The 134,856-nt window shown below is 36.9% G+C and overlaps 1 protein-coding gene across 3 annotated transcripts; it reads left to right on the plus strand.

Annotated features, from left to right (window-relative positions):
• Positions 1-13,562: 13,562 nt before the first annotated feature.
• On the plus strand, positions 13,563-121,548 carry PLOD2 (procollagen-lysine,2-oxoglutarate 5-dioxygenase 2). 3 transcript variants are annotated; one of them, XM_029214692.1, is made up of 21 exons: positions 22,797-22,823; positions 41,604-41,713; positions 55,016-55,107; positions 57,978-58,114; positions 69,695-69,858; positions 73,179-73,291; positions 74,843-74,906; positions 76,133-76,230; positions 97,795-97,896; positions 101,771-101,896; positions 103,560-103,681; positions 106,941-107,045; positions 109,417-109,542; positions 111,745-111,886; positions 113,071-113,133; positions 114,132-114,245; positions 116,784-116,849; positions 117,948-118,052; positions 119,213-119,359; positions 119,469-119,594; positions 119,759-121,548. In XM_029214692.1, the coding sequence occupies exons 3-21, from the start codon at positions 55,072-55,074 to the stop codon at positions 119,912-119,914; spliced, it is 2,112 nt and encodes a 703-aa protein (XP_029070525.1). In that variant the 5' UTR covers positions 22,797-22,823; positions 41,604-41,713; positions 55,016-55,071; the 3' UTR covers positions 119,915-121,548. The 3 variants fall into 3 exon arrangements, with proteins under 3 accessions (XP_029070523.1, XP_029070524.1, XP_029070525.1); XM_029214690.1 differs by lacking the exons at positions 22,797-22,823; positions 41,604-41,713 and adding an exon at positions 13,563-14,032; XM_029214691.1 differs by lacking the exons at positions 22,797-22,823; positions 41,604-41,713; positions 113,071-113,133 and adding an exon at positions 13,563-14,032.
• The last annotated feature ends 13,308 nt before the right edge of the window (positions 121,549-134,856 follow it).

The raw sequence follows: 134,856 nt of genomic DNA on the forward strand, positions 1-134,856 counted from the left end.
CCTCCCACACTCACCCAATTCCAAGCACTTTGTGCTTCCCCCTTTTGTGACACTTATCACGCTTGTAATTCCTCTTTCCACCTTTGTCCTCTCTGATAGGTTGGAGGTTCCAGGAGGATTGCAAATACTTCTGTTGAGTTCAACACACTCTAGCCCCATCACTCAGGATGTCCACAATGCTCAAAACTTCACAAATGAATTAATATATTTGGCATTTAATAAAGAATCAAAATGGTTTTCATAAAAGATGTTTTCATCCAGACCTTTTGAACTACCTCTGTTGATTTAAAATACTGTTAGCACATTTTATTTCTTCAAGGGAAAGCAATAATGAAGCAGGGCAGTTTAGTTGGAAGCACAAATACGTTTCTATTGACAGATAAAACAAGCACAGACTATCTATAAAAACCTCTTTAAAACATTTCTCACTAGGTCACCTCATTCCTTTAGATCAAGTTTAAGTTGTATTGAAGTATAATTACATAGATATATCAAATGCACAAATCTTAACATGGTATCAAATATATAACCTATGTAAACAGTACACTAGTTAAGATATAGAGCATTTCCATCGCCATAGAATATTCTCTCATCTTGCTTTCCAGTCAATCCCCCTCCTACCCCAGCAACAACTACTGTTCTGATTTCTATTCCCAGCAACACAAAAGAAGGAGCAATTGATTCAGGCAGCCATATGAATGAATCTCGAAAATATTACGTTGAGTGAAAGAAGCCAGACACAAAGAACCCACACTATGATTCCATTTCTGTGAATAACCAGATTTTAAAATGCTTTCTTCAACATAACTCTGGCTGCCGTCACATACTGATAAGGATCTGCTCTGCACTAAGACACATGGCAAGTCTTGGTCCTCAGGCTTTGGAGGCAGGCACATGGGAAACATTTTAAAAATACAAGAAAGATCGCTAATTCAAAAATTCTTTCTTCAAATACTTCTATGCTTTCAAATTTCATCCAATACACTGTACTCATTTTTTGAAATTTCTAGCCCCATGATTGCAATGAATTATATTATTATATGTGTAATGATTGCTAGGGGCACACCAAGACCTACTTATCTATACAATAAGAAAACAAGCATATGTTTAAATAAATTCCCATGGCCCCAAATTAAACTTTACATATTTAGCCCCTCAAAACACATGCAACTTTTGTCCTTAAAAAATTCCATAATTCTATACACTGGAGAAACAACAAATATTTTATAGTAAACAGTTGATATGAAAATGAATGTCTTCTGAGGAAATCATCATGACATTTTGTTATTAATAAAGCCCAGTCAAGATTAGTAGACTTTATAAAGTACTGGCCTATATATTATTAAAATCAGAAAAAGTTTTTATCAACCAGGTATAGTTTTGTAAACTTGCCTATAAGCTGCCTCTTGTTTTTCCATTGACTTGGATTCCAATGAGAGAGGTACTCCTATAGAAAACATTTTTGGTTCTTATTGACATATTATTTCAAACCTGATAAATTATCACACTTGTTTTTAAATATTTTTTAAATGCCAGTTTTGAGATAAATTCTGATAAGTTTCACAATAAGTTAAAATGTAAGACTGCAAACTAACACTGTTTTTCATTTATAATAAAGGTTTAGAATATGGCAGAAAAAAAAAAGTATGGTTCAACCAAACACCCCTCACAGGACTGAAAAAGTACATGTATCGCTCTTCCCAAAATGATACATGTTGACAGGCTTAATACCAGCTTCCTAGCATCTGACCCAAAAAGATGTGGAGAAGTGGAGATTCATATATAATGATGCAAAAGAAAAGAGCAATTAAAAACAGGGAAGTGCAATTATGATAGTCTTTGGATCTGGGGTGGTTAAAATTATGTATGAAAAGTCAATGTCCTAAAACAAAAAAAAAAGAAAAGTCAATGTCCTGTTTTACTATTCCGAGTATAGTAAGTAAAATAAAAATATATCAATTAGTGAAACCTGGGTTAGAAAAGGGGGCCAATGAATTAGATTTTTGCATGTGACAGAAAGGGAGAAAATAACAAATGTAGTCATTCATTCATCAGATATTTATGGCACGCCAGCAGTTTTCAAGGCTTTATGCCAGGACTGTGAGAAATACAAACATGAATCAGGCCCGGCTCTGCCCCAAAGGAGAATACAACCCATGTGTGAGGAAGTATGTGAACTTTGAGATAACAAGGGTGATGAAGGGATGCAGATGAAATACCAGGCAGGGCAGAGAGGGAGGGAGGACTTGCAGCTGCTGGGATCAGGGAAACCCTTTAGTGATAAGATGATTAACTGCTTCCCTTTTTCAATGGAATGTCCAGGCACCACTAAATTCATTCTTTAGTGACTGCATTCATCTTGATGATACAGTTTTCTAAGAATATACCTTTAATAATATGTTGATCACTTGGACTTTTTGTATCCTTTAGTGATGATATTTTCTATCGGGCAAGATTAGGGTAGTCCCTCAGTTTTTGATAAATGAAAGTTTCAGAATTAGAAATATTAGAAATATTTATAGATCCATTTTCAAGTCTCATCTGCCCCCCTCTCACAAATTATTTTATTAAAATCAATAATTTTCCTTTAGGAAATGATTACAGAAATATAATTATTTATAACCAACACAAAGAGATAATTATTTGCTGGGTGAGGCAGAGGGAAATATATTTTCCTATGCATTATTTACTGTATGTAAATATATGTATATTTCTTATATAACCTTAATAATAATAAATATTAAGTTGCTGCTTTCTATGTGTTAGGAAATATACTAAAATTTTTCATGCTTTGCCCCTTTAATCCATCGACCACACCATGAGGTAGGTACTATTAATATTCTCATTTTACTGATGGGGAAGTTGAGACTTACTATAGCTAAGAAACAGAAACCTGGTTAAACATAGCAGATTAAACACATGCCTTTATGTCTACTTTCTCCAGAAATCCCACTAAAATGTAAGTGAAGGAATAAAATCCAAATGGGTAAACCCAAAGGTGATATGAATAGAATGGGAGTGGATGATGTCAGTAAATTATTGGCAGATGTAAAGCAGATACATCCATGTTAACTCTCTTAGCAGGGAGGAGGAAGCTGAAACCTGATTGCCTGCCGAACAGGGATTTCAACAAGAAACAAAACAGTTTTTTCTAGTGAAAGGCTCATAATTGGGAACTATCAAACTCCTTGGAATGTAAGTTTAAGTGGTAGAGCTACAAGCAAAAGGATTGGTTTAAGGTATGTATAGGAAGGTCTATGTAGATCCCCTATCCAACAGGCATGGCCAGAAACCCATCCCTCCAGTGAATTCCCCCTTCCCTACCCTCCAGGAGCATGGAGATTTATTCTCTGCAGAATATGGAACAGAGAGGCATGGACACAGGGACCCAGATCCGCTGAAAATGATATAAAATACCACACTGAAAACAAGATAGTTAAATTTTTTAAAAATGTAATTATTAATTCCAGGAAAAGCAGAGAGAGTATAAAAAAGGAAACAAAACCAAAGTAAATTATCTAGCTTAACAGTGAATATTATTTACATGGCCATAATCATGCAAACCTTAGATATTAACCTAACTAAAATCATGACATACTTTGGAAGGTTTGGAGAAGAAGTGTGTGTGTGTGTGTGTGTGTGTGTGTGTGTGTGTGTGTGTGTGATGAGTACTGAATCCTCAACTTCCTTGGTAGCCAGTCAACTAATAGATAATGAGATATGTTGGCTGTCAACATTTACACATTCTTCCCAATGGAACCTAACTTCGTTTAAGTTTCCAAAACAAACTCTCTTCATGTGACTCACAGAAAGCCAACTCTATCCACAGCTCTAGGGAAAGATCCCCACTAGCTAAACAACCTTTTCCCCCCACCGTGATTGGTTTAAAGATGGCCATGTGACCTAATTCTCACCAATGACATCAGGGGAAGTCTTTTGATATGTTTTTTTTTGGGGGGGGGGCAGCTTCTGGACATGAAAAAAGCAGCTTCTTTCCTTTTTCTGGATATCTTCCTGTAAATGTAATGCCCAGAACCCCTGCATGCATGTTACTACCAGCCCAAGAACCAGAGTAGGGCATGTCAAGAACATCAGAGAAAAATAGGGCCGGAGGCTTAACACACTGTGCCTGAGGACCTCCCTACTTCTGGACACCTTTGGATATGCAATAGTAAATTTTCTTTAATTTCAGCCAGTTCAAGAGATTAAGAAACCCAGTCACAGGTACTAAGTGGTAGAACTAGGATTGGAACTCATGTTGTCCTGAGTCAAAGATTTGAGATAAACTTAATGCCATATCAGCATTGCTGAATTATCTTTAGGGTATACCTTAAAAATTAAAATCAGGGCTTCCCTGGTGGCGCAGTGGTTGAGTCTGCCTGCCGATGCAGGGGACGCGGGTTGGCGCCCCGGTCCGGGAAGATCTCACATGCCGCGGAGTGGCTGGGCCCGTGAGCCATTGCCGCTGAGCCTGCGTGTCCAGAGCCTGTGCTCCGCAACGGGAGAGGCCACAACAGTGAGAGGCCCGCGCACCACAAAAAAAAAAAAAAAAAAAGTAAAATCAATTTTGTGACAGAGAAAGAAATGAAGGCATATGAAATTTAAGTGACATGCCCTATTGATCAAAAGTAAAAACTACATTAAAACCCTAATAACTTTCATTGCTTTATTTTTTGCAATAAAAAGGGCATTTTTTTTGGTAACTGACGTATCTAAATTAATTATTTCCTTGGTCTACATTATATCAATATTTCCCAAAAAGACTGATACTGAGAATTGACATGGCCAAAAAAAAAAAAAAAAAGACCTGAAAGTACATAATATTTCATACTTCTATTATTCAACTATATACCAAAATCAATATACCTTATCCTTACAAACAACAAATGACAAAAATATATTATCTTTAGAGGATAATTCAAATTATTGTTTTATCTGGGACATTAAGATATACAAAATAACGTAATATCCAAAAAAAAGATGGTTAATATTTTTTCTTTAATAAAATTTAATTTAGGTATATTATAGACTACAGAAATGCATAATATGATTTAGTTTACTATTTAGCACAATGATTTACACATGCATGAATAGCTGAACAACTGTGAACCTACTTTAAGGAAATCATGGGTAAGGAAGAAAAGGGATTTTTGCCTTTGTGATGGATTTGGGGCAATTTTTCTGTGTGGATGCTAGTTGTAACATTAATTTGTTTAAACATTAATTTGTTCATACAATAAATTATAATTACTGAAAAACTGTAGAATTCAAAGGGAAATATTAGAGTAATTAGAGTAATTAGAGTAATTGCTAATATTTCTCAATTTGAGAGATTTTTAAATGTTTAAGAAAAGAAACCAATTCTTGTTTAAAAATCAATTGATTCGATAATATTTCTCATTTTGAGAGACTTTTAAATTTTTAAGGAAAAAAACCCAATTCTTGTTTAAAAACTTGTTCTTTTTATTTTTTTGCGGTACGCGGACCTCTCACTGTTGTGGCCTCTCCCGTTGCGGAGCACAGGCTCCGGACGCGAAGGCTCAGCGGCCATGGCTCACGGGCCCAGCCGCTCCGCGGCACGTGGGATCTTCCCGGACCGGGGCATGAACCCATATCTTCTGCATCGGCAGGCGGACTCTCAACCACTGCGCCACCAGGGAAGCCCAAAACTTCTTCTTTAAATGATTATTTGCCTTTTATAGTCTATACCTAAAACTAAAAAATACCCATAATCCTGTGCACCTAAATAGTGTTTTCAATTTGGGCTAAAATTGGCCAAATAGTTATCTTTAAATTGTGATTTTTAAGAATCATATTAACTGTTGGGGAAAAAAGTAACACTAGAGCAGCAATTAAGAAAAACACTGTGATTGAAGTAAAATATAAATTAGAAGGCAGTCACCAAATGGCTACCTGCAGGGAGTTCACTGAACATTTCACATACAATATGAAGACGCTCAGAAGCAGTCAGCAAATGGGCTACATGATCATTATGGCTAGCTTCAAAAAGTATGAAGGGGCTCTGTGAATTATGATCTGTGTCTATAGTACAGAAAATTATATCTGAAGCAAACCATCCCTTTTGGAAACCTGTAATGGAAAATGCTCTAAAGAAGACAATAGTTATAACCCTGGGTGTTGCATTCAGACTGGGCACGGCATGCTCTTCCCTATTGCTACACCCTTTACAGTAAATTCTCCTTCAGTTCCATTGCCAAGATATTTCCTTCGCGTATGTCACAAAATTCATTTTCCAGATTTTAGGAATGATGGATTAAAAATAATACTAGCACTTTTATGACAGATTTCTAAATAATATCCATTTATAATAACCTTTATGATTTTCTATTATTTTTATCCTTTATGATTTTCGATTATTTTATCCTCTCTGTTCTTTTTATGATATCTAATATTAGAGTTACTTACATCTGTTTTATTGTGTGATGGATCTGTATATTTTCTTAGTTAGGCTCTGCTTCATTTCAAATAAGCATTCTTGGAGTTCTCACCAAGTGACATTATAATTCAGTTATTTAACTCATAGTATTCTGTTAAATCAGACACTTGTAATCAACATATGTTAAGTTCAATTCTATCAAAATCAGCTCTGCCAGGACAGAGATGACCAGAATAAGCAGACCAGCCAGTAATGGGGCAGGGGACATAAGGAAGCATCCAATAGCAGGTGGTAAGGTAGTACCAGCAGGAGGCCTGGAGGGGGTTCAGAGGTGGGAGGCAGTTACAGAACTCTGTTCTCCGGAGATTTACGAGATGACAAGGAAAGATCTCGGTCTGAGATGAAGTAGGCTATCAGACAGTGATCCAAGATAAGGACTAAGATGCTTGAGCTAAGGTGCATAAAGGGGGCTTCCCTGGTGGCACAGTGGTTAAGAATCTGCTTGCCAATGCAGGGGACACTGGTTCGAGCCCTGGTTCGGAAGATCCCCCATCCTGTGGAACAACTGAGCCTGTGCGCCACAACTACTGAAACCCGTGCGCCTAGAGCTCGTGCTCTGCAACAAGAGAAGCCACTGCAATGAGAAGCCCGAGCACTGCAACGAAGACCAAATGCAGCCAAAAATAAATAAATTAAAAAAAATAATAACAGGTGCGTAAGGAAGAGCTCAGTCACAGAGGAATAAGGTAACAATTTCATTATAGGAAACTGGGCAGAGTGTAGGATCCTAGTTGACTAAGGAAGACCCATCTCGGTGCTGAGCCCAGAAATAGTTGATTGTAGACTCCTTATATTCGCAAAACTTATGGAAAGGATTGGGTCTAGATTCTAGGGATAGGACAAGGAGCGAATCAAAGTTTAATGAGGCCTAAGGTTTATATCATTTTAGGGATCGTTAAGAAAAAAAAAGACGATAGAGTTACAAATATAAAATAAGGTAAAGAAGTGAGTACTTATTTAGGATAAGAAAAGAAAATCTAACCACTTAAAATTTTATGGGATTCTTGGGCTCGAGTCTTTTTTTCCTAAGATCTCCTTGGATAGTTTCTGAGAAATGCTTTCTTAGTAATTGTTCCTGATAACAAACTGGCTTCCTTCCCAACCCAGGATACTGTACAATCCCCAGCCACTCCCAACACTCACAGAGACCTTTGCAAGTGAGGGACACTGACACTTAAACTTTATTAGCTTCATGGCAAATCTGCCTCTGGACAGAGATGATTCCAGAGAAAGGAGTTCAATGGTCCTGGGAAGCAGGAGAATGAGGGACCATAAGAGCAGAGAGCCATAAAAAAACATGAGAAACTACAGCTGAACAAGAAATTTTTGACACGAGGCTATGTAATTATGTTAATCATAATTAATGTTATTCTGGAGTTACCTATGTCAATAAATATGTCATAGCTTAAAACTTTGGTAAAATATGTTTGGAAGACTGAATGCAGAAGCCACAAATGTCTGCTGGTGACTCATGGCCTAGGTAGTTCTATCCCAATCAGTGTGACTAGTCAGAAAACATCTGCTAGGATCATCTTCGGAACACTTGTATACTCTCTGGCTCTCTTTACTATCCTGGCCTCCTCTTCTAACTCTGAATCTGGCTGCGTATAGTTTTACATCTGACATCATTCTGCTAGTTACAAGGGTTTCACAATTCCTATCTGCAGAGGGAAGATTCTATATAATCATTTCAGATGACTAAAACATATAATGGAGGTTAAAAAAAATGGTGCTTTGGCTAGATGTGCTGAATGAGAACCAGGGTTCATAAATAAAGGGTTCTTGAAACCAGAGGGAGGAGTAAAAACCTTCAGAAGATAACCAAGGCACATTTCCCCTGTGATAAATAATTGTTTTTGTTGGCTGAAGAAATCTATTTTGCTTACCATCTGTTAAGCAGTCGACTTTCTTTTCTCACACTCGTTTTGTTTGGATTTCCAACTCTTGAAAAAGTCACTTTGGAAATTGTTCTCTTCAAGTTGCAACTTAAAGAATTTAAAAAGAAAACAGCTGGGGCCACAAGCCTCTCATATATAGAGGGTACCTTCAGACTGGTGGCAATTTTCTCACCCTACAATTAGAAAGGTGGTCCCCTGACATGGGCAGGAGAGGTCTGATTTAGTTGAAGAGTCACAGAATGAAAGCTCTGTCTCACAGGACCCTCCACTCCCTCATCTCCAGTTTGGACCTTACATTCACTGTCCTTTCTGCTCCCATCTAAAGTTTGATATGAAACTCGTGTCCCCAGTGCTAAAAATCAATGACCTTTTCTCAGGCTTCCTCTTCCCATTTCCCAAGTCTCTCTTCAGTAGATGTTTTCCTGTTTGTCTGACTTTATCAGTCTCCTTCGCTGACTTCTCTCCTCCTCCACCCCCTATTGGGTCTGGCTTCTCAGTTTCAGCTCTTGGCTGTCTGGTTGTTTTTCCTTCTCATCTACTGCATTTAACCCCTCCCTCCTTCTCCACCCCCAGGGCTTTTATATGTGTTTTCAAGGCTTTACCTTTCATTCATTCAACAAATATTCATTGAATAAATATCTTGACTCCTTTTTTTCCCCTCTTAACACCCACAGTCAAACCATTAAGTTTTGTTGGCCCTACAATCAAAAATCTATTTCGAACCTGACTTGCTTTTACTGTTACCAACCAAGCTGAAACCACCATCATCTCCTGGACCACTGCCTTAGACTCCAAATTGGCCTCCAGACTTTGCGGTTCATTTTCCCACCCACCTCCCTTGGTTTAGTCTCACTCAGCATCTGTGATCCTTTTCAAAACCTACGTTGAATCATGTCACTGCTCAGCTTGCAACCATCCAAATGGTGCTCTCTCTCTTTTCCAATTGCAGTAAGAACACTAAACATGAAATCTACCCTCTTAACAGATTTTTTTAAGTGTACAATAGAGTAGTGTTATCTACAGGGACAATGTTGTGCAGCAGATCTTTGGAACTTATTCATTTTGAGAAACTGAAATTTCACCCCTGTTGGTTAGTAGTTCCTCTTCCCCCCTCCCCCTAGCCCCTGGCAACCACCATTCTATTCTTTGCTTCTAAGAAGTTGATTACTTTAGATATAAGTGGAATCATGCAGTATTTGTCCTTCTGTGAGTGGCTTCTTTCACTTAGCATAATGTCCTCAGGTCAAAGTTGATATCAGGCTCCACACAATCACACTGTGATTATCTGTTTACCTTTTCCATCCCTTGCTTGTTACCACCCAGGCTTCATATCCTACTAATCTTACAGTCACTGAACTCCTTTCCAACACTTCAGACATGTTCTGGCCCCAGGGTCTTCGCACTTCCTGTTTTTCTTCCTGGACATAGTTCCCCCATAGAGAATGACTACCCCTCTCCCTCACCACTTTCAGGTCTTTGCTCAAGGATCATCTTCTCAGTGACGGCTTCTCAGGACAGCCCATTTCAAAATTTCAGCATACCCTCTCCTTCTTAGTTAGCTTTCCTAATTTATTTTCTCTCTACAACTTATCACCATTGTGTGTTTATTATCTCTTTCTTTACACAAGAGTAAAAGCTACATAAGGGAGGGACTTTGTTTTTTTCACTGATATATCTGTCTTACCAGCATCTAGAACAGTGCCTAGAACGTAGTAGGCACACAGTGGGTGCATTTTGAATGAACAACTGAATGAATGAATACACGCTATTATGTGCCAGTACTGAGTATAATGATGAAGAAAAATTGGATCCTGCCCTTGATAAACAAACTGTCTAGTAAAAGACTGTCAAAAATGAAAGAGTTTTGTTTAAACAGTTAGAAAGCATGGAGCAGGGATACTTAATCTATCCGGAGATAGGATGAGGCACTCAAGTTGGGCTTCCTGTAGGAGGTGGCACCTGAGCCTGACAGAAGTTGGCCCAATGAAAGGAAGAGGAGAGATTTGGAGAAGAGTTTTTTTGTTTTTTTTCCGTGAGAACATTTACCTTTAATTCTTTTTGTTAATTAACTTTTATTGGAGTATAGTTCCTTTACAAGTTGTGTTAGTTTGTGCTGCACAGCAAAGTGAATCAGTTATACATATACATATATCTACTCTTTTTTAGATTCTTTTCCCATATAGGTCATTACAGAGTATTGAGTAGAGTTTCCTGTGCTATACAGTAGGTCCTTATTAGATATCTATTTTAGAAGAGCTTTTAAAATAGAGAGATAACATGAACAAAGGCATGGTGGCTAAGAAGATGCTGTTACTGCTTTTCTCATTTCTCCTCAAATCTCCTTACCACTTCTGAGCATGCGAATCTCACTTCTCATGGCTAAGACGTGCATCATTCTTGGGGAGCTACTATGCCTGTGAGCATAGCAGGCTGGGAATGTCTGAGAATGAATGAGTGCCCCCAGTCCTTAATCCATGACAGATGAGTGTTGGCATATATATATATATATATTCCTATTCCCCTGCCCCTTGGCTAGGATATTTCTGTGGGGCGTACTTTACATCAATTCTGTGGGATTGTGGTTACCTACTGTGGTAGATTTAATAATGTACCCATTATTGGCCAATTCCCTTTTCTGTGTCACTTCACCCTCAGCTACCCCTTTTCCTTGAAACTCCCAACAAACTGCTGGTGCTTGAAACTTGGCCCTGGGTTGGCCTCTGTAAGAACAAAGGGGAAGATGGTGATTACTTCCCAAACTTTAGAGAATAAAAATTACAGTCTTTGGTCTGCTTTGGGAGGTAATAAAGCAAACCAGATCGGCTATAGGGAGAGGTGAAGTGAAGGAACTTGAATTCTAGGTTAAGAGATCTGGTTTGCTTCCAAATTTTTTCTGAAATCTTTGAGTTTGGGGATAAAGTAATTGAAAGGATATTTGAGTATGATGAATCTAGCTGTGGTACGTGGGGTCAGGGAGGGTGTACACAGAGGGTGATCAGTTAGGACACAGTTCAAACAGCACAGTTAGGAGTGCATTAGTGAGGTGGCAGTGAGAATGGAAAGGAATAGAGGAGAGGCAATGTGAGGGGGAAAAAAATGACAGGATTTGGAGTCTAGCTCTGTGTTGTGGGGAGGGAGGTAGTGGGAGGAGAGAAGTAGAAAATGCCTGAGGCTCTGTGAGCTAAAGAGCAGCAGTATCATTAACAGAGATGAGGAAGCCATGAGTGGGATCTGGATTTCATGAGTTAAAGACATTTGGAGTTTGTGCCAGTGGAATGTCCAAGTAGAAATGTCCAGCAGACAGCTGGAAATATAAGAAGGGAGGAAGGATTTGGTTTCAGGATTGGGGCTCTTTCAGGCAGCGATAAATGTGGCTGGCTATTTTGAAAAGCCCAAAGAAACACTTAACTTTTTTTTTTTAATAGATCTTTATTGGAGTATAATTACTTCACAATACCGTGTTAGTTTCTGTTGCACAACAAATCCAATCACTTAACTTTATACAAGTCTTATAGTCCTGAACCTGTGACTCTCAGTAGAGAAGGAGGAATGTCATAGTAACCTGCAATTATTGGTGGAATTTGCAGTTGAAACACACACACCCTTGTGATGTGGAGAGGCTGTAAGTATGCATGTGGGCAAGTGGGGGATTGGAAGGGCAGAAAGCTAGGCTCTAACCATGCAAGTTCTTGAAGACACTGGACAACCAGGGAAGTGAGAAGTCAAGTTCAAGGACTTTGGCAGGATTCAGGCACAGCAGACAGATTTGGAATTCTGGAGACTGAGATTTGGCCAAAAAGACCAGCCAATCCCAGCAGAGACCTCAGATTTAGAAGACTGATGCTCTTTGTTTTCTGCCTAGTTTTATGGAGCGGCACTGGCCAGACACAGAAGGATGTTATTAAGGAATCCCTTCCTTAGCCTTTTCTTCTTCAGGCTAAACAATCCTTATTTCATTCTCACGTGTCATACTTTCCATTTCTTTATTTGTTGCTCTTCTCTGAACATTCTCCAATATCCCTCTTAAAATACGGAGACCAAACCTTACACACACCATGACAACTGGCTTAGGGCTGGGCACAGGAAATTATTCTTTTTCTAAAGTGTCACACACAGGCAACATTTCTTTACAGGTTTTCCACCTGTTTTTAACGTGACCATTTAGTACTCATCTAGACATCATGCTAATTTCAGACAAAAAGTGATCATAATGGAACGTCTTTTCCAATAATTTTCTGTTTTAACTTCAAAGGCTCAGAGTTGGAAAGGGTATTGGCTCAAATCAGCTCCCCTCCCCTCCCCCGCCCCTGCATTTTAGGAAGATAGAGGTAGAACATTATCGAATATTGCCATACTAACAATATGATTTTTTTTCTCCCATAGGATAGCTTGTGTCGTGAAATATACGAGGCAGATTGTCAGGCTTTGGCCTTAATTTGTGCTTTTGCCCCTGCTCATCCCAACAGATTAAACACTGGGCTAGCTAAAATGTGCTGAGAAGTAATACATTAAAAGGAATTTTCTCAGACATGAGTCAAAACTGGAAGCAGGGTAGGACGCGCCAGGGAGCTGAGAGATCGCTCGCTCTGACAGCATCTCTGGGAGTAATTTTCCATGTAGACTGAAGGAAGATCTTGTAAGGCAAAGCCCCGGGTTACACATGCTGGACTCCGATTCCGCAGGATTTACAAGCCATTACTGGAGAGAGTCTAAGGCTCTCCTGGCACAGGCAGAGGAGGAAGAAATGTTCAATGGACAGTAAAAACTTTCTGTTTATAGAGTAAACTAAAAACAGGGCCTTCTTTTTACAGGGTTTAGAAATTTGCCCCTGAGTTAACGGGGGTGCGGGATGTGTCTACATTTCCATCGTTCATTGTCGGGCGAGGTCCCATTCAACCAGGATTGCTGTGGATTTGACGTCGCTTCTGCTCTGGGGGTAGCATCTAAATGTAGAGAAGAGCAGATTCGCACCCTTAGAGGCTACCGGGAAGCTCAGGGCGCTGGGGTAGCCGAGAGGAGGGAGCGGGGAGCGCCGCCCGTCGGCCAGACTCCCAGCGTCTCCTCCCCCTGTCTCGGGCCCACTCCCAAACTTAACTGCACGCTTCCGGGTTCCAGCCAGAAGCCCTGCGTGAGCCTCCACACGTAGCGGCAGACGGCTCCTTAAATAGGTCGGAGTTGAGCAAACAATCCCAGACGTGGGGCTGGGACAGGCGCGCAGGCAGGCGAGCGCAGGCAACCGCACGGTGCACTCAGCAGCGCGGCGGGTCAGCCGGCGGCCAATAGCCGGGGCGCGGCCCGCCCCGTTGCCTCCCCCTCGGGGAGCCTATAAGTCGCCCGCGGCGCCGCAGGCGCCCGCCGCTCTGCGCCTTCCAGACCACCTGGTTCCCGCCCCTCTCCACGCCGCTTAACCTGCCGGCCGCGGTTACCCTGCGCCCACTCTGCCCGGCCGCCTCCGCCCGCCTTCGTCGGCCCGGGGCGGATCAGGGGTCCCCACTCTCGCGAGAAGTGGGCCGCTGCAGGGCGTCAGGGGCGCCGGAGCCCGTGCGGGCTCTCGACGGGCCGAAGATGGGGCGGTGCGCGGTGCAGCCGCGGCTGCTGCTGCTGCTGGCGCTCGTCCTCCAGCCCTGGGACCCCTGCCTGGGTGCAGACTCGGGGAAGTCCTCCAGCATCCCCACAGGTGAGCACTCCCGCGGGCCGCCCTGTCCCGCGAGGCTCGGCCGGATGGGCAGTTCATTCATCCACCGGTCCTTCGTGTGGGGTCGGCCGGGTGAGTTGGTGGAGGGGGGCGCCCGTCCCTCCGAGGTCCACAGAGGTGATTTGGTGGGAGCCTGTCTTTCCGCAGGACCACCGAGGTGAGTGGGGGTGGGCTGTCCATCCTCCTCAGGACCGCCCAGGTCTTCCCCAGAACTGCGCTCGGGCTGTGCTGATCCCCGGGGGAATGTGGGAGCATCCGCCCTCGTGGGCTCTCGGAGTTCTCCGTAACCCGAGAGCGCACGAAGTTTTCTTCAGCACGAGTTGGGGTTTCCTTTTGGTCTTGCAGGTCGGTGGGCACCAACACCTTTACTGCAACTTTGTTTTCTCCTCCTTTGCTGGAGTTGGCATGATTTATCCGTTTTGGACGAAGCAGTACTCCCTCTGTGACCTAAACACTGGGCTAGTGTACTTTCTGATTGATGGTGACACATTCCTTCCAGCGCCCCAGGAAGTAGCTGGTAACACCTACCTCCTGCCAGAAACAACGCTCAAAACCGTGGTTGTTTTCAGTAAGGCTGCTTGGCTACCCAATACCTCCAGGAGGTAGCTTTCCTCTTTGGGGATTATGGAGGGGAAGCTGTCCACAGCTTTTCCGCTTAGCCACCCTGTTCGTAAGCCTGGTGCCCTTCCTTGTTTTCAGAAGCTGGAACTGCAGCAAATAGTCAAGTTCATGTAAAATAAAACTTTTTACATTTAGCAAGATTAAAGGGAGCCTCACCACACGTTTGTCGAAACATACTTTGCTGCCATTTGCTGCACATGCGATATCCTTGGAGTGTTCCACTTTTGTGCTCTAACTCTGTGCTCTCTGAAATTAGATCTTGCATTTAAATGTCCTTCTGCTGTACCACTTTTGTTTAAAAATTAAAATCATTCTGTCATTTTTTTGGGGGGGCAGTAATAGGGCACTTTTCTTTTTGAACTTTACTTAAGCACAAGGACAGAAATTTCTATTTTAGGTTTACATTCAGAAGTTGACATTTGCTGTAGAACCCAGTCAGATCCATGTAAGCAATACTTTTGTTTTCATCTGAAACAAACCTTTCCTAGGGTTTGTTTCCTAGGGTTTGTTTCAGAAAACTTCAGCGGACTAAGTTGCCCATCTTTCTACATTCCTGCCAAACAGTAGTTGCTTTGTTAGTTTGAGAAACTTCAGCATTTGGATAGATTTTTGTCAGTTACAGTATACTTTTCTTTCTCTCAGATATATGTGATGGCTTCAAAATGAGTTTCTCAACCCTTTGTGGTTTCTTTAAATTTGAACTGAATTTTTTTCATTATTTTAAAATTATCTTTTACTGTAACATCTAGAAAATAGACAAGAAAATGCCTTCAGCAAACCTGGAAAAGGAGACATTAAAAAAAATTCCCAGAAAAATGACTTTCTTTGTTGAAACACCCAAGGAAACTTACTGGGAAATAAAATAACCTCTAAGGACTTTGCCACTTTTAGAGGGACCTCTTCAGCCTTTGTATATTTTATTTCACTTCATTATCAACACCCCTTACTTTTTATAGAAGGCATCTCTTTGTGGCTGCGTTTAGGTTTACATTCAAAATTATCTTTCTTTCCTAATCTGACTTTTAAGTTTTATGGAGCTGGACAGTGAAGTTTTAATGGATTATAACATCAGAGAAAGGAATTTCAGATATGAATGCTTTTCTCAGAAAATGACCACAGAAAACCCACTGCTGACAACTGAGGACTGATTTTGGTGGGTGGGCATGGGGAATTCAGATATCATCTAAATGCAGAAAAATATTGATTTGTCATAGATGGAGCCAGCAGTAGTCAGTTTGATTATGAACTGTGTATAGGTAGGTGGGATAAGCTAATAAATATAGATGGTACAGTGCTTGATAACATGGGGAGAATCATGGATTATGTTCCATTTTCTCTCTAAACTATTACAACTGAAAATTGCTAAATTGGAAACTTATCTGTGTAAATATCAAGCAAACTTTAGAACTCTTAAGTTGTCTAGCTTGCTTAATAGGAGGTCTTTAAGAAGAGTGCTTATCATCTCTAACCCGCGATTTTTGTCACCATGTCCCAGCTAAACATGAAGAAATAGATTAGACCAGGGTTATGTGGCTGTATTTACATTTTGAGCTAGATAATTATTTATTGTGGGAGACTATCCAGTGCATTTTACGGTGTTTAGCAGCATCCTTGGCCTCTACCCACTAGATGCCAGGAGCACCCTCCTCCAGGAGTGAAAATGAAATGTGTCTCAAAATGAAAAATGGCCATATGTCTCCTGAGGGACAAAATTGCCCAGGGTTGGAAATCACTGGATTAGACAAATCTATGTGTATTTGAGGCAATGTGGCGTTATAGTGTACTGGAATGATAATGGCTACTCTTTTTTCGAAACAAATATTTATAGTGATTTTTCCATTTTTCCACTGTAGTAGGGAATGTGTTGTTTGAATCACATTACATTAATCAATTTTTGAAATATAGTTTTTCCTAGCGTTGATGCTGTGCATTAACCAGAGTTGAGAACACTGCTTTTTGTTTTCTTTGCTGAGAGCTCTACTGTGTACTGCATTCATTCCTTTTCGGTTGCCACTTTATTCTCAGCATGGAAAGACTCTAAATAAGAATTTGGTTAAAAACAATCATTTTCTCCTAGAATCATTTATAGGAATTTTGCCTTAAACTTTTATCTCCATGGCAGCTTTCGAGGCAAAACCCTCCTAACAAGCATCAACAAATCAAGTTCATACCCTGATTTATGTTTCCTACACCTTTTTCCTTCTCAATGAGAGAAGGTGTATTCCTGCCAAGAATTTGTAACTGAGTCTCCAGACCTAGATCAACATTTGGTGTGTTTTCTAAGGTACCTTGCCTATTCCATGATCTAAACTGGGCAGAAACCAAGTTTTGTACAAAAATGGAGGAAATGGTTTCAGATGTTTCTGTCAAGACCAGTATTTTTCAACCATGTTCATTTATAAACTCCTTAATTTACCCTGGCACATTCAAGGAGGAAAGGAAAGGGCTGTCCCTATCTGCTGATGCAAACTGACAATTTACGGGGTGGAGAGGAAAAAACCAAGGTCCTGGAAAAACCTCAAGAAGAAGAGAGGGAGGCTTGTGCTTTGTGTACTTTGTGTGTCCTGGGCTCCAGGCACACAGAATGACCAGTCTCTGCCTTCTGTTCGTGTAAAAATAGACATACAAAACAATTCTAGAGAATGTGAGGACCAGAAATGAAAATTAAATTGAGATACCCTTTTCTACCCATCACATTGACTAAAGCATTAAAAAAATAAACTCTGATCATACCAACTGTTGTGAGGGTGAGAAGTCTCAGGAAGCACAACACCTTTGGAGAACAATTTAGTAATGTCTAGCAGAATTGAGAATCCGCGTATCCTGCCATCCTAGATACACATGTACAGGTCTCTCAAATTTCTACTTCTGTCTGTTCTCCTTGAAATTATATTCTTTGTTTATATGTAGCTCCTAAGAAATTCTTCTCCATCCTACCTTTTGTTTGGCTCTCTTTCTAACTGCTTAATGCAGTTGGTTTATACGATCATATCTGCTTTGTATGATAGGTGTTCATGTTTAATAAGTTAAATTTTTTGGAGTAAAGGACTGAGGCTTATTCATTTTTGTGCCCCTCACAGTACCTTCCCTGTTCTTTTAACACAAAGAAGATTCTCAGTTTATGTTTGTTGAGTTCCTGACCGCCTCGGAGAATTATGAAAAGTGGCATGCAGTCAATGAGATTTCTAGCTGCTCCTTTTCCTAGGGTTTTAACTAAGTTCACTGAGTTTCCTTTCTCTACCCGGGGACACATGCACTACCACGATCAAGGAACTTACCCATGAAACATCAGGCAAGGCTTTGTTTCTGAACAAGTTGTTGGCAACTCTTTTTTTTTTTTTTTCCCTTGGCTGTGTTGGGTCTTCGTTTCTGCGTGTGGACTTTCTCTTGTCGTGGTGAGCGGGGGTTACTGTTCGCTGCGGTGCGCGGGCTTCTCATTGCGGTGGCTTCTCTTGTTGCAGAGCACGGGCTCCAGGTGCGTGGGCTTTAGTAGTTGCAGCGTGTGGGCTCAGTAGTTGTGGCTCGCGGGCTCTAGAGCGCAGGCTCAGTAGTTGTGGTGCACGGCCTTAGTTGCTCCATGGCATGTGGGATCTTCCTGGTCTAGGGATCGAACCTGCGTCCCCTGCATTGGCAGGCATATTCTCAGCCACTGTGCCACCAGGGAAGTCCAGTTGTTGGCAGTTCTTCTCCAGAAGTTATATTTTCTGCTCTACCTAGCTTTCTCAATATAAAATCATACCTTTAGAAATACTTTCATGTGGTTGGATACCATGATCCTTTTTTTATAGATGGTGAAATGGACATTTAGATGGTTTGTTACTTGAAGATCAGATAGCTGAAAGCAACACAAGAGGGACTTGTGCCCTTACTTCAGGCCATGCTCTGTGTCTTCCCTGACCCCTTTATGCTTTTGGACTTTCGGTACCGATGGGAGAGAGATAGAGACTGGGCATCAGAGATCTAAAGAAGCAAAAGGGCTGCTTTGCTAAAGAGCACTAATTTTGTAGGTTTATATAAATGGAGGGGAAAGGGATAGGCAGGGGCTGAAGGAAAGCTGGGCCCCTGGTCAGGGATGACAAACTACGGCCCATGGGCCAAATCCGGCAGACTGTAAACAGCTACCTGTTTTTGTACAGCCAGTGAGCTAATGATGAGTTTTACATTTTTAAATGACTGAAAACTATAAATAAATAAATAAATATATATATATATATATATATATATATATGTCTCGTGACATATGAAAGTTATATGAAATCCAGTATTCAGGGTCCGTAAAGTTTTATTGGCTCACAGCCACATTCGTTCGTTAACATATCATCTGTGGCTGCTTTGGTGCTACAAGGCAGAGTCAGTTAGTTGTCACAGAGGCTATATGTCCTGCAAAGTCTAAATTATTTGCTCTCTGGCCCTGTACAGAAACCCTTTGCCGACTTTGGCCTTAGGAGATGATATTCCCTCTTAATCCATGTCTCCTGCAGATTTGCTGCTCTCTTGGAAGGAGACACATTCTGGACAGTAGCAGCTGGCTCTGGGCACTTGAGAGAGCTGTTTTTCATTTTAGCCTTTGCCAGTGATTCCTGTGGCATTTTGAATTCAAACATAGAGCTTCTCTGTTACATCTTTTTAAACCTGGTGCTTGATGCTAACTAGACATGTACTTTGGTGTAAATAGTGTGCTTAGGATAAGAAATGGATTTATATATACTACCAAATGTAAAGTAGATAGCTAGTGGGAAGCAGCCACATAGCACAGGGAGATCAGCTCGGTGCTTTGTGACCACCTAGAGGGGTGGGATAGGGAGGGTGGGAGGGAGGGAGATGCAAGAGGGAAGAGATGTGGGGACATATGTATATGTATAACTGATTCACTTTGTTATAAAGCAGAAACTAACATACCATTGTAAAGCAATTATACTCCAATAAAGATGTTAAAAAAAAAAAAGAATAAAACACCCTGGTGGCCGATTGGAAAGGAGATGCATATTTCTTTTTCAGAGCTTGTGTGTGTTCTAGAAATTTGGTCTAGAAACTTGACTGTGAATCTGTGGCTTGATTCCTGGGAGGAAATGATTAGCACATTTATCAATGACTATTTTTATTCTTCTTCAACCTTTGCTGTAAAACTTAAGCTAAACTGAGAAATTGGTGCTTTTAAAATGACAGATATTTTTCTTTTACATTTTACCCCTTTGCATTTGCTGCGGTATGTTTGCCTCACTAAACTTAAATAACAACTAATTTTCAGAACTATTGAGATTTTAATTAGCCAAGAAATAGTTATCCAGAGTAGTAGAATTATAAACAGTGCATTATGATTTGTTGTCCTTATGCTACTTACTATCTTTTTAAAATTGAAATACACTTGATTTGCTACTTACTGTCTTATGGCCTATTATGTTGCAACCTTTGTTTGGTAATGGTGCTACTGAATTTATCACTACGCTATTAACTGTGTCACAAGAATGCTCCGTCAAAAAATACTGTTTATAATTAAAAAATACGGAAACTTTAAATACGTTTTAATGTTTCCCATTCAGGATAACTTTATTTAAAACAAAATTTAAAGAGTGAAGATATGTTATTTTTATACCCAGAGGAAAGATTTCCATTACATATTTTCTTTTGTGTGTTAAAAGAGGCACATCAACTTCTGTTAATGATTTTGATTTAGTTTTTAAATATAAATCTTTTTATTAAAAAAATAAACTAATTCAGGTTAGTGCATTTACGTACTTAGTTACTAGATTGATTCGTAAGTATTTTTCAGGCCTTGGTTGTATTAGTAGCATACTGTAGCAGTTATGGGAAAATAACAATCATTTTTTATTCCAATTGAAATGTGGGTATATCTCCCCCCTTAAATTTATTTCTTAAAAAAAGATGTGATTATATGAGAAAATGCTTGATTTGCTAGTGTGGACATATACTTTGTTTACTGTTTATATTCTGCTGTAAAAATTTTGGTTTAAAGTTTAGTTTGTATAGGGTTGGAATTGCATTTTATGTAGTTAGGGAGAAAACTTTGAATAGTGAGTAGACTATCTTTGCTTTATAACGAAAATCTTCATTAGAAATGGAAAAAAACACTTTAATTTCATACAATTGAAAGAACATGCTTATTGCTATTAATATATTCTGTGAAATTTTTAATACAAAAAGAGTTTTTGAGGACATACAGCTACAATGAGGGGGCTAAATGGTCAGGGTAAGTGCTTCTAAAAAACATGGTTGAGTTTCCAAAATGGGCTAGGGTTATAATAAAATCTCATTTGTTATATTGATTTTAACATTGCTTTTATTATTTTGGATGTATAAGACATCCTGGTGTTATTACATTAACTGGTCATCTGCTCATTTACTTTAGGGTTACATACTAAAATTTTTAAAAGGAATTCTGTTTATTTTTCTAGTTACTGCTAATCTGTTTCAACATTTCTTCCAAAGAGAAAGAGAGAGGGGATTTTCCTCTGATTAAAATGCTGTGGTTCTGTTCTTCTAATGCTGTGGACATCATATGGTAAAGATTCTTATGGCAGGAAGGAACTTGCAAGCACATGTAATTTTTATCGCCCTCATCACCAGCCCTAGTCAGACCCAGACATTCAGTGGTACTGAGGAGACACTGAATATGCATCACGCCACCCAGCTTCACTGTCTGCAGGCACAGCAGCAAGTGGAAGAAGGACGTGAGGTCCTGGCAGTCTTGAGTTCCTGATTCTTGGACACTGTCCAGGAAAAGCCCCAGAAACTCTGCATCTCAGTTCCAGTGACCACAGAGCCCCAACACAGAGCCAGTGTCCCATCAGCAAGGCTCTTTCATTGACTAGTCTGTTTTACTGGTTTGAAGCTACAACTTTTATTGGGCCTTAGGGTGCTAATTACTTTTAGGTGCTACACACCTGGCTAGGAAGGGAGCCAGTTACTTTTGGATTTTTAAAATTCATTCTCAAAACTGGTTCTTTAAATATTTGATCCTTTTCTTCCTGGGTCTAGCAGTATACTAAACACGAGCAGCTGTTTTAGCATGCCAAACAACAACAAAAAAGCAAATGTAGAATTAAATTTTTTTTTTTGAAGGAAACTGGCTAACAGTTTGTAGACAGATTAAAATGACCTCCCTAATTCAATTACCTAGGGAAGTCTTACAGAGCCATCATGCAGAGGGCAAACTGGCTCTCTGATGGGATTTTCCAGTCATGCCCAAGCCAGCTCCGAGGCCCCTTGTCTTCCGAGGGCCCCTTGCTCTCCTGCGCTAACCTTGCAGACCTCTCTCCTGGCCTCCAGCTGGCACCACAAATGTGACCAGGGTGCCTTGGTCATCCAGAGCCTCTGAAATTCCTGTCGGCCACGTCTAGAGAGGGACAATTCTCCTTTTCTTCTTAGTTGAGTTTAAACAGGGGTGGAATTTTTTAAACAGTGACTTTACTGGGTAACCAAGGGGAAAACAAAACAAAACCCCAAACTGGAAAAGCACCAAAGCAAAGCAATGAACAGACTTACAAATTAGAGACTCAGAGTTCTTACTCCACTGTTACTTTACTTAAAGACCTGCCTTACCTGCACATCCTCGGGGATTCATAGGTTCTGTGTCCGTGCGCAGCTTTTCTTTCTCCTCTCTTCCGTCCTACTTCTCTTCACCAGCTTCTTTTACACAGACAGCTCTTTCTTCTCCAGCATTGGAGTCCATGAAGTTCATAGATAGATAAGTGTTACTAGGTTGTGAAATAATAAAAAATATGTTTATTTTGATCTCAACAGCCACCCCCCTCGCCCCATTCCTGCTAATATTTGGCCTTTGAGCCTTGTTCCTGACACAGAGCTCCTAAAACCCTTGTAATTTCCTGAGTGATAGGAGTGTCTGACGCAGAGCTCCTCTATCCCTTGGAATTTCCTAGGTGATGGGAGCATCTTTTGTTCTAATGAGACACCTCTTGGTGGGCTCTTGGATGGAGTCTGGTCACTAGAAAGACCAAGCCGTGATTAGAAACTTGGAGCTTTCAGCCCTACCCCCCGTATTCCACGGAGGGAGAGGGATTTGAAACTAAGTTAATAATCGACCATGCCTGTGTGATGAAGCCTCCACAGAGATCCCTAAAGTTCAGGTTTTGGAGAGCTTCTGAGTCTTGGAATGCATCTACAAGCCAGGAAGGTAGTACATCCCAACTCCAGAGGGGACAGAAACTCCTGCCCTGGGGACCCTTCTAGACCTTGACCTATGTATCTCTTCATCTTGCTGTTCATTTGTATCCTTTAAAATATTTTTGTAATAAATTGGCAATAGTAAGTCAGCTGTTTTCCTTGGTTCTGTCAGCCACTCTGGAAAATTATTGAACCTGAGAAGGGGGGGTCTTGGGAACTTCTGATTTGTAGCCAAGTCACACAGAAGTTGTGGGTAACCTGGGGACCTACTACTTGCGATGGGCATCTGAAGTGGGGGCAGCCTTATGGGACTGAGCCCTTAACCTGTCGGGTCTGTGGTAATTCTGGTTAAATTGAACTGAATTGCAGGACACCCAGCTGATGTGGGAGAAGGGGTCTGTGTGGGAAAACACCCACACATGGATGTCAGAAGTATTGTGTGTGTATATAGTAGAGGAGAATACCATAGTGTTTTCTCTAGGCATCGGTGGACGAGATATTTTTATAGTTTCGTAGGGACCTATCAGCCTAACCCTAGTCATTTATTTTCTTCAGTGGGTAAGTTTTTAATGCATTTTTGCTCACAGCTCTTTTGATAGTGCTTTTTTCTTGGTTTTGAGTAGTAATTTACATTGGCTTATATGAATCTACACTCTTCAATAAATCTACACGTATTTAAATAACTTTAAAAATTCTCCCAGAATACACTTTTTCTAGAGGTAATTAGCAGTATTGTAACTTCTTAGATACAAATGCACGCTAAGAACAATTCCTACTGTGTAATATTCTGAAGTGTCACGATTAATATTTCAAAATTTAATTCTATGAGTATTTATTGAATGGCTAGTCTGTGTTCCAAGTTGCCTTATGTGGAGGAAAAAGAGAAAAAACATGACAAACCAAAAATGTGTTAGGCTCAGTTCCTGTTCCACATTGAAATTCTAAGATTCTTACATAGAAAATAATGCATATATAAAACTGAACAAATCGAAAGAGCACTTATGATGAAGCCTGGCCTGTGGGGAAGACGATAGACATCTGGGCATCGGGAAGCTTACATCTAAGTTCTAACCCTTCCACTCACTAACCTTGAGTCAATTACCTTGCCTCACCCAACTTCTTTGTAATTTATGATCTCTCTAGCTCTGTTATTTGATGTTCCTTGAATTCTAAATGTCAGGATGTGTAGTGGAGACAAAGTGCTGCAGGAATCAGAAATGAGGTCTCAAGGAAATTTACTACTGATGATTTTTTTAGGCCAAAGAAAGCATAGATACAAAGTTGCTTTGTATTTTAATATTCTAGTTATTCTATCAGGAGCTGGACTTAGGCTTTGATTTTTTTTTTCCTAATTAACTTTTGATTTAGAGGTAAGAAAATAGGGCCAAGAATAATTAAATTTACATTTAAAAATATTTCAAGTGTTTTAATGTGAGAGGAGAAAACAATCTGGTGTTTATATGAAGCTATTTTCCATCTCCTGAGAGGAATCATATACTCTTCAGTACATTTAAATATTGTAAGTTTTTTTTTTTTGTAAGCTGTTTTTAAAAATAACTGTATATTCCTCTGTTTCCACCCTGTTTAAGGCCTGTTGGTTAACAAAAATGATGCTGATAACTCTTTCGAAGTTAAAGAATTTTTTTAATGAAATGTGCTGTTTAAAAATTGGAAGCCCTCCTCCAGATTGTTCTGAAACACTTATCAAATCACCTAGATCTACTTTTTCGAGTCATTAAATACTTGTAAAATATGATTGCATTTAGTAAACTAGAAACATGGTAAAGAAAAAGAAAATCAGCTCATGGGAGAAAAGTTTTTGTGTGCATTGTATGTGTGTATGCATAGTGTTTGCTACCCACAGAGATAACTGTTAAGCCTTGAGAGTGGAGTAGAAATTTGGGGTGCCTTTCGATCTGGACTTTTCTTGGATATATTTTTCGTTCATTGTCACAGTAACATTTATTCTGCATGTGTTTGCACCCCTGGAGTGAAACATATCTAGTAAGTGGTATAGTCTTAGACCCAGGCCTTGGAAAAGGTGGTGGTGCTTTTCTCTTCGGACTATTTTTCCTACTGCTGCAGATGGATTTTATGTAAATTGAAGGAAGCAGTTCAAAGAAAACAATGGGATGGGAAAGAGGGTGGCTTAGTTTTGAAAACATACAGTTGTTAACTTTTTCAAGTATAAGATTACCAAGAAATCACAGAACCATTTAGTCTGGGTGTTGTTTTTGGAGATTAACTGTGATTTATTGAATAAGCAAGTAAACATTAGCAGATGTTTCTCCTGTAGCGTCGGTAAGGTTGAAGAAAAATCTGTTTCAATAAAATAATTACTTTTGTATTACTATAAAATAGTTGATACGTTTATGTCCCTCAAGTGTAAGCATGGGTTGTTTTCATAGGGTATATAATCCTAAATAGTCAAGCTCCTCTTCTCCATAGCAAGTCGCTGAATGGCTTTGTTACACGAGTGACAGCAGCATCACGGGTTGCAGTTACAGCGGGTTACAGTTTATGGCTGAGTGGGATTTTTTTAGGTTGAGGTAAGAGATAAACTAAGAAGCTTATTTTAAATCGTACACGTAAACTTAAGAAATGTCCACACTTGACAGTTCTGTCTCCTTTTCTAAAACTGGATTTAAATTCTTCGTTGATGTTAGGTATGACTTTTTCTTAATAAGTGTCAGAATAGTCCACATTTGAATGAGTTTAAAGCATATCTGAATTGTAGAAGATTCTTTTGAAAAACGAGTCTTACTCAGTGTGAAGAGGTGATGGGAGGTAGAGGTGAAGTGGAGGAGAGGAGCTGAAATTGCTTGCAAGCCTGTTAGAAAATTATACAATATGTGATTCGAATGGGTTCAGGCAATTAATTCAGAAATACCTGAAAGTGCCACGGCCTCAAATGCTGGCAGAGGGCAAGTTTGCTTATGTAAAACTAGACACTCCCTAAGCAGAAATTTGGTTGGAATAGTTTCACATGAGGAATTTCTTTCCCTGTTTGTGCTAACTGATAGCGTAGCATTTTGTTTTAACCATAATAAACCGTACGTCCCGGCCATTCTTGCCATGCAGTGACTCCCAGGCTGCAGGCCCGGGTGCATGGATCCTGGTGGGACATGCAGGCTGAGACAGTATGCAGTACTGGATTTGCTTTTCGTTTGGTTATGGGGAATTAGCTGGTTGCTGTGGTAATCAGCAGAGGTTCAGAAACCTAGACACTGTGACTCTATGATGCCAACCATGGATGTGTTCCATGGTGGAAGAGGTCACGTCACATTTCTTGGTGTTTCTGATAAATTAAGGTGCGAGTCCGTTGTGCTTTGAATTATCTGGAAAGCTGTATTGTTCCTACTTTCATCCTGAATATATTATTAAGAATTTGAGCAAGATGCTACTTTGCTCTTGACACATTAGGGCAATTGCAAAGGCAGTACAGAAGGGGATGCTTGCTTTCTAGATATAGCCAGAGAGGGTTCACCATACAGGAAGGGGGCTAAACACCTCTAAGTGCGAATTAAAGGTATGTATGAGCTTGCCTGTCTTACTGTGATACATGATTTATTTTAAGGCCAGATGTTCATAAACTGCTTGTGTGCTAATTATGAAAGATGCCCCGTGGAAGACAGTATAGGATAATGCTAAGGAGATGGGATTATGGAATCAGACAGCCTGCATTTAAATCCCATCTCTGCCACTTATTTGCTGATTGTCCTGGGAACAAGTTAGTTAACCTCTTTGAATCATAGTTTCTTTATAACAGTAATTGCCTCCTGGGTTTGACTTGAGGATTAAATATGATAATGCCAGTAAAAGGCTTAGCACAGAGTCTGCAAACAGAAATTGCTCAATAAGTGCTACTAACTAAATTTATCATTTAGTTAGAGTATAATTTTAAAGAGTAGAATTCCAGTTAGCATTATTCTAAAGTGGAGCATATAAGGTATGGAATTAATTCTTGTGTTCTGATTGATAATGGAGAGGAAAGTGTGGGCTGTCAATGAATTCTAGAAAATAAGTTTTGACAAGTTAAGATATAAAGACAACTTTTTCCAGGGGAACCCAAAGGAAATAAATAAGTTTAGTGGTGCAGTCTCTTTGGTGATGTTCTTTGATTGCTTATTCGAATTCAAAATTTTGAAGTCACTTTTCCTCATTCCTCTTATTTACTCTTAATATTCAGATATGTTGAGTTTTACCCATTATTTTTTCTCTCTCCCTGTTTTTTGTTTCATCTATAGTGGAAAGCATATATATATATATATATATATATATGATTACATACCACAAACAGATAAGGCCTGTCTTTTTTTAAACATAGTCTTAAGACTGTTATCACACTCAATAGTAATTCCTTCATATCATCTAATACTTATTCAAGTTCACTTTTGCCCCCTGTTCTCAAAACTGACTTTTAACAGTTAGTTTATTTGATCAAGATCCATCAGTTTCTCCTAAACACCCCTTCAAGCTGTCATCACCTTAGTCTAGGCTACTGATCTCTGGCAGCTTGAGGGTCAAATTCAGCCTGCTTCTTGTTTTTCAGAAAACTTGAACTAAGTCCTGTGGTGGTGTTTTTTTTTGCGGTACGCGGGCCTCTCACTGTTGTGGCCTCTCCCGTCGCGCAGCACAAGCTCCGGAAGCGCAGGCTCAGCGGCCATGGCTCAAGGGCCCAGCCGCTCCGCGGCATGTGGGATCTTCCCAGACCGGGGCACGAACCCGTGTCCCCTGCATCGGCAGGCGGACTCTCAACCACTGCGCCACCAGGGAAAGCCCCTGTGTTTTTAAAATTAGGAAAATTTACCGAAGAGTCTGGAATTTATTTCTCTTGGGGTGGGGTGGGGTGGGGAGGAGGCCTGGAGACCCTGGATTTGCCCTCCCACGTGGCAGCCACAGCCGGCTGTTGCTGAGTGGTGTTCCCCCGTAGGTGGTACTTGTGCACTCCTGTTCGCCATACTCTCCCCGCACCGCCCCACCTCTTCACTGTTTATTGTGTGTTACAACTCCTGGTCTGGGCACACATCACAGAATAAGACAGTTATACTTGCTTCTTAAATTGTTAAATTATCTTGCCTCGTCTTTCCATACTAATCTTTCTCGAGTCTAGTGGCTTTTAACTGGGAGTGGTTTTTTGCCCTCCATGGCATGTTTGGTAACATCTGGAGACATTTTTGATTGTCGTGAGTGGTGGGTGCTCCTGGCATCCTATGGGTAGAGAACAGGGATGCTGCTAAAACATCTGACAATGCACAGCACAAGAATTATTTGGTCCCAAACGTCAGTAGAGCTAAGATTGAGAAACTCTGCTCTTGTCTGATGGCACATTTCCAATTTCACTGCTCTGTTTAGAAACTTTCTGTGCCTTCCCTATTTTCAAATGTATTTATCACTGTTTCCCAATTTTCACTTGATAATGCATACTGGACTCCTTATCCAGCCAAGATACCACAATTTTATCTTTTTTTAGTAATATCTGTTTTTCCAGTTTCTTCTCACTGTCAAAATCCTACTTAACATTTTTTTTAAAAAAATTTTAATTTTTTGGTCTCGCTGCGTGGCATGCAGGATCTTAGTTCCCCAACCAGAGATCGAGCCCGTGCTCCCTACAGTGGAAGCATGGAGTCTTAACCACTGGACCACCGGGGAGGTCCCCCCTACTTAACATTTTTAAGTCCTCTGTTTTGCCCCTTCATGAAGCTGTTTTTTTTATGACACTTTTCCACATTATTCTCCAAAAATCATCTTATTAGAACTGGAAACTTTCTTAAAGATGATCTTTAAACTTTCTTAAAGATGATCTTTCCCTCAATACTGTTTCTGCTTCTCCAAACCAAGAAACTGCATCTGGAGGTATTACATGGTATATGCAAGGTATCTCCTAGTTCTTTGTTTTTCCCCTCCATGCTGGACTCCTGCAACATTATTTGCTAGCTTATAATCTGTTATTTAATTAGGGATTTAGTATGTTATTTTCAGACTTTTCATGTGAATTAACTTCATATTCTCTGCTGGATTTTAAACTGCAATAGGACAGAGACAGTATCTCTTATTGTTGGTACCAAGTCTGTGATTTGCTGTGCCTCAGACCTTTCTTTGCCTGTAGGCCCTACAGAGGGCTAGTCAGATAACCCATGTCACCCCAGTCACAACTAACAAGGTGAGTGGGCACCTGTGTTTCTCCATTCCATTCAGGAAAGAGAGACCATTCTAGATATCTTGAGCAGAAGGGGATTATTTAACAAAAGTAATTATGGGTTTATGCAATTGTTGGAAAGGCTGGAAGAGGAGGCTTTAGGCTGAGCCTCCAGCATTGATTCCTAGAACAGCAGAGAGAGCTAACCAGGCTCGGAGGTTACGACCTCAGTCCCAACTGGGGGGAATCAGGAGGCCTCCATTAGAACTACTGCCACACGAGTATATGATGCTGCAAATGTAATCCCGGGATCAGGAAGCTTTCTCCATTGACTTCTTCTGCACCGGAAGCTGGTGACTGGACTCTAGAGAGCAGAATTCAACCACTGCCTCTGCTGCATATCTGTCTGTTTGTCTCCCTCCTGCCCTCCATCCCTCCCTCCACAAAGTGGAAGACTGGAACACTGAGGTACCTTCCTGACCGTATTTACCAATGGAATCGGCCAGCAGTGGCGGGAAGACCACCTGTCTTCCAAATTTCATAGGAATGCATCTGAAAAGGAGGGGCATGATTTTCATCGAGAAGCTTAGCTCCAAAGGAGTTGGGGAAATGTAGCTTTAATATTTATTTTTCCCATGACTTTCTTCAGTAATTGTTCTCCTTGCAGCTTGATAAATCATTCAATAATTTTAGACATTTATAAGTCTTTTTGACAGTAGGAATGCAAGTATGGGCTCAGCATTACGTGAAACACGTGCTCTGAATGTTAACACGGACTCTGTTATAACGTTTGAAGATTATTGAATACTTTCCCAAATTTCAACAATTACTGAAGACAGTCATGGAAAAATGAAATAAAACCATAAAATACAGGAATTTACCTCGCCTTGTCCTCCAGTTTTAGGCCAGTGGATCATAACTTACGTAGTGCAGCTTATCTCTAATTACCATTTTGTACTGTTTGTTTGACTTTCAGCTATTTTTTTTTCTTTTTTTTTCAGCTATTTTAAAATTTTATTTTCTAGTCCTTTCATCTTATACAACACCCTATTAATTTCAGTAAGTACTTAGCTGGCTAAAGCGACTTTTCAGAGATGAAACGACTGGGGCTTACCCAAGGCTTCTGGAATTTGAGAAAGTCAAGAGATAATGGAAAAATTCTGGCTCATTTAGGAAGGAAGGATTTTATTTGACTCCACTTCTTAAGTATTCATGGAAGCAAAAGTACAAAACAAAACAAAACTCAAAACCTTTGTGGATCACCATAACTACACTTCATAATTATACATTTATTTTTAGTGATTTTTATTTGAAAGCTTGGTTTTCAGGTAACACTTTTTTTACCTTTGTAGTTTCTCTGCTCATAGCAGAAACTATAAATAAGCTTGTGGCTGAAACTTCTGCTGAGCAAATCTACAGAAGATTATCTTGCATTAGACTTTGAATGTTGGTTTTCCTTAAAATTTCTTAGAGTTGGGACATGCAAATGTATTTCATTTTATTTGACTTTTCTAGGTTCTTCCCAACTACACATTTATTTATTTTTAAATTACATTTGTTTTGCTTATTGTTTGTGATAATTCCAGGTGATAAATACATACACTTCAATGTTAAAATGAATAAGCAGACAGAACTAGTTTGGAAATGGATGGATTTGGTTAATAATTACCTACATAGGTTTAATATGCTGCCATGGGAATTTTAGCTTTTTGGTTTTGTGTGTGTGTGTGTGTGTGTGTTTAAATGAAACACCTCCAAAATTTTCGCTTTTGTTTTGATGAAGATAAAAATAAACCTTTGGTGAATCTGGATTTATTTTGATGACATGTGCCCAATACTGTAACATGTGTCCAGTATGCAGTCAGTTTAACCTTCTCTCATAATGTTTTTATCTATAAATCATTCTGAAAGCTTTAGTAAGAAATGACAGATCTTTTGTAAGAAATGGTGAAACACCAGTAGGAATCCCTAAGAACTAGGATATAACAAACTTCATGAAAATGGTATAACTTCACTTAAAAATTTGCATTTTTGGTTACAATGAAAATAAGTGCTTATAACTGAAAATAAAGACATTTAAGGAGATTAAATTTGTTCTTGATCTCACTATCATTAGTAAGCAATGTAAAATATTGTGATAGTATTTTTTTCCTGTTCATATATCCTCATATATTTTCTTTATAAAATCAGGACACATACACATATTGACAAACATAAAGAGATAATCTTTTATTCTGTGTTATTCACAAAACACTATATTGTAAGTATTTTCCCATGGCTTTGAATAATCTTCAAGTCATGAATTTTAAGTAACATTTTGATAACTGTCATGAGATTATACCATAATTTTTATAGCCACTATCCTGTTATTAGGTATATAACAATATTCAATATGTAACAATATTGGATATATAGTTTGCAATTTTGTGCTAACAGAAGTAATATTGTAGGGATGTTCTCAAAAATGAGTTTTGGTTTCTGTTTTTACAGGGTAGGTCCAAGAAACAAGACACTGAAATCACAGGATATGAACTCTTATATCTCTTGTTCCACATCCTTGGGTCACTTTCCAGAAGGTTGTACGGATTGGCATCTCCCCTAACAGGGTACCAGATGGTCTGCAGTATGAAATTCTCAGCAGCATTACTTTTTAAAGAATCTCTTCTAATTTTTAGGGAAAAATAAGTTTTGCTTCCCTTTATCCTCCTTTTTTAATTTCTTAAATTTATGGTGACTTATTTCTTTACTTGCCAAACTAGACGCTTTCATTCAGTTTTTTAGTCACTGCTATTTCTTCTGTGAGCCGCATATTCATATCAACGGAGTGTACATCTTAGTGGAACGAGAAGGGACAATAAATAGATGTATCTAGTGGATTCAAGTACTAAGAAGAAAAGTAAAATGAGATTAGGGGCAAGAATGCTGAGGTCAGAAATGCCATTTTAGGTGCTGCTTTCAGGGCAGACTTTTCATACTGGTTACATTTGAGCACGGACCTGATGGGAGGGGATTTTACTAGGAGAAGAGTGAGACTTACAGGCAGCAGGGATCACAAGGGCAAATGCCTTGAGTGTAGAATGTGCTTGATGTGTTCCTGGAACAGCACATTTTCCCATGTGCCTGCAGTGCGACAGGAAGGGACTGGTGCTCCAAGAGGAGATCAGAATGACAGGACCAGATTGCTTAGGGACTTGGGGACTATGGTGCGGAGTTTGGATTTTATGGAGAACAAGAAGGAAACTGTTGAACTATTTTGAGTCAAAAAGACACAAGACCTGTGTGAATTAGAATAAGTTACCACCTGTGAATGGAGTGGGGCTGGATTCCAGCCCCATCTCCCCTTTGACTTCTCTGTTGGGTGGCTGGGTGCAGTGCAGCTGCACAGCTGTACACTGCGGCCCTCAAGGGACAGAATTGTAGACATGTTGTCTTGGTTGGTGGCCATGTAGAGAAGATTGAAGTGGGCATGGGTGAATGAGGGGAGATCCCTTAGGAGGCCATTTCATTGTCCAGGGAGGAGATGATGGTGCCCAGTCCCAGAGGCTGGTCACAGAGAAGGTGGGTATGTGAGGCTGGATTCTCTCCTGCTGGTAGAACTTGCAGATTGATTGATTGGATGGGGAATGTGAGAGGAACAGAGGAGTTAACACTTTACATGTTAAAAGTTTAAATTTGGGAATTCCCTGGTAGTCCAGTGGTTAAGACTACTCACTTCCACTGCAGGGGGCATGGGTTCGATCCCTGGTCGGGGAGCTAAGATCCCTGCAAGCTGCGCAGCACGGCCAAAAATAAAAAAAAAAAAGTTTAAATTTGCCGAAGCCTGCATCAATTAGGAATAACTCTACCAGCCATGCTTTATATTCTCCCTCTTGTTTACGTGGATTAAAACTTCCTTGGATTTTGGTGACTATTTTACAGTTATCTTAATAATCACCGTTATTAAATTTATAGTCTTTTTTGTGCCTCTGCTGTTGGTACCGAGGTGTTTATTCAGTAGAGTGTGAGTGCTGAGAAACAGGCCACCACAACAGAAACTTTGCAAGGGAAGTCCGAATGTTAAGCTCTAGGAAGAAGGCCAAAACAGCTGCTGTGATTCACTGAGCTGTGAGTTTGGAAACCAGCCCTCTGCAAAATGGTAAAGTGCTGAAAAATTACAGAGCAGCTTGAAGCAGAATTTTAAGTTTACAGGAATTGTCATGTAACCAAAGCAAGTAAGATGGGAACAAATAGTGTGGCGGGAATGTAGCTTCATGACTATAGGCTTAGTACTGCTGCAGTGCACCCCCGAGTCAGCTGTGGTTTGTACCAAGGCATTGGTGCATTTGATTTGGCAGGAGAGCAGAATGTGTTGACCATGCCCTTCTCTTATACTTTGATGCAGTCTATTAATCAAAAAGCTTTATTGTGAATTTAGTGTTTATTGTTATTTTTTTACGCTTAAATTATGTTTAAAGACAAGCACTGGGAGATATATGTGACCGGAAAGTCCTCCCCTCTCCCTCTGCTTTCCTTTTAGTTCGGTGGGAAAATTAATCTTGTGAGATGAGAGGTTTGGGTTTTGTTGGATTTTCACTGATTATCCTTTGCATAAAAATGCAGCTACCCTGTACTAGGAAAAATGGTCCCTAGAGATTCTGATATGTGCCACTCTTAGTTTTCAGAAGCAGATGGAGGAAGAAACACAGGAAAAAGAGACTGAAAATGAATAGGCAAAGGGAGGATACTTAGGTTGCTTCCACGTCCTGGCTATTGCACATAGAGCTGCAATGAACATCGTGGTACATGACTCTTTTTGAATTATGGTTTTCTCAGGGTATATGCCCAGTACTGGGATTGCTGGGTCGTATGGTAGTTCTATTTGTAGTTTTTTAAGGAACCTCCATACTGTTCTCCATAGTGGCTGTATCAATTTGCATTCCCACCAACAGTGCAAGAGTGTTCCCTTTTCTCCATACCCTCTCCAGCATTTATTGTTTCTAGATTTTTTGATGATGGCCATTCTGACCGGTGTGAGATGATATCTCATTGTAGTTTTGATTTGCGTTTCTCTAATGATTAATGATGTTGAGCATTCTTTCATGTGTTTGTTGGCAACCTGTATATCTTTGGAGAAATGTCTCTTTAGGTATTCTGCCCATTTTTGGATTGGGTTGTTTGTTTTTTTGTTATTGAGCTGCATGAGCTGCTTGTAAATTTTGGAGATTAATCCTTTGTCAGTTGCTTCATTTGCAAATATTTTCTCCCATTCTGAGGGTTGTCTTTTGGTTTTGTTCATGGTTTCCTTTGCTATGCAAAAGCTTTTAAGTTTCATTAGGTCCCATTTGTTTATTTTTGTTTTTATTTCCATTTCTCTGGGAGGTGGGTCAAATGAATGGATAAAGAAGATGTGGCACATATATACAATGGAATATTACTCAGCCATGAAAAGAAACGAAATTGAGTTATTTGTAGTGAGGTGGATGGACCTAGAGTCTGTCATACAGAGTGAAGTAAGTCAGAAAGAGAAAAACAAATACCGTATGCTAACACATATATATGGAATCTAAGAAAAAAAAAAAAAGGTCATGAAGAACCTAGGGGATAAGCTGGGAATAAAGACACAGACCTACTAGAGAATGGACTTGAGGACACGGGGAGGGGGAAGGGTAAGCTGTGACAAAGTGAGAGAGTGGCATGGACATATATACACTACCAAACGTAAAATAAATAGCTAGTGGAAGCAGCCGCATAGCACAGGGAGATCAGCTCGGTGGTTTGTGACCATCTAGAGGGGTGGGGTAGGGAGGGTGGGAGGGAGGCTCAAGAGGGAGAGGATGTGGCGATATATGTATACATAGAGCTGATTCACTTTGTTGTACAACAGAAACTAACACAGTATTGTGAAGCAATTGTGCTCCAATAAAGATGTTAAAAAAATAAATAAAAAGGAAAAAAAAAAGGGAGGAAAAAAAATAGTAGAGGGAAGCATCAGGAGGATGGTTTGGTACAGCTGCACAGTGAATTTGACACTAAACCTTTTGGCTAATTGAATCAAACACGGAAACCTGTTGGATTATATAATTGTCTACTTAGTGGAAAAAGAAAACACTGTACACATATTGGTTTAGGTGACAAAAATCTGTTTAGAAAAAAATGGTTTCTTTTAATGAAGAACGTTAAATAACAGTAGATGGTAGCTTCAGTTGTGGTTAATTTAGAGTTACTTTCAAAGGGATAAATATTTTCTTCCTCTTTTTGAAAAGTAAGGAAGGAATGGTGTTAAATCGTAACTCGGTAATTGCTTTTCTGACAGGAACATTTGGTCAGTGACACAGTAAGGGACATTGTTACCAATCCTCTAACTCTCTAGGGGCAGTAGTGAGAGAACCCAGAATAGATGACAAAGAGGGGGCCTCTGAAATGTCGATATTGCAGGATAATATTGAATTCCACCCTCATATTCAAATAGCACATTTCTTCACCTGGAGTCATCTTTCCTTCAGGTCTCAGCTTTAATCTAGTTCCTCAGAGTTCTTCCCTAACCTTCCAATTTAAAACAATTTCCTCTGTTAAAATCTCTCACCTCATTCCTGTTTGCATTCATTTTTAACATTTACCATAATTTCCACTTGTACTTATTTATGCAGTTATTTACTTACTGTCTGCCACCCCAGCCCTACCCCCCACTGTATTGTAAGATCCACGAAGACAGCGGTTGATTCTTTCAAAGCTATTTATTGAGTGCCTGCTACGCGTCAACTAGGAGTTGGGGATACATCTGCTCCTGGAGTTTAGATTATCCTCAATTCTAGTGTATGCTTTTTTTATGATCGTATCTCTAACATTTAGTACAGTGCGTGGTTCACAGAGAATGGTTAGCAACTAGTTGTTGAAAGAATGAAGGTAGAAGTTGTTGAGGATTATTTGCAGAGCTCAGAGGTAGAGAGGAGTCAAGGCTTAAATCTGTAGTTCAGGAATATAAACTTCTTCTGAGGCTGGGGGCTCCGTTTTCCTACCACAGGCTGAAATTTCCAGCTCCCCCTGCCTCTGTGGTGCTCCTTGGATGCGCAAGAGTTTCTCTCTGACCACGGTGATCTCCCTCTCTGAAAGGGGAAATAAGAAGAACCCAGAGATTATGAATGATGAATTGGTCTGAGATGAGTTCTGGGCTCTTTAGGTGACTGTATTACACATGCAGGGTCCAAAATTACATCTTCTAAAGCATGAAGAGTATGGAGTTTTTGTCTAGAGGGTTCTCTTCTCGTCAAATACTACTTGTTTTATTTTGGCAGATGAATTTGTAGGTAGGGTGTGTGCATGTTTGCGTGTGTATTTTCTTCCCCCGAAGGAGTTTTGAATTTTTTCCGTACTGCTTGAATAAATAGCAAAGCAACACAAATTTTCAGCAAATACCATGGAAGCCTGAGATATTTTTCACTACTTCAGCTTGAGAATGTTTTAGGGCAGCCTGATTTTTCTTTCAATATAAAGTAGAACCCCCTTAGTGTTAGAACTTATTTTGTAAACTGCATCTGGGGAGTATATATAGTTTAAGCAGGCTGCAAGATAAATCTCTGAAGACTTCGTGTGGTAGTGATCATTTTATTATTGGTGAACACTTATAAAATACAGCAATTTTAATTTTAATATAGTTTGTACTTTTCTTTTTTTGGCCATGATTAATCTAACCCTCCAGCTGTTTCTTTATATTACTTATAATTAAAGATGGGAAAGCCATCTTTAATTTATTTAATATACAGTATGAACAAATGAGTTTTCTACCTCTGTGTACATAATATAGTATAAAAATTATAAGGGGGAGGTAACTGGAGAAACGTGCTGTGTTACTGGTGGAAGCAGGCATTCTGACACTCAGACATCAAAATGGAGACCAAGAAATTAAAGATCTGAAACAGCATGTGAAAAATAATGTCTGAGCCCCCTCATTATGGGGATAAATGGCTGTGGAGAATGAGATGCATTTTGGGGAATTACTGTATCACTGGAAGGTGCAGTAAGAAATGAACATGAAGCATCAGGAAGAGGTTATATTTGTTTGGAATTCTTTGCTTAATTATAGTATTTTATACAATGATTTCTATTAAAAAGTATTTAGAGAAAGATTAGACTACTGGGCATGTACCCTAAGAAAACCATAACTCAAAAAAGAGTCACGGGGCTTCCCTGGTGGCGCAGTGGTTGGGAGTCCGCCTGCTGATGCAGGGGACGTGGGTTCGTGCCCTGGTCCGGGAAGATCCCACATGCCACGGAGCGGCTGGGCCCGTGAGCCATGGCGGCTGGGCCTGCGCGTCTGGAGCCTGTGCTCCGCAGCGGGAGAGGCCACAGCAGTGAGAGGCCCGCGTACTGCAAAAAAAAAGAGTCACGTACCACAATGTTCATTGCAGCACTATTTACCATAGCCAGGACATGGAAGCAACCTAAGTGTCCATTGATAGATGAATGGATAAAGAAGCTGTGGTACGTATATACAATGGAATATTACTCAGCCATAAAAAGAAACGAAATTGAGTTATTTGTAGTGAGGTGGATGGACCTAGAGTCTGTCGTACAGAGTGAAGTAAGTCAGAAAGAGAAAAACAAATACCGTATGCTGACACATATATATGGAATCAAAAAAAAATGATTCTGAAGAACCTAGGGTCAGGACAGGAATAAAGACAGACTCAGACGTAGAGAATGGACTTGAGGACATGGGGAGGGGGAAGGGTAAGCTGGGACGAAGTGAGAGAGTGGCATGGACATACAGACACTACCAAATGTAAAACAGATAGCTAGTGGGAAGCAGCCGCATAGCACAGGGAGATCAGCTCGGTGCTTTGTGACCACCTAGAGGGGTGGGATAAGGACGGTGGGAGGGAGATGCAAGAGGGAGGGGATATGGGGATATATGTATACGTATAGCTGACTCACTTTGTTATACAGCAGAAACTAGCACATCATTGTAATTATACTCTAATAAAGATGTTAAAAAAAAAAAGAGACCCCACAGCTTAAATAAGTGGAATTCTCAATGACAAAAAATGCTAACAGAGAGTAATTTGTGAATTTGAGAAATCTTCTCTATTCTTGTTTTAAGCTATGTTGTTTATTTCTGAAAAAATACACAGTGTCATTTAATCCAGATTCTTTGAGGCATATGAATATTTAACATTATACCAGTTAATGACATTATTGTGAGTTTTCTTCTACTTTGAGAAATTTTGGAATTAAGAGGGAGTGAGGAATGTTGGAGAGGTACCCCTATGCTAAGAAATACTGAATGCTTATCCCTGTTCATCAGAGCAGCTCTCTGATGAGTCATGCTAGGACCCCTTCAGCAGTGGGAATGTCTTTGATTCTGGTGTGTAGAGGCTTCTTGAGAGCTTGGACTTTTGAGGAGTCTTTGCAGCAACTGGCCCCATGTGACACTGGCCAAGCTTTCCAACTAGGGGATCTTTGTCCCTGATACACAGGGTCCCTGATTGAGCTGCTGACTCATTCAGATACACCCTGACCCAGTATACAGGAGCATCTCCCCCCAACTGGATTTATACTGCTGAGAGTAGATTGCATTCAAAAGGGAGCTATTTTATAAACATCTGCTTTAAATATGTATGTTGTTTATGACAACTTCAGGACTTGCTGTGTTTTTGTTCTTCTTTTTGAGGAACCAGTGGGTGAGGTATTAATTGACTATGATTGTTCAGGAGATGGGGAAAGAGAGAGGGGGAGGGATCAACGTTTTCACAGTGACCTTCCTCTAACAGTGCTCTTTGCCAGCAGCTGATATTTCTTTCCCCAGTTGCTTTTCTACGTACATGTTCTAATCCCCTACGTACATGTTCTAATCGAATCTGACACTTCTTACTAATGACTTAAAGTGATGGCATTTATACAGGAATGTGCAAGTATGCCTTGCTTATTCTACAAAAATAGATTTTAAAAAAAGAGAAAACCTCTGCATTTTGATTTCTGCCTAAAACTAGTGAGAATCTAAATAACTATTATGAAGTACAGAAAAGCTTTACATTTTAGGGTGAGCTCAGCCATGATCCTATTTTATGTATTAAAATAAACTACTTCGTTTATGTTTAGGTTGTCGATAGTTGGGGTCCATAACTGCTCCAGGAGCAAACAAGTAACAAAAGAGAAGTTATAAGGACTGTATCTCCTTCAGGACAGGGAGTGTGGCATTTAGCTTTTGTATCATCTTGAAGGTCACAGTAATCGCCTTTGATTTAAACATTTTCTTACCATTTTACCCGTGCAGCAGACTAATCTTTTAAGGTTAGTCTTCTTAAATCAGTCTGGAGTCCTTCACACCTTTCTTTCAAATCCCACATTTAATGTCAGTCAGTCTTGTTTAATCTATCAAAACATATCCAGACTGATCACTTTTTACCTTCTTTACTGCTACTCCTTGGTGCGTGTCCCCGTGGCCTAGATTATTTATTTGGTTGTGCCGGGTCCCAGTTGCAGCAAGTGGGCTCCTTAGTTGTGGCATGTGGGCTTCTTAGTTGTGGCATGTGAACTCTCAGTTGCGGCAGGCATGCGGGATCCAGCTCCACGAGCAGGGATGGAACCTGGCCCCCTTGCATTGGATGTGCCAAGTCTCAACCACTGTGCCACCAGGGAAGCGCCATGGCCTAGATTATTGTTGTAAATTTCCTCCCAGTCAGGCTTCCTAATTTTACCCTTGACCTCTTTCAGTCATAGCAACCAGAATGAATAAACTTTATTCAGATTTTGTCAGATTTAAACTTTAGTCAGATTTTGGAATGCAGTATTGTAATGCAGTTATGGGCACAGACTCTGGAGCCAGGCTGTCTGGGTTCTTATCTAGGTCCTGACATTTATGGTGTGTTTAATCTTGGGCAACATATTTAAATATAAAATTGGAATAGCTGTAGTGTATGGATTAAAAGAGTTAATAGTAACTACATGGTAGACACTATTATTAGTATTAGTATCAGCAGCAGCAACAGTGGTAGTTGTAATAGTAATAGTATTAGTATTTGAACAACTATTATGGCGTCCTTTGACTCAAAATCCTCTAAGAGCTTCCCATTGCATTCGGAGTAGAAGCCAGAATCTTTGCAATGACCTCCTAGGCCCTGCACAATCTAGTCACTCTGATTTCTGGATGCATCTCATTTTCTCCCTTGCTTAGTCTCCTCTGTATTCTGGTGCCTGTAGTGTACTCCCCTCTCTCCCCCAAGCATGTATGAGTCCTGAAACTAGCTCATTCAGATTCTTTGTATTTGTTCTTTCCACTTATGGGAAAGCATCCCCTCAGATACCTGCAGAGCTAACTCACTTCCTTCACTTCACATCACCCTGTCCGTGAAACTTGATTATGCTATCCCAAATGCCAACAATTCAAGACTCCCTATGCCCCTTCCTCCTTTCTCTTTAGCCGTGTAAGTTAGATGAAGTTATCTTTTGTTTTGGTTTTTGCCCCCCTGCATTAGAATGTAAACTCCATGAGGGCAAAGATTTATTTTTTGTCTCTTGTGTCCACTCTGGAATCCCCAAACTCTCGAACAGTGTCTGGCATATAGTAGGCCTACAATAAATATTTTTTGAAGGAGTGAATGAAATTATGGCACCTTAACAATGTTAATTCTCTGCTCAAACCCTTCTGTGGCATTCCTGTCCCTTACAGAGCTCGGTGCCCTTGGCCTTGGCCTCCATGGTCTGCCACATCTCAGCTGCCAGCTGGTCTCTCTCACTCCTAAATTATGATTTGCGATTAACCATTTCCTGTCGTTCTGGATACTGAAAACACTATTATTTCCTCCTCATTTCTGACTAGCTAAGTCTTATCCCATCTTTGAGGCCCCCTAAATTTTTTTTCTTCTATGGCACTACCCCCCCCCAACTACTTTTGATTTCTTTCTTCATTGTTTAACCTCTTCATTGGGCTGTTATCTAGAATTAGAGATACCGAAGTGTGTATATTCACTGGCCTACCTAGGATGTAGTTCTTAGAATGTGATCCTTGTTCAGCATTATGAGCATCTCCTGGTGTTGATGCCTGGTGCACAGAAATTATTTCTGAACCTCTCCTAAGACATAACAAATCAAAAATTCTGGGGGTGTGGTCCAGAAATGCATGTTTTAATAAGGCTTTGTGTATTTCTGATGCAAGCTGATGTTTGAGAGCTGCTGGACAAGGACATCAGCATGATGGACCAGACTGGGAGTGTCTGAATTAAGGAACCAGTTGAATCTTCAAAGTTCAGCAATCCCCAGAGACGGGAGGAAACTAAAATGGGTGTAGGAGGGCCAGAGGTAGAATGTTCCAAGAATGAAGTAAACAAAAACTTTTCTCTGAAAAAGAAACTAGGAAACATGTCTACAGGATAAAGGACAATCAGGGGAATGGAACTCTGTTAGTGAATGCTTATGTCCATGATTCAGATTTTCTTCTTGTGGAGTAAGTTTTGGACAGTAGAAGGTTAGCAGAGAACTTGGAGGTTGTGAGCATTAGCACTGGGCAAATCTTGAGAATGGTGAGCCATGCAAAGTCTGAGGCAGCACGTATGGCCTTTCCTGGTAAGCGTTTGGGGTGCTGGCTCTGAGACCGGAATATTTTGACAGGAACTAAAATTGAGGAAGAAGGTACAAAACCAGATTCTAGTCGTCTATTGAAATAATATGTCATGATAGGTATCTGATCACTGATGGGAAAAGTGAAGGACAGACAACCCAGTTATTGAGGAAAGGAACCTGTCTCTGCAGAAGAGCTTGGCATGGAAGCACCTGAGGACTGAGAAGAGGTTGGTATGAACTCTGGGATGGAGGTTAAATGGCCTCAGGGGTGGGTGTTTAGAGGCCTGGGGTGGGGGTGGGGGCGGTTATCACAGAAACCATTAAAGTCAACAAGTAAGTGTCAACTATGTGTTACATATCAAATTAAATATTTTACTTGAACACAGGTAATGTACCAGTATACATCTTTCTATCTCTTTATTGCCTGAATGATAATGGATTGAAAGCAAACACTTAAAATGACTGGCTCTTTATAAGGACTTATTTTAATCATATAATTGTGTTTGCTATATGATACCAATCTTTTTGAATTTTTTCCCCCAATTTCAAACTTGAATTAAACTGTACTTCAGGCACCGGGAGAATATAAACACATGTTCAGAAGGATCTTTGGCTTCCTGTTAAAACTGACCTATCATACACATTATAATGGGCACTGAACTTAGAAAAGTTAACATGCTCAGGGCTTTATATTGTCTTGCATGATATAGGGTGAAAGGTCAGTTGGGTAGATTTCTTCTGCTGCTGTCCTTCAAGAGTTCTGAGCCGCATGTTGAAGTGCATGCTTACCCACACACCACACCATCCCTACCCTATGGAATCAACCTAGATCTGGAAGTGTGGTGCAGGGGTTCTGATGAGCCATGACTGATGTGACTGAGGCCATTCTGGGAGGTTGGTTATCTCAAGGTCCTGAGGTTGATCAGCCACAGACTTGTTCAACAATGACTTGTCAGTGAGAATCATCCATGTATGTCTTTTAACATATGACCTGGTTCAGAATTCAAGAAAGTCACTATTGAAAACTGAAAGAAGAAATATAAGAAGGGAGGAATATCAGGCACTTAGACAACAGGGAGCTGACTGGGTCAGAGATAATTCCATCTTAGGGGAGTTTTTGTCAGTGTGGCAGATGGGAGCAGGTAGAGAACCTTTTATGTGGGACTTTATATCCAATCAAAATAGTGTTATAAAGCCAGTTTTACTTAAAGAAAAACAAATTACCGGACAGTATTATGTTCCTGTTACTTTTAGTGTTCTCAGCCTTTGTATATTTTGAGACATTTTTTTGTTTTTTTTTTCTGTCTTTAAAAAATCATAGGTCACCTTGCGATCATAGTTAAAATAATTACTATTTCTCTGTAAAACATTGCAGGGAGCACGGGTTTGATCCCTGCTCGGGGAACTAAGATCCCGCGTGCTGAGCAGACTGAAATGAAATGAAATGAAATAAAATAAAATAAAACGAGAGGGCTATCTATAAAAGAAATCTATCTATCTATCTACCTACCTACCTATCTATGTATCTATCTATAAAATTCAGAATGGAACCCAAGGACTTCCTTGTTTGGAATAATATGAGAGAAAGCCTCAACAGGTTCAGCATTTCATTTATTCCACTTCAGCCACATGATAAAAGAAATAAATATGAAAAAAATATATAAAAAACTGGAAGAAAATATGGAAGAATTATTTTATAATTATAACATGTGGAAAGACTTTCTAAAGTATAACACAAACCTAGGAATGTAAGAGTTAATGGCTGATAAAAACAATATTGTAGGAAAGGAAATTTTGCCTGGCAGAAATCATATGTCAAAACAAAGTCAAGGGCTTCCCTGGTGGCGCAGTGGTTGAGAGTCCGCCTGCTGATGCAGGGGACACGGGTTTGTGCCCCGGTCTGGGAAGATCCCACATGCCGCGGAGCGGCTGGGCCCGTGAGCCATGGCCATTGAGCCTGTGTGTCCGGAGCCTGTGCTCCGCAACGGGAGAGGCCACAACAGTAACAGGCCCACGTACGGAAAAAAAAAACAAAGTCAAATAATAATAGTGATAATGAATGGGAGGAAACCTTTGACTCAGAAATTCTATTTTGAATTTATTCTACAGATACAATCTTACATGTAAGAAATTACTTATATACATCATTATCAATTGCAGATTTTTTTTTGTACAGTATTAGATTGGAAATAATTTAATATCTGCCACTAGCATGGTGGTAATTAAATTATGGTTCATCCATGTAATGGAATACTGTGCTGCTGGATTCCATTTGAAAATATCTCAGAGATATGTAAATTTTTTTAAAAAGATGCAAAAAAATATTTAACTACAAAAATAGCCAGAAAATTAACAAAATGGCAATAAGCACATGCCTATCAATAATTAACTTTAAATGGATTAAATTCTCCAATCCAAAGACATAAAGTGCCTGAATGAATTAAGAAAAAAGGCCAAGACTCATCTATGTGCTGCCTACAAGAGGCTCATTTAGATGTAAGGAAACACACAGACTGAAAGTGAAGGGATAGAAAAAGATATTCCATGTAAATGGAAACCAACAGAAAGCTGGAGTAGCTATACTTATATCAGACAATGTAGACTTTAAAATAAAGACTCTAATAAGAGAAAAGGTTCCCTTGTGCAGTGTTGGTGGGAATGTAAATTTGGTTCAGCCACTATGGAAAACATTATAGAAGTTCTTCAAAAAATTAAAAATAGAACTATCATATGATCCAGCAATTCCACTTCTGGTTATTTATATGAAGAAAATGAAAACACTAATTCGAAAAGCTATGTGCACAGTCATGTTCATCACAGCAGTATTTACCATAGGTAAGATATTGAAGCAGCCTAAGTTTCCATTGATAGATGAACAGATAAAGAAGCTGTGGTACATATATATACAATGAAATATCATTAGCCATAGAAAAGAATGAAATCCTCCCGTTTGTGACAACATGGATGGACCTTGAGGGCATTGTGCTAAATGAAATAAGTTAGAGAAGGACAAATACTGTTTGCTCTCACATGTGGAATCTTAAAACATATATATATTTATACACACACATTATATATATATATATATATATACACATACATATATACATATATATACACATATGTATGTACACACATATATATATGTTCATGGACACAGAGAACAGATTCATGATTGCCAAAAGTTGGGGAGTTGAAGAAATTGGTGAACTGGTTTTTTTTTTTAAGTGTAAATAAATTGCAAAAAGGAAAAAGAAGCAAAATGGGGTATAGATTATAAAGTGTTTGGCATTGTATGCATTGACATCTCTTGACGCATCCATAAGAACAATATCATTGGTATCTCCTGAGGGAAAGTCAGCTATATGTCTGGGAGAAAGGGCTGGGAAAGAATATCACTTCCCACTTTATCACCCAGTCCAAAAATTAAATTACAAAAAGTGGCTGCAGAAGGAAAAAGCAGTCATGTGTATATACAAATATATTGTTTTAATCTCTAACTTGGCATAGTGAATACTAGAATATTTCTTTTATTTTCTGGAATATACTCCAAAAAAATAAGACATTTCTCATATAAAGATGATAGTTTATGACATTTTATGACACAAAGTGAATAATGAAGCTTTCTTTTGGAATCTTGTAGTAATTCCATAGGAGAAGGTATTTATAGTTGTAGATGTCACATCGTCTACATTTAATTTTATGTCCCTGAAATGTTTAATGTGCTGATTTGGTTTTATAGTAATCTTTTATATGGCAACTTCAACTTGTTGGACATTGTGGGGAACTAGCAAGTTGTGGGGGAGGATTCTGAACTGCCAGCAAAGATGCCATAAAACTCTCAAGGCAGGTGAGGATGGGCTGCTGCTCAGATTAATTGTACTCATTTTATGCTACCTGGGTACAATAGAAAATGCCCTCTTAAAATGTATATAATTATAATGTGTTCATGGCAATGTGGAGTGGGAGAAGCAAATGTTTCCATGTACTTGAAGATGATGAGTTACAGTTACGACTTTTCATTTGTTTCCTTTCAGCCCCTCCACACTTTGTCAGGTCTGCTTCTAATTTTGCGTCCCACATTGATTTATTTTCATTCCTTTAGGTTAAGCAGACTTCTTTAAAAAGATTTTTTTGTTTTCCATTATCGAGAAATAAAGGTCATCTTGGCTCAGGCACCTCACCCTTGCAGCTTTGTCTCACATGGACCACAAGTGCATCTCAGGATGTTCTCTGCCCTAGGACAACTGTTTTTTTGTGGGTTTTTCTTTCTTTCTTTCTTTTTCCATTTGTAGGTGAATTAGCAAGAGTGTATGATCTCAGCCCCTGCTGTTTTGTTCTGGTAATTAACTTTATTATTGATGCCCTTTGCTGATGAGTCTGGGAAATACTTTCAGTGCCTATGCAAAATATGGAATAAAGAGCAGTAGATCAGATTGTAAATCGAACACAATAACTTGTTTGAACAAACCGTACAACCTTGGGACCAAATTTCTGGCAGGCGGGTCATAACTCTCTGCTAAAGCATTTGGCCAGCAGATGGGTTATATCATCCCACTCAAAGGAGGTTCTCATTACTGGTACATCTTTCTATTTTGGAGGTTGCTGCAACCTTTTTTTTAAAAAAATTAATTAATTTATTTTTGGCTGCATTGGGTCTTCACTGCATAGGGGCTTTCTTTAGTTGCCGCGAGTGGGGGCTACTCTTCGTTGCAGTGCTCAGGCTTCTCATTGCGGTGGCTTCTCTTGTTGTGGAGCATGGGCTCTAGGTGCGTGGGCTTCAGTAGTTGTGACATGCAGGCTCAGTAGCTGTGGCTCGTGGGTTCTAGAGCGCAGGCTCAGTAGTTGTGGCGCATGGGCGTAGTTGTTCTGTGGCATGTGGGATCTTCCCGGACCAGGGCTCGAACCTGTGTCCCGTCCATTGACAGGTGGATTCTTAACTACTGCACCACCAGGGAAGTCCTGCTGCAACCTTTGAGCCCTTGAAATTCAACAGATTGGAGTCAGCTCTGGCTGTGAAGAGGGCAGGTCCTTTTTCCTTTGACATTAAAATTACATTCAAGGTATGCATCTCATAACTTTTGAAGGGATCAGTTGTGCTCTCCAAGTCATAAATTCTGGAAAATGGTCCTGTGCTATTTATTTTAATACTTGTAAAGATAGGAAATGCTGCTTTTCCAAGACAGTCCATTCAGTCTGGGTGCTTTTAACTGTACTTTGTATTTGCTATGACCTGAATGTTTGTGGCTGCCCAAAATTCGTATATTGAAATCCTAACCCACAAAGGTGATGATATTAGAAGGTGGGGTCTTTGGGAGATCCTTAAGTCATGAGGGTAGAGTCATCATGAATTGGGTTAGTGCTCTTATAAAAGAGGTTCCGAAGATACCCCATCCCCTTTCACCATGATAAAATTATGAAGGTGCTTATACTATGAAATATTTGATCCCATTTGTGAGAAGGATATTCATTAGAAGGTCTACTTAAGCAAATATCCAGAGACCAAAGCTTATTCTTATTTGCCCACTATAACAGTTCCCATGGATGAAAGTGTTTCATAAAATAGCCATATTTTTTAGTCAACAGGTTGGTAACTATAATGGTCTGAATGTTTGTGTCTCCCTAAAATTCATATGTTGAAATCCTAACATCTGAAGACGATGAAGTGGAGCCTATAGGAGACACTTAGGTCATGAGGGCAGAGCCTTCATGAATGGGATCAGTGTTCTTAAAAAAGAGACCCCACAGAGTCCCTGGCCCCTTCCACCATGTGAGGACACAGGGAGAAGGTGCTGGCTATGAGCCAAGAAAAAAGCCTTCACCAGAACGTGTTCGTTCAGGTGCTGTGATCTTGGACATCCGGCCTCCAGAACTGGGAGGAATAAATTTCTGCTGTTTATAAGGTACCACGTCTGTGGTGTTTTGTTATAGCAGCCTGAACAGAGTAAGACAGTATTCATAGAAAATTTGCCTCCTCTCCATTAATTCTTCCCCTAGCTAATTATCTCTTTGAAAATAAAACAGAGGAAATCCTTTTTATTTTTTCTCTTCAAATATGGTGAGGTAGAGAGGTGGTGAATCTTTTTTATCAGGTAGAAAAATTCTCACTTCCTCAATTATTCAATATGTGAAATGATTGCCAAACCTCTAACCATGCTGGTCAAACTCCATGTTTGTCAAAATTCTCCTTAATGTAGCACACCAAACGTCCGATAATTTTTTGTACATGAACTGCACAGGTTACAGTGGGATCGTCACCTCTTTCGTTAAGATTGTGCTTTTGTTTATTTGTTTGTTTTGGTCAGCAGTTCACACATTGACTCATTTTTGAGTTTGTATTTGAGTAATGTTATGTGAAAATGAAATGCTTCTCAATCAGCGGAGGAGCAGGGTATGATTGTCTTATCTACCAAATATTTCCTTTATGGAGTCTATTTGGAGTCTTTGCTGTATTTCTCTAGCCTGGCCTCTGAGCCCAGAATGTAAAACTCAGCCATGTATCAGACATAATCAATTAGGCCCATAGTGTCTCTTTCAGATGAAGAAATGCTGCCTGTAGCTAGAAGCATAATGGGTCAGCTATCCCCAAGACAATGTTCAGGTTCAGCAATTCTGTAGGAGGACTCAGATGATGCAGTGTATCGTCATATTGATAGCTATGACTTTTTACATTGAAAGAATACCAAGCAAAGGCAGCAAAGGGAAAAGGCACATAGGCAAAGTCCAGGGGAACCAGACACAGCTTCCAAGAGTCTTTTTCCAGTGGAGTCACAGAGGATTAGCTTAATTCCTCCAGCAACTAGTTGTGACAACACATGTGAAACGTTATTTGTTGGGAAAGCTCATTAGGGACTCAGTGCCTAAGGTTTTTATTCGGGGCTAGTCATAGAGGCAACCCCTGTACCAGAATTCCGAACTCCTAGAAGGAAAGCTGGTGTTCAGCATAAATACCTTGTTTGTACAATTCAGATACAATGAGCTGTTCTTATCTGGGAATGGTGGGAATCCTCTCCAAATCCAGCTTTCCAGATGCCAGCTGAGGATCAGTCCTGCAAACTAAGATTGAAGTTTTAGGCTTGCTATGTTATCTCTTTTCTGTACATTTAAACAGATTTTAATTTTAATTTTAAACAGATTCTAGCCTCTTGACCTCTTACCACCAAGTGAAGCCACATGAAACATTGGAAAGAAATGGACTTTGAGGAATAACCAAAGTTCCACTTCCAGCTTTGCTAGTAACTTGTTGGGTGACTTTGGCTAAGTCAACCTATTTAACCTTATTTTCTTCATCTATGAGTTGGATGTAATAATGCAAACTACATAAGGATTTTGTTGGGAACAAATTATTTTATACACCCACACAGATAAAATATAACATCCCTTGTTCCTGAATCCACTCATTCAACAAATATTTATTAAGAATCTACTATATGCTAAACACTTTGATAGGTCCTGGAGGTGTAGTGCTGAGCAAAAAACATCCTGCCTTTCTGGAATTTACAGTCTAGTCGGAGAAAGAGACTTTACTCTTGAATAATAATCATGCAAATTAATATGTAATTACAATTTGTCATAAGTGCTCCAAAAGAGAGGTAGAGAATGCAGTGAAAATGTATAATGGGCACTGACATACTTGAGTAGGTCAGGGAAGTTTCCCCCAAGGAAATGGCATATGTGTAAGAATCTCAATGAATTGAACAGGCAGTGGCTGCATCAAGAGATGAGAGGTGACATTAGATAAAGGTTTTGCATAGGCTCTTCTCCTCAGGGTGGGAGGGAGCAGGCATTGTTGGAGAACTGAAATAAAAAGAAAAACTGTGCAATTGGAGCAGAGAGAGCAAAGGGCAGAGAGATAGTGGGTGAGATTAGAGAGGATAGAGGTAGTCAAGGGCCACATTAAGGTAAAGTAGCTTGGCCGCAGTGCTAATAGCAATGGAAAGTCATTTAAGGATGTTTAGCAATGGGGTGACATGATTAGATATCTAATTTTTTGGAAAAGATTAAGTCTGCTTTGTAGAGATATGATTGGAGTGGGTATAGTGGGATTTAGGAGGGTATTGTGGAAACCTGGGCTAGTAGGAGGGTATTGTGGAAACCTGGGCTAGTGATGATCGTAATTTGAGTTAGCTTGCTTGGAGATGGAGAGAAATGAAAAGATTTGAGACAGTGCATCTGTAGTTACATGCTAAATTATTTTAGTGCACAGTTTAAATTGAACTCTTTTTACATAGATTTTTTTCCTGCATTACAGTTGCCTCCACCCCTTATCTGCGGCAGATAAATTCCAAGACCCCCAGTGGATGCCTGAAACTGTGGATAGTACCGAATCCTATATATACTCTGTTTTTACCTATACATGCATATCTATGATAAAGTTTAATTGATAGATCAGGCACAGTAAGAAATTAACAACAATAACTAATAATAAAATAGACAGTTATAACAATATACTGTAATGAAAGTTATGTGAATGTGGTCTCTCTCAAAATATCTTATTGTATCAAGTTAATGCCTTTTTATCTTAATTAAGCACTTACCATGCACTGTGGCCATGACTTTTACAGTTTGAGGCAAGACAGCAAATCTAGCATGAACTTCTTTTTCTTTCTTCACAGTTTCACAGACAGATTTGTTCCTAGCGTAGATCTTAGCAACCTCAGTATATGCTTTCCTTTTCCTTATTAAATCAAGAACATTCACCTTTTCATTTAAAGGAAGCGCTTTACAGCTTTCTTTGGCTTATTTGAATTACCAGCATCACTACTCTTGTGCTTTGGGGCCATTATTAAGTAAAATAAGGGTGACTTGGACACAGGCAGTGTGATACTGTGACAGTGGATCTGATAACTGAGATGGCTACTAAATGACTAATGGACAGGATACACTGGACAGAGGGATGATTCACATCCCAGGCAGTACAGAACGGGATGGTAATTGATTTTACCATGCTACTCAGAATGGTGTGCCATTTAAACAACTTATAAGTTATTTATTTTTGGAATTTTCCATTTAATATTTTCAGACCATGATTGACCCTGTGGGTAACAGAAACCTTGGGTAAGGGAACAGTACTGTACTGGCATCATAAAATCTTGAGAGTTGGAAGAGATATTTGGTTCTTGAATGAACAACTCTGGTAGAGAAAAAGATTGACTTGCATAACTTGCTGAGATTTGCACACCAACTCCCTTACACATTTATCTGTTGAGTGGAAATAATAAGATACTGTCATTAGACATATGTATGGACTTAAGTGTATCATCCACTTAACATATATTAACTCATTAATTCTCACAGCAAGGCTATCAGGTGCTATTATTACACACATAGATGAGAAACAGATGAGACACAGAGTTTAAGTAACTGACCAATTTCAAACAAGTAATAAATGGTAGGTCTGAGATTGGAACCCAAGAAGTTTGTTGTCAGATCCCTATGGCCAACCACAGTGGCAAACTATGACCCTTAGGCCAAATCTGGCCCATGGCTGTTTTTGTACAGCCAGCCAGAAAACTAAGGATTATTATTATTTTTTATTTTAAAAAAGTTTTAAAGAAGAAAGAAAAAAGGAGAATCTTGACAGAGATTGTATGTAGACCACAAAGCCTAAAATATTTACTATGTGGCCTTTTACAGTGAAAGTTTGCTGGCCCCTATACTAACCATTCCTAGGAAAATGCGTTCCTTGAATAGAAAGTTGAGCACCACTGATCCTTTCAGATGAAGGACATGTCTTTCATTAAATGAGTTATTGCAGAGTAAAGTATATACTCAGAGCTCCTTCTGTGGTAGAATTATTTTTCTTGATTTTTGCAAATTTAAAATTAAGACTGGGTGTAGGGAAAGTTTCTTGGGAAGTAGGGAGAATTATCCCTCTGAGTGAGATCAAAGGCAGCTGGGCTGGCGCTGAGTCACTGAATGTGATGCCTGTTATTAAGACAATGAATTTCAGCTGGATTTATGGGCTGATTTTTTTTTTTTTTTTTTTTTTTTTTTTAGCAGTTTGGAGATAGGATATATTAGCCCAAAAACTTCCTGTTTTAAAGCCATGATTTGTTTTTGGAAAGAAAAATTATATCAGCTCTAAAAATTGATGAATTCTGGTATTGTATCAACAACTATTTGGAGAAAAAAAAAAAAAAGACTAACAATGCCATTTTTCCTCCCCAGAGCTGTAATTTCATTAGTAAGAAAGAACATAGCGGGGTGTTTTTTGCCTTTCTAAATAAAAAAGATTTAGATTATTGGAGAAATTCTGTTATTCATGTAAATTTTCGTAGGGGGCTAAATATTAAGCTACTTAACAAATATTTATTAAACCTTACTATGGTGCTAGGTATTTTGGGGGACTTTGTAAATATGATTAGAGAAGGTTTTTTTTTTTTTTTTTGCTATGATGTGATTTTCATTTGATAAATGGTTGTTGTAATAGGCCACACTCTATAGATGATTTACATGTTTCTTGCTCATGCAAACTGTGTATTAACTGTTTTCTAACAGTCAGGCAGTGGCTCTAGAGTTTATGTTTGGTCACAGTTGGGCTTCCATTTGTCTTTTCTTTGACACCATCTTAGACTGGTTTTGGTAGTGGTTGATGGGTACCCATTATTCAAGCCCATTTCTTCAATCATCTCACTTGATTCTTTTGGTTGTTGTGGGTGGATTGGGTAAGGTACTAATTATAGTTGTTTAAATTATAATATTGTCTGGTTAGAAAATTTCTGCTGTCTATTCTGTTTTTCCTTTTACTTAGATGATTCAGATTGTTGAAAAGAGTTTTATATTGACTATTTTTCTGATGGGAAGATTAGGGATTGTGCATAAAGTTGAACTCTCTTTTTTTAATTTAGGGATTTCCAAACATATATAAATGGAACCCACTTTTAATAGTCATCATACGTGGGCAGTCTTGTTTACTCTTTATCTTCCTCCTCCATTGTCTCCCATCTACCCCTAATAATTTTAAAACAAATCACAAACACTACTTCCTTTCATTGAGTAAATACTTTATTATTTGTCTCTAAATTATAAGAACCCTTTAAAAAATACCAATGCCATTAGCATGCTAAAAAATTAACAATAATTCCGTAATATTGACAAATACAAGTTAGTGTTCAGATTTTCCTAATTTTCTCATAAATTACAGTTGACTTTTCAGATCAGGACCCAAATAAAGGCCGTGATGTATGTTTGGTTGAATCGTCTCTTAATTCTGGTGATATACTATAATAGTTTCCCTTTCCTTTTTTCTCTTTTGCCATTGATTCTGTAGATCAGTTGTCTTCTGTCCTTATATTTCTGATAAATTTGTGGTATAAATTTTAGTGGAATCTAAAGTATGTGTCAAATGTAGGTTAAATTTTTTGACACACATACTTCGTAGATGGTGAACAAGTTGGACTGTTGAACTGGTTGGCAAGAACTTGTGAGTGGTGCATGTCAGCACTTTCTTCTTTTACTTTTACTTCTTTTTACTTCCCCCAGTTGAGTAAGATTTATTTCTCATCATAGTCACGATAGTGAATAGCAGAAGAAACAGAAGTTTCTACGTAATGTTATTGAACAGGCCTGCTTTTGACAGAACTACTTATTTATTACTTGGTTTTGCTTTTTTGTAATTAGCAACAGTACTGAAGCAACAGGAGTCCTTATTTGGCATAGGCTTGCCAGACACAGTCAGACTACATATTTTTAGTTTTGCCTTCTGAGTCATTAGATTCCATAACATTTCTGTCTGCCCAAGGGTCTGGCCAACATTACTTTTTTTTTTTTTTTAACATCTTTATTGGAGTATAATTGCTTTACAATGCTGTGTTAGTTTGTGCTGTATAACAAAGTGAATCAGCTATATGTATACATATATTCCCATTACTTTTCCTATTAAGGATGATGAAATCCTTGCTTTTAATTTTGTACTGGAAATTATAAGTATAAAAATCCATCCAGGTAAAATCTATAAACTTTCTTTGTGTAGAAAAAGTTAAGAAAGCTATCTTGTCATTTTATTATGCAGAAAAGAGACTTAAAAAGTATTCCTTTTACTCTTATGAAATAAAATCTTGTATTGCCTATTTCAAAATTTATTGTAAATGATAAATAGGTCAAGTTTTCTTAATTGTTAAGCCCTGTTTGAAACTTCACAAATGAAATTTTGTTTTTTAAAGAATAGTTAATTGAAAAAGTACTCTTAAAATATATTTGCTTCAGCCCTGACAGCTTTAATGAAAATGACTTTTATTTTTCCTTAAATATCTATTTCTCATAATGGTGAAAGTTAAAATATTTCTAGAAAAATATCTAAGAATGTTGATATTATTTTCATGAAAATGTTTTCCTTTTTTTTGGTTGACTTGTTTGAATTTCTTTCTTTATGTGTCTTACACTTATGTATATTTTGTTTAAAGTATTTTCAAAATTTGATGATTACCTTGGGTCATATGAAATTTTTTTTAATTGATTCCTATAATACATTAATGCTATATATTTCATTTTCAATGATTGTCTACTGTTTAAGGGATATTTAACACTGTCTGACGTTTTTCTTATTGATAACAATCAAGTGAGAGTCAAATGATATAACTCAGTGCCTAGAATGTTAAAAAGATGTTAATTTTGTTTTCTTAGTCCTTTGGTCCTCCTATATCCTAAGGTTAAAAAAAAATGCCCTGGCTGCTAACCTTTGGCATTTTCTGACGCACTTGTTTCTTTTATGCATTTTTCCAACATGTCTTTTCCTGATAAGCATTTTCCTTAATAGCTTCTATAGGTATTTTGAAATGACTCCTTAAATCTATCTACTTCTGCTAAGAAGAGGTGTCTTGTTAGATTGAAAATAATAATTCATTATAAAATGGTGACTCAAAGCTGTATTTACCAGGGAAGTGCTGATTTTAGTTCCTTTTATTCTTTAAAGAAAAAACAAAGCACTGAAGATGGTGTAAATGTGGATTTTATAGACTTCCCATATACAAAAATTCATTGATAGGAGGAAAAATTAAGATTCTCTTTCTAAATATTTGTTCCCAATTCATCATAATTTATTTTAAAAAATTAGGATCAGTCTCACGATTGGATCTCTTCTTTTTGTACATGTGCTTTGAGGAATATAATGTGCTTCTGGACTCACTGATGTGTGTAATAAATCAGTGATGGTTTATAGGTGACAGTGAACCTTGTTGGTTAGATAACATTTAGGAGAGTTTGTCTTTACAGATAAAAACTTTGTGCGTTTTATGCAAGTGTTTCTCTTAGTGTTGAAATCCTCTGTTGAGGGCATGCTTTACCTTAAAAATAAATGCACTTTTTTACCATTAAAATAATTCATTATTTGGCAGTCTGTCGTTTGGCAGTAATATAACTAATTTTAATTGCCTAGTTTTTCAACAGCTCTTTGTTTAGCCTCATGTAGATGAACAAACCAGAACATTCCTATAGGTTTAATGAGGTCTCTAATCACTGCAGTGATCTGTAAAGTGTGAGGAGTTAGCCTCTTGGTAAACTGTCTTATGTTATTCCCTCTGTCTTTGCAGATAAATTATTAGTCATAACTGTAGCAACAAAAGAAAGTGATGGATTCCATCGATTTATGCAGTCAGCCAAATACTTCAATTATACTGTGAAGGTATGATATATCTTTTAATTCATGGAGATCTTAGAATATGTGCCTGAAGTACATTTTTCATAACAACAACAATAACAACCACAACATGATCTGCAATCCCCAGAAGGATGGTGAAATTGGGTTACATAATGGTGTCAGTTTACCTGTACTTGATTGTTTTAAAGATACGTTTTGGCCTTATTAATACTCTGCCACTCAGACAATAATTTCTTAATATTTGCTAATGCTTTGTGTAAACATGTTCTATAAAACAACAGAAAAATATATTTATACTTATATTTCTTTTGGGGGGTCATGTACAAGTACAACATAACTAAGATTTGACGGTAATTTTTTTCACTTACTTTGAAGAATTGTAATGGGTTTGTCTACCCTGAGAATTGGAAACATTACTGTGAAGGAGATACCTTTTCTGTTCCAGTATTGAGAGGTGCTTTTCCGGTTTTTTTGTTTGTTTCAGAGGAATTTAATAACATTATAAAAGTATAAAAGGGTTTTAGAAGACTTATCTCCAGGGAAATAGCTCACTGATAAATGATCAGAGGAAACCTGGCATATTAGGTAGGACTAGTAAACTGAGCTGTGAAAGGCCTGCCTTTAAAAAAAAAAAAACTTATTTATTTTCTAATAGAAATTAGGCTATGTCATCCAGGTCTTTTCCACATGCAGAGGAGAATAGGGAAATATCCCAGGTAGGAAAACAAATAAACTTAGTTCATTTACAAAACAAAACAGCAGAGCTTCCCAGGTGGCGCGGTGGTTGAGAGTCCGCCTTCCGATGCGCGGGACATGGGTTCGTGCCCCGGACTGGGAAGATCCCACATGCCGCGGAGCGGCTGGGCCCGTGAGCCATGGCCGCTGAGCCTGCGCATCCGGAGCCTGTGCTCCGCAACGGGAGAGGCCACAACAGTGAGAGGCCCGTGTACCGCAAAAAAAAAAAAACAGCAAAGCAAAAAAAAAAAAGGGAGAGAAAAATTGCTTTTTTGCCTAGGGAAAAACTGAGCTATTTCAGAAAACTGAGCTATTTCAGAATGTAATGCACAAAAAAGGTAATATTTGCTACCTAGCCACTGGAAGACTAGGTACAGATGTTAATACAGAATAACTATTAAAGAGGCTAACTTTGCTAGAAAAGAGATGTAGACGTTTAATGTAGGATAAATGAGAAATATGTTAGAGAAGTTTGTTAGAAGGGAAATATTGTAGTATGCATTGATAGGGGGCAATATGAAAGAAAAATCAGGGTAAAATAATGCTGAAATCCGATGAGGGGCATCTCAAGGGGAGAGTGTGGAATATTTTTTACATGTGAGGCACTGTGTTAGGACCTTGATATATGGTATGCTGTTGATTCTTTGTATAAACCATGTAAGGTAGGTATTACTTTGCTTATTAGTGAGGAAAACTTGCTCCAGGGTACGCACCTGTAAGGCGTCAAATGTTGGACCCCAGCCCCGTTTGACTGACTCCGGAGTTTTTGATCCTCCTGCTGTCTTTCCGTTGTGAAATGCAGTGGTTCTCAAAATGTGGACCCAGACCACCAGCATCAGCATCATCTGGGAAATAGGAATGAGGATTCTTAGGCGCAACCTCACTTACTGAATCGCATACTCTGGGAGAAGGGACCAGCAGTCTGTGTTTTAACGAACCCTCCACGTGATTCGGATGCATACCAAAGTTTGACACATGGATGCTGTGGAAAGAAAACAGAGACTAGAGCTTAATCAACACAGTGCTGCACAGAGTAGGCGCTCAGATGCACGTAGGCCCGGTATGACTGCAATATTGGAGAAGTCCAGAAGGGTTGTAGAACAGAAGTGTAACAAATCTTAGGGCCAGAGGAGGTCACTTAGGGCAAAAACAAATAATTCTATTAGAGTAGCCCCTGTATGAATCCAGATGCCCGCCACAGTTTGAGTTAACATTTATCCCTTCGGCATAAGTAGTGATGAAGTGCTCACTAGAGATTTGAGGCTGGGAACGCCACGAACTCTTGTATTTGGCTCGATGTTAAGTAAATTTGGAACTAATAATATTTATTTTCTAAATTAATTTGATCTTTCTCTTTTGTATTTATCCTTAATTTCATTCCCCCTGAGTTTCACAAATCTTTTAGTAGATCCTTATTTTGGGAACTTCAGACTTTGTTTTGGTGAAACTAAGATACAAGGTGTGTGTGTGTGGTGGCAGGGGGCGTAGACCTGCTTCCTGCTCCCTCCCAGCCTCCCAGGATTCAGGAGGCAGCTGCTGAGGCGAAGCAAACAGAGCCGAGAATGGCTGCAGGCTCAGCTCTGAGCACTTGTGCTTAGGCGATTTCTTGTATTGATAAATTATTAAACTTTTGAGGATAACCTAAACTTAAGATTTTTAAGGTAAAGAAGGTGACGTTTGACTTGATGCCTTCTGTGTTTCTCTGGACAACCCATCTGGTTTCAGCAGGAAAATCCTTTAAGGGCCCCAGCCAGGAATCACTGAGCTTCCAGGGCTCCCAACATTCATCAGATTTCCAGCCAGATTGAAAAGTGTTACGGAAAGTTTCTTCATTTTCTTTTTCATTTCTGTCTGAATAAAGAGAAATAGGATGTGAGAAATACTTTCTAGGGTTTCCCCCACCAACCCCCAGCTTCCTTGGATTAGACTCCACTTTTGAAATGGTAAAATTAGGAATGGCATTCCACAGGGTAAATAATATTGAAGAATTATGACCTAACCTAGGCATCAAACTTTTTTCTGTTTAGCATCATGATTTAGTGTAACATTAAAAGAGTGATACTGTGTTATACTGTACAAGTTGCTGGTGACTTCCAGTTTTTATAATACTGTCATAATCTGAGTTTTGCCCAGGGATGAAATGTTGATTTCATTTATAGGTCCTTGGTCAAGGAAAGGAGTGGAGAGGTGGTGATGGAATTAATACTATTGGAGGGGGCCAAAAAGTGAGATTGATGAAAGAAGTCATGGAACATTATGCCAGTCAAGAGGATCTGGTTGTCTTGTTTACTGAATGGTAAGAGAAAGAAACTGTGGCTTTCTAAGTCTGTGTTAAATTATTTTAAAAGAGTTGAAATTCTTATTTGTAGATTATATATTAAATTATTTTATTCACATGGGATCATTGTTTTAAAAAGTAGATGTTACTCACAATGATAAAACCATGGTCTGACGTAGTTATGTAATATGATCAAATTTGATGAGTTACCATAAACACCAATGGGAAAACAGGGCATGAGCTAAAATTTTTGTGAAATTCATGTTTTAATCCTCACTTGAGATGGAATAAAGATCATATTGAATTTTTCTATTGAGAGAGCAACTCAGTGGATTCTGGTTGTCTGGGAGAAAATACATCATGTAAGTTATAAGTGAGAAATAAAAAAGCCTATGTTTAATAATAAAGAAAAACCTTTCTCATCTGTAAATATCTTTTTGTCTACTAAATTTGGAGTGTTCGCTGTGTCTCCATCTTCTCACATGTTTTTAATAATGTCAAGTTGTCATGAACCATTATTGGTTGCCGCCTTCTTTCTTCCATTTTCTCTACATTCTTTTTTTTTAAAAAACATTTTTTTTTGGCCATGCGGAGTGTGGGATCTTATTTCCCTGACCAGGGATTGAACCCACATCCCCTGCATTGGAAGCGTGGAGTCTTAACCACTGGACCACCAGGGAAGTCCCCCTTCATTCCTTTTTATTTTTATTTTTTGGTCATTGGTCATCATTTTAAATCCCTTTGCATTTTCCTCTTTAACTTAGGAAAGTTATTTTATATCTCTCCCTCAATTTGAAAATCCAAAACCATAGATTATTACAGGTGAAAGTAAGAAAAATGCTTTTATGCAAATGTTAAATAAAGGCAGAAATTTTGAAATGAAATGGACATACTGAAGTCCTGGTGCCATCAACACTTACAGGTTTTGAAAGGGTCCATATACTTGCATCTTTAGAATTTCTCTACTGTCTCCTGGGAAAAAATAAAGTTCTGCTTATAGTTATTTATTCTTGCAACATGAGATGTGGTATAGATGGTGTTAGCTTGTGTACTGAGAATTTTTCTACAGAATCTATTATTATATATATTTTTTACCCTTAGAAAAAAGAGGAGGAAGTTGATAATAAACAGTTTAGATTAAATATTGAGTATGTTTGGGTTAAAATTACCATGGATTTTAAACAACTATTTTGGTCAGCTTGAACTTGCCACACCTATGTTTTGACTCTGACTTTGAGGCAAATTCTCCTTGTAGAAGTTACCACATATGAGCCAGTAATAGTTTTGGATTCCCAAACCTCTTTCTGCATTTTAGGAAGAACTCGTTTTCCTCTCCCTTTACTCTCCTGTCAGACTGCCCCTCCCCGCTATCCCCCATCTAAGATTTAGGCTTGGAAGAAACTGGTTTAATAAGGGGCCAGTTTGTTTCTAATAAGAAAAGGGACACTGTGAGATATCTGAAGACTGCCTGAGGTTGCATTTGTTTCTTTAGATGATACTTTAAGATCCAGTGTGACAGAAAAGACAACAATAAAATTTTAATGGAAGGTCCAGTGTGTGCCAGGCACTGTTAGTATTTGGGAATTTATCAGTGAACCAAAGATTAAATTTCTTGACAACTCCCTCGGTGAGAACAGCCAGCTAACCGAAAACATGCAGGCCCAGCTCAGCCAAGCCCTTGTCTAGGAAGAAGCATTAACATTTTTCTCTGTCATCCCCACCTGCCATATCTGTCCTCCTGGAGAAACCTAGGGATAATGAATAAGTAACCAAGATAAAGAAGGATGGACAACTGGTGCCACTTTAGAGCTCTTTTCTCTTCTTCTATTTTTTTTTTTTTTTTAAACAACACCCTTTTAAAAAAGTACTGTGTACAAGTAATCAATACAGTAGAAATTGTGGGTAATCCAAGGTCTAGGAGAAATGAATTAGACTGTAAGTTATTTGAAATAGGAAAACCATTTTGCAACAATATTGCTAATCTCCTAATTAAGCTTACCTCTGGTTAAGGCTACAGTTCAGAATTTATTGTAATTTTAATAAATCAAACAAATTCCTACTTCTTATATGATTTTTTTAAAGGACAGTTTAATTGTACTAATTAGTTTTATGGAAGCATAGGTTGCTACTATATGAAAAAAATACCAAGATTTATGTACTTAATAGTTTAAATAGTATTTTTTTTAAAAAAACAGCTTTGTTGAGGTAGAATTTATATACTGTGACACACTTATTTTAAGTGAAAAATTCAATAATTTTTATTAAATTTACAGAGTCAAGCAGTTATCTTCACTATTCAATTTTAGAACATTTCCAATAACCCACAGTGATTCCTTGTGCTCATTTAGATAGGCTTTTGTGAATTAACTTGGAAGCAATCTTATAACATCGTTTCCATGGGAATATATATTCTAAACTGACTTTTGGATGAACGTTTAAAATTAGAGACTGGGTGTTTATAAATATACTCTATAAGTTAAGATTTATCATGTTTATTTCAGATAAAAATAAATATTTTGCAAGGGTTTGGGTTCTACTTAAAACAAAATGAAAACTGAAGCTCTCCATATGAGAAAGTACCACAGAATTTTTTTCAAGTTATTTCATACTGCAATGTGTGTGTGCGCACGTGCGTGTGCATATGTGTTTTATTGCAATTAAAAAAGTTTGTAAAGTTGACAATCTCCCTTTGATTAGAACAACCACCAGTAAATATAATGGATTTAATGACTTTCATGGACAAAGCGTGATGAGTTCTTTTGAAATAGGCTCATAAAGATTTTGGGGACAAATATTGTAACATGACAGCTGAAGATTCCCTATGGATTAAAATTATAATGATTTTATAATTCACCTGGGTCAAGGTAGCTGAACATTTTGAATTTATAATAAGGTACTTTGCATTACTTTTAGAATTACCTAGTAAAACATGTATTTCTTTTAGTCTAGTCACATTGAAGACATATGGTCAGACCTAATTATTATTACATAGTGGGCAGTTTTTTGTTTTTTTTTTAAGGATAATACGTAGGCCAATATATAACAAAAGGTGGTTAAGTTATTGTGAGTAAATTCGATACATACTGAATATTTCCACAAACTTGTTCTGTGCTGGGTACAGTAAAACATAAACCAGCAGAGTCCAGACCTTGAAGCAAGTATGTTGTAGAATACTTTTGAGTATCAGATAAATAATAAAAACCTTGGTCATTTGTTTTATTCGTTTTCTTTTAGGCTAAAGAAAATTCTTTAGAATAAAAGTAGTTAGAAATACAGTTGGTGTGATTGAGTTTGAATTTGGACGGAGCAGAAATTTATATTTTTTTGGCGGCACTGAATATAACACCATTAAACAGAATACAGATGTGCCTTGCTTTGAAAGACTCCCAATATATGAAATAATTGAAAGACGTATTTGGTGGTGGTTCTTGGCCTCACCAAAAGGAGTATTTCATCTCTGAAAATACCTACCCAAGGATTTTGCTATATAGCAACTCCCCAGTTCATTAAAGTATAGCAGCTCCCCAGTTCATTAAAGTATTTGTTTAAAGATGACTAGCTCTATGACTTTGAGGTAAGATAGGGGAATTGACTTTGTAATTTATAGGCTTTTGCTAACTAATGATAGCAGTAAGGTAGACTGAGTTTAAAAAAAACTAGAATGGTACTCAATGTCACAGTATAAAAATAAAGTTGATCTTGAATTAAAATGAATATAAAGTAGGGCTTCCCTGGTGGCGCAGTGGTTGAGATGCCTGCCGATGGAGGGGACGCGGGTTCGTGCCCCGGTCTGGGAGGATCCCACATGCCGCGGAGCGGCTGGGCCCGTGAGCCATGGCCGCTGAGCCTGTGCGTCCGGAGCCTGTGCTCCGCAACGGGAGAGGCCACAACAGTGAGAGGCCTGCATACCACAAAAAAAATAAAATAAAATAAAATAAAAAATAAATAAATATAAAGTAAAGCTGATATTATAGTAGTTTTCTAGGTGGCTGTGTTCTGGGAGATTGATCCAGCAAACACTAGTCGAAAATTGAGGGATAGTCTTAGTAACAGAAATCTTTGCTGTTAGTGTATATGCCTCATCTCACTTTGATTGTATATTGCTAGCTTTTGTACACTTTTCATGTTGAATTGTAATTGTTTTTATGCTTCAGACAGTGAAGCTTAGAGCTGTACCTGATTTACATATTGTCAGGGTAAATAGCAAGGAGTCAATAAATACTAGGTAACAGTATATTGCATTAAAAGACGGAGAAACATCTTGAAAGAGGCAGAAATATGGTGGATGTTTTGAGCCTATTTTTAAAGATTTTTTCTTTGTTCATTTGGAGAAATAAAGTGACTTAAAGGCAGGAAAGCATCCACATTTTCTAAATCTCAAAGATAGAAATTATGTTAAAAATTGATTTTTGATTAGAAACAATGAAAATGCTGCTGCTGCTTCTTTTGATCTTTCCCATGTCAACCAATGTTTGTTTCTTTTAACTTCTAATTAAATATTAGAAGTGACATCAGTGAGCATATTTTTCACTTTGCATTCAGAATACATGTCTTGAGCAGAAGCTTTGACCCAGGTATTGAACTTAACACTATAGAAAAAGAGATCGACACAGATCCCACCCTCAAGGAATTCTCGTATTATACTAATTCTGCAAACAAAACTGAACCAATCAAATTTAGAAGAAAAATGTGTGTCTTCAAAAAAAACTTGAATGTTGGCATAATCTCTTTAGAATCATTTACTTTAGAAAATTGTGAAAGATTATGTTTTATTTGATCATTTTGCTAATTGTTTGTGAAAATATTTTTATGATTTTGTTGTTATTAAGAAGTATAATTTATATATATTAATTCTTCAGGGGACCAGATCCTATCTTATTTTATTCTATGAAATAAATATTTTATATCTCTCATAATTTAGGTTACATTCCCAATATGCCTACATTTTGTATTGTCTTACATAGTTTATACAGAAGGCAGAGTGAAAATTTTCTAAAAGCAAAGCTTTTTAAGAATGATGGCTGGGCTTCCCTGCTGGAGCAGTGGTTGAGAGTCTGCCGGCTGATGCAGGGGACGCGGGTTCGTGCCCTGGTCTGGGAAGATCCCACATGCCGCGGAGCGGCTGGGCCCGTGAGCCATGGCCGCTGAGCCTGCGCGTCCGGGGCCTGTGCTCCGCAACAGCAGAGGCCACAACGGTGAGAGGCCCACGTACCGCAAAAAAAAAAAAAAAAAAAAAGAATGATGGCTAAAATTTTAACTAACTATGGCAGATTTATTTGATGGACTTCTTTTTGGCAGTGAGGGCAGCTTAAGTGTGCAGACACAAAGAACCTAGTCATTAGTGATGGACAACATTTCGTTATATTAATATGAAAGAGAGCCAGAACACATCAGAGTTTTCAGTTTCTACACTGCTTTTTAATTTCTTCCCTTTTTTTTGAAGGAAAGCTTGAAATCTTTAGCTGACACTTAGACATATGCAGTGCCTTAAGGCTCCTCCATGGTAGTGTGAAGTATGATTAGGAATTATGTAGGAAATGAGTGACATTTTTTCAAATTGTTCAAATGTTCTCATCAGTGTTTACTGAGTATATTGGTGGGTATGTTGAAATAAGGAAGAAGCAGATTGTATACAAAAGCATTGGTTGTTTATATATATCTAGATAAATGGTAGTAATTTGTCTACTTTTTGTGTCTGTACGTGTATATATATATATATATATATATATATATATATATATAAATTTTCCCCCAAACCAGATTATCCTCTCCTTGAATCTTGTTTTTTTTTGAGTAAACATATATTAAGCATCTGTTATTGTGTAAAAATATGGTGCTAGCTGCTGTGGCTGGATCAGGGAGGTGACTGGGACAGAAATTTTGCCCCCTGGATACATTTTTCTATCCATAGGTTTGTATATGTTGTATCTGGCATGCTGTAGCTACATCATAATAAATGCTGGGGATTTATTGTACCACAATGCTTCTTGATTTCTTCATTGATTCAATGAATGTTTATTGTGCACCAAATAGTTATCAGATTTGAAAGTTCTAGTGTTGCAGAGATAAGTTTAACTATTATTTAAAATTAGAGGGAGATTTTCATTTCACCATTTATTTTACAATAAAGAGACTGATCCAGAAACACCAAGTGATAAGGACAGGTAGCTAGCAGCTTGGGCAGTTTGAGGTCTTTGCCACATTCTCTCCTTGGCTGCCCTCTCTGCTAGTGTTACTCCAGCACAAGGCTACTCTCAGGAAACTGTCTGGAGAAGATGACCCTCCACTTAGCCAGTGTCCTTATTTGACTCCTACCTCTACCCAGCCTCAGTAAAAATTCTATATTCAGAAAATGAAATTATATACCATTTGGAGGAAAACTCCCCCAAGTAATAGTTTTTAAAACCCACTTTATCCGAACTAATTCCTTCCCCGTCCTTCAAAATTTCTGCAATAAACTTAATCATTTCCATTGTGATTTCATTGTAATCTATTCTGCAAGTTCAGTTGGGTGGACATTTCCAACTGCTTTTTCCTTTAGGTGTGTGTGGGGGGAGAGTGGTTGCATAATATTGGTTTGTGGCATTAATTAGCTATGAAAATATAGATACGTGTTTAAGGTGAAGACATGAAGGACCTAGAGTCTGTCATACAGAGGGAAGTAAGTCAGAAGGAGAAAAACAAATACCGTACGCTAACACATATATATGGAATCTAAAAAAAAAAAAAAGGTTCTGAAGAACCTAGGGGCAGGACAGGAATAAAGATGCAGATGTAGAGAATGGACTTGAGGACACGGGGAGGGGAAGGGTAAGCTGGGACAAAGCGAGAGAGTGGCATGGACATATATACACTACCAAACGTAAAATAGATAGCTAGTGGGAAGCAGCCACGTAGCACAGGGAGATCATCTTGGTGCTTTGTGACCACCTAGAGGAGTGGGATGGGGAGGGTGGGAGGGAGGGAGACGCAAGAGGGAGGGGATATGGGGATATATGTATATGTATAGCTGATTCACTTTGTTATAAAGCAGAAACTAACACACCATTGAAAAGCAATTATACTCCAATAAAGATGTATAAAAAAAAATAAAGACAGAATTATCAGGTGTGTTGCTACTTGCTTGCTTCAGTTTCATTAGCTTTTAAGCTTTTAAACACTAGCTGCTAATAGTTTGGGTGATTATAACTTTTGGCTTAAGTTTATATCAGTGGCGAGGAACAAATAAATACGCTTAAGGAACACTTCTGTTGCTTTCTTCTCTGGCTCCCCAGTAGGGGGAATATACAGATGAATAAAGTCGTGGATCTGAAGGAAGACCATGCATTCTAGTATAAACAGGCAATCCCAGCATAAAGAGTAGAAGATAATACATTCTGTGAAAAAGGAGAGGAAAAGAGCTGTGGAGGTTAAGAGCAAGGAAACGATCTTTTACATTTATGCTGCTCAAATAGAGGTTTGTAGAGGAGGTGACCTTCGAAATGGGTCTTGAGGGTGAGTGGTTTGGACATGATTGGGAATAGACGTGCTAAGCAGACGAAACATCATGGTTAAAGATATGGAGGACAGATCAAATAATTCAGTGTGACATCAGAACAGGTTATTTAATGGAATGTTATTAATGTGAGACTGATTCATTTAGATTTTATTTTACAGGCCAGGGTTTGGTAGACTATGGACTGGCCCAGGCTCTTTTTTGTAAATAGTTGTATTGGAGCACAGCTATGCTCAATTATTTGCATATTGCCTATGGCTGCTTTGTACCACAATGGCAGAGTTGAGTCATTCAGCAGAGACCATATTGCCCTCAAAGCCTAAGGTATTTTCTGTGAAAGGCTAGATAGTAAATATTTGCTGAGTCCTGCTTTAGACCATAGTGGAGAACCACCGATTCAGTCAGGGGACTGGCACGGAATAGTTTTCAGGAGAGTTTGTCAGACAGTCCTTGTTAGAAGTGGGGAGGAAGGTGGGTGATGTGGAGGCTTGTAGGGTGTTTGAATTAATCTAGTCCAGTGACTTCTAGTGGGAGTAGAGAGGCTTTAAATTCTAAATAGATTAAGTAGATGGAACCAATGGGATCTGGAAAAAGATTTGATGAGACAAGCCTTGGAAAGGGAGGAGGGAAGGCTGAGTGAAAGATTTTCAGCTTGGGTGACTGTATGGTTGCTGGTGCCACAGAACAGGGAGCACAGAAGGACAAACACTTGTAAAAGTTTCAATGACCTGTTAGAGCTAGAACACTGACGTGTCTGCTAGAGGACTCAATATGACCACATGAGGTTTCTACCTTATGGTTTTTGCAGGACCCAGGAATATTTACCACAGTTAGCTGTGGAAAGTTTTATTTTATTCTTCATATTTAAATGGACCGATTTACTATGAGAATTATTTTTATGACTGTTGTGCATTTTTTAGGAAGTTTGAGCTTTTGGGTTGTTGTGGCTAAAATAATTTTAAGTAGAAAACCTTTCTTGCTCTTTGAAAAGTTAAATCGGTTCAAAGAACTTTCCTGAAGTACTTAAACACAGAAACAGCAATGCTACTAGAAGAAAACGGGAACATTTCAGCGACCTTCAATTTTTATTCAAAGTCAGATCCTCATTTGAATTACATGAAGATAATTTTTGCCTTTTACATTTTGCTTTACAGGAATTGCTTTTTGTTTGTAAAGGTAATGCCTGCTTATAAAATACTAAATTATAAGAGCACAAGTTGCTAACACTCCTTCTCAAGCTACTGACGTCTGCTAATAGTTTGAGCTATACTGTGGAGATACTATATCCTTTGCCAGGATTACAAAGACAAAACAATCACTTTGCCAACTGTGCATTTATAGCTTTGAATACATGATGCTACCTACAAAATATCTGAATCAATTTGGTCCAAGTCTCCAATCATATGATTCTCTGACATAATGAACTCTCTTCATCCATCTCTCCAGACAGTGTGTTGGTGTTCCTCTGCAACTTGCCAGGCAGTCTCTGCCTCAGAGGGTTTGCTTTGCTTGCCTCACCGCTCATGGCTCACTTACACGTAAAACTGGTCTTATTTCCTAATCTTCAATATTAAAAAAAATTATATTGGTGACTAGTAGTCTTGAGGAAAATATCCCTGTTAGAAGGGATACGATTATCCTAGGAGACAAAAATCTAAAGTGATCATACTGATGAAATCAGTTGTACTTATAAGAAAAAAAGAAACTTGTTGTATTTATGTAAATATCATTTTGTGAAGTCAGATTAATTCAGTTTTGTAAATAAACAGGGAGGTAAGAGTTGGCTTGAGGTTTTAGTCAGAACAGATTTATTCTGATTTAAAATTTATCTTAAAATGTATGTGTATTTGGCTAAAAATAAAGTTGTTTAAAACTACAGACTGGTGTAAACTTAAAAGTGAGTTTTTCTCCTACCTCTTCTTTCCTCAGTCCCTTTCCTATAGTAACAATAATGTTAACTTTGTTAACTTTTTTGAGAGATTATAATGTGTCAAGTATTGTTCTTAATTTTTTATTTTTAACAATAACTTGATGAGATAGGTACTACTTTCCCCCTTATTTTATATTTAAAGAAACTAAAACATAAAGAGTTTAAATTACTAACTTGTCTGTGGTTACTCAGATAGCAAGTGACAGAGCTGGAATTAGAAACCTAACTGGCAGACTTCAAATTGTACGCACTGAGTCACTTTATGATTATGTTATTAATAGTATTAAAAATTTCCTGCCCATTGATCCTAGAAGAAAGAAAAAACTATATGCCAAAAAGTGTATCTGTGTACACATATATCAATATATGTTTTAGTTTTGAAGTTATTTTTTGTAACTGAAATAAAAAGCAATGATAAAATTTAAATTCTCTAGAACAATTTAAAATGAAAAAAAATAGTCTATCTCTCTGACTCCAACTTTACGTTTACTATTTTTTAAAAAATTCGCTAGGCATAATTACTAAATTTAGTTGCACATTAGCAACATTTTAATCCTCTTTTAAAAAAAAAAAGATTGAGAAATGGACTGTCTGGTGAGGACGTGTATACTTGTGAAGTCTGGTTCTTTAAGGGAAAAAAAGAGAGAGGAAACAGAGGGTAGGCAGCTTCCTTTTTAAAGCACAAGACCTGGAGACTGCAGGAACACACTAGTTCCACTCACACTCCGTTGGACAGACTTGGTCATGTGGCCACATGGCTTCAGAGTAATCTTTAGCCATGTGCCCAGTTATCATGAGGGATTCCATTGTTAAAATAAAGGCATAGGAATGCCTTTGGGGGCATATGGGGGTCAGTTAGCATCTCTGCCATAAGTGTAAACTTACGCTATTCTCGCTAAGCTAATTTTTTAAAGTTTCATTGGATTTTTACTTTTATAGAGATGAGAGTCTTTTATTTTGATAAAATAATTCATATATAGAAAGTTATTAAATGTTGCCTGATGCATTACTACTGTCCTAGCATATTAACAAACTCCTTGAGAGCAAGTCTGGCAAAGGCATGTGGAACAGCCTCCTTACTCCCCAATTCAGATATCACAGCAGTGCATTTGGACTAGTGGCTATTAGGAAGACCTGGTGCTGAATTAAAGAGCATTAGTGGGACTTCCCTGGTGGTGCAGTGGATAAGACTCCACACTCCCAATGCAGGGGGCCCGGTTCGATCCCTGTTCAGGGAACTAGTTCCCACATGCATGCCGCAACTATGGAGCCTGCCTGCCGCAACTAAGACCTGGCGCAACCAAATAAATAGTAAAAATTAAAAATATAAATAAAATTTAAAAAAAAACAAAGAGCATTAGTTTACTCTTCTTGTTTGCCACCTGGGATGTCAAGTCATTAAATTATTATCTTTGGAAACCTTTGGTTTTGAGGTACTCTGATGTTAAAAAAAGTTGCAAAGGAATTTGTAGTTGTAGCAAGAATTATAAGAATTATTCTAAGAATTATAATAATTTCATATTATAAGTCATTGTGATTCTGTGGATGAACTATGAGGAATAAAGTCCCCAGAAAAATCAGTGAAACTATACATTTCATTTTTTACATATTTTTTTCAAGTGTATTGAGCTTTAAAAAATGCACTTGTCCATATACTTTTATTTTCGGATTTCAGGCTAAATAGTGATTCAAATATAAATTTATATTGATGACATTTAGTAGGTAAACACATTTTGTAAAAGATAAAGAAATCTTCAGAAATTGTAATGGATGGGTACAAATTAGATAGAAACATTAGGCAGTTACAATGGCAGCTTCTGTCAATGATTGTGTTTATATTATGTTATACAGCAAGTTACTGATTTTTAACATTTCAACACTGTTTTAGAATTTTGATTTTGGAGAGTAAGTGATTATTGAAAAATATTAATGCTAAATAAAAAAGCTGTCTTTTATTTGGATTTCATTTGCCAATGTAATGTAAACACTAATAATTTAATACAATCCATATAATTTAAGTTGAGGGAAGCTTGTTTGGTTTACTCTGTAAATAGTTGGTATTAATCCTGTGTTGGATTCTAAATTCTGACTTTTCTTAGAGACTGTTTCTTGGCTTATATGTCTAAATTCTGGCAACTATATTTTAAAACTTCTTTTTTCCCTCATCAAACAGCTTTAATGTTATATTTGCTGGTGGTCCAGAAGAAGTTCTAAAAAAGTTCCAAAAGTCAAACCACAAAGTGGTCTTTGCAGCAGATGGAATTCTGTGGCCGGATAAAAGACTAGCAGACAAGTATCCCATTGTGCACATTGGGAAACGCTACCTGAATTCGGGAGGTGGGTAAGGTGCTGGAAGAAAAGCGTAATGCAAGACATAGTAAATTATAAATATTGATGAAACAACCTTTTTAAAAATATGTAACTGTAAACATGAGGTTTGAAATAACCATTATCTTCTTTTCCTATGGGAAAATTATATCAGTTTAAAATCCAGGGCTTCCCTGGTGGCGCAATGGTTGAGAGTCCGCCTGCCGATGCGGGGGACGTGGGTTCGTGCCCCGGTCCGGGAGGATCCCGCATGCCGCGGAGTGGCTGGGCCCGTGGGCCATGGCCACTGGGCCTGCACGTCCGGAGCCTGTGCTCCGCGACGGGAGAGGCCGCAGCAGTGAGAGGCCCACGTACCGCAAAAAAAAAAAAAAAAAAAATCCACAGTGCATTTTAAAGTTGACAAAGCATTTTTCATCTGTTATATCATATGATACTCCTAACAACACTAGGCGGTGTAAATGTTATTATTTCTGCATTATAAGTGAGAAAACCCATGTTTCCCCGATTTAAGTGTCTTTTCTTAGAGACATTTAGTTATTAAAGGAAAAACAACAGGGATCCATGTCTTCTGACTATAATTTCATTAAGAATTTCCTGGCTCTAGAATAATGGGCTCAGTAAATTCCCTTACTTAGGAAAAAGTGCAAGTTACACTCATGTAGCTTTAAAAAATAGGCATTACTTAATTTTATCTATATTTTAAATATATTGGAGTAAATTATTTATCTTGAAATCCCTAGTCAAAAAAAAATTCAACATTGAGTGTCTAGGTGTACTTTAAGTACTGCATTAGCTATGCCACCATAGATTAAAGGAACAAATTATCACATTTCCCTCTTTCCTTCAAAAAATAAAATAAAATTTGACTTTGGACCTTATTATAACTCCAAAATGTTTTCCTTAGATTGTGAATAATATAAACACATGGCCAGAAGACATGCCTGTAGGATGGGGGACATGTCAAAGAAACAAGTTGGGTGGAAATTGCAAGCCACACTGGGAAAACAGATTTTGGGGTAATTTATATATAATAACTGATTGTATTCAGGTCAGTTCAAATAAGTGCTGCTTGAGATATCATCATGTCTGGAATCTAGACTTTGATCAGTTACTTTTGTCAATGAAACTTTCAGCAAGTAATTCCCTTTCTCTGAGATGCCACAATTACAGCCGTACTCACCTGCATTTTACTTTAGCAACCCATTTCCATATGGTACCTTGGAACTTTGTCAACCCACATAAATATCACATTTTTGAAACCTCAAATCCCAGTGTGTACTACCTAGTTTCAGCTCACTTTTTCTCTTCATCTCCATATGTTTTTAAAAAGTTCATAGTTTGGGGGATCTCCTGACCATTTTATTTTTCTCCTAATTTATCTACCACCTTTGGATTTTACTTCAATATTCAAGACAGAACCCAGGGTTTCTCATATTGGTCACTTTGTCCTCAGTATTTTAGCAGTCCTTCCTCTTAGATTTACAGTAGAGATGGCTGCCCACTCTTGACTTTTCTGAGCAATTGAATTGGGAATGAGTGCAGCTTCCATCTCCAACTGTCAGACCCTCAGTGACACATGGCTAACCTTTTAACTTATCCTAAGCCCTAGGTAGTTTAAGAGCCGCTTAGCTATGGAACTCTGAGATAAGTTTTACTTTGTATTTATTAGTTTTTCTAAACATGTAGAGTGAAATACATCATATGTAAATGTATCTAGATAACGATATATCTGCTCCAGAATGTGAATGTCAAACAGATGCACAATACTGTGGAAACAGCAAAAAACTAGCGAGTGACTTTGTGAGCAAGTTTAGTTAAGGAGGAAGGTGTTTATATGTGGGAAAGTGATCATACAAGGACATCAAAACGTCATCCTTATGCCCTCTGTAGTCAAAATAATTAAAGAAATGCTAGAAAATCTAAGTATGTTCAATAAAAGTTTGTGTAAGTTTATGAATGATATATTGAGAGTTATTTAAGAGACATGAGTTTTGTTTGTGGGTACCTCATTTGGTTAAAAAAAATCTTTATCATGGAGAGTAAACATGTTTCCTTATGAGGAAAATTGCATAATATTAGAAACTTAATTCTTTTGAAATAATATGACAGTTTAATAGAAAAATGTAAATCATACAATATATATCACATACTATGAAAATAGATGTAATTCCTTTTCACTTTTTAGGACACTTGGGATTTATGAAACAGATAAGGAAACATAGTTTTTGAAAAACAGTCGTATAAACCATTGGAAAATATCACGTGTTGCTTCTTGAATATGTTTTTTATCACAAAAGATTGGTTATAAGAATTAAAAAATACATCTTTTTCAGTGTTTTGGGATTTTTTTATTTGGCAAAAATGACACAAAGAAATGAGCCATCAGTGATTGATTTAGTCATGTTTTCATTTTGTCTTGTTTTCTCTAGTTAGCAGTAATATTCCTTGACCTATTTCTTTTAATTCTTTTATTCCTATGAGGACATTTTAATTTTGAGGGTAACAAACTAGGTTTCCTTTCGATTCACAGGAATAAAATTGGTCCTTTTAAAAAAGTACTGCATATCAATGAAGCATAGCAGTTTGGCTGCATTTCTGAAATTCAGGGGAAGACTCAAACACAGGAAAAATGATCTTGTTTTCTGTGTCTTTTACAGACAGCTGTTGTTGGCATATTTAATGCTTATGCCCTAAGGCCAAGGTGAACAATCCAATTTTAGACTTCCTTTCTCCAGACCATGACACACAAAACCCAGCCAGAAAATGGTTTAGCAAACACACTACTGACTAGCTCAGTGAAGGAAAAATTCCCCAAATGTCCTAGATATAAACTTTCTTTGGGATGTTTGCAGTCAGTGAGAGATCCAACATTCCTTTGATTGCATACTAACATTAAAACCACTGTAGTAGAGTTGTTTTTTTTTTTTCCCAGAAACAGTGAATCCTTTACAAAGGATCTAGGAACAGCATTTTAGAAGGTCAGAAAGAAAAGTCTTCTGTCTAATTCTAATTTTTTCCTAGTAACTCTTTTTTTCCCTTATAAGCCTTCTAAAACATTAGTTCTCCCTCTTGTGTCAATTAATTTGGGGAATACGTTTATTCAAAGAGTCTTTGATTTTGCAATTGGTAGTAAAAACTTCCTCTCTTGTAGTTTATATATGGAAACAAAGGATACCCAATAACTCATATTTCTGTCATGGTGAGCTGTGAAATTCAAAATTAAGGATTAGAGCTTTACAAGTCTGTGCGACTGGTCTATAAAATTAACATAGACATGAGTTTCGGTTTTTGAATTCTGAATCTTTTATTCTTTCTCTTTTGTATTGCAGGATTTATTGGTTATGCTCCATATATCAACCGTATAGTTCAACAGTGGAATCTCCAGGATAATGATGATGATCAGTTATTTTATACTAAAATTTACATTGATCCATTGAAGAGGGTAGGTAATAGCTCTCACTTTCAGTGTAACTTCCTTGTTGAAATGGCTACTGGTGCTCCAGCCATTGCATCCATATTCTGGGCAGTTAACAGGCAGAATAGTAAATAAAGGGCCATTTCAGTTGTGTCAGTGCTCTCTAAGTAGCTTATCTAGAAGTCTTACAAAATACTTTCTCATACTTTTCTTTGACCAGAGCATATTTATTTGGTCACATAAAATATGCAAAGGAGTTTTGTTCTTTATTTCAAGTACATGTGTCCTACTAAAAATCTGAATTCTCTTATTAACGGGAGAAATGTTGGGGACAATAGCAGCCTGCCGTAAACCCTAAGGACAATATTCCTGAGACTGGTTTAAATGAAACTTTGGAGAAAAGTAAAAACACAGTTCTCTAATTTGATAATATTTTTAGTATATTCACCTAGTGTAAGTTAATGTTTCATAAGTTTACTATGTATAACCAGTATAGTTCTAAAATTTACCGAATTGTGTATTTCTAGGTGCTGTCATTAGGAAACATGTGTTTTTTTACGTATATTTTACAGTGAGTTTGCAACTGTAGCTGCTGCTTTTTCTTAGATAAATACTCCAGTTATCTATATATTTTCATTAGATACTTCTTAAGAAACTGTATTCTTTAAATGTTTGTTTTTCTTCTCTCCAGTTTTTTACTGTCTCTACGTGCCTGGCACTGCCAGCCTGAGGACTTGGTTTCTAATCCAAGAGCAGAAACCTACTCTTGGCATGAGTGCTAGCCCATGCAGCTTGATGCTTGTCTTTCTGAGTGTAATTCAACAGTGAAAGTGCTCTGAGTCTTATTTAATTGTTGTTGCTTTAGGATGCTTCCTCTGAAATATCACTGCTGGGTCTGTAATATTTTTTGTTGTGTAAATCCTATTTAAGTTTTTCTCTAAGCATAAGATTTTATCTGGTTAGCATGTGTCTTAGTCTGCTTGGTTTACCATAACAAAATATCATAGACTGGGTGGCTAAAATAACAGAACTTTATTTTCTCACCATTCTGGAGGCTAGAAGTCTGAGATCAGGGTGCCTGAATGGTTGGTTTCTGGTGAGAGCTCTCTTCCTGGCTTATAGACGGCAGCCATCTTCTTGCTGAGAGACAAGAGACGAGAGACAGAGACAGAGGGAGGGTTAGGGCTTGAACATAGGAATTTTGAGGGAACACAAAAATTCAATCCATAACAGCGTGCAAAGACAATTTTAGGAGTATTATTATGACAGAGCAGTGTAGCTGAAAAACTACATTGAGAGTAAGATTAATCTTTATGATTAAAGATTAAAGCAGATCAATCTTTATGATTAGGTTTGATTAATTATAAACCTATTGTAGCAGTCAGGGAGGTTATGCTGCATAATAATAATCCCCAACCTCAACAGCTTAACATAACAGGGGTCTTTCTGAAGAAGGTTGCTATAATAATTTATGTATAGGATCTTTAAATTCCCTAAAAAAACAAACTATATTAACATGATAGTGTTGTTTGCTGTTTTTATTGTCATTTTTAATATTTTTTCTATTCTCATTTTTAGGAAGCTCTTAACATCACACTGGATCACAAATGCAAAATTTTCCAGACCTTAAATGGAGCTGTAGGTATGCTTCCTAAATACTGGGTTGCTCATGTGTGCAAATGAACAACTGTGTTTTCAACTGTCTGTCTTTTGTTATATTCATTTGGGGCTATGACTAAGATTGATGTGTAGGTATTGCAGCTTTTAAAAAACATTGTACTCAAGCTGAGCTTGATATAAATACTTTCAGTTAAAATCATTTCCTAAGAATAGTACGAAGAGATGCTTCTGCCCTTAGGTAACTTAGACTTTAGTATCTCACCATCTGGGGACTGTAGATATAGTTTTGAATTAATTACACTTTGTTATTACACGGTTTTCAGTATCAGCTCTTTACATTGTGAGTTACTCAGGAGTATTAGAGTATTTTAACCTAGGTTAAAGATAACTGGTAACGAGACATGTACACTGTGGAGTGAGTGTGTGTGCGTGTGTGCATGCCTATATGTGTTTTCCTGATAGACATGTATCTTGATAAAAATACATTAACACATTAAATTTAATTAATTGATACATTAAAAATAAACATACATTAATGCATTAATATTTCAGAAATTAAAAATACATTGCAGTTCAGTACAGTTCTTCAAGGCAGATCATAAGTAAAGAGATTCTTAGAATGAATGGAAGGCATTTAGTTTGGAGTGCTCTGGAAATGTGAGGAAAGGAACTTGAAAACAAAAAAAAAATGTTTCTGCTCCCATGTGACTTGTATATTCCTGGAATTTACATTAGGCCTGATTTTCAAGAGCTGGAAATACTATCAGTGATGGCCAGTTGTAGAAACCTAGCTTATGCCTGGCAGTTTTCTATTTGCCATACATATATTGTTATTATCTTTATAATAACCTAGAAAAGCAGGCAAGAATCCCATTTTATAGATAAATAAATTGAGACAGTAATTTAATTCATCTGGGATTATGTCACTCTCAAAAGGCAGAGGCAGTACTGCAAAGATGCTTTCCTTCCACCAAGACCCGTTGGTGTCTTAGCACCTCAGTTTGCCAGCACCAGGTTGGAGACAGTCAGGTGCTCAGAATCCATATCTGTGTCAATGTTGTCCTTCATTTTGGATATCTGCTGACTTGGAGCAGGCCAAGTCTCCAAAAGTGTAGCACATGGAATAGCATGCATGAGAAATTTTATAACAAAAACAAGATGTATAGATAGATATATATATACATTATATGTATATATGAATACATACACACACATTTTAAATTACTAAAATCTGTCTTTTTAACCCAGATGAAGTTGTTCTGAAATTTGAAAATGGCAAAGCCAGAGCTAAGAATGTGTTTTATGAAACATTACCAGTGGCAATTAATGGAAATGGACCCACCAAGGTGAGTCACAGTGACCATTCTCTGTTTCCTTATTTCTTGGAGGTAGATTATGGAGCAATATATAGAATAACTTCTTCTCCTCCCCCTTTCACTCCTTCCCCTCCTTCTTTAATATCTTTAAGAGGCTTGGTAAACAACAAGATCCTGCTGTATAGCACAGGAATCTGTATTCAATATCCTGTGATAAACCATAATGGAAAAGAATATTTTTAAAAAAGAATGTTTATATGTGTATAACTGAGTCACTTTGCTGTACAGCAGAGATTGGTACAACATTGTAAATCAAGTACACTTCAATAAAAAGAAATTTTAAAATATCTTTAAGAGGTTTTATTTTGGTGCCGACAATTTACTAGTTTCATCTTTTACACAGTGTATTATCTGGTTTCGTTTAGATTAATCAAACTGATGATTTTTCCTCAGCAGATGGATAACTTTCTATTCTATTTGTAGCACATTTCAGTTTAGTGTTTAATGTACTAGCTTACTTGAGAGTGAGCCACATTTCCCTCATACAGAGTATCCTCTCTGAATAAGAAACGTTGAGGTTTGTAAGGGATCATTTGTTTCACCTGAGTCACCGTTGTCAAAGTTAATAGCTCTCTTAACGTTGGGGTGTAACTGTAGGTCCAGGATGCTTCCTCTTGCACTTATTCTAGAACAAGGTTGATGGATTATAGTTGACAAAGATATGATTTGTCTAATGAAATGTTATGTGCTTTTGGAACATGTATAATTGAGCTTGCTGACAGTGTTACTGACTGCAAAATTTGTAATAAGATTGTATCGCCGGAACCTAATTAAAATAGAAAATGAATTGTTATATATACATATAAGTATATATACACGTATATACACACACATATATACACACAAACATACACATATATGTTTAGTAATACAGTGCTTAAAACAATGTTCTGAGATAAGATGATGCCTGGCTTACTCATAAATACCTAGAAAAGAGATTACCAGATAAATTTGCATTGTGGGAAGAGAGGATGGGGAGATGGGGTCTTGCTGTTTCAGTGGAGTGAGTAGCCTGAATTCCAATAAAAGCTATCTGCATGGGAAGACATTCAAGGAAAAGCCCACACTGGCAGCTTTTCCACCATAAAAATGGAGGAAGTAGATTCCCCTTCTCTAGTTAATCTTTCCACCTTGCTTTTCATCCCATTCCAGCCCTCCTACAGAGCCTTCCCAGTGGGCTCCTTTTTCTGTCTGGTAGCAGTTTTCCCAGCTCTAAGTCTCATCAGCATTTTAAAGACCCTCAAGCCTTTCTTATCCTAGAAACCCAGCCAACACAAACTGCAACATCCTTTTCAATCTACCTTGCCTCCCAGCCTGCCTGTCTTTTTCCCTCCCCTTCACAGCCACACTCTTTAAAGTAGAGACGACTCACTGCTACCACTATTCCTCTTCCCATCACCCCCAGGAATGGCTCCTGTCAAGGTCTGTTGTGACATCCTTGTTGAGTAGCAGACACTCATCAGCCCTCATTTCTCTTTCATCCAAAGATAACATTTGACGATGTTCATCCCGTTTGGTCCAATTTGAAATACTTCCCTTTGCTTCCATGATGCTCTGCTGGTTTCTCTAATAATTTTCTGGCCTTTTCAGTCTCTCTCTTTCTCTTTCTTTTTTTAATATACATTTTTAAAATTTAACACTCTGTGTGTGTAGGGGGTTTCAGGGGTTGGGTGATCCTCTTCCTGCATTTTTTTTTAACATCTTTATTGGGGTATAATTGCTTTACAATGGTGTGTTAGTTTCTGCTTTATAACAAAGTGAATCAGTTATACATATACATATGTTCCCATATCTCTTCCCTCTTGCGTCTCCCTCCCTCCCACCCTCCCTATGCCACCCCTCCAGGCGGTCACAAAGCACCGAGCTGATCTCCCTGTGCTATGCGGCTGCTTCCCACTAGCTATCTACCTTACGTTTGGTAGTGTATATATGTCCATGCCTCTCTCTCGCTTTGTCACAGCTCACCCTTCCCCCTCCGCATATCCTCAAGTCCGTTCTCTAGTAGGTCTCCTGCATTGTTTTAGTAAAGTGTTCTGCAGGTGTCTGTCTGAGACATCTTTCCTTTTCCCAGCTACAGGCATTCTTAGGTAATCCGCTTCATTCCCAAGTCAGCAGTGCTGATTATTTTCAAATCCTTGCTGTAGCGTCTATCTTTCCTGAGCTGTGGGTGTGAATACCCAGTTGTTGGATTTATCTGTGTGTCATACAAGACCTGGAGGTCAGAACCTTCAGCTCTGCCTCTCCTTCCACCCACTTGATTAACCAGAACCTGGGTTTTGTTTTGACCGTATTTACCTCCCATTCCCAATCCAGAAGACATCCTTTCTAACTCCCATGCATGGTGGTTTGTCTAATTTGCTTAGAGTCAAGAGCAACCTCCTTAGTTCAAGCCACCTGCAACCTCCCACCAGTATCAATCACCCACTAGCAGTCTGGAAGAAACCCAGTTACATTACTCACCTGTGTTATGCCCTCTATAGACTTAGGTATGAAGTTCCACATTCTCAACTTGGTTATTTTTTTGTTTTTTTTTGTTTTTAATTTTGCTTCTGGTTTAGGGGTCCCAAGTCTACCATCTTATCTACTCCCCCACTCCTGATACTGTAATATGTATACAGAATATCTCATTCTCAATTCTCTCCCTCAGCTCCTGCCATACTGAGTTAATTTGAACTTTGTAAATGTTTCATGTGTCCTCTGTCTGCAAGTCTTCTGTACATGCATTTCACTCATTCTGGAGTCCTCTGACCTAATTCCCACTTGCTGTACCCATCTATTAGTGCTTTTCATCTTTTAGGTGTCAACTTTGCTTTAACTCCTTAAGTCTCCTGAATGCCTTTATATCTGGAACTTTGTCCATCACAGAACATAATACCACACGTTGAACAGGGATGGAACTGAACTTTTTTTTTTTCTTTCGTCTCTTACTGGGTCTTTAGCCTAGGAATTACAGAAATCATATCTATCCTGTTCACTTTTTGTTTTGCCAGGGTCCAGCGCATGTGTAGCATATATTAGCCTTTCAATAAATTGTGATTGAATGTCAGAGTCTATAAATAATCTAATGACCTAGCATTATTCTTGGGAATGGTGAGGTAGATTTTCTTCTGGCAGGGCAAAATAGTCATAAAATTTCTTTGGGTTCCTGTAACTGTCCCTAGGCAGGTAAATGGACTTTTACAACTGGACATCTATAACTAAATAGTGTGCTATTTCTCCTTGGTAATGTAATATTTTAATCAAATTTAAATGTCTTTAAAGAGGGTGCTTGGTCACAATTTAGTTATTGTGAGTGATATTCAGTGATTCCATTGTTTTCACCAATTTTTTCCAAATTTCCAGGATAATGTTGATAGGAGTTTTACAAAGCGATTGAAAGACTTCTCATAAGAAAAGAAGCTCTAGTCCTCAGTCATTTAGAAAGACCTGTGTGTACTAAGAAATTTTAAGTCTTCCAAGAAACATTTTCAGTTTGGGCTATCACTGTTTCCGGCATTTCAAGCAGTATGATGATCCTATTATATTTCCTGTGACATGATTTTATGATTCTATTTGGCAATAAAAATGAAGTAATTTTTTTATTGTAAAAATTATGTTTGGTATAATATAAAATCTGAGAAAGAATTATATAAATAAGCATTCAACTAATGCTAATACTTTAGGAATATGTTAAAGTTAAATAATATATTTTCCTCTGTGTTCAGGTTAATGAGGAAAGAAAGCAGATTACTCATTTTAGGTATACCCTTTTTATTTAACCATCATAAAAGATGAAAGGATTTTTATATGATATTTTGTAATTTAACTTACTATTTTATTTACTAAGAGATGATTATAATGTCAGTAAGTCATAACCTTCATCTGAATGTTAATATTTAAGCCATTTTCTTATTTAAAAGTATACATAGTCTGAAAAAAATATAATCTATAAATGATAAATTGTTTGTAATGTGTTTATAGACAAAAGTATGTAAAGGTGAGTTTATTTCTTAGTTACTTTCTCTAAATCTCATGCTATTAGGAATAACAACTTTTAAATTATAAACAGTTTTAAAAATCGCTTATAATCCCACTACCTTCTCATATTGTTTTCATTCATAGTTGCTTTCAGTATTTATGTCCTTGTGATATATAGAAATGAGCATTCATATTTTTCATTTGTTTTCATAATGATGTATAAACAATTTTGTGCTTTTTAATTAACATTTTATTTGAAATACGTTTTTAATTCTACATAATTATTTTCATACTTGTCTAGATACAATGTAATATAAATCAGCTTTTAGATAGAAACCATGACTCCTGGTTTGAAATTTTACTTTTTATTCTTGAAACTTATTTACTGTTAGTAACACATCATAAGATTTGAATATTTGAATACCTAACTTTTTCTTTTAAGTATCAGTCATTATGAGATTGGTAGTATTTTTTTAAACATCTTTATTGGAGTATAATTACTTTACAAGGGTGTGTTAGTTTCTGCTTTATAACAAAGTGAATCAATTATACATATACACATATGTTCCCATATCTCTTCCCTCTTGCATCTCCCTCCCTCCCACGCTTCCTATCCCACCCCTCTAGGTGGTAACAAACCGCCAAGCTGATCTCCCTATGCTATGCAGCTGCTTCCCACTGGCTATCTATTTTACGTTTGGTAGTGTATATATGTCCATGCCACTCTCTCATTTTGTCACAGCTTACCCTTCCCCCTCCCCATATCCTCAAGTCCATTCTCTAGTAGGTCTGTGTCTTTATTCCCGTCTTACCCTTAGGTTCTTCATGACCTTTTTTTTTTTTTTTCTTCTTAGATTCCATATATATATGTTAGCATATGGTATTTGTTTTTCTCTTTCTGACTTACTTCACTCTGTATGACAGACTCTAGGTCCATCCACCTCACTACAAATAACTCAATTTCGTTTCCTTTTATGGCTGAGTAATATTCCATTGTATATATGTGCCACATCTTCTTTATCTGTTCATCCGATGATGGACACTTAGGTTGATTCCATCTCCTGCTATTGTAAATAGAGATGCAATGAACATTTTGGTACATGACTCTTTTTGAATTACTGTTTTCTCAGGGTATATGCCCCGTAGTGGAATTGCTGGGTCGTATGGTAGTTCTATTTGTAGTTTTTTAATATAATTTAATATAGATTTGTAGTTGTTTTTTTTTTTCCAGTACGCGGGCCTCTCACTGCTGTGGTCTCTCCCATCGCGGAGCACAGACTCCGGATGCGCAGGCTCCAGACGCGCAGGCTCAGCGGCCATGGCTCATGGGCCCAGCTGCTCCGCAGCATGTGGGATCTTCCCAGACCGGGGCACGAACCCGTGTCCCCTGCATTGGCAGGCGGACTCTCAACCACTGCGCCACCAGGGAAGCCCTGTAGTTTTTTAATATAATTTAATATAGATCCATTGATATTTCTGTTTTTCTGCCAGTATGATACTGTCTTGATTACTGTAGCTTTGTAGTATAGTCTGAAGTCAGGGAACCTGATTCCTCCAGCTCCATTTTTCGTTCTCAAGATTGCTTTGGCTATTCGGGGTCTTTTGTGTTTCCATACAAAGTGTGAAATTTTTTGTTCTAGTTCTGTGAAAAATACCAGTGGTAGTGTGATAGGGATTGCATTGAAGCTGTAGATTGCTTCGGGTAGCAGAGCCATTTTCACAATGTTGATTCTTCCCATCCAAGAACATGGTATATCTCTCCATCTATTTGTATCATCTTTAATTTCTTTCATCAGTGTCTTATAATTTTCTGCATACAGGTCTTTTGTCTCCTTAGGTAGGTTTATTCCTAGATATTTTATTCTTTTTGTTGCAGTGGTAAATGGGAGTGTTTTCTTGATTTCACTTTCAGATTTTTCATCATTAGTGTATAGAAATGCCAGAGATTTCTGTGCATTAATTTTGTATCCTGCTACTTTACCAAATTCATTGATTAGCTCTAGTAGTTTTCTGGTAGCATCTTTGGGATTCTCTATGTATAGTATCATGTCATCTGCAAACAGTGACAGCTTTACTTCTTCTTTTCTGATTTGGATTCCTTTTATTTCTTTTTCTTCTTGATTGCTGTGGCTAAAACTTTCACAACTATGTTGAATAAGAGTGGTGAGAGTGGGGAACCTTGTCTTGTTCCTGATCTTAGTGGAAATGCTTTCAGTTTTTCACGATTGAGGACGATTTTGGCTGTGGGTTTGTCATATATGGCCTTTATTATGTTGAGGAAAGTTCCCTCTATGCCTACTTTCTGCAGGGTTTTTATCATAAATGGGTGTTGAATTTTGTCGAAAGCTTTCTCTGCATCTATTGAGATGACCATATGGTTTTTATCCTTCAATTTGTTAATATGGTGTATCACGTTGGTTGATTTGCATATATTGAAGAATCCTTGCATTCCTGGAATAAACCCCACTTGATCATGGTGTATGATCCTTTTAATGTGCTGTTGGATTCTGTTTCCTAGTATTTTGTTGAGGATTTTTGCATCTATGTTCATCAGTGATATTGGCCTGTAGTTTTCTTTCTTTGTGACATCCTTGTCTGGTTTTGGTATCAGGATGATGGTGGCCTCGTAGAATGAGTTTCGGAGTGTTCCTCCCTCTGCTATATTTTAGAAGAGTTTGAGAAGGATGGGTGTTAGCTCTTCTCTAAATGTTTGATAGAATTCATCTGTGAAGCCATCTGGTCCTGGGCTTTTGTTAGTTGGAAGATTTTTAATCACAGTCTCAATTTCAGTGCTTGTAATTGGTCTGTTCATATTTTCTATTTCTTCCTGGTTCAGTCTTGGCAGGTTGTGCATTTCTAAGAATTTGTCCATTTCTTCCAGGTTGTCCATTTTATTGGCATAGAGTTGCTTGTAGTACTCTCTCATGATGTTTTGTATTTCTGCAGTGTCAGTTGTTACTTCTCCTTTTTCATTTCTAATTCTGTTGATTTGAGTCTTCTCCAATTCTTTCTTGATGAGTCTGGCTAATGGTTTATCAATTTTGTTTATCTTCTCAAAGAACCAGCTTTTAGTTTTATTGATCTTTCCAATCGTTTCCTTCATTTCTTTTTCATTTATTTCTGATCTCATCTTTATGATTTCTTTCCTTCTGCTAACTTTTGGGTTTTTTTGTTCTTTCTCTAATTGCTTTAGGTGCAAGGTTAGGTTGTTCATTTGAGCTGTTTCCTGTTTCTTAAGGTAGGATTGTATTGCTATACACTTCTCTCGTAGAACTGCTTTTGCTGCATCCTATAGGTTTTGGGTTGTGTCTCCATTGTCATTTGTTTCTCGGTATTTTTTGATTTCCTCTTTGATTTCTTCAGTGATCACTTCGTTATTAAGTAGTGTATTGTTTAGCCTCCATATGTTTGTATTCTTTGCAGATCTTTTCCTGTAATTGATACCTATTCTCATAGCGTTGTGGTCGGAAAAGATAGTTGATACAATTTCAGTTTTCTTAAATTTACCAAGGCTTGATTTGTGACCGAAGATATGATCTATCCTGGAGAATGTTCCATGAGCACTTGAGAAAAATGTGTATTCTATTGTTTTTGGATGGAATGTCCTATAAATATCAATTAAGTCCATCTTGTTTAATGTGTCATTTAAAGCTTGTGTTTCCTTATTTATTTTCATTTTGGATGATCTGTCCATGGGTGAAAGTGGGGTGTTAAAGTCCCCTACTATGTATATGTTACTGTCAATTTCCCCTTTTATAGCTGTTAGTATTTGCCTTATGTATTGAGGTGCTCCTATGTTGGGTGCGTAAATATTTGCAATTGTTATATCTTCTTGGATTGATCCCTTGATCGTTATGTAGTGTCCTTCTTTGTCTCTTGTAATAGTCTTTATTTTAAAGTCTATTTTGTCTGATATGAGAATTGCTACTCCAGCTTTCTTTTGATTTGCATTTGCATGGAATATCTTTTTCCATCCCCTCACTTTCAGTCAGTATGTGTCCCTAGGTTTTAAGTGGGTCTCTTGTAGACAGCATATATATGGGTCTTGTTTGTGTATCCATTCAGCCAGTCTGTGTCTTTTGGTGGGAGCATTTAATCCATTTACATTTAAGGTAATTATCGATATGTATGTTCCTATTCCCATTTTCTTAATTGTTTTGGGTTTGTTATCCTAAGTCTTTTCCTTCTCTTGTGTTTCCTGCCTAGAGAAGATCCTTTAGCATTTGTTGTAAAGCTGGTTTGGTGGTGCTGAACTCTCTCAGCTTTTGCTTGTCTGTAAATGTTTTAATTTCTCCATCAAATCTGAATGAGATCCTTGCTGGGTAGAGTAATCTTGGTTGTAGGTTTTTCTCCTTCATCACTTTAAATATGTCCTGACAGTCCCTTCTGGCTTGCAGAGTTTCTGCTGAAAGATCAGCTGTTAACCTTACAGGGATTCCCTCGTGTGTTATTTGTTGTTTTTCCCTTGCTGCTTTTAATATGTTTTCTTTGTATTTAATTTTTGATAGTTTGATTAATATGTGTCTTGGCGTGTTTCTCCTTGGATTTATCCTTATGGGACTCTTTGTGCTTCCTGGACTTAACTATTTCCTTTCCCTTATTAGGGAAGTTTTCAAGTATCATCTCCTCAAATATTTTCTCAGTCCCTTTCTTTTTCTCTTCTTCTTCTGGGGCCCCTATAATTCGAATGTTGATGCATTTAATGTTGTTCCAGAGGTCTCTGAGAGTGTCCTCAGTTCTTTTTATTCTTTTTTCTTTATTCTGCTCTGCAGTAGTTATTTCCACTATCTTATCTTCCAGGTCACTTATCCGTTCTTCTGCCTCACTTATTCTGCTATTGATCCCTTGTAGAGTATTTTTAATTTCATTTATTGTGCTGTTCATCATTGCTTGTTTCCTCTTTAGTTCTTCTAGGTCCTTGATAAATGTTTCTTGCATTTTCTCTATTCTATTTCCAAGATTTTGGATCATCTTTTTTATCATTATTCTGAATTCTTTTTCAGGTAGACTGCCTATTTCCTCTTCATTTGTTAGATCTGGTGGGTTTTTACCTTGCTCCTTCATCTGCTGTGTGCTTCTCTGTCTTCTCATTTTGCTTATCTTACTGTGTTTGGGTTTTCCTTTTTGCAGGCTGCTAGTTCGTAGTTCCTGTTGTTTTTGGTGTCTGTCCCTAGTGCCTAATGTTGGTGCAGTGGGTTGTGTAGGCTTCCTGGTGGAGGGGACTAGTGCCTGTGTTCTGGTGGATGAGGCTGGATTTTGTCTTTCTGGTGGGCAGGTCCACATCTGGTGGTGTGTTTTGGGTTGTCTGTGGCCTTATTATGATTTTAGGCAGCCTCTCTGCTAATGGGTGGGGTTGTGTTCCTGTCTTGCTAGTTGTTTGGCATAGGGTGTCCAGCAGTGTGGCTTGCTGGTCATTGACTGAAGCCAGGTGTTGGTGTTGAGATGGAGATCTCTGGGACATTTTCACTGTTTGATATTACATGGAGCTGGGAGGCCTCTTGTGGACCAGTGTCCTGAACTTGGCTCTTCCACCTCAGAGGCACAGCACTGACTCCTGGCTGGAGCACCAAGAGCCTTTCATCCACACGGCTCAGAATAAAAGGGAGAAAAAGTAGAAAGAAAGAAAGAAAGAAAGAGGATAAAATAAAATAAAATAAAATAAGATAAAATAAAATAAAGGTATTAAAATAAAAAATAATTAAGAAATAAATTTTTTTAAAGGTTAAAAAAAAAAAAAGGAACGGACGGACAGAACCCTAGGACAAATGGTTAAAGCAAAGCTACACAGACAAAATCTCACACAGAAGCATACACCTACACACTCATAAAAAGAGGACAAGTGGAAAAAATAATATATCTTGCTCTCAAAGTCCACCTCCTCAATTTGGGATGATTCGTTGTCTATTCAGGTATTCCACAGATGCAGGGTACATCAAGTTGACTGTGGAGCTTTAATCCGCTGCTCTTGAGGCTGCTGGGAGAGATTTCCGTTTCTCTTCTTTGTTCTCACAGCTCCCAGTGGCTCAGCTTTGGATTTGGCCCCGCCTCTGCGTGTAGGTCGCCGGAGGGCTTCTGTTCTTCGCTCAGACAGCACAGGGTTAAAGGAGTAGCTGATTCCGGGACTCTGGCTCACTCAGGCCCTAGGGAGGGAAGGGTACGGATGCGGGGCGAGCCTACGGCGGCAGAGGCCGGCGTGATGTTGCACCAGCCTGAGGCGCACTGTGCATTCTCCCGGGGGAGTTGTCCCCGGATCCCGGGACCCTGGCAGTGGCGGGCTGCACAGGCTCCTGGGAGGGGAGGTGTGTGGAGAGTGACCTGTTCTCGCACACAGGCTTCTTGGTGGCGGCAGCAGCAGCCTTAGCGTCTCATGCCCGTCTCTGGGGTCTGCGCTCTTAGCCGCGGTTCGCGCCTGTCTCTGGAGTTCCTTTAAGCAGCGCTCTATCCCCTCTTCTCGGGCACCAGGAAACAAAGAGGGAAGAAAAAGTCTCTTACCTCTTTGGCAGGTCCAGACTTTTTCCCCGGACTCCCTCCTGGCTAGCCGTGGTGCACTAACCCCTTCAGGCTGTGTTCTCGCTGCCAGTCCTCTATTGGTAGTATCTTTATACAAACACGTTAAATGTAAGAAGAGCACATCGCCTAATTTGCACATGAAAACAAGTCATTTCTGAAACGAATTTGATTTACAATCTAAATAGGGATCATAATTTTGTGCATATAAACCTCAGTGCTTGGGTCACTATGACCTTGAATAATTGGATGAGTTGAAAAAGAAAAAGAAAAAAGTAAGAAAGAAAAGATTCAGTTGGAAAAGTTTCTCTGCCAATGACATGACATCACCCTTGGAACCATTTTGATATTGTGAAGAAAGGATCAGGAAAGTACTACCACCTAGTAGCTGGGGACTGCCCGTAACAGCCTAACTACATAAACAGTTTTCTGTACTTTCCAAAGCTGCCAGCATAAATGTCTGAGATTTTTAATGAAGAAAACAGATGTAAATGGAGGGTGGTGGTGATGGTAACCTTTGCCTGTGTGATGAGAGATCTAAAAGAGGGAGGTTTCCAGTCTTAATTATCTATGAAAATCAAATTTAGGTGAAAAGTAGAAAAGTTATAGTATAGTTTTAATTCTGAGAAAACTAAATGTAATGCCTTCTATGCTCTAACCTTTTAAAAAAGATATTGATCATTTTCATATTCACACAGGGATCCTATGAGACAGATCAATAATTCATGAAATAAATATTTATTTCTTATGAGATTTCTGAGATGAGGAAAGTGCCAGTGTTTATATATAGATGGGAATTCTAGATATGTCCAACTCTGTGGGGGATTTTTTTTCTTTCTTTTAAAAAAATTCTTTCCCAGGATATATAAAACACTAGCCTTTAAAAAATTTCTCACTAGCCTTTTAAAAAACTCCTGTTAGAAATAATGCTTAATAGAGAATCCATTTTCACATGGATCTTTTTTATTTTCTTTAAAACCATAATATTATATAGAACATGAATGATTAAATTAATGTTTGCACTTTAGTTTGACAACAGTAAAATTTTTGTTTTTGTTATAGAGGCATATTCAGATGACCACATTGACTCTTGAAATATCATTAATGAATGTCATAACTACATATTTCCTGCCTTGTATTGAATAATTTGTTTCCTGAATTATGTAGTTCAATAGGGATGTGAATGAGTTATCTTTTCCACATCTTATGATTGTGCTGTACAGAATAATGGAACTGTCTACAATATCTGTAAAACACAAAGGTTTTCTCATTGTAATTAATACGGTACTTCTTTCAATAGCATTTGCTTCAGTTTTAGTACAATAGAAATATTTGGATAGAATACCAGATATTTGAGAGGAATCGGATAAAATGGTACTGGACTAATTTCCTCATCTATTCTATACCATAACATCTCTTTTAGGGTCTTAGGAAGCTAGAAAAAGTCAGTTGGCACTTCTGTACATTTTTGACCATCATATTTAATGTGTAAACATTTTTTTCTTTTGAGTTCGTTTCGCATTTTCAGTGAAAAATTAATGATTGTATAAACATAGTGAGGATTTTAGGTGCTTCCTTTTAACAGTAATATAAAATTACAGCCAAAGCTAGTTTGCTTCAGCTTCATTGTGTTGAGGTGAGATAATTTATGACAAGAAATAATTAAAAAATTAAAAACTATAACTGTTCCTACCACTTCAGATATTAAAATTGCAGTAGAATGTGTAGTAATTTTTTAAAGAAGATTGGCAGAATTTTCCCTAAAATATTTACACTCTAGATATATTCAAGATTTTTTTTTTTTGAGGGTTCAGAGCATCTCTCAGTGTGTTTACCTCTCTCTGTCATCCATCTTCCCTCACCTTCTCCTAAACCCAAAACATACACAAGGACTCAGATTTTACATATAAAATGAATGCCAAAAGATGCTTAAGGAGAAGAGGAGATAAGTCACGAAGGAGATGCTCTGAGAGATCTGAAGGGAGTAAGTGGGGGAGCAATATTGTACTTTATTTTTTTTCCTTCCAGTCTTACAATTGATATACAGCACTGTATAAGTTTAAGGTGTATAGCATAATGATTTGACTTACATATATCATGAAATGATTACCACAATAAATTTAGTAAACATCCATTATCTCATATAGATACAAAATAAAAGAAAAAACAATTTTTCCTTGTAACGAGAACTCTTAGAATTTATTCTCTTAACAACTTTCATGTATAACCTACAGCAGTGTTAATTATATTTATCATGTACATTACATCCCTAGTACTTATTTATCTTATAGCTGAAGTTTGTACCTTTTGATCACCTTCATCTAGTTTCTTCTCCCCTGCCTCCTGCCTCTGGGAACTGCAAATCTGATCTCTTTTTCTGTGAGATTGTTTGTTCGCTTGTTTGTTTTTGAAGTATTGCCTAAAACACCATGTTAGTTCCTGGTGCACAACATAGCAATTTGATATTTCTATACATTACAAAATGATCACCACAATAAATCTAAGTATCATTTGTCACCATAAAAGGTATTACATTATTATGGACTATATTCTCCATGCTGTTCATTTCATGCCCATGGCTCATTTATTTTGTAACTGCAAGTTTGTACCTCTTAACCTCCCTCATCTATTTCTCTCACCTCACCACTCCCATCCCCTCTGGCAACCACCTGTTCGTTCTCTGTTATGACTGTTATTTGTCATGTTTGATCATTTGTTTTGTTTTTTAGATTACACATGTAAGTGAAATTATATGGCATTTTTCTTTCACTGTCTGACTTATTTCACTTTGAATAAAACTCTCTAGGTTCATCCATGTTGTTGCAAATGGCAAGATTTCATTCTTTTTTATGGCTTAGTAATATTCCATTTTATATATGTATCACCATTTCTGTATATTAATACATTCATATATTGGTGGACATTTAGGTTGCTTCCATATCCTGGCTATTGTAAATAATTCTGTGAACATAGGGGTGCATGTATCTTTATGAGTTAGTGTTTTTGTTTACTTGGAAAAAATACCCAGAAGTGGAATTACTGGATTATTTTGAGGGACCTCCATACTATTTTCCATAGTGGATGCACCAATTTACATTCCCGTCAACATTGCACGAGGGTTCCCCTTTTTCCACATCCTCGCCAACACTTGTTATTTTTTTTTGTTAATAGCCGTTTTAATAGATGTGAGATGATATTTCATGTGTGGTTTTGATTTGCATTTCCCTGAGTGATTAATTATGTCGAGCATCTTTTCATGTGTTGATTGGCCATTTGTGTGTCTTATTTGGTGAAATATCTATTCAGGTCCTCCGCCCGTATTTCATTGGGTTGTTTGGTTTTTTGATGTTGAGTTGTATGAGTTCTTTGTATGTTTGGGGTATTAACCCCTTATTGGACATATCATTTGCAAATATCTTCTCCCATTCAGTGGGTGACCTTTTTGTTTTGTTGATAGTAGTTTCCTTCACTGTGCAAAAGCGTTATAATTTGATTTAGTCTCATTTGTTTATTTTGCTTTTGTTTCCCTTGCCTGAGGAGACATATCCAAAAAATATTGCTAAGATCAGTGTTAAAGAGTGTACTACCTATGTTTTCTTCTAGAAGTTTTGTGGTTTCAAGTCTTACATTTAGGTCTTTAATCTTTTGTGAGTTTATTGTTGTATATGGTATGAGAAAGCAGTTTGATTCTTTTGCATGTAGCTGTCCAGTTTTCCCAATACCATTTATTAAAGAGGCTGTCTTTTCTCATTGTATATTCTTGCCTTCTTTGTCATAGATTATTAACCATATAAGCATAGTTTTATTTCTGGGCTCTCTGTTTTGTTCCATTCATCTATGTATCTGTTTTTGTGCCAATTCTATACTGTTTTGATTACTGTATCTTTGTAGTATAGTTTGAAATCAGGGAGCATGATACTTCCAGTTTTGTTCTTCTTTTTTCAAGATTGCTTTGGCTATTTGGCATCTTCTGTGGTTCCATATAAATTTTAAGATTATTTGTTCTAGTTCTGTGAAAAATGTCATGGGTATTTTGGTAGGAATTGCACTGAATGGAGATTGCTTTGGGTAGTATGGACATTTTCACAATATTAATCCTTCCAATCTGTGAGCATAGTTTATCTTTTCATTTATTTATATCTTCTTCAGTTTCTTTCACCAATGTCTTATAATTTCCAGAGTACAAATCTTTTACCTCCTTGGTTAAATCTATTCCTAGGTATTTTATTCTTCTCGATGCAATTGTAAATGAAATTGTTTTTTAAATTTCTCTTTCTGATAGATCATTATTACTATATAGGAATGCAACAGATTTCTGTATATTGTTTATATCTTGCAACTTTTCTGAATTCATTTAGTAGATCTAATAGTTTTTTTGTGGAGTATTTAGGGTTTTCTATATATAGTATGATGCCATCCATCTTCAAACAGTGGCCCTTTTACTTCTTCCTTTCCAACTTGGATGACTTTTATTTCTTTCTCTTGCCTAATTTCTCTGGCAATGATTTCCAAACTTGAATAAAAATGGGGAGAGTGGGCATCCTTGTCTTCTCGTGATCTTAGAGGAAATGCTTTCAGCTTTTCACCATTGAGTATGACAGTAGCTGTGGGTTTGTCATATGTGGCCTTTATGTTGAGGTGTGTTTCCTCTATAACACTTTGTTGAGAGTTTTTGTTGTAAATGGATGTTAAATTTTGTCAGAATTCTTTCTGCATCTATTGAGATGATTATATGATTTTTATCCTTCTTTTTGTTAATGAGGTGTATCACATTGAGTGATTTGCATATGTTGAACCATTCTTGCATCCCTAGAGTAAATCTTACTTGATCATGATGTATGATCCTTTTAATGTATTATTGCATTTGGTTTGCTGGTATTTTGTTGAAGATTTTTGCATCTATGTTCATCAGTAATAATCACCTATAATTTTCTTTTTGGTAGTGTCTTTGTTTGGTTTTGGTATTAGGGTAATGCTGGCCACATAGAATGACTTTGAAAGTGTTCCTTCCTCTTCAGTTTTTTGAAATAGTTTGAGAAGAGTAGGTATTAAGTCTTCTCTAAATGTTTGACAGAATTCACCTGTGAAGATGTCTGGTCATGGACTTTTATGTGTTGGGATTTTTTAGATGTTTGATTCAATTTCTAGTAATGAGTCTGTTTAGAGTTTTTATAACTTTCTGATCATTCTTGGAAGATTGTATAGGCATACTTCATTTTATTGCACTTTGTTTTATTGCACTTCACACATACGTTTTTTATAAATTGAAGGTTTGTAGCAACCATGTGTTGAGTAGTCTATCAGCACCATTTTTCCAACAGCATTTGCTCATTTCGTGTGTCTGTGTCATATTTTGGTAATTCTCATAATATTTCTAACTTTTGCATTATTGTTTTGTTTGTTATGGTGATCTGTGACCAGTTAGCGGTCATGGTGATAAGTGATCTTTGATATTACTATGTAATTGTTTTGGGGTGTCGTGAACCTCACCCATACAAAATGGCAAACTTAATCGAATATTTAAATGATGACAAATCATTTAGAATATTACATAAATGTAGTTTTAAAGCAGTGGCGTGGTTTGAGAGGTTTACTCCAAATTTGAAGAGTTCTGCTGTGGGTAAAGTGCTGTTAAACAGCACTGCATGCTACAGAGAAATAATTTGTGAAAGGAAGAGTCAGTTGATGTGGCCGACTTCGTTGTTGTCTTATTTTAAGACATTGCCACAGTCAGCCCACCCTCCAGCAGCCACCACTCTGATCAGTCAGCAGCATCAACATTGAGGCAAGACCCACAACCAGCAAAAAGATTATGACTTACTGAAGGCTCAGATGATGGTTAGCAATTTTTAGAAATAAAGTATTTTTTCAGTAAGGTATGTACATTGTTTCTTTTAGACACAATGCTATTGCACACTTAATAGACTACACTATTGTGTAAAGAAACCTGATATATGCACTGGGAAGCCAAAAAATTTCTGTGACTTGCTTTATTGCGATATACGTTTTACTGTGATAGTTTGGAACTAAATCCGTAATATCTCTGAGGTATGCCTGTATGTTTCTAGGAATTTATCCATTTCTTCTAGGTTGGCCAGTTTGTTGGCATATAATTGTTTGTAGTAATTTCTTATGGTCCTTTGTATTTCTGTGGTGTCCTTTTTAACTTCTCCTCCTTCATTTCTGGTTTTATTGATTTGGGCTCTCTTTTTTTTCCTGAGTTAATCTGGCTAAAGGTTTGTTGATTTTTGTATCATTTCAAAGAACCAGCTCTTAGTTTCATTGATTTTTTTTCTTTTTTTTATTATCTATTTCATTTATTTCCACTTTCATTATTATTATTTCCTTCCTTCTACTAACTTTGGGTTTTGTTTGTTCTTTTTCTAGTTCCTGTAAGTGTAAGGTTAGATTGTTTATTGTTTTCTGGTTTCCTCAGATAGGCCGGCCTGTATCACTGTATATTTTCCTCTGAGAACTACTTTTGCTGCATCCCACAGATTTTGGATCCTTGTTTTTACATTTTCATTTGGAGATATTTTTTATTTCCTCATTGATTTTTTTCAGTCACCTATTGGTTGGTTACTAGTATATTGTTTAGCCTTCACATGTTTGTATTTTTTGCATTTTTTTCCCCTTGTAGTTGGTTTCTAATCTCATGCCCTTGTGGTTGGAAAATATGCTTCATATGATTTCAGTCTTAAATTTATTGAGACTTGTTCTGTGGCCTAGTGCATCATCTGTCCTGGGAAGTGTTTCATATGCACTTGAAAAGAAAGTATATTTTGCTGCTTTGGGATGGAATATTCTATACAGATCTATTAAGTCCATGTTCATTGCAGCACTATTTACAATAGCCAGGACATGGAAGCAACCTAAGTGTCCATTGACAGATGAATGGATAAAGAAGATGTGGCACATATATACAATGGAATACTACTCAGCCATAAAAGGAAGTGAAATTGAGTTGTTTGTAGTGAGGTGGATGGACCTAGAGTCTGTCATACAGAGTGAAGTAAGTCAGAAAGAGAAAAACAAATACCATATGCTAACACATATATATGGAATCTAAAAAAAAATTGGTTCTGAAGAACCTAGGGGCAGGACAGGAATAAAGACGCAGATGTAGAGAATGGACTTGAGGACATGGGTGGGGGAAGGGTAAGCTGGGACGAAGTGAGAGAGTAGCACTGATATATATACACTACCAAATGTAAAATAGATAGCTAGTGGGAAGCAGCTGCATCGCACAGGGAGATCACCTCAGTGCTTTGTGACCACTTAGAGGGGTGGGATAGGGAGGGTGGGAGGGAGCCGCAAGAGGGAGGGGATTTGGGGATATATGTATACATATAGCTGATTCACTTTGTTATACAGCAGAAACTAACACAACATTGTAAAGCAATTTTACTCCAATAAAAATGTTTAAAATAAATTGAAAACATAAAAAAAAAGAAAGGTCCATATGGTCTAATGTGTCATTTAAGGCCAGTGTTTCCTTATTGATTTTCTATCTGGATGATCTGTCCACTGATGTAAGTGAGGTGTTAAGGTCTTATCCTATTATTGTGTTACTGTCAGTTCCTCCCTTTATGTTTGTTAGTATTTGCTTTATGTGTTTAGATACTCCTATGGATGTGTGTATGTACATGTGTGTGTTGTTCTATCTTCTTGGTGGATTGATCCCTTTATCATTATGTAATATCTTTGTCTCTTTTTACAGTCTTTGTTTTAAAGTCTATTTTGTCTGATATAAGGATTGCTATCACCAGTCTCTTTTCATGTCTGTTTGTATGGTATGGAATACCCTTTTCCATCCCCTCACTTTTAGTCTATGTGTGACATTAGATGTGAAGTGAGTCTCTGGTAGGCAGCATGTATATGGATCTTGTTGTTTTTATCCATTCAGCCACCCTATTTTCTGGATTGCAACATTTAGTCCATTCACATTTAAAGTAATTATTGATAAGTATGTACTTACTGCAATTTTGTTAGTTGTATTCTGGTTATTTTTGTTCTTCTGTGTTCCTTTCTTCTCTTGTGATTTGGTTACTTTCTTTACAGTTAATGTTTGTATTACTTCCTCTTTATTTTTGTGTATCTAATATCAATTGGTTTATGGTTACCATGAGGTTCTTATGTAACAACCTATGTATATAGCAGTCTATTTTTCATTGCTTAAGTTTGAGTGTATTCTAAAAACACTACAGTTTTACTCCCCTCTGCCATGTTTTATGTTTTTGATGTCATATTTTACATCTAAAAAATTTTGTGTATCCTTAAATAATTATTGTAGATATATTTGATTTTACTAGTTTTTTATTTTAATCTTCATACTAGCTATATAGTTGGTTGATCCATTACCTTTACTTTGTATTTGCCTTTACTGGTGGCATTTTTCTCTTGCATAATTTTCATATTTCTGGTTATGTTCTTGTCTCTTCTGCTTAAAGAAGTCCTTTTAACATTTCTTAAAAGGTTGGTTTAGTGGTGATGAACTCATTTACTTTTTGCTTGTCTGGTAAACTGTTTATCTTTCCTTCAATTCTGAACATTAACTTTGCCAGCTAGAGGTTCTTGGTTGTGTTTTTCCTTTAAGTTCTTTGAATGTGTCATGCCACTACCTTTTGGCCTGCAAGTTTTCTGCTGAAAAATCAGCTGATAACCTCACTGGTTTTACCTTGTATGTGTCAAGTTGTTTTTCTCTTGCTGCCCTTAATACTCTCTTTATCTTTAACTTCTGCCATTTTAATGATAGTGTATATGTGAAGATCCCCTTGGGTTGACCTTTTAGGAATTCTCTGGGATTCATGGACTCAAATGTATTTCCTTCACCAGTTTAGGGGAATTTTCATCCATTGTTTCTTCAAATAGGTTTTCTGTCCCTTTCTTTCTCCTCTTTCTGGGACCCCTATAATGCAAATGTTAGAATGCTTATTGTTATTCCCGAGGTTCCTTAAACTATCCTCATTTTTGAAAATTCTTTTTTCTTTTTTGCTATTTTGATTGGGTGATTTCCATTACCCTGTCCTCCAAATTGCTGATCCTTTCCTCTGCATCATCTAATCTGCTGGTGGTTCCCTCTAGTTTCTAGTTTTTCTCTATTTCATTTAGTTTTTTCTCAGGTTTTTGTCTTGTTCTTTCATTTGGAACATATTCCTTTGTCTCCTCACTTTACCTAATTCTCTTTGTTTGTTTCTATGTATTAGGTAGATCAGCTATATCTCCTGGTCTTCAAAGAATGGCTTTGTATGGAAGGTGTTCTGCGGGGCCCAGTGGTGTGGTCCTTCCTGGTCACCAGAGCCAGGTGCTCCAGGAACGTCCTCTGTGTGGGCTGTGTGCATCCTCCTGTTGTGGCTGGGCTGCAGTGGCTGTGGGTGCACTAGTGTATGGGGCTGGTCTCCAGTACAACTGGCTATAAGGCCTGGCCACAACTGTCGTGGGCACTCTGGTGTACTGGGTTGGCCAATGGGATGGGACCCTCTTTGGGGAGACATTGGTGCTGACCAAGGGCACCTGCTGGGACTGGCAGGGTGAAGGGCTGCTTTAGTGGGGCTCTGGTACTGGATGAGGGTGCTTGTGGGGACTGGCAAGGTAGGGGGCCACTTTGGAGGAATGCTGGCTGTGTCAGGTCCATGGGCAAACCAGGTGGGGCAAATGGTACATTAAGTTTGATGGAGAGAGTCAGAAATGTCACCTGCTAGTGCCAGGTTGCTAGGTAGAAGGTGAGCCAAATAAAAACAAAACAAATAAAAACACTGGCACCTGCCAGCCCCTTTATACCCAGAGAAAGTTGCAACAGATCCCTGCCCCTCAAGCACATGCCCTAAAATTAGTAAATGAATTTCTTTCTTATATCACCCAGGCACTTTTCTAACTGCTGCCTCTGCACTGGGACTTGGAAAGAGTGAATCTGTGCATGTGCCCTTTAAGAGCAGAGTCTCGGTTTCCTACGGCCCTTCTGCTCTCCTGCGCATAAACCCCAATGGTTTTAAAGCCAGATGTTATGGGGGCTCATCTTTCTGGTGCAGGTCTCCCAGGAAGGGGGGCCCAAGGTGGGGCTTGGACCCTTCGCTCCTTGGGGAAGACCTCTGGGGCTGTGATACCCCTCCCACTTGTGGGTTCCTTCACTGGATACACGGGTTCTGATTAGACTGCATCTCTGCCCTTCCTACCTGTCTCATTGTAGGTTTTTCTTTTTATCTTCAGTTGTGGAAAGTATTTTCTTCTAGTCTTCAGGTCATTCTCAGAGACGGTTCTCTATCTGTAGTTGTAATTTTGGTGTATCTCTGGGAGGAGGTGAGCCCAGGGTCTTCCTTCTCTGCTATCTTGTTCTACCCCCACTTTAGTTTATTATTGATATGATCTGTGAGGTGGCTCTAATTAGGACTTGTTCTAGATCTGTTTTAATCTGCAGGCTTTCTTTTCTTCACGTTGGTGCCCTTGAATCACTGCCCAGAAGTCTGGGTTATAGTGGGTAACATAGTTTCCGAGAAGAGTTTAGTGCCTTTTGGTGATAAAGTGTATACAATATTTGTTTTGTGTGGTGATGGCTGGTAGGAGGTCACACTGGCACTGCCCCATTCACTGTACACTGTATTAGTAGAATTATTAAGGGGATATCCTAATGCAGAAAATATGCTTTGAAGTTAGAGGTTTATAGAATGGAAGCACATTGATGGGAGAGGCTTACTTTTTTTCTTTTTTTTGAGAGGGGTCTTTTAATTAATTAATTATTTAATGGCTGCGTTGGGTCCTCGTTGCTGCATGCAGGCTTCCTCTGGTTGCGGTGAGCGGGGGCTACTCTTCGTTGTGCTGCACGGGCTTCTCGTTGCGGTGACTTCTCTTGCTGTTGTTGTGGAACACGGTCTCTAGGTGTGCGGGCTCAGTAGTTGTGGCACGTGGGCTCAGTAGTTGTGGCTCGCAGGCTTAGTTGCTCTGCAGCATGTGGGATCTTCCCGGACCAGGGATCGAACCCCTGTCCCCTGCATTGGCGGGCGGATCCTTAACCACTGCACCACCAGGGAAGTCCAAGGTTTACTTTTGTTAATACAGTTTTCCTTCTTTTGCTAGATTCTCCTGAATTATTTTGGAAACTATGTACCTAATGCATGGACACAGGACAATGGCTGCACTCTTTGTGAAGTGGATACAATTGACTTGTCTGCAGTAGATGTAAGTGGAATTGACTCTATGTGAAGCATAGTAATAAAAAATAGTGAGGTGGATGGACCTACAGTCTGTCATACAGAGTGAAGTAAGTGAAAAAGAGAAAAATAAATACCATATGCTAACACATATATATGGAATCTAAAAAAAAAATGGTACTGATGAATCTAGTGGCAGGGCAGGAATAAAGACGTAGACATAGAGAATGGACTTGAGGACACAGTGGGGGTAGGGGGAAGCTGGGGCGAAGTGAGAGTAGCATCGACATATATACACTACTGAATGTAAAATAGTTAGCTGGTGGGAAGCAGCAACGTAGCACAGGGCGATCAGCTTGGTGCTTTGAGATGACCTAGAGGGGTGGGATAGGGAGGGTGGGAGGGGGAGGCTCAAGAGGGAGGGGATATGGGGATATATATATATGCTTATGGCTTATTCACTTTGTTGTACAACAGAAACTAACACAGTATTGTGAAGCAATTATACTCTAATAAAGATCTATTACAAAAAAGTACATTGTCATGAAATACAATAATTTGTAAAAGAAAAAAAGCACATTATTTTATAGTATTAATAATATGATAGATAATGGATTTAAAAAGCTAAAACATGATGACTCCGAAAGTTGCTGGATTTGTGTATTTCCAGCAAAACCAGTTAATAATTGACCCCAGCGAAAAGGGCTTGATTGTTAATATTTACTAGCTTGCTATGATTGGGTGCTCTTGTTTTATTTTAGTCTGGTAACTTGGTCAAAGTGTTGAGGTACAATGCTTCGTTATTTATATGGACTAATTTTATCTGCTTTATTTTCAAATTTGATGATTTTAAAATAATATTATATGACTAAGGACTGTTTTAATATTTTATAGATAGTAACTTATATTAATTTCACAAATTCCTTAAGTAGGTAGTGCTGTTGACTGAGTTTTACAGATGAGAAAACTGAGTTATATATACGTTCAGTAACTTGCTTAAGGCATGTGATTTTTTTTAAGTGTAGGGGGTGGGATTTAAATTTAGGCAGTCTGGCTCCAGATCCTATAATCTTGATCACTGTGCAATTTCGCCTGGATGTAATGTACATATTATATGCCAGACACAGTGCTACTTATACATGTGTTTCATAGAGAATTATACCTATAGTTTAACGTTTATACATTGAGAGTAAATGAGCAACTGAAAGTAATGATTATGTGTCTATTAAACATTTTATGTATCCTTCTCTCATCAACCAGAGCAGTTTTAGGATATCCTATAGTAACATTTTTCTTCCAAAAAATTTCTCTTGTAACTTGGAAGACGATTATGTGTATGAACAATTGAATTCTGGGGATGATTTTGTCATTAAGGCTGATTCTTTCCTTCATTCACCATAGGTTTATTGAGTATCTACAGCATGCCAGCTAAGTATAGACAGAAATAAAATTCACCTTAATATAGTTCTGGTGACTCCTGTACCCATGCAAATACAAAAATACTCTCACCGTAAAGCGCTCAGACTCCTGAATTAAATAGTTTCTGTTCTGTTCTAAAAAGGAGGATAAAGAGTAACTTGTCCACATTTAGGACCTTCTGAATATAACCCTATTTTACTTGAAAATAAGACTTTTTGGCCAGTCTCTCAAATAACAGACTGCATGTTTCCTATCTGGAAAGAAAGCCAGAAACTTTCTGACTGAAGCTGCATCATGAAGATGTTTAAAAATTCATCCTGATCGTTTTTGCAAAGTCTTCTGGAGAGAGAGTTAAAGCTTTTATCTGTTTAGTATCCTTTTACATAAACTTTCTGGTGCAAAGATTGAAAAATATTTATATTATAGTTTCTTTATCTTTATTTTTTGCATATAGGTGAAAATCACCTAATTCTTAAGCTAAGCTTTTTTGTCTTATAGACTGTTAGAAAGGAAAACCATTTTATTATGCAAAATAAATTTCTTATGTGTTTTATATGTGTAGTAATTATGCAACAGGGATATAAAAATTAAAATTATGTGGGTAGTTAAGATCTAGGGCTACCATATAGTTAGGTGTGGGCCGTAGGCAAGTTTCTCTATATGTAAAAATGATAATGGCTATCAGGATTGGTAGGAGGGTTAAATGAAATTGTATAGATGTGTATATATAATGATATTTTATATGTATAAATTATATATATGAGGTGCTAAGCCTTGATAATAGCTAACTGTTGTACTCTTAGTATCATTAGTATATAAAAATGAGCTTAGATTGACAATGGAGATGCAGCATGTTGAAGCCCAGTTCTTTACCTACTAATTTATGTGTTCTGAGTTGCTTAACTCTTCTAAGTCCCATTTTCCTCATGTGTAAATTTGGGATAATAAATAACTTCTAAGGTTATTACAAAATTTAAATGAAATGCATCACATCATTTGATAAGGGAGAGTTGTCATCTAGTTTTTACTCATTTTCCCTGTTAAATTGAGAACTCCTAGAAGGTAGATATTTTGTCTTTAGTTATTTGTATTTGTTTATTGACTTAGCAATAAATATTTGGGTGACTGAATGAATTGATAAGAAGGACAACAGTGTATGACTTGTACTTCAGTGCAAACAAATAATGTTATTATCCAGATAACAGAGGAATATGTGAGGTATCATGTGTGAAAAGATGGGGGAGAGGTACCTAATTCAGCACTTAACATATATGGTACTTTAAAATATCTTGGGCTTCCCTGGTGGCGCAGTGGTTGAGAGTTCGCCTGCCGATGCAGGGGACACGGGTTTGTGCCCCGGTCTGGGAAGAGCCCCCCACATGCCACAGAGTGGGTGGGCCCGTGAGCCACGGCCGCTGAGCCTGCGCGTCCGGAGCCTGTGCTCCGCAACGGGAGAGGCCATAGCCGTGAGAGGCCCGCGTACCAAATAAATTAAAAAAAAAAAAAAAAAAAAATCTGTAATCTTTATTAAAAATTTTTTTCTTGCTCAGTAATGCACTGTATTTATTTATTTTTTACCTTTTGACTTCCTTCACCCATCTGTATGTAGTTTGTAATTTAAAAATCTATAATCTTTAAAGTCAGGCTTTAAGACACTGATTAAAAAAGGCATTATAAAGAAATCTTTCATATGGTTCTGGTAATAACACTGTTACATGGCATTTACTTATGTTTCTTTCTTCCTCAATCATTTGTAAGTTTTCCAAGCAAGGAATGTTCACTCCTTTTTTAAAATGTTTCTTATCACAAGGACAGACGAATAGTGGATATTTCAGAATTGTTCATGCAATGAATGAAAGAAACTATTCTCTAAAACATACCCAAACAGAAATTAAGAAAATGTTAAAAATCGATACAAGATAAAATATATTAATGAAAGAAAGTAGCTTTCCTTATATATAATATAATGATGAAGCAAAATAAAGTACTATCAATAAAATGAGATTAAAGGTTCAAGGATAGAAATAAAGTCTCAAGTCCTCTGTGATTGTTTTCTTTGAGCTACAAATTAACCACTAAACTTCCAAACCATGGAAAAAACATGGAAGCACAATTAGCATTCTGGCTTCATAGATGAAGCTGTCAAATAGATTTAGATCTGAAGCAAGTTTGTTTTAGGACTATCTTAAAGGAAGCATTAAATAGTAGAGCAGGTAGTAACCTTAATTACAGTATCCCTATGTTATACGTTAGTGAGTTTCCTCTTCAACCTAAATCATAATGTTAAGATGTGATTCAGTAAAATCACTTTGGTGGGGTCCACAAAAATGTATTAGAGAATTGTCATGGGGCAATCAAATTTAGAAGGTTAAGTTGTACTGATATTCTAGTATGTTTTATGTTGTATTGATTAAAACTTGAATAGAATTTAAAGTAAAACCATGCTAATTCTAATTTGCTTTTATGTTTGCCACAAAACAAAGGTTCACCCAAATGTAACAATAGGTGTTTTTATTGAGCAACCAACCCCTTTCCTACCTCGATTTCTGGACATATTGTTGACACTGGATTACCCAAAAGAAGCAGTTAAACTCTTTATTCATAACAAAGTAAGTATTTGAGAAATGAATATTTTATGGGAAAACTATTTTGATCTTATTTGGAACTATTTGTTATTATTTACTCATGTCTAAAAAAATTTTTTAAATTTGAGTTAAATTCAGTGGGGGATTTTTGAAGTCATTACTACTCTACGTATTTAGGACCTAAGGATTTTAGAGTTTAGAAAGTAGTATCATACTGTTGGGATGAGACACATGAAACTGTCAATTTTTTGTAGATCAAAAATGGTTGAATATCAGCCATTTTTATATGTTCAACCTTATAATGAAGAGATGTCAAAGGGCCTATAGTCCTTTGCCTTTGGGTTAGTTCTGGTACTTTCTTTTATAGAACCGATCATTAAATTGTTTGCAGCTAATGATAATACCCAACATCAGAACTTGAAATATCTTCCATATACAGTATTGTTTTGATTAATTACACAATGGCATGCTCTTCCCCTAAAGATTTTGATGCTGTCATTTCCCTCAAAAATATTCAGAACCTCCCAAATACCTCCTACGTATAGTCTAAATTTAAAGACATTTTTCCTCAATATTTTTCAATTTTGCTTGTCTCTTCCCTGTTAAAACAGTTGGCATTTATTATCACCTAGAAAAACTCAATAGCTGTGAAGTATGCTCTTTTCTCTCTTTCGTCCTAATACTTTTTGTTTAAGATTGTTCTTTCTTCCTGATGTACATATCGGCTAATCATTTGCCTTTTCCAGAGACTATTTTGTATTTGCAGAAAACCACCTCAGATGAGTTTAAAGGGGTGAATGTATTGAGCATTGGCTTTGTAAAATGCACTGTAATACATGTACTTAAAGTATTTTGTTTTTATGTATTGTGTCTTTTATTTATATTTTTCCTCCTTTCATAGGACCTAAAACCTCTTGATAGCAGGAGTTATCTTCTTTTATTTAAAATTAACTCTATGCAGCTTTTGCATGATAAGTAGTTTTAACAAGCTGTGAAAAGCTTTCAAAAATACTTAGTGAGACTTGATACATAAAGAGCTATGAAATGCTCTAATGATGGAGATAGATAACCTTATCTAAATTTTAGCACAGTTGAATCACACTAATTTGATGACTTTTCATGTTATTTTCTCATCATATTTTCTTATCAATAAAATTTTAACTTTCCCTTCTTTTTGTAAAAAACACAACTTTTTATGTGACCATTAATTTTCTCTCTGCTTAAAATAATATTGTAATATTTATTTTATTAAAAAGATTATAACAGATTAACCTGTTAGGTTTAATAGATATTTTTTATGGATATTTTACAAAACATGTCTAAGATTCTCAGGGCACAAGCCATTTTCCCCCTCAAGTCAGAAATATTTTATAGCACTCACGATTTAAATATTAATGCAAGGACTAGGAGTAGATGTTAAAAGAATTTTGAAGTATCTTTTTTTAAAAAAAAATGATATGTATCTATTTTAGATTCTACATGTTATATTTAGATGATATTTCAATATAATATGCTTTATATAGTTATCACTTTGCCTGTAGTGAGTGAATATGTGAATGGTGGAATTCACAAATTTTGAATGTGAAGTCATCCCTACATATGAATACTTCAGTCATCTTATTGTCCTTTTTCTCACTACTTTTCTTCTTTTTTTAAACTAATTTTCAATTTTTAAAATATGTTACAGGAGGTTTATCATGAAAAGGACATCAAGGTGTTTTTTGATAAAGCTAAACATGAAATCACTACTATGAAAATTGTAGGACCGGAAGAAAATCTAAGTCAAGCCGAAGCCAGAAACATGGGAATGTATGTTTTAGCAAATTTAAATTCAACCAGTATCTACTAAAGAAACTTAAAAAAGAAAGACAACTTTTCTTCAAAATTAGTGTCCTAAACTTGTATGTCTCAACTGTGTGTGTGTGTTTGTGCCCACACATGAGCATACCTCTGCTGTTCGAACTATATCTATGTTTGTGTGTATTTATGTCTAAAGGGCCATGAAAGTTATTTACGTTTTTCTTTTAATGGCTAAGAGTCAATATATTTATTCAAACTATTAACTTCAGATCAAGATTCAAATCCCCAGACAGATGAGTAGTGTGACTGATGTAGCAGTGATTTAAATATACATTATCTGAAGCTTTTGTGTGGCCGAAATGTGTGTTTCAGATATTCTAGTTACCTATTGATCTAAATAGTACTGTAACCACAGAAGAAATATTTTAGGTCCTTTGTTTAGCCCCTTTAATACTTCAGACAGATGACTAATAAAATTCTGGTAATAGCGAAAACGATCACTTATTCGGTGAATGTGAATTGAATATGCCCATCAGTGGGTTAAGAGTTGGTAATGAAAAGGTAAGACTCAGTGATTTCTCAGCAGGAGATGTTCTTGTCTTGTGCTGTGGAAGCTTCAGGCCCAAAGTGATGGAAAGTGCCTATTATGGGGGTAAAGGGACAGGCAGGAAAACGGGCCTTAAAAAAACCAAACAGATGTTATTACTAATGGTTCATAACAAATAACTTCATCATTGGAGAGTACCTTGGGTCCACATTTAGAACTTGTTTTCTCTATTTAAAAATTTTTTGTATGTGCTCTGTTGTATCTGGCTTTGCCTGAGCACAGTGTTTTTTAATTCACTCATGTCATTACAATTATCAGCAGCTCATTCCTTTTCATTGCTGACTAGTATTTTATCATATGAATATACTGCAAGTGGTTTACACACGCCCCTGGTGATAGACATTGGGCTATGTCCAGTTTGGGGCCATTATGAATAAGGCTGCTAATGAAGATTCTTTATTAGAAGTGTGAATATGTGTGTTGTGTGTGTGTGTGTGCGTGTGTGTACATATGCTTTAGTATAGTTTGGGAAAATACCAAGGAGTGGACTAACTAGGTCATAGGGTTAGGATAGATGTATGTTTATAAAAAACAGCTAAGTAGTCCAAAATGGTTGTACATTTTTAAAAATTAATTAATTTTTATTTTTGGGTGTGTTGGGTCTTCGTTTCTGTGCGAGGGCTTTCTCCAGTTGCGGCAAGCAGGGGCCACTCTTCATCGCGGTGCGTGGGCCTCTCACTATCGCGGCCTCTCTTGTTGCGGAGCACAGGCTCCAGACGCGCAGGCTCAGTAGTTGTGGCTCACGGGCCCAGTTGCTCCGTGGCATGTGGGATCTTCCCAGACCAGAGCTCAAACCCGTGTCCCCTGCATTAGCAGGCAGATTCTCAACCACTGCGCCACCAGGGAAGCCCTGGTTGTACATTTTACACTTGTAACAGCAAGGTAATAGACCTCCGTCTGCTCCACATGTTTGTCAACATTTGATATTGCCCATCTTTTTTATTTTAGCCACCCTACTGGGTATGAAAAGGTATTTTACTGTGGTTAGGTATCTAAAGGTATCTAAATCTTTTGTGCATTTTTGTTTACATTGGGTTATCTTGTTAGTTGTGTATTTGTAGGAATTCTTTATATATTTTGTATACAAAATCTATCTAAACTCTATCTCTGTCTCTATAATGTTTTGTGAATATTTGTTCCATTCTATGGCTTGATTTTTTACTTTTTAAATACTGCCTTTTAATAAGAAGAAACTTTAATAAAATTCTATTTCGTCTTTTTCTTTTATGCTTTGTGCTTTGGGGTTTATTTTCTGTTTAAGAAATCTTTCTTATTCCAGTGTCATGAAGACATTCCTTGGAATTTTTCTTTCATAAGCTTTATCATTCTAGCATTTATGTTTCAAGATGTTTCAATCTGCAATTCATCTTGAATACATTTTTGTGTTTGGAGTGAAGTAGGGGTCAACTTTTATTCTTTGCAAATGAAATTCCAGTTGTTTCAATACTCCTTTTTAATTTAAGACTTTTCTTTTCCTACTTAATTGACTTGGCCTTGGTCAAAAATCGGATAACTGAGTATTTATGAGTGATTGTGAGCTCTCACTTCTGTTTTGTTGCTCTAAGATCAGTGCTACACTTTATTACTAGGGATTTATATTAACCTTGAAATCATGTGGTATAAATTTTTAAATTTTTTTCCAAGATAATTTGAGCTGTTTTTAAAAAATTATTTAATTTTCATTTTTATTGAGGTATAATTGACATATAATGTTAGTTTGAGGTGTACAACACAGCTTCAATATTTGTGTACATTGTGAAATAATCACCACAATAAGTCTAGTTACCATCTGTCACCGTGCATAGTTACAGTATTTTTAAAAAATTTCCTCTAATTTTTTTGCACAATTTTAACAAACTTTCCTGTCTGCTGTCCTGCTTGACAGTTGCTTAGAAACAAATGTGTCATGGAGTTAAACACTGACAGTAGCAGAAAGTGATAACTCGGATCAGCAGTGAGGGAGGAGAGCTCAGGAAGAGAGAGCTCCAAATGCAGAAACTGTAATACTTGGAAGCCTATCATGTATCACAAGTAGTTCATTCCTTCGTGTTCCTGATGATAACACTCCAGGCTCTACCAAGAAAGCATACATCACAATCCGTGTCCTTGGATAAGAAGCAGGGCAGTGACCATCTTAGAAAGAATTCCACACAAATCAAGTTTTAAAAGTATTAACACCTAAAGAGTTATATATACACCTGTATTTCCAATATTCAATTAAAACTGAGTTGTTGGATATACAGGATTTTACACTGTGAATGTGTGTGTGTGTGTGTGCAGAAAACATTTTGATTTGTGAAAAAAAGTTGTTGATAAGTACATTGGTATAAATTATGTTCCCTTTTTAGAGAGAATTAAATGCTGAATTATAAATTGCCCTTCTGACTGGATGTTTTATGCCTTGAAGTATTTAGTGCCTTGAAAATATATTTCACTTGCCCTAAAATTTTTAGTTTCACTCTACCCATGAACATCTGTGTTGATCAACTGACCATTTTGAAATTTAAGATAATATTTATCCTTTTGGGTATAGTCTTACTATTTTGATTAGAAAAGTATTTTAGAGAAACCTTATTTTGCTTATGAGCTTTATGTTAACATTTTTCAACCAGCAAATATTTATTTTATTTAATGCATATTTTATTTCTTTTTCAATGACAGGGATTTTTGCCGTCAGGATGAAAACTGTGATTATTACTTTAGTGTGGATGCAGATGTTGTTTTGACAAATCCAAGGACTTTAAAAATTTTGATTGAACAAAACAGGTACTATATATTATGCAATGTCAATTTATTTTTAAAATTATAATTATTTTCTGTATCTACGTGGACGTGCTATAATTACTTGTCTGTGTTTAGCAAATTGAGGGAACTCACAAGAAATTATTTTCTACACCTTATAAACTTTCAATTCTAAGTAATTAGTTTTCTTTTAAAGAAGTCAAATAGAAAACAACCTGATGAAAATTTCAAAATATTCAATATTAGTTACAATCACAAATGTGATGTTTATCAATTATATTTGACCTATTTTTCTATTTAAAGCTAGATGAAATTGTGATCTATCTAAAAATAGAATTGTCTTATTTTCCACAGATATTTTCAAAGTAGAATTTCATAAAACTTCTGACCTAGAAAGTTATTACAGAGTTGGAAGTTCTTAGAATATGAAAGAAATTTCAGAGGTACATATTATTCCACAGCCTGATCTGTGATTTTGTTTAGTACTGAACTAATTATCTCTAGGCAATACCTGTTTTCATTTAACTGAATTGAAATGGGTAAAAGGCACCATCGATACCGGCTTATAATGATATTAATCTTCATTTATAACTACTACTGCTACTACTATTAATACTCTCACTAATACCCCACCTTTAGTGAGTGCTTATTAAGTGCCAGGTATTACTCTGTGTATGTTCACATATATTAACACAATTATTTCTCTTAACAAATAGAATGGTTAGCAATGAAATGTTAGAATTACTGTTTTCATTTTCCTGAATAAAATATGTAAGAAGTCTATTATACGCCACTAATCCATCGTTTGTATAATTTGTCAATTTGAGAATTCAGTTATTATTTCAAAAGCTAAAACCTCTCAGTATTAATCTTCTAATTCCGTACTGAAAACATTGAGGCACACAGAAGATGGATTTTGATTTTCAATGTGTCTTTCCCTAGCTCTGTCAGGCAGCTAAGATTATAAATTACAAGATTTTTTTCTATTAAATATTTGATCTTGTTAGTTATCGACATTGAATTATCATTCATTCCTTAGATTAACATAATATGTAGATTCTAATTTATGTTTTTATTTCCAATATTGTAGGTATTCTAAACAAAACAAAATGTAAATGTATCTGGTTAACATTTTATTCTAATAGGAAGCAGGAAAAATAAACTACAATCATTATTTTGCATGAAGTGTATTTACAGACTGTGTGTCATTTTTCCATAGGTAAGAGAAAGGGCACACCTGGTCTTCACAAGATTGGAGGGTTGTGAAATAGGTTTTTTTGTGGAAATAGTTGGTCTATAACCTTCCTCTTGGAGGAGTTGTGTGAGATTTTCTTCAAAATTGTGTGACACCATTACAATTTACTTCATTTTAAAAATAATTCTAACAGAACTTCAGATTTTGTTACCTCATTTGGAAAATGTTGACACATTATAAATTAGATTTCCTTAAAAGAAATCTGGCATGTTTTGAATTTGTAACATATACTTGTCTTAAAGGGGCTGCTTTCCTGGTAGGTAGTGAGACAGCATGGTATAGCAGTCACCTTTTATTTTGTTTTCTAAAATAGTCAAAAGACCAGAAAAATGTTTAGTGTTGCCAGGGCTAGCACAACCCATTTTAAAAGTTAAAAAAAAAAAAACGGAAACATACTTTAAAGTAATTCAAGGCTTAACTTTAGGAAAACTGGCCTACTTACAAATATCTCAGCCCATCTTCATACATTTCTTTATTCAGCAAATATTTATTGGATACCTTAATGCACCAGGGACTGTTACGTCTGCCTAATAACAATGAAAATATTTGATTTCATTTAGTATAATTTTCAAAATACTAAAATAACTAAATAATTAAGGTAGCTATACTTTTGGATATAAGTATGATACTTTTAAAAGTTGTTTTTATACTTTCATTTGCATTTTCAATTACTTTTCCTTTCTCATTAGTCTTTTTTTTTTTTTTTTTTTTTTTTTTCGGTACGCGGGCCTCTCACTGTTGTGGCCTCTCCCGTTGCAGAGCACAGGCTCCGGACGCGCAGGCTCAGCGGCCATGGCTCACGGGCCCAGCCGCTCCGCGGCATGCGGGATCCTCCCGGGCCAGGGCACGAACCCGCGTCCCCTGCATCGGCAGGCGGACTCTCAACCACTGCGCCACCAGGGAAGCCCTCATTAGTCTTTTTTAAAAAACATCATTGAAGGTCATCAATGTACTTATTTTTAAAGAAAGTGAGGGGAGGAAATTCCTCTCTTTTATTTTACATTTAGTTTTTTGGACTAACTACATGTGTGCTAAATGAACTTTATTGTTTTCTGTGTCATGTTAAGCCCAAAACACATAATTCTGTGGCAATTAAAAAGTAAATAATTATCTGGATTTGTTTTTCTCTCTTCTCTTTAGAAAGATCATTGCTCCTCTTGTAACTCGTCATGGAAAGCTGTGGTCCAACTTCTGGGGGGCCTTGAGTCCTGATGGATACTATGCTCGATCTGAAGATTATGTGGATATTGTTCAAGGGAATAGAGTGTAAGTTACTTGATTTGATCTTTTAATGTAAAATACTTTTATCTAAAGATATGGTTTTGTTAATATTATATTGAATTTTCAAACATTTTTTATCTCTTTATGTTAAATGGAAATTTGAAGACCTGGAGACCACTTGGGATTCTGCAATACTAGTGTAAAACTAATATTTAAAAAATTGTTCTTAGAGCTGTAAATCTTCAAAGGCACAAACTCTCAGTTGTGGGAAATACTAAAAGGCAATGTATGATTACCATGGGTAGTCATCTTATGGTTGTTAGAAGAGGAATATTCTTTAAAGTTTGGAAAGGGAATTTAGTTTAGCTAATTTCTTTAGTGGCTAGGGTGAAGGTTGTTTGATAGCTTATAAAATTTTATAAATGAGCAAACAAAAACACCAACAATCAAACCTTCCAACATTTCCTTTTGCAAGAATTTTCTGTGTAATATAGCCAATATTCTGCTTTAAAGAGAAATTGCTTTGCCAGTATGATTTCCATTTCTAGAGTTTGAAAAGAATATACTTACTACAAAGTATGTGTATGACTGATATTTATTTCAGAGACAACAATTGATATTTTTTAAACTAAAAATTAATCACACCTGAAGTAGTTTTTTTGCTAAGGTAATATTAAGGAAGAATGTATCCTGTTTTTCATACAGATGGTGGACCAGAGTGACTGAGACATTAAGTGCTTTGCCTAATTTCTCAGATACATCAGCGCAATTAAAAAGGGTTAAAATGTAGGGAAAAAAAAACCCCACACTTCTTGTTGAACAGTTGAGTGGTAAAGAGATGTTTTGCTTGTGAAAATAATAATAGGTGTAAAAGCAGTAATAGTCAATTTGAATGATGTAAACGATAAAGGCTTTTGTTAGCTGCAGTTAAGAAGCATGATAACTGAGAAAATACTATTAAGATCATATTCTGTTGTTTCAAAGTACGTTAATTGATTCTGGAATGATCAGGATAGACCACATGCCCGATATTGTCTGTGGGTATAGCGGGAATAAGGCTTCACAGAGGTAGAAATAGAGAACTCATATTTCATTTGTTTTAAGCACTGGTGTTTTTCTGTCCAACCTCCTGTAATTGTTGTCTAAAGTGTAAGGAAAAGAATAAAATAGAGGTTTTTGATTTAGTTAATAGAAGAACATACCTTATGTATAAAAGCTACATGAAAGAATGACATCTTGTGACGTGTGTGTGTGTGTGTGTGTGTGTGTGTGTTTTCCTTTAAAATTGAAACAGTGCACACTCTACCATACCAGTGATTAATTTCTGAATTCAGCGGACACATTGTATATTTTTGATTGGCCATTTCCTTTGAGGCTCATCTAGTAAGACAAAATGATGTTACGTATATTGCTTTCAATTAACTACATTTCCTTGGTCAGGATCTTCCCTTTCTGTGCTCTAAAAGCAAAGGTATATCCCTTCAGGTGAGCCTCTATTATATTGTTGTTATGAAATGAGTCATGTTCAGAATAAGGAGACAAGTGTGGGAAAGAATAAAGGACAAAATAAACTGTCTCCCAACACTCAGGTACTTCTAGCTCTGTTTCTTTATATCTTCCTTTTTCTACAGACAATTGAGATAGCTTAATGAATTTCAAAAGGCTATATTTTAGGAGAATTTTAGGCTGTTATTCAGTGATATGCTGGTAAATGTCTAACAACTAGTTCTTTAAGTTGGAGGATGCCCTGATATGTAGTGTTAGCCCAGTTCTGTGTTCTGAATAGTTCTACCATGGCTGATTTCAGGCTTCCAATGTGAAGTCAGAAGGAAAGCCAAATGCTCTGGGGAGCCAGTGTGAGCTGGCTGCAGTATGCCACTGGCTGGATGTGCTATTTTTTGCTATCAGGCTGCTTAATCTTAAATGTACAACAGAATATTATACTCCAGCTGTATCAACAGAATGAGGGATGACAGCCAAAATGCCAAACATATCAATCTTAAAATGAAGTTTATGTAGGGAGATAGTGATTTATCTCATAGTATGTAGTGTTTACCAAGTAATCTCATGTATATATATATGTGTACATATGTGTCAGATATCATTAAATGTGTTTGCATTTGTGTGTAACTTGATTCAATAGTTTATATCTGCAAAATTTAAAAACATACAAGGCATTTATTTTAAAAACATAAAAATAAAACTTCGTATTTGTGGTACTTTGGAACGTCTTATCTTTACTTTCAGAGGGATATGGAATGTCCCATACATGGCTAACGTGTACTTAATTAAAGGAAAGACACTCCGATCAGAGATGAATGAAAGGAACTATTTTGTTCGTGATAAATTGGATCCTGATATGGCTCTTTGCCGAAATGCTAGAGAAATGGTAGGGTATACAGTAATGGCTTGCTTGAATGTCTCTATAAGATGGCTTGCTTTCCCAGTTGATGTGTCATTTGTTTTGGTGCCCTTTTTCTTTCTAATTTATAGTACTAGCCAATTTTTTTGGTTCTGTATTGAAATACTGGAAGCAATTGTGGAGAATAATTTACCTGTGGAACATTTACCTATAGAAACAACTTGAAAAAAGTTAGGCTTGGTGCTTAGGTTAACTCATAAGCAACAGTAAGATTTTCAATAATAAACATAGATTTATTACAAATCAACTTTGCATTTTTAAGAATTTGCCTTTACTTTCATTTGAAATTCTATAGTTAAAACCTGACCTAATTAAAGTTAATTGTAGGAAGCCTGGGTGAAATGATCAGTTACACATTTAAGAAAAACACACTTTTGTCCTGAAATCAATGTCCATATTTTCTCTATCATTATTAACCCCATACTCTCAAAAAGTAGGTTCCTTACCACTAATCTGGGAGAAGGATTGAAACATGTAGCCTATTTAATCTATGTGAAAAATTAATGATACATTGCTATTCTACAAATGTACTTTCTTGATAAAACTTAAGTGATTGTAGAAAATAGTTTGTTTTTCAAAATGTGTTGATACGTCTTAAAACGTATTAACGTTAATACGTCAGAAAACCATTTATATGGTTTTCTGTTTTAAAATGGTTGGGTTATTTTATTCAAATTTATACAAGCAAATGTGATTTTGGAAAAAATCAGGAAAGTTGGCAAGTACTTTTTTTCTGGTTTAATAAGGCATGTATTGTTTGAATATATTTGTTTTTCCTATAAACTTACGTCCATTGTTATATTGAATATACTCAGTACTTGGGATTGTAATTTGTGCTCATGTTTGGCTAATTTGACTCAACAGCACATCCTGGAATGGCCATTCTTACACCTTTTTCCTTTCTCTTAATTTTGTATCTAATGAAAATTCTACTAAGGAATGAGCTTGGATTTATGTTTGACCAACAGAAAAAAAAAGGGCTGGAGTTGTTTCTTTGTGTGCGCTGTAAGCTTTGCTTGTTCTGCATGTTGTCTGTGAAGGACATTTCAGAATGTCAGCTTTTGATCAAAGGCTGCTATTTTTATTTACCTAAGAATACCTGAGAGAGTGGGTGTGCAGGTCAACTTACCCAATCCTTCTCTTCATTTTAGACTTTACAAAGGGAAAAAGACTCCCCTACTCCGGAAACATTCCAAATGCTCAGGCCCCCAAAGGTGTTATTTTTATTTATTTTTACTTGTTTTGGTTTATTTAATTTTATTAATTAAAATACTAGATATTGTCTAGAAGTAAAGTTTAAGAGTCTTCTTTCCTTTTAGCTTGGTGTAAACGGTCAGTATTCATTGGTTCTGAATCTGTATATGTATGTGTGTGCTTTGCATGTTGGGGTACACATTGTGTGATATTCACTTCTTAGTTCTTTGGGCTGATTTAGATTTTATGGTTGACAAATGAGAAAGTTAAATCCAAATCACTTTAACTAGTTTTTCCAGTTTTTGTTTTTTTAAGGGAGAGAAGAAGTAGGAGTAAGTATAAAGTACATCCTGATTAAAATGAGATTTGGGTACTCTTCACCATTTTTTTTTTTGTATTACTAACTAACTCTTTTACTATTAAAACAGGTACAAAAAGAAACAACCTTACCTTAATGGTGTTTGCCACGTTTATTTGGTTTGGGGCAAGGACAGGAGACTGATTTTCTTTAGCTGCCTCATAATGCAGGAGTAATTTCTGTGTTCAGTCTCTAAATATCAGGACAATAAAAGTATGAAATAAACTGACAAAGTAAAATTGACCTTTGAATTCTTGTTTAAAAATGTGATATCTTCTTTGAAAGGGAAAGAAGCCGAAAGAGGTACAATTAATTGCACTTTGGTGTCTCAAAAATATTTCTGCTTTCAAACAGGAATTCTTTTTCCTTGATGTCTACATTTAGGACCAATGAGAAAGGGACAAAAACAGTTATTCTTCTTTTTTTCAGTTGAGTGTCAGTGCTATCAATTAGTTTTGTGTGGTGTCTGAATTCATAATTAATGAAAATTTTATTTTTTATTTTAAATCATGCATGTTTTATATGAAAAATAAAAATGCATGTTCCTGAATGAGATATAAAAGTTGAAATTAATATCTTCTGTATATTTTTCCTATGGTTAAATTTATATTCTTGTACTTTCCTCCAAGATGATTAATACTATTATTTTTTGGCATATAGGGTGTGTTTATGTACATTTCTAATAGACATGAATTTGGAAGACTATTATCAACTGCTAATTATAATATTTCCCATTATAACAATGACCTCTGGCAGATTTTTGAAAATCCTGTGGTATGTATTTCATGCTCAGCTTCATTTATTACTTATTTTCCTATAACTCTAAATGGATGTAAATCAGTTAGGTTAATAATATGAAAATATGGTAAGAGGCTTTAAAAAGGTATCTTTAATTATATTTTTTAAGGCATAATTATATTTCTTGACTAAGAACTTTCTTTTTAAAGACATGAGGTTTGGGGAAGGGAATTATCAGTTTCTTTGATTTCTCCCAATATCTCTGTTTATATATTCAAAAACTCCAACAAATTTTTAATCACAATTTCAGAGGAAAATGTTTACAAGTAGCTCACGTATGACAATATTACATTTTGACTTTCAGGAAAAGAATTCAAAAAGTTAGTTTGTGAAAATGGATTTGATTTTATCATTTTGTTTGTTTTTTATAACAATTTTGTGAATGTACACCAAAGATAGCTAGAGAAAATTGCAGAGTAAGTGGATTCAGCATATAAAGTCTTAAGTTGAGGAAATGATTTCCTTTTGAAGTCCAAAATTATTTCTTTTCTGAAAGATTTGAATCATGTAGACATTAATTCCTTTTTTGTCTTACTGGGTTGGTTTTCTTTAGTCAAGTTGGCACAATTATTCAAGGGAAAATACTCTCTCTAATCTCTGTAATACTACTATTTATGGTTTTCTCCTTCCCAATAGTGAAAGTTTTAAATTACAAAGACTCAATCTACCTGATGAGAATTGTCTTTTATTTTGTAGTAGTTGACTTTTGGGAATAGTAAATTTAATGGTCTCTGGAACTCTGTTGAAGGAAAAAGAATCTTTTTTGGGGTATTTTAAAAATACTTTTGTTTCATTTTAGCTGCGTATCTCCATCTTTCACAGGAGTAGAATTGAAAAGAGGCATTTTTTAAATGGTGAGGGTGGAATTACATATTTTACTTTGGCACTGAATCTCTTGGTATTTTGAGAGACAGAATTATTTGATTTCTTGGGTAATAATTAGTTTCCTGAAAAAAATTTCCCAAGTTATATCCTGTAGATATTTGTGTGAGAATTCAAATCTTTAGAGAGTATGCAATGAATATATCAGAAATAATAGGAACTGCTTTTCTTTCCATGCTTTGTTTTTGGTAAATTAGCCTGACTGACATGCCTCATGAGGGGTATCCCATAGCAAAATATTTAATGATTATCCCATTATCAGAACTTCTAAGAAATTAGTAAAGTCAGTTTGTTCCATGACATTTGAAAAGCAGTCTAAAATGAAAAGTTAATATTAATGCCTTAATGTAAAATCTTAGGAGCTTGTTTCTTTAACTTCAAAAAATCTATAATGATGCCAGGAAAGGATACTTAAAAATATTTAAAGGTTCTGAAATGTTATGTATGATTATTTACTGCTAATTTTCCCCCATGTTTTGGAATCAGAGAACCAATTAATATTAAAGGGAATAATGAGATAATACAGTAATTTCATCCTTATAATGATATACTATGTATAAATTAAATTTGTTAAAGAATTTGAAGATAACTTTTATTCTTCCATATCAAAAATTTCTGAGTTACACATAAGCAGAGATATGCAAAACTAAGAATGGCAAATAAATTATCAGAGCCCTTCTGAATTGTGGCCTCAAAAGATATATTTCAGACAAATATTTTTGAAACGTATTTTGATTGGAATTATTTTGAGCCTGTATCTCAATTCTTTCCTGTTTGCTCACTTAATTTGTACTTTGCAAAGAGAAAATTAAGAATTTTGTTAAATGGTCTAAATATATTTAAGAAAAGATCGTTTTGGTATTGACTCATATTTTAATATACACCCTTTAAATATTGGGCTTTTAAATAAAACACTTGACCCAGGAAAAGGATTCCTTAGCTGATATTGACAAAAATTGATGTATCTTAGTGTGTGGCTTACGTGTCAGTGATTGGACTAAGAGAAGATTCAAGTTCATGAATTAGTATGAAGAGGAGCTATTTTTCAATATATGGTCTTATACCTTAATTGCAGTAACTAAAAGATATGAAATAGTAACCCCATGATCATTCTTTGATACACATCTAAAACTGAAGGCAGAAATTTTAAATACATTTAAAAAAATCAAAATTATTTTAGAGTAATTCACTATAAAATTATAAGTAAGGCCAAGTTGATTAATATTTTTATGAATTTTAGTAATTTTTACTAATTTTTACGAATATTTGTTGGTAGGATTATGTTCCTTATCTTTCACTTTTAAAACACACATATTTACCTACACCTGTTTATATGCATAGAATATAGTATACAAATATAGTGACTATAAAATTACTCAAATTTTAAAATCCTGAGTTATAAAAGTCCGTAAATAAAAATTTTGCATTTCATAAAATGATGTGAACATAAATAGAATCAGGCAAAGTTTAAAAAACATAAACTGTGGTTTCTGAAAATTCCTACTTTGTCCACTACATGTAGTCATTTATAAATTGCTTGAGCAATTTCTAAAGTGCATGTACTTTATATTTTCTATTAAAGTATTTATGAAAAGGTTTTTGCTTTAATCTGTGCAATTGATTTTTTTGTAGGACTGGAAGGAAAAGTATATAAACCGAGATTATTCGAAGATTTTCACTGAAAATATAGTTGAACAGGTTTGTATTAATAATTACTATGATATGTAAAGCATTTTTGCTGTATTTTCCAGCAGGGAATATTATTAATGCAATACTGCTTTAGCAGCAGATGTTGTGAAAGTGGAGAAACTTTTATCCTTTAGGTAAAATTCATATGACTTAATTACCAGTTTTACAGCCTTAAGGGTCATACAGTTGTAAACATGTAGAAAAATGAGAATTAATAATTTTAAGATCATGCCATTGTTTTAGCATACTCCCAAATGTTATAGCTATCTCAAAAATAAGGAATTCTTGGCAGATCTCTGGTGTAGGCCTCTTTCAATGAAAGTTTATCTTTGAAAGAAATTGAGCTCCAAGCATCTCTTCTCAGAGAGGTCTTTTAAAAAATGAACTCTGTTTGAGGTTAGTGTTCCAAACTATTGCTAATACCTTATTTCAGAGAATGTAACGTGTCTAAAATGTCTTTAATTCTGAGATGCTCTGTTATTTTGTGTACCATGAGAAAGGAAAAAAATACTGCCAATTAAACTATGATGCAATGTTTTCTAGTCACTTAGAATTTTTAATTTTATGCATATTGAAAGAGCTATTTTAGACTTATTAAGGCATATATGTTATATGTTATAGAGCACTGTATACATAATAGCATTTCATTTCAATGAGTGGTAGTATAAATCATTTAAAAAGATGTTTCAAAAGGCAAGTCAACAAGTGCCGTGCCAACTAAATGTGTGCATGTGCACACACACAGATACACACAAAGTGAGGACAGAATGAATGCCTGACCAAGTGTACATGCTCTGTGGCATTAACAACATCACTATGGCTGCCTGGCCAACTGTGTCTCTAAGACACGTCTTGATTGCACAGATGTTAAAATGCAAACAAAATAAGTAAATAAATGAAAATAGAAGTCTTAGAAATTGTTTAAAAAAAACCAAAACCCAAACTAGTATTGTTTGTAACAGTACTGTCAGTAATGTTGGGCAAACTTCTTAAAAAGACATCTAAGTGAGATAAATATTTAATATTCTGTACTTTTGAAATGCCATTTCTTCGTAAAAAGACACAAAATGTTATTCTCTTAATGGTGATATCATGTTTTATATATAGCCTTGTCCAGATGTTTTTTGGTTTCCTATATTTTCTGAAAAAGCCTGCGATGAATTGGTGGAAGAAATGGAGCATTATGGCCAGTGGTCTGGGGGAAAACATCATGTAAGTTGTCATTTCACACAAAGAACTAAAATGTGTATGTGGGGCAAGGAGGAGTGTAGATATTTAGAGAAGGTAGAGGAGGTTTGTCCTTTTTGTCTTACATCTCTGAGTCTTAGACCTAAATGAAGGGGCTACCCAAGGCTGTCAAGAGAACTCTTGTTTTTAGCCTAATTCTGGTACTAATTGTTTAACATTTAATCTATCCGGGCCTCAGTTTCATCTCCAATTACACTGGATAGGCCTTAAGGGTCAGTGTCTCCTGGCTGGGGATGGTAAGGTAATGCCTATTGTGTGACACTGCTCTTCTCCAAGGTCACTTCTTATTCTCTGCATTTTTGCAGTGAGCTGTAGTGAAAATACCAAGACAAAGTTTCTCTGGTTGACTGCCAAAGCTATTTTTTTGTGTGTAGACATAGGAAGGAGGAATCTGTTTGAATGCCTTTGGTGTAATTCAGTTTTGCATTTACATTCAAAGACTTGGCTGAAAGCATTACTGTAGGTGGTTCAAGGTATTTCTTTTCCTCTGAGAACCCACAGATGCCAGCTCCTTCACAGTACTGAGGAATTTTCATGGAATGTTCTGGAATATCACTGCCTCTGCTCAATTATATATTCCCCAGCTAGTTAGCTGATCAGGAAGACAGAAGTTCAAAGTATGAGGAAGAGCTCGAAGTCAGCAGGTTGTAGGATAATGAAAAGCAATCATGGAAGGACTTTGGGTGCCACAAAATAAAAGTGAGGAACTTGGCAGGGAAAGTTTATTTTCAGTGACAGGTAATCCAAGTGGCAGACAGACAGAATCTATGCCCATCACCAGCTAAGACTGCCTGAAGGTTCACTGTAAAAACACTCATTTTTTAGGGGACACGGGAAGGCTTTGGCAATCAATTTTATTACTTTCTCATCAGACCTCACATATCTATTAAATAAGTAGGAAAGCAGTCTTACTCTGTAATACTTTGCTTCATCATTGATACATTTGCAAAGCCATGTTATCTAAGTTATTTTGATAGTTTCGCAATTAAAGCAGATGGTACACCATAATTGAACTGTTATTGTTATTGTCTGTTATGATCTTGTGGTTGAAAAAAATTCCAAGATAATGTAAGTGTGAATTGCACACAGACCACAGTTTATGATGTCATGAATACTCTTTTTAGGATAGCCGTATATCTGGTGGTTATGAAAATGTCCCAACTGATGATATCCACATGAAACAAATTGGTCTGGAGAATGTATGGCTTCATTTTATCCGGGAATTTATTGCGCCTGTTACGCTGAAGGTCTTTGCAGGCTATTATACTAAGGTAATTATCCTCCCATTCCTGCTGCCTGCCTCCTACCAGTTTTTACACAAATGTGCTATTTTATATTGTCATTGATAAGCAAATCCATTGATTTACTTTGCTCTTTTAGGGGTTTGCACTATTGAATTTCGTAGTAAAATACTCCCCTGAAAGACAACGCTCTCTTCGCCCTCATCATGACGCTTCTACATTTACCATCAACATTGCACTCAATAATGTGGGAGAAGATTTTCAGGTAATTATGGCTTTTTTTTTTACATTTTTCAAAAGAAATACATCATTATGAAAGGGCTTTGCCTTATTTTTTTTTAGATTCTGCTTAGATATCATCATTTGAATTTTTTCACTCATTAAAAATGAAACAACAAGTTGATACATTTATTGGTCTATCTTTTTTAGGGAGGTGGATGCAAATTTCTAAGGTACAATTGCTCTATTGAGTCACCAAGAAAAGGCTGGAGTTTCATGCATCCAGGGAGACTCACGCATTTGCATGAAGGACTTCCTGTTAAAAATGGAACGAGATACATCGCTGTGTCATTTATAGATCCCTAAGTTATTTACTTTTCATTGAATTCAGTTTTCTTTTGGAATGGATGCCTGGCATGAACATGTCTTTGAAGTTGTGCTTGAGACGATGAGAAGAATATTTAAATAACTTCCACAGAACAACTTCACTTTGGGCCAAACATTTGAAAAACTTTTTATAAAAAATTGTTATTTCTTAATATCTGCTCTGAGCCTTAAAACACAGATTGAAGAAGAAGAAAAAGGAAAAAAAAATGTAAAAGCAAATATTTATTTCTATGCCTTATTGTCTCTGAGAATAATAACAATTTTCTGAATTTGTGTTTCAGTTGATAAAGTATTCAGGTACAGATGAACAAGTGACAAATGAGACTAATAATTTCGTATTAAAAGGCTGGGAAGAGTTTTATTTATCAACATGTAGACAAAATGGATATAAATTAATATTTCAAAAATTTTAATTTTTGAAATGCTGAAAAACTGGAGTTCTAACTGAATTTGTATGCAACTAATTGTGTAAGTGCTTTTTTGACTGCCTATATAGGTACCTTTTACAGTAGTTACTGAAGGAATACAAAGAACAATATTACACAGTGTTTTTCCTCAAGAAACTTAGTACAAAGTATAACTGAGGTACATATCCAGTGGAAAACATTTCTGTTTAGATTGTTAGACAGATTTTTTTACATTTGCAGTAGAAATCAAGCCTTATGTTCCTTCAGGTGAATTTTCCAAGGTAGATTATATTAAGTAGATGTTAGATTTAGGACAGCTTTTGAGCCTTTCGATTTCTTAAAGTACATCAAGTATCAACTTAAGATCAGTAAGTGTCCTTAACTCAAAACAGGGTTGTTGTTTTTTTTTTAATTCTAGAAAATAATGAGGAAAAAGAAAATTTCATTGAGATTAGTAGTAACACTTTATGACTTTTTTTAAAAAAACTCTTTTTACGTTTTTAAGTACTTGAATTTTATATCAGGAAGATAAAGTTGGTGAGCCTTTGTTCTTCCCTTTTGCCTTTTGTCTTCCTCCTAATTCTTTTCTTCAGGAGGGTGATTCACATTTTTGTCTCCCCAGCATAGTCTCCATTTTGTCATTCTTACTCTTTTTTTTTTTTTTTTTGTGCGGTACGCGGGCCTCTCACTGTTGTGGCCTCTCCCGTTAAGGAGCACAGGCTCCGGATACGCAGGCTCCGGACGCGCAGGCTCAGCGGCCATGGCTCACGGGACCAGCCGCTCCGCGGCATGTGGGATCCTACTGGACCAGGGCACGAACCCGTGTCCCCTGCATCAGCAGGCAGACTCTCAACCACTGCGCCACCAGGGAAGCCCCTATCCTTCTTACTCTTTTTATTACCTTCCTTTTATCCCACTTTAAGAAATTCCCCAACACCAAAAAATTTGTGACTTGAGTTTTTACCATTACTCTGAGTGAGGTTTAAATATTCTTATTGTAGCTACTGTTTTTAATTTAAAGGTTACACTTGAAAAAAAGTTTTAAGTCATGGTGCCAAATTTCATTTTTCTAACACCATGTGTTAGAAAATTATGAAAAATAAAATAATTTAAAATAAGTTTCTGTTGTTCTCTTTATTATTGGTGATTTATCTTTAGAAGAGAATATATGGTGGAGTATACTGAAAGGATATCTGGATGCAATAGGCCGTGATTTTTAAATTTTGCTTGGTACATTTACTGATATCAGAACTTAATAAACATTCTAGTTATTGAATTCCAAATTGAATTGTAATATCTTCCATTTCAGACTGACTAGAGATTTCATCTAACTTATTTTACAAGTGAGAAAACAGAGACAAAAATATTTATTTGGTATATATTGATTTACTCAATGGTGTTTTTCAAGTCCTTACTGTGGGCCAGGCACTGGTCCAAGCACTGAAGGTATGGTGATGAGTAAGATGTTATATTACAGGGAGATGGATTTAGGAAATAAGGAGTTGGGTTCTATCGCCTTTTTGTTCTTTATTGGCACTTAATATCCAAAGTAAACTCCTACTATCCATCAACTTGATTGAAGAGATATTTTAATAATTATTTGTGAATTATATTACTATACTTCAGGATGGTATTCTAAATATAAATACTGGTATGTCATGGACACCAACCATTCAGAACAGACTTTGGTTATAAAAAACAGTTCTACCAGTGCAAGCCAGCTTAATGTTCCTTGTGGTACACTTCAGAGGAAGGACATAACCAGATACTAGTTCTTTCCAGTAGTAGGTGGTGACTTATAGTAGCTATTTTAATCTCATGCTATGTTGCCAGAAATTGGATCAAGGCAATCAGCTGAGCACATTTTCTACCTTTCCTCTTTTTCCAGACTTCGTGAAATGATATGAAATGTACTTTTAAATAGAACAATTTATCCTGAAGATTAAATCTAGTCCTACTGTTACCCTATCAACTATCATCATTATCTTATTACTCATCAAGTATTACTAAGTGCTGATCATAACATGGGCTGGACACCGTATTAGAATAATTGGGGCCGTTTATTGAGTCCCTCCTGTAGGCCAGCTACTTTATGTAGGTTATCTATAATTGTCGCAACAATCTCACAGTGCAAGTTTTATTATCCTCATTTTATGGAAGAAAACGAAATCTCAAGAAGATAAAATGACTTTCCTAAGGCCACACAATGGGCAAATTGCAGAAGCAGAGGTTGTCTGTAAACACAGATCTGTCTGGCTCCCAAAGGTCTGTCTTTTTCCACTAACTCCCAGTCTTTTTTTTTTTTTTTGCGGTACGCAGGCCTCTCACTGTTGTGGCCTCTCCCGTTGCGGAGCACAGGCTCCGGACGCGCAGGCTCAGCTGCCATGGCTCACGGGCCCAGCCGCTCCGCGGCATGTGGGATCTTCCCGGGCCGGGGCACGAACCCGTGTCCGCTGCATCGGCAGGCGGACTCTCAACCACTGCGCCACCAGGGAAGCCCAACTCGCAGTCTTTTGAAAACAAAACTGAACTGTAAGAATGGTCCCTGACTCTAATAGGATTATATCTGTGTAGGAGAAAGAGTTAAATTAATAAAGACGTATCAGATAAGGAAATACTATATAAAACATGAACAATGAAAATGTGTGCATTTTGCAAGCAATGATTGCTATAAATGAACAGGAAGGAGGAGGGAGGACATCGGTGTTGATTGAAGTTCCCAGGGAGGTTTCATCAAACAAACAAAAAAAAAAGAACAATTCATAATTAATGAGCGAAAGTGCGACAAATTCCCTAAGTAGGTCAAAAATTTGAAAGCTGGAAATCAGGCAGGATTAGGTGGATAGGGAAAGCTATAGCTTGAAACATGTTCAGCTCTGGCAATCACTAATCTATTCTCTGTTTCTGTGAGTTCAGTTTTTTAAAATTCCACATATATGTGAGATCATACAGTATTTGTCTTTCTCTGTCCTATTTCACTTAGCACAATGCCCTTAAGCCTCATCCATGTTGTCACAAATGGCAATATTTCCTTCTACTTCATGGTTGAATAATATTCTAGTGTGTGTGCATGTGCGTGTGTGTGTGTGTATTTATATATATCATTTTTTCTTTACGCATTCATCCGTTGATAGACACTTAGGTTGTTTCCACGCCTTGGCTGTTGTAAATAATGGTCCAGTGAACATGGGAATGTGAACAGCTTTTGGGGATAATGATTTAGTTTCCTTCAGATATATTCTCAGAAGTGGAATTGCTAGATCATATCATCACAATTTTTAAGTTTTTGAGGAACCAAAATCTTTTACTACGGAAATACATCTGTGTATTAATTGTAAAGAAAAAAAAAGTAGAAAGAAAAGAGAATGTAATTTAATTACAATAAATTGAAGTGTATTGATGTCAATAGTAACTATTGGTGTCTGCGGGTACATGTATGTGAGTGTGTGTGTATACATATATTACCAAAGGGCTCTAAATGCTAATGGTGGCATTTTTTCTCATCCTTAATGTGCATAGGAATCAATGTGAATATCTTCCCTTAATATAGATACTTTAGTAGTAGTCCAGTATATTAATTTTTTTCACTCTGCTTTATTTTTGAAAAACACTAGTAATTTACCTGTATTGGTAACTTACCTAAGAAATCAAGTACCCTCCTACAGAATAAACATATGGAAAACAGTTAACATACAATCTCAGTGGTCCATCCTAATGACAGAATCTCTTTATATTTTCCTTCACTCCTACTTTCCTGTCTGTCATATGCACTTCTTAATCTGCCTGCTTGCTAAGCCCTAAAGCCCATCTTGTATGACATTTTTGGGGCATGTCATTCATTTGGAATATGGAGTGGTCTATACAACAGATCTCGTCAAGTTGCAGGAAAGCCAAACAAAATTTTCTGTCACAGTTGAGAGTCAGTCTCAGTAAATATCTCACTTTGACTAGATGTTGACTATTTCAGAAAATTAAAGTCTTTAAACTTGACGAAAGCAGCTTTTGTCAAACTGCACTGTTTATCTGTGTCTTTCAGAATAGCAAGCTACAGACTTCTTTTAGTGTAACTCTTTATTAAGAAAAAGCCATTGGGGAGAAACCGGGGAAATGTATAAAGCTCTTCAATGAAAGCAATGAATTTTGGATTAAATTTGAAGAGAAATACACTAAGAAATAAGTAATGAAAAGAGAAGAAAACTGTACACACAGACATGCTTTTAAAATGCAGAGTACTATATTGCTAAATTATTCTAATAAAAAGAATTAGAAAATTGGAAAGATGGATATATATGCAAGGGATGTGTGGACTTTATAAATTTCAAATCTTCCAGGCAGTTTCTTTTTAATTTTAAAGATAAACTTTAAATTATATTTTTGTTTTATTCTTAATATATTGAAATAAATTAGAAAATATTAATTTGGAAAAGTAGTTTCTTTGCTGATTCTTGAGGTACTGTAATTTTTTTGTGATAAATCAAGTAACAATGATTATTTTAGCATGCTATTCTATCTTTACTGAAAAATGGTTGACTTAAAAAAATCTGATTAAACTCTTGAAAATTAGAAAAGAATTTCTGCCTATTTAACAAGATAAACAAGTAATCAACTTAAAGAATGGTTTTAACAAAAGAAATGGAAAACATCATGCATGCTATCAACAATTTAAGGAAAATCTTGTTCCTTTCAAATTATCTTCATCCCAAAGTAACTATTAGATTGCAAAAAGAGAATTCAGGGATGTAGAAGGAGAAAAACAAAATTCATGTAGATTTGTAATAAGTAATGAACTTCTCTGTGCTTGATTATAAAATAATTTTAAAAGACATTTTTCTTAACACTGATTTAAGTTCAGTTACTTTTCCTTTAGGAATGTAATCTGAAGTGGCAGAAAAAATCCTTAAGGAAAGCACATAATGATATAAAATCCTGCACCTACTCAGGAGACTTAAAATTTGACAGAGCTTAACTTCCAGGTGAGAAATGGACAAATTAAAGCATAACTTTCTTCTGCTGATCATAAATGATTAGATAATTGATTAATTGAAAATGTGCATATTTAAAAAATGAGATTATTATATTAAATTTTTTATTATTTTCATTTGTGATTACATAAATATACATTTTACAAATCTTGCCAAATTGTGACATCAGAGCCCCACCTTGTGGCCAGTGTAGATAACTAATAGAGTCTAAATTTTAAGCAAAAAGCAAGAGCCTTAAACTTTTTTTTAGGTTCATGCTTTCAAAATGTTTCTTAAAGGCTAACATAAATAAAAATGATATAAATTTGGGTGATTTTTTTCAGGAATTCCTTTTTTTATTTTTGTAGATACAACACAGTGTTTTAAAAGGAGGAATTGGGATACCTTATTCTGAAATAAGGGGTAGCTAGCATATTCCCAGTTAGTACTGATGAAGTTGTTTTCTATACTTTATGTACTTTGGAAACTGCTAATCTGTTTTCACTAGGCAATATGGGCCAATGATAAAATCAGTTTAGAAATGGTCAGACTCAGTTAAAACTGATACAGTAATTGGTTTTGAGTAAACAAAATAACTTACATGACTTTAGAAAACTTCCAAAGGGTTTGATTATAAAGAACAAATATATTTTTAAAAATTCCTTTGTGGCAGGGAAAGGTAAATCACAATTTTTTTTCTCATAATCAGCACAGGGCTAGTAAAGTGAAGACAGGTTCTCTGTTTTGGTTTTTTGAGGATTAAGGGAATTTGTTCCTGCTGAAGTTATTGAAGGGAGGTGTACTAGAGTAGTTCTAAATTACTGTAGCTCTCACGTATTCAGATGTTGCCCCACATCCTTCTTGATCATCTTTCCCTCCTTTGAGTTGCCTTGCACCCTGGCTGCTTCGCTGAATTCAGGTGCTGCTCATCTAAGTCTAGAGCAATTTCGTTGATTTTCATATTGTCCTAAGGCGGCTTTCCTTTTGATCTTCTGTGAGTCAAGAGGAGAGGAAATTTTAAAATATACCTATGATCAAAACCTCAATGGTTTGGTGTCTGTGATAGCAAGTCTCCAAAGATGGTCCTCAATGACCCATGCCTCCCAGGATTCGTATCTCTGCACACTTTGCTCTCACCTTGAACCTGGGTGGGCCTTCTGTAACCAGTGGAGAACTTCCAAGTTGAGTCAGGAGAGACCCAGTGGCTTTGATCACCTAGAACATTCACTCATAGGCACTTCTGGAGTCTTTTTCTGTGAAAAGCCCATGCCACATAAAAGCACTCCAGCCAACAGTGGAAGCTCAGTTACTACATCATCTGGCACCATGTGAGTGAATTATTTGGACATCAAGCTCTGTCGAACCTTCAGATGACTATTGTCCCCATGGTTGACTTCTGCCTGCAACCACATGTGAGTCCCCAAGGGAGAACCACCCAGCTGAGCCCAGTCAGCCCACAGAGCCGTGAGAGAGGAAGATTACATTGTTTTGAGTCACTAAGTTCTGCATAGTTTATTATGCAGCAATAGATACCAAAACAGGGATAATTGCCCATACTTCCTCTCTAATTGGGCCTGCTTTCCTGAGCACTTAACGTACTGGATTGTTTATTTACCTTTCATTTTCCTCAATAAAGCCATGTTTCTTGAAGGAAGGGACTGGTCCTTATTCAGTCTTTTCAGTTTTAGAGAGAGCCTGGCATACAGTAGGCACTCATATGTGTGAATGAGTAATTGGGAGTTGATTTTATGTCTGAGATTTTGTTGTATTTGAATCAAAATGATCCCTGAGGGAAATAGGAGTTTTGAATTTAACAGACCAAAAATAAAAATAAATCTATGTGTTCTTTGGCTGTGCTGTGTGAGGTAAAGACTTGAGAAAGACTGTACAATCTGTTCCTGAATAAAAGAATATGTAGGCAGCCCCAAGTTGGATAGCGTGATGTGCTAAGATGTTATAAAAAGACACCCATATCACTGTTATCCTCAATATCCTGTGAGAAAGGACCGAGACAGGGAATGGTCAGTTTATGAGTAAACTGCTTGGCGGCCATATGTGTACTAGACTTTAAATAAATATTTTGAATTGAATGAATTTGGTTTTACACATCTTAAAACAGTTTTTAGTAAAATGCAAAAGCATTATATCCATATACTGACTAAAAAATCTATATTTTATCATCCCACTTTAAACTAAGAAATAGTTCTAAAGTAGAAACATGTGAAAACGGTGGATTTCTAAATGCCAAGGAGAGTGTGTCCTTGAGGTGTATTTTCACAGGAACTACTGTTGTTACCATAGTTACAGATTACACTGCTCATTGGGTGTGGCTTGTTGATTTTAACCAAACAGCATTTTAACATCTATTCAGTATGGTGCTAGAAATGTGATCAATAATGGAATTAAAACTTTATAATTTCAAAAGTATGGACCTGTATGAATTTGTTCAAAAAATGAATTGTTTAGGAGAGCTGTAATGTGGATGATGTCAGAAAGAAAAAACAGAATTTAGAAACTTCTTGACTGCATGTCAGTAATAGTTTGAATAAAACAGACTAGGGAAAAAGTATTTTTATACAAATACAGAGGAGATATCTTTAACTGTTTAAAATTGGTAAAGGATTTGGCAGATCTGAGACGTTAAAAGGGTAACAAACAGTGAATTCAAGTGTGTAAAGTGACAGACATGGGAGAGAACAATGAAATCAAGGAGTTATAATCAATCTAATTATAGTCCAAAGTGAGGATGTGAAAAATGGACATAAACCCCACCTAACTTGCCAATGATTAGAAAGGTTTCATCTCCTAATTTGGGGCGTTTGTTTTGGCCTTAAGATTTCAGATTCTATTTTGGGGGGGAAGCATGTTGTGTGCACTGTTTTTCACACAGTTTCATCCTTCAGCAGACTTTCTTGCAAATATTTATTCCAATGTTTCCTTATTTTTTAAAGTCTAAAATGAGGACAGAAGGAGATGTGCAGAATGTGTACTTGTCCATGTCGCATGATTAATTGGAGAGCTCAGATGTTTGTAGCCCAGAATGTAAAGCCTCAATGATGGTTTACATTTGTAACAGTTACATGTAATTTTCCCTGAACATCCCTGTGCTTCCCAGATTTTCCACCCACTCATAGTTAAGTGGGGCCGTGTGACTGTTTTTTGGCCACTGGCCTGTGACCAGAAATAATGTGGATCACTCCCAAGGCCAAACATTTAAAAGCCCATTATAGCAACCCTTGAAGCATATATATACTGAGATGTCTGGATCCTGAGTCACTATTTGGAAGGGAGTTTCCATTAAGGGGTATCAGACCCACAACAGCTATATGTGGGAAAGAAGTAAGTTTTACATGTTAAGCCACTGAGGTTTCCAGGCTTGCAAGATGGCTTATTTTTACCTAATATACCAATCACATGTTTGAGAAAAAGATACATATTTTAATTGAAGAAGATAGATTTAGGTATCTGTTGGTTTTAAAATAATGAAAACCTAGAGTTAATTTAGGTTTTAGTGATTTAATTTGTATCATCTGACAATAGAATCTCAAGATTGGAGTGGTCTTAAAAGCTAGGTAGTCCAATCTCTGTCCTGCTTTCACCCTGAACAAATCCCTTTCAGGTTTCCCTGGTTGATGATCATCCAGACTGTACTTGAAAACTTTATTTAGTGAACGTTTATTAGGCGTCTCTTAACATGCCTATCATTGTGCCTGACATTAAAGATTTGATTTAGATTAATAGATAGGATTTATCATCTTTGCATTACAATCCAGTGATGATCAAGTCATTGAATCCTGACGTAGACACAGCAGAGCATTTTCTTAACTGTGCTAGAATCTGTCTTTTGTAACTTCGACTTAAAGTTTATACATGTACATTTGAAAACGATATGAAAAAAATTAATGCCTTTTAACATGGGTGTCTCTTTCATATATTTAACTGCAGTAATCACAACTGTTTCCTCTCTCCCCCCAACCCCCTATGCCTCCTCCTTTCATCTTTTCCACACTTAAAATATCAGACTCTTCCCTAGTCTTTTATATTGAAAGACAAAAATAACCAATTTCTCCCGAGGGTATACTATGTCCAGAGACTTGACCCATGGTAAGATGGCCAAGTAAGATTTGGTGCAATCGCGCAAAGAAGAGAGAGCTCGTGATTGTAGACAGCCTTGGTTCCAGCCAATAGCCTGAGTTCCCTCAGTCTTTTGTTTCTTCAGCTGCAAAAGCACAGACACAATTTGAGAAATTTCATGGAGCTGCAAGATGTTCTCTCAGGTTATTTGTACAATGGGAAAGAAAGGTCACAGAGTCCAGCTTCCTTCCCATGTCCGTGACAGACAACTAGACCTCTGCTTGTGGGTTTGCAGATTGCTCATCTGTGGTTGAAAAGCTCTTGTTAGCAGAATGCTTTTCCTTATATTGAGCTGATATCAGCTGCCCTTGCAACTTCTTCCTGTCGCCTCTTGTTCTGCTTTCTAAAGGAGCACAGACTAAGTTGAACGCCCTTTCTATGTGTTAGCAATGCAAATGGATTGTGGTTTTCCAAAATCTGCCCTCCAAGACAAACATTTCAGGATTCACAGCCATCTCATCATCCTGTCCTCTGTGGCTCTCTGCTTCTCTCTGCATTGTCAACATCACACTTGACAGTGTGTCACCTAGAAACCTGGCTCCTGCAGTGATTCTGATTGCATCCTTTGGTCTGGTCACTCTATTTCTAGATGTAAAGCCTAAGATTTTACCATCTTGTATAGGGGGTTATACCACAATGATTTAAAAGAAAACACCAGATTAGTGGTTTTCAAACCAGGCTGCACATTAAAATCACCTGGGGGAGCAGTTAAAAAATGCTGATGCTCACATCCTAGCCCTGACCAAAGAAACCAGGATCTCCTGGAGTAAGGCCCAAATACAGCTATTTTTGAAAGTGCTTCAGTGATTTTAATGTGCAGTAGTGAGTTTTGCTCTTAAATGAGGCTTCTCTCAACCTGTATGCAAATGCAATTTTTTATTTGAATGTAAAATATCGGACTTTTGCTCTGTTCCAGTTTAATTCTCTCTGATAATAGGGGTCCCATAATTTCCAAATGCAATTTTGTGAGGTCAATCTTCAACAATCTTCAACAAAGCTAGAACACTGAAACTACTAAAATGTCCATTAGATGTTTAGAAAAGTTTGGAAAGGAATTTTAATAAGTATAAGGATGAATTCATTTCAATTTAATATTTCTTATATTGTTGGGTTTATGCATTATTTGTACTGTATGTAAGAGCATCCTACGTCATACTATGAATAAACTTGGATGATCATTGTTAGCAGATGACAGAGACCAGTATTTACGGGATACAAGAATGTTTTTCCAAATTCCAGGTCCTTCCAAACAAAACAAGCATTAATCCTGTTAGTTAGCTCTTTTCTATTGAAACACTAGGTTTCAAGGCATATCCAAATAAAACTACTTTTTTTTTTTTTTTACAATGGTGTGTTAGTTTCTGCTTCATAACAAAGTGAATCAGTTATACATATACATATGTTCCCATATCTCTTCCCTCTTACGTCTCCCTCCCTCCCACCCTCCCTATCCCACCCCTCTAGGTGGTCACAAACCACGGAGCTGATCTCCCTGTGCTATACGGCGGCTTCCCACTAGCTATCTATTTTACGTTTGGTATAAACTACTCTTTATTCCTTTAACTTTCGATATCTTTCAGCTGTTAAAAGGAATGTCGTTTTAGAAAGTTTGGCAGCAGAAAACGAATCCGGCACATCTGAAATTAATCAGTGTTGAGTAAGAGTTAAGAGGAACAACTGCAGTTATTTAAATTTGCATCTCTGGGTCAAGATTGCCCAAGCATTGCAGTAAAATGAATTAGAATTTCTTAAAAATCCATGTTATAGGCCCTTTATTTAAAAGGCCAGGAGCAGCCCTCACGTTGCATCCCCCATTGTTCTTGGTATATTGAGTACATTGTTGATAATGATCATGATGTACAGTTTTGAAAGCACTAGTTCTTAGGCTAAGGCATCATGCATTGATGTTCATAGTATTTTTCACATCCACTTAAAATGAGTTAGGGATAGTCCAGAGGAATAATGTTAATACCATCAAAATGAAGATACAAGAGGTCAGAAAACATTTAGAGGAAGTGGTGAGATATTTATTGTAATTGCACACACAACTTATTTCTCTCTGTATAGCCAAGACAAAAGAAGAAACACAATAGGTTACTCTACAGAGGTCTCTTGATGTTGCCCAAAGACATTTTTCACTGCCCAGTTACTCACCTTTTTTTTTTTTCTATATCTGTATATATTAGACCTTCATCTAGAGATTCAGTCTTGCTTGCCCTCACCTCAGTTCTAATCCTGTCTGTGCTCAAGGGCCCCAAGTAGGTCAAGTAACAAGTTAACACTGATGCCTGTTTGGCTTTGACTTTTTCCTGTCAGATTTGTTAACCAAGTTTTATTTTGAGCCTGTGGAGAAATCATACTCTTCATTTATTAGAACTGGATTTGTCTTGTTCTTTTTTTTTTTTTTTTTTTTTTTGCGGTACGCGGGCCTCTCACTGCTGTGGCCTCTCCCATTGTGGAGCACAGGCTCCGGACGCGCAGGCTCAGTGGCCATGGCTCACGGGCCAAGCCGCTTGCGGCATGTGGGATCTTCCCAGACCGGGGCACGAACCTGCGTCCCCTGCATCAGCAGGCAGACTCTCAACCACTGCACCACCAGGGAAGTCCCTGTCTTGTTCGTTTTGTCTGAACACCTTCCTGGATACCTTGATTCTCATTGCTGTTACCCTGAGACTGGGATCCTGTCAAGGACTAGAGGTCAGTTTGTGCTTTACAAACATGCCAGTTAGCTTTTGCCAAACAAAAGACTTCATAACAAACCACTCCTACAGCACAGTGCCTTACAATTACAATAATTTAATTTCATGGATCTGTGAGTTGCCTGGGCTCAGCTTAATGGGGTTTTCCCTGCTGTAAATCTCTCATTTCCCTTCTAGGCCCAATGGTCTCACCCCAGCATATTTCCCCCATGGCAATGATAGAGGGAAAGGCAAGTGGAAACATAGATGGACTCTTGGAACTGGCACATCACCACTTCCATATTATTCTTTTGCTAAAGCAAGTCATATTGCTGAACCTAATCTGAAGGATAAAGAAATATACTTGGAACCCTTAGGAAGAGAAACATGGCAGAGAATGTGGAAGCAGGAAGGACTGTTGAAAGGTATGAAGTGTTATTTAAAACATTAAAAATTATTATCCCAATTAAAAATTAATTAATGTAAAGTTGACCCCTTGAACAACACAGGAATTAGGGGCACCAACCCTCATGCAGTTGAAAATCTGAGTAAGGCTTTATAGTCAGCCCTCTGTATCCCCTGTTTTGCATCCACAGATTCAACCAACCACAGATCACGTACTGCACTAGTACATATTGAAAAAAAAATTCAGGAATAAGTGGACCCATGCAGTTCACACCCGTGTTGTTCAAGGGTCCACTGTATTACGAAATAACTATTATGCCATATGCTAGTAGGATGCTGTTTCATTTATCAATTCATTTCTTTCAATAAATATTTGAAGGCCCAGGGCAAAAGCGTCTAACCTGCCTTCTCTTCTGATTCATCACATAATGTCACATAATCTCTGGCAACTCACTTAAGGTTTTTTTTTAAAACTTTTCTTTTTCTTGATGTACAGTTCTATAAGATTGAACATGGGTGTAAATTCTTGTACCAACCACCATAATCAGGATATAGAACAGAACATCACAGCAAAGCAATGGTTTTTTTTTGCTCCTTTGTAGTTAAAACCTCCCCCTGCTCCTAATTGCTGACATCAGCTAATCTGTTCTTCCAAATAGTTTTGCCTTTTTTAGGTTGTCATATTATTGGACTCATACAGCATGATACCTTTGGCCACTGGCTTCTTTCACTCAGCATAATGTCTTTGGGATTCATCAATACTATTGCATGTTCCTTTTTATTGTGTACAATAGTATGGTAATAGTAATAGTAATTGCAATAGTAATCCATGATATGGAAGAATTATAGCTTTTTAATCCATTGACTTATCAAAGGACATTTGAGTTATTTCTAGTTTAGGTGATTATGAATAAAATGTCCATAGACACTCATGTACATGTTTTGTATAACCATAAGTTTATATCTCATTAGAGTAAATAGCTAAGAGTGGGATTGCTGGGCCATATGGTAAGTGTATGATGTTTATGGTCAGAGTACATGATTGTGTGATACCATTCTTTTAAACTTGTTAAGGTTTGTACTATGACTCATGATGTAGTCTATGAAGGTGAATGTTCTACGTGCACATGAGAAGAATCAGTATTCTGCTATTGTTGAATGACGTGTTCCAAAAATGTCAATTGGTCCAGTTGTTTGATGGTGGTGTTCAGTTCTTCTGTATCTTTATGATTCCTGAGAAAGGAGTGTTGAAATCCCCAAGTACAGTGATTGATATGTTTCTCTTGTCATGTCTATTCACTTTTGCTTTAATATTTTGAAGCTCTGTTGTTAGTTACATATATTTAGCATTGTTATATCTTATTAATGTATTGACTCTTTTATCATTATGCAATGTCCCTCTTTATTTCTGGTAATTTTCTTGGCTCTGAGGTTTATTCTGTCTGATAATATATTCCAGTTTTTCTCTGACTAGTGTTTATATATTACCGTTGTTTTCCTTTTTAATCTACCTAAATTATTATATTTAAAGTGGAATTCTAATAGACCATATATATTTGTTACCCTCTTCCTAATCTGAAAACTGTGTCTTTTAATTGCCATGTTTAACTCATTTATCTTTAAATTAATTATTTACATGTTTAGAGTTAGGTCTACCATTTTATTTTTTGTTTTCTGTTTGTCCCTTCTATTTTTCATTCCACTGCTTCTGCCTTCTTTTGGGTTATTTGAATATTTTAAGTATTACTTTTAAATTTATCAATTATATTTTTAATATGTCTTTTTGTATCTTTTCCAGTGGTATTACAATACGCATACTTAAGTTTTCACAGTCTACTTAGAGTTAATATTTTACCATTTCTAGTCAAATGTAGAAACCTTACCACCATATCTTCCTTTATATTTTAGTTGTGATATTTATTAACTCTATGTTCATTGAACAATCCACCAATGTTATAATTTTTACTTTCAACCATTTAAAAAATTTAAAGAACCATTTAAAATAACTTCAATGAAAAATAGTCTGTTTATTTATGCAATGTTTACCATTTGTGTTGCTCTTCCTTTATTCCCAAAGTTCCATGTTTCTCTCTGGTATATTTTCCCTTTCACCTGAAACACTTCCTTTTGCACTTCTTGTATATTAGGTTTTCTGGTGATAAGTTATCTTAGTTTTTATTCATTTGAGAATGTCTTCATTTCATCTTAATTTATGAGTGAAAGTTATTTTTACTGGATAGGGAATTATAGGTTGACAGTCTTTTCTTACAGTGCAATATTGGTTTTGCTTCACTGCCGCCTTCTTTTTTTTTTTTTTTTTTTTTTTTTTTTTTTTT

Source organism: Monodon monoceros, unplaced genomic scaffold (assembly GCF_005190385.1).
Source record: "Monodon monoceros isolate NGI ecotype Baffin Bay Population unplaced genomic scaffold, NGI_Narwhal_1 Super_Scaffold_11, whole genome shotgun sequence".
Lineage (NCBI taxonomy): Eukaryota > Metazoa > Chordata > Mammalia > Artiodactyla > Monodontidae > Monodon > Monodon monoceros.

What these genes read in the sequence shown, in the direction of transcription:
- PLOD2 (XM_029214690.1), top strand. Translation starts at nt 13,921, where the DNA reads ATGGGGCGGTGCGCGGTGCAGCCGCGGCTGCTGCTGCTGCTGGCGCTC. An exon ending in TTGACTTGTCTGCAGTAGAT is followed by an intron (nt 97,897 to 101,770) that starts GTAAGTGGAATT and finishes CACAAAACAAAG; the next exon opens with GTTCACCCAAATGTAACAAT. An exon ending in GCCGAAATGCTAGAGAAATG is followed by an intron (nt 111,887 to 113,070) that starts GTAGGGTATACA and finishes TCTTCATTTTAG; the next exon opens with ACTTTACAAAGGGAAAAAGA.